At 36.6% G+C, this 144,179-nt stretch overlaps 3 protein-coding genes, 4 long non-coding RNA genes and 2 pseudogenes across 12 annotated transcripts; 6 read left to right on the top strand and 3 right to left on the bottom strand.

The window, feature by feature from the left end:
* The first annotated feature begins 18,734 nt into the window (after positions 1-18,734).
* LOC309510211 lies at positions 18,735-20,255 on the top strand. Of its 2 annotated transcripts, none has more exons than XR_014210261.1 (3): positions 18,735-18,767; positions 19,223-19,285; positions 19,790-20,255. It is a non-coding gene; the product is annotated as an uncharacterized lncRNA (long non-coding RNA). The 2 variants fall into 2 exon arrangements; XR_014210262.1 differs by lacking the exon at positions 18,735-18,767 and adding an exon at positions 18,797-18,939.
* A 25,392-nt stretch (positions 20,256-45,647) lies between these two features.
* On the top strand, positions 45,648-47,165 carry LOC309510178. Of its 2 annotated transcripts, none has more exons than XR_014210240.1 (3): positions 45,648-45,680; positions 46,136-46,198; positions 46,703-47,165. It is a non-coding gene; the product is annotated as an uncharacterized lncRNA (long non-coding RNA). The 2 variants fall into 2 exon arrangements; XR_014210241.1 differs by lacking the exon at positions 45,648-45,680 and adding an exon at positions 45,710-45,852.
* A 19,211-nt stretch (positions 47,166-66,376) lies between these two features.
* LOC309510189 lies at positions 66,377-68,299 on the top strand. Its single transcript, XR_014210246.1, has 3 exons — positions 66,377-66,635; positions 66,711-66,829; positions 67,890-68,299. It is a non-coding gene; the product is annotated as an uncharacterized lncRNA (long non-coding RNA).
* Positions 68,300-68,374: 75 nt separating this feature from the next.
* On the top strand, positions 68,375-69,761 carry LOC309510210 (protein adenylyltransferase SelO-like; annotated as a pseudogene). Its single transcript has 6 exons — positions 68,375-68,415; positions 68,458-68,514; positions 68,681-68,745; positions 69,097-69,164; positions 69,251-69,338; positions 69,422-69,761. The product of its transcript is annotated as a protein adenylyltransferase SelO-like (transcript).
* A 1,370-nt stretch (positions 69,762-71,131) lies between these two features.
* On the top strand, positions 71,132-73,198 carry LOC309510183 (protein adenylyltransferase SelO-like). The gene is made up of 5 exons (XM_082191238.1): positions 71,132-71,431; positions 71,523-71,602; positions 71,684-71,727; positions 72,377-72,456; positions 72,636-73,198. The coding sequence occupies exons 1-5, from the start codon at positions 71,342-71,344 to the stop codon at positions 72,756-72,758; spliced, it is 417 nt and encodes a 138-aa protein (XP_082047364.1). The 5' UTR covers positions 71,132-71,341; the 3' UTR covers positions 72,759-73,198.
* On the bottom strand, positions 73,043-75,578 carry LOC309510209 (uncharacterized protein). The gene is made up of 5 exons (XM_082191245.1): positions 75,290-75,578; positions 74,887-75,040; positions 74,776-74,822; positions 73,711-73,966; positions 73,043-73,545 (listed from the first exon to the last, which is right to left on the bottom strand). The coding sequence occupies exons 1-5, from the start codon at positions 75,410-75,412 to the stop codon at positions 73,295-73,297; spliced, it is 831 nt and encodes a 276-aa protein (XP_082047371.1). The 5' UTR covers positions 75,413-75,578; the 3' UTR covers positions 73,043-73,294.
* A 1,143-nt stretch (positions 75,579-76,721) lies between these two features.
* LOC309510208 (NACHT, LRR and PYD domains-containing protein 3-like) lies at positions 76,722-108,037 on the bottom strand (annotated as a pseudogene). Its single transcript, XR_014211791.1, has 6 exons — positions 105,664-108,037; positions 103,674-103,847; positions 92,448-92,618; positions 83,435-83,605; positions 77,184-77,359; positions 76,722-76,768 (listed from the first exon to the last, which is right to left on the bottom strand). The product of XR_014211791.1 is annotated as an NACHT, LRR and PYD domains-containing protein 3-like (transcript).
* Positions 108,038-108,337: 300 nt separating this feature from the next.
* LOC309510205 (uncharacterized protein) lies at positions 108,338-112,394 on the bottom strand (the record flags this gene model as incomplete). The annotated part of the gene is made up of 6 exons (XM_082191242.1): positions 112,257-112,394; positions 111,912-111,968; positions 111,603-111,716; positions 110,062-110,175; positions 108,652-108,759; positions 108,338-108,566 (listed from the first exon to the last, which is right to left on the bottom strand). Coding segments are annotated over exons 1-6 (663 nt in total), but the record flags the coding sequence as incomplete, so codon positions are not given.
* A 16,135-nt stretch (positions 112,395-128,529) lies between these two features.
* On the top strand, positions 128,530-131,200 carry LOC309510195. Of its 2 annotated transcripts, XR_014210252.1 has the most exons (4): positions 128,530-128,810; positions 129,335-129,471; positions 129,674-129,767; positions 130,391-131,200. It is a non-coding gene; the product is annotated as an uncharacterized lncRNA (long non-coding RNA). The 2 variants fall into 2 exon arrangements; XR_014210253.1 differs by lacking the exon at positions 128,530-128,810 and having other exon boundaries at positions 129,196-129,471.
* Positions 131,201-144,179: the final 12,979 nt, after the last annotated feature.

Here is a 144,179-nt window from a genome sequence, read left to right as displayed (position 1 = left end):
TTATGCGCCAGAAAATGCTTACGTCATGTGAGCGCCCTATGTTCAGAGTTTGTTCCATACTGTCTATGAGTTTGTTTGGCTACTATTTGATCATGGATGCTGTTAAAGTGGTACTCATTTTTACTTTTGTGAAAACGCTTTTGGCCTGTTTGCATTTGCCGCGCTGTCTGTCCACACGAACGAACCTCGCGCCATGTCTATTGTTTTGAAAGGAACAGGAAGTCGCTCGTGCTATTCGTCGTTGTCGATTTTGAGGATTCTGATTGGCTTGCATGGCTTTATCCTTCTCCTTACACTGCCGCCCCTTTGTATTTATGCGGGTTGATGTAAACGACAACTTTTTTTGAAAACGATATTGCGTGCACGATGTTATTTTTGAAAACGGAGGGGGAGAAATATTCGTTTCTCTAAATACCCGGCTATGTGTAAATGTGGCCTGAGACTGTTGTGTTACCAGACTTGGAGTGTTGCTCTTGTTGGTGTATGTTAAGCTTAAGTGTGTTGTTACGCTTAAATGTGTTGTTACGGCTGTAGTGTGCAGCTTTGAATTGCTTGCCCATTGTTGAGTGTTGGAGCAGTAGGGAGTGGGTGCCATTTTTCTTTTCTCATTTTCTCCTGTTTTTTGTTAGTTAGGAAGTAAGGTAAGAGTTCTGTTGTTTATTTGTGTTGATTGTTGTAGGTCAATTAGGTGTTCCTTCTACCGGGTAGTGAGATCTTTTGTTTGATTTGGCTTTACCTGCTCCTGAAGAACAGGCTTCATTTCTTTTTCTTTTGGAGCTGTTTGTTTAGGATTCTTTTTGCACTGTATTTATCACTTATTGTAAATAAATGTATTGGAAATCTTACTTTGTGTATTGTGTGCTGGGACTCAGATAGGTTAACTTTTCTTTGTCGCTGTTCATTTTAGCTTTAAAGCTACTTTCCCTTTTGCCCCTAGAAAATGAATTGGGAACGTAACAGTGGTATTGTGTAATTATTCGAATAGAATTGAGTCTTTTCTCTCTGTTTTGCATGCGTCGTCATAATCATTATTGTTATTGTTGTTATTATTATTTTAATAAATTGTTTTGCCTCTGTCACAGTGTATTCTTAACCTGAATTAGCACTGTTCATATAGGCAACACCAATAGGTGTCATGTAACACAAAATAAACCTATGTTTTCTTCATGATACAGGGCATAATCTTAGTTTCGTTTTTATTTTGTTACCATTAGACATCACTGGGTTTTAATTTGAGGTATGAAAACCTGACGATGCCACATATTGAAACACAAATTCATATAACATATTAATTAGCCTGTCATTTTCTTCATTTTCTAAGTCAATAAAGGTTATGTTAAATGAATAAATGTAGTGTAAATGTTGTAATGAAACCAACTGTACCGTTCAAAAGTACTGTTTGTTGTTGTATTTTTCAAAACTTGAAACTTGTGTGTGTGTGTGTCAGGTGGATTTTTTTAATGTTTTTGAAATAAGTCTCTTGCACTGCTCCCCCAGCCTGCATTTATTTGATTAAAATATAGTAGCCTAGGCTATAAACTACAGTATTGTGATGTATTATTACCATTTTAAATAACAGTTTTCTATTTGGACATATATAAAAAAAAAATAAAAATTTTTTTTTTTTTTTTTTTTTTTTTTTCTGATTTCTAATTGTAATAACGATCTCATAGCTTTATTTCTGCAATTGTAAATGCAGTGAAAATATATTATTGGCACTTCTGTGTATGCACTGCAAAGATGTATTTTCCTTGAATGATTTAATTTGACTGGTGTTACCGTCCCAGGACGTATGCATTTGCGTTTTCTAATGGGTAAGTGTCATTCATTGATTTATTGAGTGTGTGTGCGCGCGCAGCCAATGGACCCAATTGCCTGCTGGGAGTTGTAGTTTTGTTGTACGTTGTATTTATACCACAGAAAGGACCTGTCTTTCACTTCGATGGTAACTAAAAAAAAATTCAAGCTGCGATTTTTCACGATGGATATCCTCGCGCGATCGAGTGTAGATTGTGTTAAACACGACAAGAACCAAAAATTCTGCGTTTATTCCTTAAAACAGTCGGTATTTCCCATATTGCTTCTCCTTTGCAGCTGCCATTGGCGCACGTCACAATTATAAGCGCCTGCTATTGGCGTAGGCAATGTTTACAGCACGATTATCAAGTATGTGGTGCGAAAGCAAAGGAACAGTCAGATTTACCATAAATGAACATGGTGAGTAACATTTTATAAACAATATTGTCAATATTGTTTGTTTTCCCTCTATTTTGCTGACGAGAATTTCAAAATAAAGCCCTACCAGAGTCTCAATGCAACAACAGACAGTGATTGAACCGTGAATTTTGTGAACCATTACATAATCCTATATAGGCTAATTATAAATTCAATTGTTATTATACTTTACAATATTACTGTTTGTTGTTGTATTTTTCAAAACTTGAAACTTGTGTGTGTGTGTCAGGTGGATTTTTTTAATGTTTTTGAAATAAGTCTCTTGCGCTGCTCCCCCAGCCTGCATTTATTTGATTAAAATATAGTAGCCTAGGCTATAAACTACAGTATTGTGATATATTATTACCATTTTAAATAACAGTTTCTATTTGGACATATATTAAAAGGTTTTTTTTTTGTTTTTTTTTGTCCAATTTCTTGTGCTCCTCCCTGTCCTAATCTAGGTGATGGGACCTACCAGCTGTTCCTCATCAATGGCAAGAGGATCCAGTATTTAAGCAGAGCCGGGGGGGAGAGAGAGAGACTGGGACTGGGACTGGGACTGGGACTGGGACTGGGACTGGGACTGGGACTGGGACTGGGACTGGGACTGGGACTGGGAGAGGTTTCTTCTCCCAAGAGCCTGAGGCCCCGTTTACACGATGGGAAAACGCAGATATTTCCCTGCGTTTTGGCCTGTCATTTACACGAAAACGCAGTTTTTATCCCAGAGAACGATTATTTCTAAAAACTCCGGCCAAAGTGGAGATTTCTGAAAACGCCGGTTATGTGTTGCCGTGTCAACTGGGAGAAACGGGGTTTTAGGTTCTCAAACGTCACATTATGCGCCAGAAAATGCTTACGTCATGTGAGCGCCCTATGTTCAGAGTTTGTTCCATACTGTCTATGAGTTTGTTTGGCTACTATTTGATCATGGATGCTGTTAAAGTGGTACTCATTTTTACTTTTGTGAAAACGCTTTTGGCCTGTTTGCATTTGCTTCGCTGTCTGTCCACACGAACGAACCTCGCGCCATGTCTATTGTTTTGAAAGGAACAGGAAGTCGCTCGTGCTATTCGTCGTTGTCGATTTTGAGGATTCTGATTGGCTTGCATGGCTTTATCCTTCTCCTTACACTGCCGCCCCTTTGTATTTATGCGGGTTGATGTAAACGACAACTTTTTTTGAAAACGATATTGCGTGCACGATGTTATTTTTGAAAACGGAGGGGGAGAAATATTCGTTTCTCTAAATACCCGGCTATGTGTAAATGTGGCCTGAGACTGTTGTGTTACCAGACTTGGAGTGTTGCTCTTGTTGGTGTATGTTAAGCTTAAGTGTGTTGTTACGCTTAAATGTGTTGTTACGGCTGTAGTGTGCAGCTTTGAATTGCTTGCCCATTGTTGAGTGTTGGAGCAGTAGGGAGTGGGTGCCATTTTTCTTTTCTCATTTTCTCCTGTTTTTTGTTAGTTAGGAAGTAAGGTAAGAGTTCTGTTGTTTATTTGTGTTGATTGTTGTAGGTCAATTAGGTGTTCCTTCTACCGGGTAGTGAGATCTTTTGTTTGATTTGGCTTTACCTGCTCCTGAAGAACAGGCTTCATTTCTTTTTCTTTTGGAGCTGTTTGTTTAGGATTCTTTTTGCACTGTATTTATCACTTATTGTAAATAAATGTATTGGAAATCTTACTTTGTGTATTGTGTGCTGGGACTCAGATAGGTTAACTTTTCTTTGTCGCTGTTCATTTTAGCTTTAAAGCTACTTTCCCTTTTGCCCCTAGAAAATGAATTGGGAACGTAACAGTGGTATTGTGTAATTATTCGAATAGAATTGAGTCTTTTCTCTCTGTTTTGCATGCGTCGTCATAATCATTATTGTTATTGTTGTTATTATTATTTTAATAAATTGTTTTGCCTCTGTCACAGTGTATTCTTAACCTGAATTAGCACTGTTCATATAGGCAACACCAATAGGTGTCATGTAACACAAAATAAACCTATGTTTTCTTCATGATACAGGGCATAATCTTAGTTTCGTTTTTATTTTGTTACCATTAGACATCACTGGGTTTTAATTTGAGGTATGAAAACCTGACGATGCCACATATTGAAACACAAATTCATATAACATATTAATTAGCCTGTCATTTTCTTCATTTTCTAAGTCAATAAAGGTTATGTTAAATGAATAAATGTAGTGTAAATGTTGTAATGAAACCAACTGTACCGTTCAAAAGTACTGTTTGTTGTTGTATTTTTCAAAACTTGAAACTTGTGTGTGTGTGTGTCAGGTGGATTTTTTTAATGTTTTTGAAATAAGTCTCTTGCACTGCTCCCCCAGCCTGCATTTATTTGATTAAAATATAGTAGCCTAGGCTATAAACTACAGTATTGTGATGTATTATTACCATTTTAAATAACAGTTTTCTATTTGGACATATATAAAAAAAAAATAAAAAAAAATTTTTTTTTTTTTTTTTTTTTTTCTGATTTCTAATTGTAATAACGATCTCATAGCTTTATTTCTGCAATTGTAAATGCAGTGAAAATATATTATTGGCACTTCTGTGTATGCACTGCAAAGATGTATTTTCCTTGAATGATTTAATTTGACTGGTGTTACCGTCCCAGGACGTATGCATTTGCGTTTTCTAATGGGTAAGTGTCATTCATTGATTTATTGAGTGTGTGTGCGCGCGCAGCCAATGGACCCAATTGCCTGCTGGGAGTTGTAGTTTTGTTGTACGTTGTATTTATACCACAGAAAGGACCTGTCTTTCACTTCGATGGTAACTAAAAAAAAATTCAAGCTGCGATTTTTCACGATGGATATCCTCGCGCGATCGAGTGTAGATTGTGTTAAACACGACAAGAACCAAAAATTCTGCGTTTATTCCTTAAAACAGTCGGTATTTCCCATATTGCTTCTCCTTTGCAGCTGCCATTGGCGCACGTCACAATTATAAGCGCCTGCTATTGGCGTAGGCAATGTTTACAGCACGATTATCAAGTATGTGGTGCGAAAGCAAAGGAACAGTCAGATTTACCATAAATGAACATGGTGAGTAACATTTTATAAACAATATTGTCAATATTGTTTGTTTTCCCTCTATTTTGCTGACGAGAATTTCAAAATAAAGCCCTACCAGAGTCTCAATGCAACAACAGACAGTGATTGAACCGTGAATTTTGTGAACCATTACATAATCCTATATAGGCTAATTATAAATTCAATTGTTATTATACTTTACAATATTACTGTTTGTTGTTGTATTTTTCAAAACTTGAAACTTGTGTGTGTGTGTCAGGTGGATTTTTTTAATGTTTTTGAAATAAGTCTCTTGCGCTGCTCCCCCAGCCTGCATTTATTTGATTAAAATATAGTAGCCTAGGCTATAAACTACAGTATTGTGATATATTATTACCATTTTAAATAACAGTTTCTATTTGGACATATATTAAAAGGTTTTTTTTTTGTTTTTTTTTGTCCAATTTCTTGTGCTCCTCCCTGTCCTAATCTAGGTGATGGGACCTACCAGCTGTTCCTCATCAATGGCAAGAGGATCCAGTATTTAAGCAGAGCCGGGGGGGAGAGAGAGAGACTGGGACTGGGACTGGGACTGGGACTGGGACTGGGACTGGGACTGGGACTGGGACTGGGACTGGGACTGGGACTGGGAGAGGTTTCTTCTCCCAAGAGCCTGAGGCCCCGTTTACACGATGGGAAAACGCAGATATTTCCCTGCGTTTTGGCCTGTCATTTACACGAAAACGCAGTTTTTATCCCAGAGAACGATTATTTCTAAAAACTCCGGCCAAAGTGGAGATTTCTGAAAACGCCGGTTATGTGTTGCCGTGTCAACTGGGAGAAACGGGGTTTTAGGTTCTCAAACGTCACATTATGCGCCAGAAAATGCTTACGTCATGTGAGCGCCCTATGTTCAGAGTTTGTTCCATACTGTCTATGAGTTTGTTTGGCTACTATTTGATCATGGATGCTGTTAAAGTGGTACTCATTTTTACTTTTGTGAAAACGCTTTTGGCCTGTTTGCATTTGCCGCGCTGTCTGTCCACACGAACGAACCTCGCGCCATGTCTATTGTTTTGAAAGGAACAGGAAGTCGCTCGTGCTATTCGTCGTTGTCGATTTTGAGGATTCTGATTGGCTTGCATGGCTTTATCCTTCTCCTTACACTGCCGCCCCTTTGTATTTATGCGGGTTGATGTAAACGACAACTTTTTTTGAAAACGATATTGCGTGCACGATGTTATTTTTGAAAACGGAGGGGGAGAAATATTCGTTTCTCTAAATACCCGGCTATGTGTAAATGTGGCCTGAGACTGTTGTGTTACCAGACTTGGAGTGTTGCTCTTGTTGGTGTATGTTAAGCTTAAGTGTGTTGTTACGCTTAAATGTGTTGTTACGGCTGTAGTGTGCAGCTTTGAATTGCTTGCCCATTGTTGAGTGTTGGAGCAGTAGGGAGTGGGTGCCATTTTTCTTTTCTCATTTTCTCCTGTTTTTTGTTAGTTAGGAAGTAAGGTAAGAGTTCTGTTGTTTATTTGTGTTGATTGTTGTAGGTCAATTAGGTGTTCCTTCTACCGGGTAGTGAGATCTTTTGTTTGATTTGGCTTTACCTGCTCCTGAAGAACAGGCTTCATTTCTTTTTCTTTTGGAGCTGTTTGTTTAGGATTCTTTTTGCACTGTATTTATCACTTATTGTAAATAAATGTATTGGAAATCTTACTTTGTGTATTGTGTGCTGGGACTCAGATAGGTTAACTTTTCTTTGTCGCTGTTCATTTTAGCTTTAAAGCTACTTTCCCTTTTGCCCCTAGAAAATGAATTGGGAACGTAACAGTGGTATTGTGTAATTATTCGAATAGAATTGAGTCTTTTCTCTCTGTTTTGCATGCGTCGTCATAATCATTATTGTTATTGTTGTTATTATTATTTTAATAAATTGTTTTGCCTCTGTCACAGTGTATTCTTAACCTGAATTAGCACTGTTCATATAGGCAACACCAATAGGTGTCATGTAACACAAAATAAACCTATGTTTTCTTCATGATACAGGGCATAATCTTAGTTTCGTTTTTATTTTGTTACCATTAGACATCACTGGGTTTTAATTTGAGGTATGAAAACCTGACGATGCCACATATTGAAACACAAATTCATATAACATATTAATTAGCCTGTCATTTTCTTCATTTTCTAAGTCAATAAAGGTTATGTTAAATGAATAAATGTAGTGTAAATGTTGTAATGAAACCAACTGTACCGTTCAAAAGTACTGTTTGTTGTTGTATTTTTCAAAACTTGAAACTTGTGTGTGTGTGTGTCAGGTGGATTTTTTTAATGTTTTTGAAATAAGTCTCTTGCACTGCTCCCCCAGCCTGCATTTATTTGATTAAAATATAGTAGCCTAGGCTATAAACTACAGTATTGTGATGTATTATTACCATTTTAAATAACAGTTTTCTATTTGGACATATATAAAAAAAAAATAAAAAAAATTTTTTTTTTTTTTTTTTTTTTTCTGATTTCTAATTGTAATAACGATCTCATAGCTTTATTTCTGCAATTGTAAATGCAGTGAAAATATATTATTGGCACTTCTGTGTATGCACTGCAAAGATGTATTTTCCTTGAATGATTTAATTTGACTGGTGTTACCGTCCCAGGACGTATGCATTTGCGTTTTCTAATGGGTAAGTGTCATTCATTGATTTATTGAGTGTGTGTGCGCGCGCAGCCAATGGACCCAATTGCCTGCTGGGAGTTGTAGTTTTGTTGTACGTTGTATTTATACCACAGAAAGGACCTGTCTTTCACTTCGATGGTAACTAAAAAAAAATTCAAGCTGCGATTTTTCACGATGGATATCCTCGCGCGATCGAGTGTAGATTGTGTTAAACACGACAAGAACCAAAAATTCTGCGTTTATTCCTTAAAACAGTCGGTATTTCCCATATTGCTTCTCCTTTGCAGCTGCCATTGGCGCACGTCACAATTATAAGCGCCTGCTATTGGCGTAGGCAATGTTTACAGCACGATTATCAAGTATGTGGTGCGAAAGCAAAGGAACAGTCAGATTTACCATAAATGAACATGGTGAGTAACATTTTATAAACAATATTGTCAATATTGTTTGTTTTCCCTCTATTTTGCTGACGAGAATTTCAAAATAAAGCCCTACCAGAGTCTCAATGCAACAACAGACAGTGATTGAACCGTGAATTTTGTGAACCATTACATAATCCTATATAGGCTAATTATAAATTCAATTGTTATTATACTTTACAATATTACTGTTTGTTGTTGTATTTTTCAAAACTTGAAACTTGTGTGTGTGTGTCAGGTGGATTTTTTTAATGTTTTTGAAATAAGTCTCTTGCGCTGCTCCCCCAGCCTGCATTTATTTGATTAAAATATAGTAGCCTAGGCTATAAACTACAGTATTGTGATATATTATTACCATTTTAAATAACAGTTTCTATTTGGACATATATTAAAAGGTTTTTTTTTTGTTTTTTTTTGTCCAATTTCTTGTGCTCCTCCCTGTCCTAATCTAGGTGATGGGACCTACCAGCTGTTCCTCATCAATGGCAAGAGGATCCAGTATTTAAGCAGAGCCGGGGGGGAGAGAGAGAGACTGGGACTGGGACTGGGACTGGGACTGGGACTGGGACTGGGACTGGGACTGGGACTGGGACTGGGACTGGGACTGGGACTGGGACTGGGACTGGGACTGGGAGAGGTTTCTTCTCCCAAGAGCCTGAGGCCCCGTTTACACGATGGGAAAACGCAGATATTTCCCTGCGTTTTGGCCTGTCATTTACACGAAAACGCAGTTTTTATCCCAGAGAACGATTATTTCTAAAAACTCCGGCCAAAGTGGAGATTTCTGAAAACGCCGGTTATGTGTTGCCGTGTCAACTGGGAGAAACGGGGTTTTAGGTTCTCAAACGTCACATTATGCGCCAGAAAATGCTTACGTCATGTGAGCGCCCTATGTTCAGAGTTTGTTCCATACTGTCTATGAGTTTGTTTGGCTACTATTTGATCATGGATGCTGTTAAAGTGGTACTCATTTTTACTTTTGTGAAAACGCTTTTGGCCTGTTTGCATTTGCCGCGCTGTCTGTCCACACGAACGAACCTCGCGCCATGTCTATTGTTTTGAAAGGAACAGGAAGTCGCTCGTGCTATTCGTCGTTGTCGATTTTGAGGATTCTGATTGGCTTGCATGGCTTTATCCTTCTCCTTACACTGCCGCCCCTTTGTATTTATGCGGGTTGATGTAAACGACAACTTTTTTTGAAAACGATATTGCGTGCACGATGTTATTTTTGAAAACGGAGGGGGAGAAATATTCGTTTCTCTAAATACCCGGCTATGTGTAAATGTGGCCTGAGACTGTTGTGTTACCAGACTTGGAGTGTTGCTCTTGTTGGTGTATGTTAAGCTTAAGTGTGTTGTTACGCTTAAATGTGTTGTTACGGCTGTAGTGTGCAGCTTTGAATTGCTTGCCCATTGTTGAGTGTTGGAGCAGTAGGGAGTGGGTGCCATTTTTCTTTTCTCATTTTCTCCTGTTTTTTGTTAGTTAGGAAGTAAGGTAAGAGTTCTGTTGTTTATTTGTGTTGATTGTTGTAGGTCAATTAGGTGTTCCTTCTACCGGGTAGTGAGATCTTTTGTTTGATTTGGCTTTACCTGCTCCTGAAGAACAGGCTTCATTTCTTTTTCTTTTGGAGCTGTTTGTTTAGGATTCTTTTTGCACTGTATTTATCACTTATTGTAAATAAATGTATTGGAAATCTTACTTTGTGTATTGTGTGCTGGGACTCAGATAGGTTAACTTTTCTTTGTCGCTGTTCATTTTAGCTTTAAAGCTACTTTCCCTTTTGCCCCTAGAAAATGAATTGGGAACGTAACAGTGGTATTGTGTAATTATTCGAATAGAATTGAGTCTTTTCTCTCTGTTTTGCATGCGTCGTCATAATCATTATTGTTATTGTTGTTATTATTATTTTAATAAATTGTTTTGCCTCTGTCACAGTGTATTCTTAACCTGAATTAGCACTGTTCATATAGGCAACACCAATAGGTGTCATGTAACACAAAATAAACCTATGTTTTCTTCATGATACAGGGCATAATCTTAGTTTCGTTTTTATTTTGTTACCATTAGACATCACTGGGTTTTAATTTGAGGTATGAAAACCTGACGATGCCACATATTGAAACACAAATTCATATAACATATTAATTAGCCTGTCATTTTCTTCATTTTCTAAGTCAATAAAGGTTATGTTAAATGAATAAATGTAGTGTAAATGTTGTAATGAAACCAACTGTACCGTTCAAAAGTACTGTTTGTTGTTGTATTTTTCAAAACTTGAAACTTGTGTGTGTGTGTGTCAGGTGGATTTTTTTAATGTTTTTGAAATAAGTCTCTTGCACTGCTCCCCCAGCCTGCATTTATTTGATTAAAATATAGTAGCCTAGGCTATAAACTACAGTATTGTGATGTATTATTACCATTTTAAATAACAGTTTTCTATTTGGACATATATAAAAAAAAAATAAAAAAATATTTTTTTTTTTTTTTTTTTTTTCTGATTTCTAATTGTAATAACGATCTCATAGCTTTATTTCTGCAATTGTAAATGCAGTGAAAATATATTATTGGCACTTTTGTGTATGCACTGCAAAGATGTATTTTCCTTGAATGATTTAATTTGACTGGTGTTACCGTCCCAGGACGTATGCATTTGCGTTTTCTAATGGGTAAGTGTCATTCATTGATTTATTGAGTGTGTGTGCGCGCGCAGCCAATGGACCCAATTGCCTGCTGGGAGTTGTAGTTTTGTTGTACGTTGTATTTATACCACAGAAAGGACCTGTCTTTCACTTCGATGGTAACTAAAAAAAAATTCAAGCTGCGATTTTTCACGATGGATATCCTCGCGCGATCGAGTGTAGATTGTGTTAAACACGACAAGAACCAAAAATTCTGCGTTTATTCCTTAAAACAGTCGGTATTTCCCATATTGCTTCTCCTTTGCAGCTGCCATTGGCGCACGTCACAATTATAAGCGCCTGCTATTGGCGTAGGCAATGTTTACAGCACGATTATCAAGTATGTGGTGCGAACGCAACGGAACAGTCAGATTTACCATAAATGAACATGGTGAGTAACATTTTATAAACAATATTGTCAATATTGTTTGTTTTCCCTCTATTTTGCTGACGAGAATTTCAAAATAAAGCCCTACCAGAGTCTCAATGCAACAACAGACAGTGATTGAACCGTGAATTTTGTGAACCATTACATAATCCTATATAGGCTAATTATAAATTCAATTGTTATTATACTTTACAATATTACTGTTTGTTGTTGTATTTTTCAAAACTTGAAACTTGTGTGTGTGTGTCAGGTGGATTTTTTTAATGTTTTTGAAATAAGTCTCTTGCGCTGCTCCCCCAGCCTGCATTTATTTGATTAAAATATAGTAGCCTAGGCTATAAACTACAGTATTGTGATATATTATTACCATTTTAAATAACAGTTTCTATTTGGACATATATTAAAAGGTTTTTTTTTTGTTTTTTTTTGTCCAATTTCTTGTGCTCCTCCCTGTCCTAATCTAGGTGATGGGACCTACCAGCTGTTCCTCATCAATGGCAAGAGGATCCAGTATTTAAGCAGAGCCGGGGGGGAGAGAGAGAGAGAGACTGGGACTGGGACTGGGACTGGGACTGGGACTGGGACTGGGACTGGGACTGGGACTGGGACTGGGACTGGGAGAGGTTTCTTCTCCCAAGAGCCTGAGGCCCCGTTTACACGATGGGAAAACGCAGATATTTCCCTGCGTTTTGGCCTGTCATTTACACGAAAACGCAGTTTTTATCCCAGAGAACGATTATTTCTAAAAACTCCGGCCAAAGTGGAGATTTCTGAAAACGCCGGTTATGTGTTGCCGTGTCAACTGGGAGAAACGGGGTTTTAGGTTCTCAAACGTCACATTATGCGCCAGAAAATGCTTACGTCATGTGAGCGCCCTATGTTCAGAGTTTGTTCCATACTGTCTATGAGTTTGTTTGGCTACTATTTGATCATGGATGCTGTTAAAGTGGTACTCATTTTTACTTTTGTGAAAACGCTTTTGGCCTGTTTGCATTTGCCGCGCTGTCTGTCCACACGAACGAACCTCGCGCCATGTCTATTGTTTTGAAAGGAACAGGAAGTCGCTCGTGCTATTCGTCGTTGTCGATTTTGAGGATTCTGATTGGCTTGCATGGCTTTATCCTTCTCCTTACACTGCCGCCCCTTTGTATTTATGCGGGTTGATGTAAACGACAACTTTTTTTGAAAACGATATTGCGTGCACGATGTTATTTTTGAAAACGGAGGGGGAGAAATATTCGTTTCTCTAAATACCCGGCTATGTGTAAATGTGGCCTGAGACTGTTGTGTTACCAGACTTGGAGTGTTGCTCTTGTTGGTGTATGTTAAGCTTAAGTGTGTTGTTACGCTTAAATGTGTTGTTACGGCTGTAGTGTGCAGCTTTGAATTGCTTGCCCATTGTTGAGTGTTGGAGCAGTAGGGAGTGGGTGCCATTTTTCTTTTCTCATTTTCTCCTGTTTTTTGTTAGTTAGGAAGTAAGGTAAGAGTTCTGTTGTTTATTTGTGTTGATTGTTGTAGGTCAATTAGGTGTTCCTTCTACCGGGTAGTGAGATCTTTTGTTTGATTTGGCTTTACCTGCTCCTGAAGAACAGGCTTCATTTCTTTTTCTTTTGGAGCTGTTTGTTTAGGATTCTTTTTGCACTGTATTTATCACTTATTGTAAATAAATGTATTGGAAATCTTACTTTGTGTATTGTGTGCTGGGACTCAGATAGGTTAACTTTTCTTTGTCGCTGTTCATTTTAGCTTTAAAGCTACTTTCCCTTTTGCCCCTAGAAAATGAATTGGGAACGTAACAGTGGTATTGTGTAATTATTCGAATAGAATTGAGTCTTTTCTCTCTGTTTTGCATGCGTCGTCATAATCATTATTGTTATTGTTGTTATTATTATTTTAATAAATTGTTTTGCCTCTGTCACAGTGTATTCTTAACCTGAATTAGCACTGTTCATATAGGCAACACCAATAGGTGTCATGTAACACAAAATAAACCTATGTTTTCTTCATGATACAGGGCATAATCTTAGTTTCGTTTTTATTTTGTTACCATTAGACATCACTGGGTTTTAATTTGAGGTATGAAAACCTGACGATGCCACATATTGAAACACAAATTCATATAACATATTAATTAGCCTGTCATTTTCTTCATTTTCTAAGTCAATAAAGGTTATGTTAAATGAATAAATGTAGTGTAAATGTTGTAATGAAACCAACTGTACCGTTCAAAAGTACTGTTTGTTGTTGTATTTTTCAAAACTTGAAACTTGTGTGTGTGTGTGTCAGGTGGATTTTTTTAATGTTTTTGAAATAAGTCTCTTGCACTGCTCCCCCAGCCTGCATTTATTTGATTAAAATATAGTAGCCTAGGCTATAAACTACAGTATTGTGATGTATTATTACCATTTTAAATAACAGTTTTCTATTTGGACATATATAAAAAAAAAATAAAAAAAATTTTTTTTTTTTTTTTTTTTTTTTCTGATTTCTAATTGTAATAACGATCTCATAGCTTTATTTCTGCAATTGTAAATGCAGTGAAAATATATTATTGGCACTTCTGTGTATGCACTGCAAAGATGTATTTTCCTTGAATGATTTAATTTGACTGGTGTTACCGTCCCAGGACGTATGCATTTGCGTTTTCTAATGGGTAAGTGTCATTCATTGATTTATTGAGTGTGTGTGCGCGCGCAGCCAATGGACCCAATTGCCTGCTGGGAGTTGTAGTTTTGTTGTACGTTGTATTTATACCACAGAAAGGACCTGTCTTTCACTTCGATGGTAACTAAAAAAAAATTCAAGCTGCGATTTTTCACGATGGATATCCTCGCGCGATCGAGTGTAGATTGTGTTAAACACGACAAGAACCAAAAATTCTGCGTTTATTCCTTAAAACAGTCGGTATTTCCCATATTGCTTCTCCTTTGCAGCTGCCATTGGCGCACGTCACAATTATAAGCGCCTGCTATTGGCGTAGGCAATGTTTACAGCACGATTATCAAGTATGTGGTGCGAAAGCAAAGGAACAGTCAGATTTACCATAAATGAACATGGTGAGTAACATTTTATAAACAATATTGTCAATATTGTTTGTTTTCCCTCTATTTTGCTGACGAGAATTTCAAAATAAAGCCCTACCAGAGTCTCAATGCAACAACAGACAGTGATTGAACCGTGAATTTTGTGAACCATTACATAATCCTATATAGGCTAATTATAAATTCAATTGTTATTATACTTTACAATATTACTGTTTGTTGTTGTATTTTTCAAAACTTGAAACTTGTGTGTGTGTGTCAGGTGGATTTTTTTAATGTTTTTGAAATAAGTCTCTTGCGCTGCTCCCCCAGCCTGCATTTATTTGATTAAAATATAGTAGCCTAGGCTATAAACTACAGTATTGTGATATATTATTACCATTTTAAATAACAGTTTCTATTTGGACATATATTAAAAGGTTTTTTTTTTGTTTTTTTTTGTCCAATTTCTTGTGCTCCTCCCTGTCCTAATCTAGGTGATGGGACCTACCAGCTGTTCCTCATCAATGGCAAGAGGATCCAGTATTTAAGCAGAGCCGGGGGGGAGAGAGAGAGACTGGGACTGGGACTGGGACTGGGACTGGGACTGGGACTGGGACTGGGACTGGGACTGGGACTGGGACTGGGACTGGGACTGGGACTGGGACTGGATGAAGGTTTCTTCTCCCAAGAGCCTGAGGCCCCGTTTACACGATGGGAAAACGCAGATATTTCCCTGCGTTTTGGCCTGTCATTTACACGAAAACGCAGTTTTTATCCCAGAGAACGATTATTTCTAAAAACTCCGGCCAAAGTGGAGATTTCTGAAAACGCCGGTTATGTGTTGCCGTGTCAACTGGGAGAAACGGGGTTTTAGGTTCTCAAACGTCACATTATGCGCCAGAAAATGCTTACGTCATGTGAGCGCCCTATGTTCAGAGTTTGTTCCATACTGTCTATGAGTTTGTTTGGCTACTATTTGATCATGGATGCTGTTAAAGTGGTACTCATTTTTACTTTTGTGAAAACGCTTTTGGCCTGTTTGCATTTGCCGCGCTGTCTGTCCACACGAACGAACCTCGCGCCATGTCTATTGTTTTGAAAGGAACAGGAAGTCGCTCGTGCTATTCGTCGTTGTCGATTTTGAGGATTCTGATTGGCTTGCATGGCTTTATCCTTCTCCCCTTACACTGCCGCCCCTTTGTATTTATGCGGGTTGATGTAAACGACAACTTTTTTTGAAAACGATATTGCGTGCACGATGTTATTTTTGAAAACGGAGGGGGAGAAATATTCGTTTCTCTAAATACCCGGCTATGTGTAAATGTGGCCTGAGACTGTTGTGTTACCAGACTTGGAGTGTTGCTCTTGTTGGTGTATGTTAAGCTTAAGTGTGTTGTTACGCTTAAATGTGTTGTTACGGCTGTAGTGTGCAGCTTTGAATTGCTTGCCCATTGTTGAGTGTTGGAGCAGTAGGGAGTGGGTGCCATTTTTCTTTTCTCATTTTCTCCTGTTTTTTGTTAGTTAGGAAGTAAGGTAAGAGTTCTGTTGTTTATTTGTGTTGATTGTTGTAGGTCAATTAGGTGTTCCTTCTACCGGGTAGTGAGATCTTTTGTTTGATTTGGCTTTACCTGCTCCTGAAGAACAGGCTTCATTTCTTTTTCTTTTGGAGCTGTTTGTTTAGGATTCTTTTTGCACTGTATTTATCACTTATTGTAAATAAATGTATTGGAAATCTTACTTTGTGTATTGTGTGCTGGGACTCAGATAGGTTAACTTTTCTTTGTCGCTGTTCATTTTAGCTTTAAAGCTACTTTCCCTTTTGCCCCTAGAAAATGAATTGGGAACGTAACAGTGGTATTGTGTAATTATTCGAATAGAATTGAGTCTTTTCTCTCTGTTTTGCATGCGTCGTCATAATCATTATTGTTATTGTTGTTATTATTATTTTAATAAATTGTTTTGCCTCTGTCACAGTGTATTCTTAACCTGAATTAGCACTGTTCATATAGGCAACACCAATAGGTGTCATGTAACACAAAATAAACCTATGTTTTCTTCATGATACAGGGCATAATCTTAGTTTCGTTTTTATTTTGTTACCATTAGACATCACTGGGTTTTAATTTGAGGTATGAAAACCTGACGATGCCACATATTGAAACACAAATTCATATAACATATTAATTAGCCTGTCATTTTCTTCATTTTCTAAGTCAATAAAGGTTATGTTAAATGAATAAATGTAGTGTAAATGTTGTAATGAAACCAACTGTACCGTTCAAAAGTACTGTTTGTTGTTGTATTTTTCAAAACTTGAAACTTGTGTGTGTGTGTGTCAGGTGGATTTTTTTAATGTTTTTGAAATAAGTCTCTTGCACTGCTCCCCCAGCCTGCATTTATTTGATTAAAATATAGTAGCCTAGGCTATAAACTACAGTATTGTGATGTATTATTACCATTTTAAATAACAGTTTTCTATTTGGACATATATAAAAAAAAAATAAAAAAATTTTTTTTTTTTTTTTTTTTTTTTCTGATTTCTAATTGTAATAACGATCTCATAGCTTTATTTCTGCAATTGTAAATGCAGTGAAAATATATTATTGGCACTTTTGTGTATGCACTGCAAAGATGTATTTTCCTTGAATGATTTAATTTGACTGGTGTTACCGTCCCAGGACGTATGCATTTGCGTTTTCTAATGGGTAAGTGTCATTCATTGATTTATTGAGTGTGTGTGCGCGCGCAGCCAATGGACCCAATTGCCTGCTGGGAGTTGTAGTTTTGTTGTACGTTGTATTTATACCACAGAAAGGACCTGTCTTTCACTTCGATGGTAACTAAAAAAAAATTCAAGCTGCGATTTTTCACGATGGATATCCTCGCGCGATCGAGTGTAGATTGTGTTAAACACGACAAGAACCAAAAATTCTGCGTTTATTCCTTAAAACAGTCGGTATTTCCCATATTGCTTCTCCTTTGCAGCTGCCATTGGCGCACGTCACAATTATAAGCGCCTGCTATTGGCGTAGGCAATGTTTACAGCACGATTATCAAGTATGTGGTGCGAACGCAACGGAACAGTCAGATTTACCATAAATGAACATGGTGAGTAACATTTTATAAACAATATTGTCAATATTGTTTGTTTTCCCTCTATTTTGCTGACGAGAATTTCAAAATAAAGCCCTACCAGAGTCTCAATGCAACAACAGACAGTGATTGAACCGTGAATTTTGTGAACCATTACATAATCCTATATAGGCTAATTATAAATTCAATTGTTATTATACTTTACAATATTACTGTTTGTTGTTGTATTTTTCAAAACTTGAAACTTGTGTGTGTGTGTCAGGTGGATTTTTTTAATGTTTTTGAAATAAGTCTCTTGCGCTGCTCCCCCAGCCTGCATTTATTTGATTAAAATATAGTAGCCTACACTGTAAAAACTAAAGGAGCCTCAAATATCCTGTCGGATACTTAAGGAACTTCAAAATGTAATTTAAGTGCCTCAAAGCTCTTTCTCCTATAGTAGGGTTACTGGAGGAGCATTGGCAATCTTTGAGGTTCTTGCTGGAACTTATGGGATCCTTTAAGCACTTTGTATTTAGTTCAGAGGTTCTGGAGTCACCTTTTCATTACCATGAGACCTCGAAGTGCTTTGAGGGAAAATAGAGGAACTTGAATGCGATAAAAGGGTTATTGGAAGATCTTTTAACATTTAAGTGGTTCCTGGAAGATCTCTTATGTTAAAGCCAGCTTCTGGAGGAACCCAATGGTTCAGTGAGGCCAGAATAAGATTATTATTATCCTATTATTATTATTATAGGCTACTTAAGTTTGATTCAGTATAGCCTACATACCCAGGTGAAAAAAGACGTACTATTAAAAATGTACTTGAGTGTGTTTTTAGTAGGCCTACAATACAAATATACTTTAATACATTTTTAATACATTTAACAGTAGCCTACGTCTTTTTCACCTGGGTAGCTTACATTTATTTAGTATCTATAGGCCTATTTTATTGATTAATTTAAGCCTTAAACAATAACACTAAATTATAATAATATTAATAATAATAATTAATTAATTATTATTGAATAAATAATAGTAATAAATTAATAATTTTACCTACTTCTTCATAAATTATTATTTGAAGAAGAAGAACCAGGAGGAGAAAAGTTTTATTCTGTCACGAAACTGCAGCTATTCCTCTGCTGTCGTCGCTTCAGTTCCTCACGCTGCTCGCGCGCAACAAAGCTCAGCTGATCGACGTCATCGGATTTGAAGTAACGGCTACTCTCATCAGAGCTTCCGCTGTTTGTTCGGCTCTCCGTTACAAGGTTTGTAAACTCGCCAAATAAATAAAAATACAGAGTCTACTCACTATATATTCAAACACACACATATAAACTAAATGTATTATACATTACTACTTTTTTACAGTGTTTACCACTCGTTTATTGCACAGTATCTGGGATGAAGGTTTTAGCCGCGATGCTACGTTGATCTAACGTAAGTTAATGAACAAATGGAAATTATTGACTTATTGTCTTAGATTGATTTAGTCATTTAATTCAACATATTCTGTACAACTGTGTCTTCAAATTGCTGATATAGCCTAACTAATTTAGCTGATTCCTGCTGTCGTCATTGACGTTTGTTATGAATAACAAAAGCCGGTTAATATAGTTTGGTCTGTTTTTGTTTAGCCTAACTTTACTTACTACAGAAAGCCATTTACTGGTCAATAAATATTATGTTGTGAATAATCAGCTTTGTTCTTTTGTTTCCCCAGAACAACCAGTAACGTTACATTTCTAAAATAATCTGAACATTTCAGAGGCAACATTGAATTACAGTAAGTTACCTGCACCACATGCAAGTACTTTATTACTATGAACTTTCTCTGTGTGAAATTGTATTGTTTGACTGTGTACTTGTGTTTTTTAATCAGTTATTCTCTGAAAATCTTCCCTCATGCTCTCAAATCTCATTCATGTTACTCAGAAAAATAATATCACAGGTTTGGAGCCAATAATGCTATGCATTTTTTATAGGCTATACCTTAATCATATGCATTTGAATATAAGACATTTGAACCCTGAATTATAACTTCAAGTTTAGTCTTTTTCGAAAAGAAAAAAAAAGGAAAAAGCTATTATATGGCTTCATAAGACTTACAACACAACCCATAACACATGAGTTGTGAACTCATTGATTATTTTTAGGATCTTTTCTGGGACATTTTTGGAGCTTAACCATTTTTACATAAATTGTTGCATTGAATTGAACTAGACAAGTGTACATAAGAATAGTTTCATGAATGAATTACACAATTTTTTTCTGCTTGTGTTTCATGCAGTGATATTGAATGGTGACGGGTTGCATTATGCCTGAGATCTGCTTTCGGGTTCCACAGACAGAAAGTCAAACAGGTTTGGAACGTCACAAGGCTGAGGAAATTATTTAATAACTTTAATAACCTTACTAACAGTAAATTTTGTACTTTGCAGGGATCTCGGTAAGCTGAAATACAAGTTTGATCAAGAATAAAAATCCTCCTGTAGACCTGAAAATCACTGAAGTGCCTGGACCATCCACCAGAAAAGAGGAAAAACAAACAGAAAATGAAGCTGATGCACCTTTTCACTTTTCTAACTCGTTAAGTACCTCACGTGTCCCTTGTGAAGATTTTATAATTGATTGCATTTTATGTTGCAGCGAGTAAAGGTGCATCACATTTGTGAATTTCGTGAAATTACGCAGGCAAAAATGTCCATTGACCGTTGTCAGCAGTGTAGTGATGTAATGTATGAAGCACCACACAAAATTGCTGTGGATTCTTATTGAAATGAGTGAATTCACCAGTGAACATTCACAGAACAACAGATCATTTTACTGCACCTTAACTCTGGAAAAATGGAAAATGTTTTCTGCTTGTTGTGACATAAGGAATACGGTTTCCGGGTCGAAGCCTCTACTTCTACTTTCTCTATCTTGTTTCTAGATATTGAGAATACTCAACAACCATTTATGGGAACTGTTGATTCAAGTCACACATTTAAGCTTTTCAAAAGCCATAGTGTACATTACAGTCTCCAGTCTCACGGCATCCCAGACTTAAACATTTTATGATTCAAAATAGCTGAATAACTAACCATCTGAGATTCGGAATAGAGATAAAGGTTAGGATCATAATTTTCAGGAATATTACAGCACAATGAGTGTATATTAGCACTGTTTGTTTTTGGCATCTGATAGAGCTTTTGGACTTGGAAACAGTGACGTCAGACTTAACAAGCGGACTGAAACACATGTTTTAAAATTAAGTGAAGATGGACATTTTTAATTAGTCAAAATTGTTATTTTTTACATTGATTTATTACTTGGAACATGTGTTTTCCATGCATTTTGTTGAGATGTCTTTTCTTGTGTAGCTTATTGTATACACATGGTTGATTATTCATGTTACTTATGTATTATACTATTTTTTTTTGTGTGTGTGTATTCATTGATATTCATCTATTACTAGCTTTTTTTTTTCAAGTGCATGGAAGTGTATTAAAATGGATCTAAAATATGTAATAAACAATTCTTATTTTGTATTTGGTTCAGTTTGTTTATTATAATAGAAGTTAATGGTGGTAACCATAGTAACAACATGAAATTAATTTAATACAAATAAAATAAAATTGAAATTTGGTTCCTGGAGGCACCCACAGTGGTTCCACACAGTGCCTTATATAAGAGTTCCTCAGGAAACCTGTGTGGTTCCTCAGAGAACCGCCCCTTTTTAAAGGGTGCCTAGAGGATCTACAGACGGTTCCGCCGGTGTGGCAAAGTGAAGAACCCCAAAAGGTTCCTCCAGGCACCTTTTATTTTTACAGTGTAGGCTATAAACTACAGTATTGTGATATATTATTACCATTTTAAATAACAGTTTCTATTTGGACATATATTAAAAGGTTTTTTTTTTGTTTTTTTTTGTCCAATTTCTTGTGCTCCTCCCTGTCCTAATCTAGGTGATGGGACCTACCAGCTGTTCCTCATCAATGGCAAGAGGATCCAGTATTTAAGCAGAGCCGGGGGGGAGAGAGAGAGACTGGGACTGGGACTGGGACTGGGACTGGGATGAGAGGTTTCTTCTCCCAAGAGCCTGAGGCCCCGTTTACACGATGGGAAAACGCAGATATTTCCCTGCGTTTTGGCCTGTCATTTACACGAAAACGCAGTTTTTATCCCAGAGAACGATTATTTCTAAAAACTCCGGCCAAAGTGGAGATTTCTGAAAACGCCGGTTATGTGTTGCCGTGTCAACTGGGAGAAACGGGGTTTTAGGTTCTCAAACGTCACATTATGCGCCAGAAAATGCTTACGTCATGTGAGCGCCCTATGTTCAGAGTTTGTTCCATACTGTCTATGAGTTTGTTTGGCTACTATTTGATCATGGATGCTGTTAAAGTGGTACTCATTTTTACTTTTGTGAAAACGCTTTTGGCCTGTTTGCATTTGCCGCGCTGTCTGTCCACACGAACGAACCTCGCGCCATGTCTATTGTTTTGAAAGGAACAGGAAGTCGCTCGTGCTATTCGTCGTTGTCGATTTTGAGGATTCTGATTGGCTTGCATGGCTTTATCCTTCTCCTTACACTGCCGCCCCTTTGTATTTATGCGGGTTGATGTAAACGACAACTTTTTTTGAAAACGATATTGCGTGCACGATGTTATTTTTGAAAACGGAGGGGGAGAAATATTCGTTTCTCTAAATACCCGGCTATGTGTAAATGTGGCCTGAGACTGTTGTGTTACCAGACTTGGAGTGTTGCTCTTGTTGGTGTATGTTAAGCTTAAGTGTGTTGTTACGCTTAAATGTGTTGTTACGGCTGTAGTGTGCAGCTTTGAATTGCTTGCCCATTGTTGAGTGTTGGAGCAGTAGGGAGTGGGTGCCATTTTTCTTTTCTCATTTTCTCCTGTTTTTTGTTAGTTAGGAAGTAAGGTAAGAGTTCTGTTGTTTATTTGTGTTGATTGTTGTAGGTCAATTAGGTGTTCCTTCTACCGGGTAGTGAGATCTTTTGTTTGTTTTGGCTTTACCTGCTCCTGAAGAACAGGCTTCATTTCTTTTTCTTTTGGAGCTGTTTGTTTAGGATTCTTTTTGCACTGTATTTATCACTTATTGTAAATAAATGTATTGGAAATCTTACTTTGTGTATTGTGTGCTGGGACTCAGATAGGTTAACTTTTCTTTGTCGCTGTTCATTTTAGCTTTAAAGCTACTTTCCCTTTTGCCCCTAGAAAATGAATTGGGAACGTAACAGTGGTATTGTGTAATTATTCGAATAGAATTGAGTCTTTTCTCTCTGTTTTGCATGCGTCGTCATAATCATTATTGTTATTGTTGTTATTATTATTTTAATAAATTGTTTTGCCTCTGTCACAGTGTATTCTTAACCTGAATTAGCACTGTTCATATAGGCAACACCAATAGGTGTCATGTAACACAAAATAAACCTATGTTTTCTTCATGATACAGGGCATAATCTTAGTTTCGTTTTTATTTTGTTACCATTAGACATCACTGGGTTTTAATTTGAGGTATGAAAACCTGACGATGCCACATATTGAAACACAAATTCATATAACATATTAATTAGCCTGTCATTTTCTTCATTTTCTAAGTCAATAAAGGTTATGTTAAATGAATAAATGTAGTGTAAATGTTGTAATGAAACCAACTGTACCGTTCAAAAGTACTGTTTGTTGTTGTATTTTTCAAAACTTGAAACTTGTGTGTGTGTGTGTCAGGTGGATTTTTTTAATGTTTTTGAAATAAGTCTCTTGCACTGCTCCCCCAGCCTGCATTTATTTGATTAAAATATAGTAGCCTAGGCTATAAACTACAGTATTGTGATGTATTATTACCATTTTAAATAACAGTTTTCTATTTGGACATATATAAAAAAAAAATAAAAAATTTTTTTTTTTTTTTTTTTTTTTTTTCTGATTTCTAATTGTAATAACGATCTCATAGCTTTATTTCTGCAATTGTAAATGCAGTGAAAATATATTATTGGCACTTTTGTGTATGCACTGCAAAGATGTATTTTCCTTGAATGATTTAATTTGACTGGTGTTACCGTCCCAGGACGTATGCATTTGCGTTTTCTAATGGGTAAGTGTCATTCATTGATTTATTGAGTGTGTGTGCGCGCGCAGCCAATGGACCCAATTGCCTGCTGGGAGTTGTAGTTTTGTTGTACGTTGTATTTATACCACAGAAAGGACCTGTCTTTCACTTCGATGGTAACTAAAAAAAAATTCAAGCTGCGATTTTTCACGATGGATATCCTCGCGCGATCGAGTGTAGATTGTGTTAAACACGACAAGAACCAAAAATTCTGCGTTTATTCCTTAAAACAGTCGGTATTTCCCATATTGCTTCTCCTTTGCAGCTGCCATTGGCGCACGTCACAATTATAAGCGCCTGCTATTGGCGTAGGCAATGTTTACAGCACGATTATCAAGTATGTGGTGCGAACGCAACGGAACAGTCAGATTTACCATAAATGAACATGGTGAGTAACATTTTATAAACAATATTGTCAATATTGTTTGTTTTCCCTCTATTTTGCTGACGAGAATTTCAAAATAAAGCCCTACCAGAGTCTCAATGCAACAACAGACAGTGATTGAACCGTGAATTTTGTGAACCATTACATAATCCTATATAGGCTAATTATAAATTCAATTGTTATTATACTTTACAATATTACTGTTTGTTGTTGTATTTTTCAAAACTTGAAACTTGTGTGTGTGTGTCAGGTGGATTTTTTTAATGTTTTTGAAATAAGTCTCTTGCGCTGCTCCCCCAGCCTGCATTTATTTGATTAAAATATAGTAGCCTAGGCTATAAACTACAGTATTGTGATATATTATTACCATTTTAAATAACAGTTTCTATTTGGACATATATTAAAAGGTTTTTTTTTTGTTTTTTTTTGTCCAATTTCTTGTGCTCCTCCCTGTCCTAATCTAGGTGATGGGACCTACCAGCTGTTCCTCATCAATGGCAAGAGGATCCAGTATTTAAGCAGAGCCGGGGGGGAGAGAGAGAGACTGGGACTGGGACTGGGACTGGGACTGGGACTGGGACTGGGACTGGGACTGGGACTGGGACTGGGACTGGGAGAGGTTTCTTCTCCCAAGAGCCTGAGGCCCCGTTTACACGATGGGAAAACGCAGATATTTCCCTGCGTTTTGGCCTGTCATTTACACGAAAACGCAGTTTTTATCCCAGAGAACGATTATTTCTAAAAACTCCGGCCAAAGTGGAGATTTCTGAAAACGCCGGTTATGTGTTGCCGTGTCAACTGGGAGAAACGGGGTTTTAGGTTCTCAAACGTCACATTATGCGCCAGAAAATGCTTACGTCATGTGAGCGCCCTATGTTCAGAGTTTGTTCCATACTGTCTATGAGTTTGTTTGGCTACTATTTGATCATGGATGCTGTTAAAGTGGTACTCATTTTTACTTTTGTGAAAACGCTTTTGGCCTGTTTGCATTTGCCGCGCTGTCTGTCCACACGAACGAACCTCGCGCCATGTCTATTGTTTTGAAAGGAACAGGAAGTCGCTCGTGCTATTCGTCGTTGTCGATTTTGAGGATTCTGATTGGCTTGCATGGCTTTATCCTTCTCCTTACACTGCCGCCCCTTTGTATTTATGCGGGTTGATGTAAACGACAACTTTTTTTGAAAACGATATTGCGTGCACGATGTTATTTTTGAAAACGGAGGGGGAGAAATATTCGTTTCTCTAAATACCCGGCTATGTGTAAATGTGGCCTGAGACTGTTGTGTTACCAGACTTGGAGTGTTGCTCTTGTTGGTGTATGTTAAGCTTAAGTGTGTTGTTACGCTTAAATGTGTTGTTACGGCTGTAGTGTGCAGCTTTGAATTGCTTGCCCATTGTTGAGTGTTGGAGCAGTAGGGAGTGGGTGCCATTTTTCTTTTCTCATTTTCTCCTGTTTTTTGTTAGTTAGGAAGTAAGGTAAGAGTTCTGTTGTTTATTTGTGTTGATTGTTGTAGGTCAATTAGGTGTTCCTTCTACCGGGTAGTGAGATCTTTTGTTTGATTTGGCTTTACCTGCTCCTGAAGAACAGGCTTCATTTCTTTTTCTTTTGGAGCTGTTTGTTTAGGATTCTTTTTGCACTGTATTTATCACTTATTGTAAATAAATGTATTGGAAATCTTACTTTGTGTATTGTGTGCTGGGACTCAGATAGGTTAACTTTTCTTTGTCGCTGTTCATTTTAGCTTTAAAGCTACTTTCCCTTTTGCCCCTAGAAAATGAATTGGGAACGTAACAGTGGTATTGTGTAATTATTCGAATAGAATTGAGTCTTTTCTCTCTGTTTTGCATGCGTCGTCATAATCATTATTGTTATTGTTGTTATTATTATTTTAATAAATTGTTTTGCCTCTGTCACAGTGTATTCTTAACCTGAATTAGCACTGTTCATATAGGCAACACCAATAGGTGTCATGTAACACAAAATAAACCTATGTTTTCTTCATGATACAGGGCATAATCTTAGTTTCGTTTTTATTTTGTTACCATTAGACATCACTGGGTTTTAATTTGAGGTATGAAAACCTGACGATGCCACATATTGAAACACAAATTCATATAACATATTAATTAGCCTGTCATTTTCTTCATTTTCTAAGTCAATAAAGGTTATGTTAAATGAATAAATGTAGTGTAAATGTTGTAATGAAACCAACTGTACCGTTCAAAAGTACTGTTTGTTGTTGTATTTTTCAAAACTTGAAACTTGTGTGTGTGTGTGTGTCAGGTGGATTTTTTTAATGTTTTTGAAATAAGTCTCTTGCACTGCTCCCCCAGCCTGCATTTATTTGATTAAAATATAGTAGCCTAGGCTATAAACTACAGTATTGTGATGTATTATTACCATTTTAAATAACAGTTTTCTATTTGGACATATATAAAAAAAAAATAAAAAAAAATTTTTTTTTTTTTTTTTTTTTTTCTGATTTCTAATTGTAATAACGATCTCATAGCTTTATTTCTGCAATTGTAAATGCAGTGAAAATATATTATTGGCACTTCTGTGTATGCACTGCAAAGATGTATTTTCCTTGAATGATTTAATTTGACTGGTGTTACCGTCCCAGGACGTATGCATTTGCGTTTTCTAATGGGTAAGTGTCATTCATTGATTTATTGAGTGTGTGTGCGCGCGCAGCCAATGGACCCAATTGCCTGCTGGGAGTTGTAGTTTTGTTGTACGTTGTATTTATACCACAGAAAGGACCTGTCTTTCACTTCGATGGTAACTAAAAAAAAATTCAAGCTGCGATTTTTCACGATGGATATCCTCGCGCGATCGAGTGTAGATTGTGTTAAACACGACAAGAACCAAAAATTCTGCGTTTATTCCTTAAAACAGTCGGTATTTCCCATATTGCTTCTCCTTTGCAGCTGCCATTGGCGCACGTCACAATTATAAGCGCCTGCTATTGGCGTAGGCAATGTTTACAGCACGATTATCAAGTATGTGGTGCGAAAGCAAAGGAACAGTCAGATTTACCATAAATGAACATGGTGAGTAACATTTTATAAACAATATTGTCAATATTGTTTGTTTTCCCTCTATTTTGCTGACGAGAATTTCAAAATAAAGCCCTACCAGAGTCTCAATGCAACAACAGACAGTGATTGAACCGTGAATTTTGTGAACCATTACATAATCCTATATAGGCTAATTATAAATTCAATTGTTATTATACTTTACAATATTACTGTTTGTTGTTGTATTTTTCAAAACTTGAAACTTGTGTGTGTGTGTCAGGTGGATTTTTTTAATGTTTTTGAAATAAGTCTCTTGCGCTGCTCCCCCAGCCTGCATTTATTTGATTAAAATATAGTAGCCTAGGCTATAAACTACAGTATTGTGATATATTATTACCATTTTAAATAACAGTTTCTATTTGGACATATATTAAAAGGTTTTTTTTTTGTTTTTTTTTGTCCAATTTCTTGTGCTCCTCCCTGTCCTAATCTAGGTGATGGGACCTACCAGCTGTTCCTCATCAATGGCAAGAGGATCCAGTATTTAAGCAGAGCCGGGGGGGAGAGAGAGAGACTGGGACTGGGACTGGGACTGGGACTGGGACTGGGACTGGGACTGGGACTGGGACTGGGACTGGGAGAGGGAGAGGTTTCTTCTCCCAAGAGCCTGAGGCCCCGTTTACACGATGGGAAAACGCAGATATTTCCCTGCGTTTTGGCCTGTCATTTACACGAAAACGCAGTTTTTATCCCAGAGAACGATTATTTCTAAAAACTCCGGCCAAAGTGGAGATTTCTGAAAACGCCGGTTATGTGTTGCCGTGTCAACTGGGAGAAACGGGGTTTTAGGTTCTCAAACGTCACATTATGCGCCAGAAAATGCTTACGTCATGTGAGCGCCCTATGTTCAGAGTTTGTTCCATACTGTCTATGAGTTTGTTTGGCTACTATTTGATCATGGATGCTGTTAAAGTGGTACTCATTTTTACTTTTGTGAAAACGCTTTTGGCCTGTTTGCATTTGCTTCGCTGTCTGTCCACACGAACGAACCTCGCGCCATGTCTATTGTTTTGAAAGGAACAGGAAGTCGCTCGTGCTATTCGTCGTTGTCGATTTTGAGGATTCTGATTGGCTTGCATGGCTTTATCCTTCTCCTTACACTGCCGCCCCTTTGTATTTATGCGGGTTGATGTAAACGACAACTTTTTTTGAAAACGATATTGCGTGCACGATGTTATTTTTGAAAACGGAGGGGGAGAAATATTCGTTTCTCTAAATACCCGGCTATGTGTAAATGTGGCCTGAGACTGTTGTGTTACCAGACTTGGAGTGTTGCTCTTGTTGGTGTATGTTAAGCTTAAGTGTGTTGTTACGCTTAAATGTGTTGTTACGGCTGTAGTGTGCAGCTTTGAATTGCTTGCCCATTGTTGAGTGTTGGAGCAGTAGGGAGTGGGTGCCATTTTTCTTTTCTCATTTTCTCCTGTTTTTTGTTAGTTAGGAAGTAAGGTAAGAGTTCTGTTGTTTATTTGTGTTGATTGTTGTAGGTCAATTAGGTGTTCCTTCTACCGGGTAGTGAGATCTTTTGTTTGATTTGGCTTTACCTGCTCCTGAAGAACAGGCTTCATTTCTTTTTCTTTTGGAGCTGTTTGTTTAGGATTCTTTTTGCACTGTATTTATCACTTATTGTAAATAAATGTATTGGAAATCTTACTTTGTGTATTGTGTGCTGGGACTCAGATAGGTTAACTTTTCTTTGTCGCTGTTCATTTTAGCTTTAAAGCTACTTTCCCTTTTGCCCCTAGAAAATGAATTGGGAACGTAACAGTGGTATTGTGTAATTATTCGAATAGAATTGAGTCTTTTCTCTCTGTTTTGCATGCGTCGTCATAATCATTATTGTTATTGTTGTTATTATTATTTTAATAAATTGTTTTGCCTCTGTCACAGTGTATTCTTAACCTGAATTAGCACTGTTCATATAGGCAACACCAATAGGTGTCATGTAACACAAAATAAACCTATGTTTTCTTCATGATACAGGGCATAATCTTAGTTTCGTTTTTATTTTGTTACCATTAGACATCACTGGGTTTTAATTTGAGGTATGAAAACCTGACGATGCCACATATTGAAACACAAATTCATATAACATATTAATTAGCCTGTCATTTTCTTCATTTTCTAAGTCAATAAAGGTTATGTTAAATGAATAAATGTAGTGTAAATGTTGTAATGAAACCAACTGTACCGTTCAAAAGTACTGTTTGTTGTTGTATTTTTCAAAACTTGAAACTTGTGTGTGTGTGTGTGTCAGGTGGATTTTTTTAATGTTTTTGAAATAAGTCTCTTGCACTGCTCCCCCAGCCTGCATTTATTTGATTAAAATATAGTAGCCTAGGCTATAAACTACAGTATTGTGATGTATTATTACCATTTTAAATAACAGTTTTCTATTTGGACATATATAAAAAAAAAATAAAAAAAAATTTTTTTTTTTTTTTTTTTTTTTCTGATTTCTAATTGTAATAACGATCTCATAGCTTTATTTCTGCAATTGTAAATGCAGTGAAAATATATTATTGGCACTTCTGTGTATGCACTGCAAAGATGTATTTTCCTTGAATGATTTAATTTGACTGGTGTTACCGTCCCAGGACGTATGCATTTGCGTTTTCTAATGGGTAAGTGTCATTCATTGATTTATTGAGTGTGTGTGCGCGCGCAGCCAATGGACCCAATTGCCTGCTGGGAGTTGTAGTTTTGTTGTACGTTGTATTTATACCACAGAAAGGACCTGTCTTTCACTTCGATGGTAACTAAAAAAAAATTCAAGCTGCGATTTTTCACGATGGATATCCTCGCGCGATCGAGTGTAGATTGTGTTAAACACGACAAGAACCAAAAATTCTGCGTTTATTCCTTAAAACAGTCGGTATTTCCCATATTGCTTCTCCTTTGCAGCTGCCATTGGCGCACGTCACAATTATAAGCGCCTGCTATTGGCGTAGGCAATGTTTACAGCACGATTATCAAGTATGTGGTGCGAAAGCAAAGGAACAGTCAGATTTACCATAAATGAACATGGTGAGTAACATTTTATAAACAATATTGTCAATATTGTTTGTTTTCCCTCTATTTTGCTGACGAGAATTTCAAAATAAAGCCCTACCAGAGTCTCAATGCAACAACAGACAGTGATTGAACCGTGAATTTTGTGAACCATTACATAATCCTATATAGGCTAATTATAAATTCAATTGTTATTATACTTTACAATATTACTGTTTGTTGTTGTATTTTTCAAAACTTGAAACTTGTGTGTGTGTGTCAGGTGGATTTTTTTAATGTTTTTGAAATAAGTCTCTTGCGCTGCTCCCCCAGCCTGCATTTATTTGATTAAAATATAGTAGCCTAGGCTATAAACTACAGTATTGTGATATATTATTACCATTTTAAATAACAGTTTCTATTTGGACATATATTAAAAGGTTTTTTTTTTGTTTTTTTTTGTCCAATTTCTTGTGCTCCTCCCTGTCCTAATCTAGGTGATGGGACCTACCAGCTGTTCCTCATCAATGGCAAGAGGATCCAGTATTTAAGCAGAGCCGGGGGGGAGAGAGAGAGACTGGGACTGGGACTGGGACTGGGACTGGGACTGGGACTGGGACTGGGACTGGGACTGGGACTGGGACTGGGAGAGGGAGAGGTTTCTTCTCCCAAGAGCCTGAGGCCCCGTTTACACGATGGGAAAACGCAGATATTTCCCTGCGTTTTGGCCTGTCATTTACACGAAAACGCAGTTTTTATCCCAGAGAACGATTATTTCTAAAAACTCCGGCCAAAGTGGAGATTTCTGAAAACGCCGGTTATGTGTTGCCGTGTCAACTGGGAGAAACGGGGTTTTAGGTTCTCAAACGTCACATTATGCGCCAGAAAATGCTTACGTCATGTGAGCGCCCTATGTTCAGAGTTTGTTCCATACTGTCTATGAGTTTGTTTGGCTACTATTTGATCATGGATGCTGTTAAAGTGGTACTCATTTTTACTTTTGTGAAAACGCTTTTGGCCTGTTTGCATTTGCTTCGCTGTCTGTCCACACGAACGAACCTCGCGCCATGTCTATTGTTTTGAAAGGAACAGGAAGTCGCTCGTGCTATTCGTCGTTGTCGATTTTGAGGATTCTGATTGGCTTGCATGGCTTTATCCTTCTCCTTACACTGCCGCCCCTTTGTATTTATGCGGGTTGATGTAAACGACAACTTTTTTTGAAAACGATATTGCGTGCACGATGTTATTTTTGAAAACGGAGGGGGAGAAATATTCGTTTCTCTAAATACCCGGCTATGTGTAAATGTGGCCTGAGACTGTTGTGTTACCAGACTTGGAGTGTTGCTCTTGTTGGTGTATGTTAAGCTTAAGTGTGTTGTTACGCTTAAATGTGTTGTTACGGCTGTAGTGTGCAGCTTTGAATTGCTTGCCCATTGTTGAGTGTTGGAGCAGTAGGGAGTGGGTGCCATTTTTCTTTTCTCATTTTCTCCTGTTTTTTGTTAGTTAGGAAGTAAGGTAAGAGTTCTGTTGTTTATTTGTGTTGATTGTTGTAGGTCAATTAGGTGTTCCTTCTACCGGGTAGTGAGATCTTTTGTTTGATTTGGCTTTACCTGCTCCTGAAGAACAGGCTTCATTTCTTTTTCTTTTGGAGCTGTTTGTTTAGGATTCTTTTTGCACTGTATTTATCACTTATTGTAAATAAATGTATTGGAAATCTTACTTTGTGTATTGTGTGCTGGGACTCAGATAGGTTAACTTTTCTTTGTCGCTGTTCATTTTAGCTTTAAAGCTACTTTCCCTTTTGCCCCTAGAAAATGAATTGGGAACGTAACAGTGGTATTGTGTAATTATTCGAATAGAATTGAGTCTTTTCTCTCTGTTTTGCATGCGTCGTCATAATCATTATTGTTATTGTTGTTATTATTATTTTAATAAATTGTTTTGCCTCTGTCACAGTGTATTCTTAACCTGAATTAGCACTGTTCATATAGGCAACACCAATAGGTGTCATGTAACACAAAATAAACCTATGTTTTCTTCATGATACAGGGCATAATCTTAGTTTCGTTTTTATTTTGTTACCATTAGACATCACTGGGTTTTAATTTGAGGTATGAAAACCTGACGATGCCACATATTGAAACACAAATTCATATAACATATTAATTAGCCTGTCATTTTCTTCATTTTCTAAGTCAATAAAGGTTATGTTAAATGAATAAATGTAGTGTAAATGTTGTAATGAAACCAACTGTACCGTTCAAAAGTACTGTTTGTTGTTGTATTTTTCAAAACTTGAAACTTGTGTGTGTGTGTGTCAGGTGGATTTTTTTAATGTTTTTGAAATAAGTCTCTTGCACTGCTCCCCCAGCCTGCATTTATTTGATTAAAATATAGTAGCCTAGGCTATAAACTACAGTATTGTGATGTATTATTACTAGTGGTGGGCCGTTATCGGCGTTAACGTGCTGCGTTAACGCGAGACTCTTATCGCGCGATAAAAAAAAAATCTCGCCGTTAATCTATTCTCCAAGTTGGGTTGGGAGATGATGACGCAATCTACCCGCGGCCGCGAGGTAAACCCGGCTGCAACGCATATTCGTCGTCATCTTAAGTAAACACGGCTGAAAGTGAAAGCTGGTGAAAAAGATCGGTGCAACATCCATTATTTGGACTTGGTTCGGGTTTAAGCCGTCAGACGAGCAGCAGCAAACTATATACAGAGTGTGTGGGGTAACAGTTCGGTAAGTTAACACACGACTAATCCGTTCTACCACCTCAAATTCAAAACGAAACATGATATCACTGAATACCAGCGCGCACGTATTATTCCCATTCCAATATATCTGTTTAAAAGCAATTGTTTAAAAGCAGGGGCACCATTGTTTAAAAGCAATTGTTAAAATTGCTTTTAAACAATTCATGTGCGACAAGACAAAAGTCTGACTGTGACACACACAGACACAGAAAGATGTGCGCACAGACAGCACGCCAGAATACAGTTATCTTTCGTGCTTGAACTTACAATAACACACACAATTATGCCAAAATGTCCGTTTTGTCGAGTATCTTCATAACATAAGAGCTGTCTTATGATGAACGTCAAGAGTTGTGAAAGAATGAGGCGCGTGCGAGAGCCGCGTCTCCGTCAGCTGGTCTTAAAGAGACAGCAGCCAATAAAGCTTTCTGTCAGTAAAGTTAATCAAAGAACAAAAAGAACAGAGAAAATGACTCACTGCTGTTGACTAAAGTTTTTTTTTTTTGTTTTTTTTTTGCTATAATAAGGATTAGTCTATATTTAATTTATAATTTATGCAGTGCAGTTTGACAATTTCGGTATATGTCCTAGGTCTACCTGTTTGACAGGCACAGGTAAATATGACATTTATTTTTAACTCTTGTATTATTGAGACAAATAACAATATTGAATTTATTTTAATTTGAAAACACAGTGCATTTAGTTGTTGTTTCTAGTTTGAGTTGAGAAATGGGCTACAAATTTCAGCATTATCACTAATCTGTGTGTGCATTTTACTTGAGAAATAAGCAAGTTAACTCATGAAACCATTTGTTTACTATATCGCAATCGCATATCGCAATATTGACCTCAATAATCACAATATGACATTTTCCCCAAATCGTGCAGCCATACTTTTCAGAAAAATGTATTTCGTATCATTGTCTTGTGAACTAGTCATTCAGCTTTTGATCAATAGTGATTGGCATGTTAAATCCCACACCTGGTGTGTGTTCCTTTGGGGGGTGTGGTTGTCAGGTAGGGGAGGGGGCCCATGAGCTTCAGTGCCCAGGGGCCCCTGGGGGTACTAATCCAGCCTTGCTCAGTGGTGTAGCACATCGTCTCGATTTTAAGAATCGTTGTTGTGTTTCTTTTTAACTGAAAAGACATCAGTTAGACAATATTCTAATTTTAAATTTGGGGTTTCATAAGCTCCAAGCCATAATAAACATTAGACCTACTTAAGTCTCTGCAGCTAGTGTACTTAAATTTTATTTATCTGCAAAATTATGTTGTATACTTACAGTTTTGCACAATATATGTTCTCAAAACTACATACACCCTTTAAAAAAAAAATACATTTAGCAGTTGTTTAGCATGGGTCTGTGTAATCTGTTCTGAAATGGTTTTATTATAATATACTGTAAATCGTTATCGCAAGAGGCTGCAATGTATATCACAATATAGATTTTAGGCCATATCGCCCATCCCTAATTGATAGCCTATAGTAGTTGATAATAACATAGGCCTACCTAATGTTGCCTACGGACGGTAACAGTACAGTAGTAACCTTTTACAGTCTATGAGTAGAACAGCTTTCTCAAGCAGTTTATGATGCATTTTGGAAACAGGAGATGAGCCCCTGGTCTAATGCGCCACCTGGCTTGAGAAACCCGTTCTCAAAGACTTACTTTTATAGTCATTATTTGGGTAGCACACATATTCTGAATGCCTTCGGCAGAATTCAAATGAGCCATTTTAATCTAGATTAATCTAGATTAATTTCAAAATTAATCTAGATTAATCTAGATTAAAAAAATTAATCTATGCCCACCTCTAATTATTACCATTTTAAATAACAGTTTTCTATTTGGACATATATAAAAAAAAAATAAAAAAAAATTTTTTTTTTTTTTTTTTTTTTTCTGATTTCTAATTGTAATAACGATCTCATAGCTTTATTTCTGCAATTGTAAATGCAGTGAAAATATATTATTGGCACTTCTGTGTATGCACTGCAAAGATGTATTTTCCTTGAATGATTTAATTTGACTGGTGTTACCGTCCCAGGACGTATGCATTTGCGTTTTCTAATGGGTAAGTGTCATTCATTGATTTATTGAGTGTGTGTGCGCGCGCAGCCAATGGACCCAATTGCCTGCTGGGAGTTGTAGTTTTGTTGTACGTTGTATTTATACCACAGAAAGGACCTGTCTTTCACTTCGATGGTAACTAAAAAAAAATTCAAGCTGCGATTTTTCACGATGGATATCCTCGCGCGATCGAGTGTAGATTGTGTTAAACACGACAAGAACCAAAAATTCTGCGTTTATTCCTTAAAACAGTCGGTATTTCCCATATTGCTTCTCCTTTGCAGCTGCCATTGGCGCACGTCACAATTATAAGCGCCTGCTATTGGCGTAGGCAATGTTTACAGCACGATTATCAAGTATGTGGTGCGAAAGCAAAGGAACAGTCAGATTTACCATAAATGAACATGGTGAGTAACATTTTATAAACAATATTGTCAATATTGTTTGTTTTCCCTCTATTTTGCTGACGAGAATTTCAAAATAAAGCCCTACCAGAGTCTCAATGCAACAACAGACAGTGATTGAACCGTGAATTTTGTGAACCATTACATAATCCTATATAGGCTAATTATAAATTCAATTGTTATTATACTTTACAATATTACTGTTTGTTGTTGTATTTTTCAAAACTTGAAACTTGTGTGTGTGTGTCAGGTGGATTTTTTTAATGTTTTTGAAATAAGTCTCTTGCGCTGCTCCCCCAGCCTGCATTTATTTGATTAAAATATAGTAGCCTAGGCTATAAACTACAGTATTGTGATATATTATTACCATTTTAAATAACAGTTTCTATTTGGACATATATTAAAAGGTTTTTTTTTTGTTTTTTTTTGTCCAATTTCTTGTGCTCCTCCCTGTCCTAATCTAGGTGATGGGACCTACCAGCTGTTCCTCATCAATGGCAAGAGGATCCAGTATTTAAGCAGAGCCGGGGGGGAGAGAGAGAGACTGGGACTGGGACTGGGACTGGGACTGGGACTGGGACTGGGACTGGGACTGGGACTGGGAGAGGTTTCTTCTCCCAAGAGCCTGAGGCCCCGTTTACACGATGGGAAAACGCAGATATTTCCCTGCGTTTTGGCCTGTCATTTACACGAAAACGCAGTTTTTATCCCAGAGAACGATTATTTCTAAAAACTCCGGCCAAAGTGGAGATTTCTGAAAACGCCGGTTATGTGTTGCCGTGTCAACTGGGAGAAACGGGGTTTTAGGTTCTCAAACGTCACATTATGCGCCAGAAAATGCTTACGTCATGTGAGCGCCCTATGTTCAGAGTTTGTTCCATACTGTCTATGAGTTTGTTTGGCTACTATTTGATCATGGATGCTGTTAAAGTGGTACTCATTTTTACTTTTGTGAAAACGCTTTTGGCCTGTTTGCATTTGCCGCGCTGTCTGTCCACACGAACGAACCTCGCGCCATGTCTATTGTTTTGAAAGGAACAGGAAGTCGCTCGTGCTATTCGTCGTTGTCGATTTTGAGGATTCTGATTGGCTTGCATGGCTTTATCCTTCTCCTTACACTGCCGCCCCTTTGTATTTATGCGGGTTGATGTAAACGACAACTTTTTTTGAAAACGATATTGCGTGCACGATGTTATTTTTGAAAACGGAGGGGGAGAAATATTCGTTTCTCTAAATACCCGGCTATGTGTAAATGTGGCCTGAGACTGTTGTGTTACCAGACTTGGAGTGTTGCTCTTGTTGGTGTATGTTAAGCTTAAGTGTGTTGTTACGCTTAAATGTGTTGTTACGGCTGTAGTGTGCAGCTTTGAATTGCTTGCCCATTGTTGAGTGTTGGAGCAGTAGGGAGTGGGTGCCATTTTTCTTTTCTCATTTTCTCCTGTTTTTTGTTAGTTAGGAAGTAAGGTAAGAGTTCTGTTGTTTATTTGTGTTGATTGTTGTAGGTCAATTAGGTGTTCCTTCTACCGGGTAGTGAGATCTTTTGTTTGATTTGGCTTTACCTGCTCCTGAAGAACAGGCTTCATTTCTTTTTCTTTTGGAGCTGTTTGTTTAGGATTCTTTTTGCACTGTATTTATCACTTATTGTAAATAAATGTATTGGAAATCTTACTTTGTGTATTGTGTGCTGGGACTCAGATAGGTTAACTTTTCTTTGTCGCTGTTCATTTTAGCTTTAAAGCTACTTTCCCTTTTGCCCCTAGAAAATGAATTGGGAACGTAACAGTGGTATTGTGTAATTATTCGAATAGAATTGAGTCTTTTCTCTCTGTTTTGCATGCGTCGTCATAATCATTATTGTTATTGTTGTTATTATTATTTTAATAAATTGTTTTGCCTCTGTCACAGTGTATTCTTAACCTGAATTAGCACTGTTCATATAGGCAACACCAATAGGTGTCATGTAACACAAAATAAACCTATGTTTTCTTCATGATACAGGGCATAATCTTAGTTTCGTTTTTATTTTGTTACCATTAGACATCACTGGGTTTTAATTTGAGGTATGAAAACCTGACGATGCCACATATTGAAACACAAATTCATATAACATATTAATTAGCCTGTCATTTTCTTCATTTTCTAAGTCAATAAAGGTTATGTTAAATGAATAAATGTAGTGTAAATGTTGTAATGAAACCAACTGTACCGTTCAAAAGTACTGTTTGTTGTTGTATTTTTCAAAACTTGAAACTTGTGTGTGTGTGTGTCAGGTGGATTTTTTTAATGTTTTTGAAATAAGTCTCTTGCACTGCTCCCCCAGCCTGCATTTATTTGATTAAAATATAGTAGCCTAGGCTATAAACTACAGTATTGTGATGTATTATTACCATTTTAAATAACAGTTTTCTATTTGGACATATATAAAAAAAAAATAAAAAATTTTTTTTTTTTTTTTTTTTTTTTCTGATTTCTAATTGTAATAACGATCTCATAGCTTTATTTCTGCAATTGTAAATGCAGTGAAAATATATTATTGGCACTTTTGTGTATGCACTGCAAAGATGTATTTTCCTTGAATGATTTAATTTGACTGGTGTTACCGTCCCAGGACGTATGCATTTGCGTTTTCTAATGGGTAAGTGTCATTCATTGATTTATTGAGTGTGTGTGCGCGCGCAGCCAATGGACCCAATTGCCTGCTGGGAGTTGTAGTTTTGTTGTACGTTGTATTTATACCACAGAAAGGACCTGTCTTTCACTTCGATGGTAACTAAAAAAAAATTCAAGCTGCGATTTTTCACGATGGATATCCTCGCGCGATCGAGTGTAGATTGTGTTAAACACGACAAGAACCAAAAATTCTGCGTTTATTCCTTAAAACAGTCGGTATTTCCCATATTGCTTCTCCTTTGCAGCTGCCATTGGCGCACGTCACAATTATAAGCGCCTGCTATTGGCGTAGGCAATGTTTACAGCACGATTATCAAGTATGTGGTGCGAACGCAACGGAACAGTCAGATTTACCATAAATGAACATGGTGAGTAACATTTTATAAACAATATTGTCAATATTGTTTGTTTTCCCTCTATTTTGCTGACGAGAATTTCAAAATAAAGCCCTACCAGAGTCTCAATGCAACAACAGACAGTGATTGAACCGTGAATTTTGTGAACCATTACATAATCCTATATAGGCTAATTATAAATTCAATTGTTATTATACTTTACAATATTACTGTTTGTTGTTGTATTTTTCAAAACTTGAAACTTGTGTGTGTGTGTCAGGTGGATTTTTTTAATGTTTTTGAAATAAGTCTCTTGCGCTGCTCCCCCAGCCTGCATTTATTTGATTAAAATATAGTAGCCTAGGCTATAAACTACAGTATTGTGATATATTATTACCATTTTAAATAACAGTTTCTATTTGGACATATATTAAAAGGTTTTTTTTTTGTTTTTTTTTGTCCAATTTCTTGTGCTCCTCCCTGTCCTAATCTAGGTGATGGGACCTACCAGCTGTTCCTCATCAATGGCAAGAGGATCCAGTATTTAAGCAGAGCCGGGGGGGAGAGAGAGAGACTGGGACTGGGACTGGGACTGGGACTGGGACTGGGACTGGGACTGGGACTGGGAGAGGGAGAGGTTTCTTCTCCCAAGAGCCTGAGGCCCCGTTTACACGATGGGAAAACGCAGATATTTCCCTGCGTTTTGGCCTGTCATTTACACGAAAACGCAGTTTTTATCCCAGAGAACGATTATTTCTAAAAACTCCGGCCAAAGTGGAGATTTCTGAAAACGCCGGTTATGTGTTGCCGTGTCAACTGGGAGAAACGGGGTTTTAGGTTCTCAAACGTCACATTATGCGCCAGAAAATGCTTACGTCATGTGAGCGCCCTATGTTCAGAGTTTGTTCCATACTGTCTATGAGTTTGTTTGGCTACTATTTGATCATGGATGCTGTTAAAGTGGTACTCATTTTTACTTTTGTGAAAACGCTTTTGGCCTGTTTGCATTTGCTTCGCTGTCTGTCCACACGAACGAACCTCGCGCCATGTCTATTGTTTTGAAAGGAACAGGAAGTCGCTCGTGCTATTCGTCGTTGTCGATTTTGAGGATTCTGATTGGCTTGCATGGCTTTATCCTTCTCCTTACACTGCCGCCCCTTTGTATTTATGCGGGTTGATGTAAACGACAACTTTTTTTGAAAACGATATTGCGTGCACGATGTTATTTTTGAAAACGGAGGGGGAGAAATATTCGTTTCTCTAAATACCCGGCTATGTGTAAATGTGGCCTGAGACTGTTGTGTTACCAGACTTGGAGTGTTGCTCTTGTTGGTGTATGTTAAGCTTAAGTGTGTTGTTACGCTTAAATGTGTTGTTACGGCTGTAGTGTGCAGCTTTGAATTGCTTGCCCATTGTTGAGTGTTGGAGCAGTAGGGAGTGGGTGCCATTTTTCTTTTCTCATTTTCTCCTGTTTTTTGTTAGTTAGGAAGTAAGGTAAGAGTTCTGTTGTTTATTTGTGTTGATTGTTGTAGGTCAATTAGGTGTTCCTTCTACCGGGTAGTGAGATCTTTTGTTTGATTTGGCTTTACCTGCTCCTGAAGAACAGGCTTCATTTCTTTTTCTTTTGGAGCTGTTTGTTTAGGATTCTTTTTGCACTGTATTTATCACTTATTGTAAATAAATGTATTGGAAATCTTACTTTGTGTATTGTGTGCTGGGACTCAGATAGGTTAACTTTTTTTTGTCGCTGTTCATTTTAGCTTTAAAGCTACTTTCCCTTTTGCCCCTAGAAAATGAATTGGGAACGTAACAGTGGTATTGTGTAATTATTCGAATAGAATTGAGTCTTTTCTCTCTGTTTTGCATGCGTCGTCATAATCATTATTGTTATTGTTGTTATTATTATTTTAATAAATTGTTTTGCCTCTGTCACAGTGTATTCTTAACCTGAATTAGCACTGTTCATATAGGCAACACCAATAGGTGTCATGTAACACAAAATAAACCTATGTTTTCTTCATGATACAGGGCATAATCTTAGTTTCGTTTTTATTTTGTTACCATTAGACATCACTGGGTTTTAATTTGAGGTATGAAAACCTGACGATGCCACATATTGAAACACAAATTCATATAACATATTAATTAGCCTGTCATTTTCTTCATTTTCTAAGTCAATAAAGGTTATGTTAAATGAATAAATGTAGTGTAAATGTTGTAATGAAACCAACTGTACCGTTCAAAAGTACTGTTTGTTGTTGTATTTTTCAAAACTTGAAACTTGTGTGTGTGTGTGTCAGGTGGATTTTTTTAATGTTTTTGAAATAAGTCTCTTGCACTGCTCCCCCAGCCTGCATTTATTTGATTAAAATATAGTAGCCTAGGCTATAAACTACAGTATTGTGATGTATTATTACCATTTTAAATAACAGTTTTCTATTTGGACATATATAAAAAAAAAATAAAAAAAATTTTTTTTTTTTTTTTTTTTTTTTCTGATTTCTAATTGTAATAACGATCTCATAGCTTTATTTCTGCAATTGTAAATGCAGTGAAAATATATTATTGGCACTTCTGTGTATGCACTGCAAAGATGTATTTTCCTTGAATGATTTAATTTGACTGGTGTTACCGTCCCAGGACGTATGCATTTGCGTTTTCTAATGGGTAAGTGTCATTCATTGATTTATTGAGTGTGTGTGCGCGCGCAGCCAATGGACCCAATTGCCTGCTGGGAGTTGTAGTTTTGTTGTACGTTGTATTTATACCACAGAAAGGACCTGTCTTTCACTTCGATGGTAACTAAAAAAAAATTCAAGCTGCGATTTTTCACGATGGATATCCTCGCGCGATCGAGTGTAGATTGTGTTAAACACGACAAGAACCAAAAATTCTGCGTTTATTCCTTAAAACAGTCGGTATTTCCCATATTGCTTCTCCTTTGCAGCTGCCATTGGCGCACGTCACAATTATAAGCGCCTGCTATTGGCGTAGGCAATGTTTACAGCACGATTATCAAGTATGTGGTGCGAAAGCAAAGGAACAGTCAGATTTACCATAAATGAACATGGTGAGTAACATTTTATAAACAATATTGTCAATATTGTTTGTTTTCCCTCTATTTTGCTGACGAGAATTTCAAAATAAAGCCCTACCAGAGTCTCAATGCAACAACAGACAGTGATTGAACCGTGAATTTTGTGAACCATTACATAATCCTATATAGGCTAATTATAAATTCAATTGTTATTATACTTTACAATATTACTGTTTGTTGTTGTATTTTTCAAAACTTGAAACTTGTGTGTGTGTGTCAGGTGGATTTTTTTAATGTTTTTGAAATAAGTCTCTTGCGCTGCTCCCCCAGCCTGCATTTATTTGATTAAAATATAGTAGCCTAGGCTATAAACTACAGTATTGTGATATATTATTACCATTTTAAATAACAGTTTCTATTTGGACATATATTAAAAGGTTTTTTTTTTGTTTTTTTTTGTCCAATTTCTTGTGCTCCTCCCTGTCCTAATCTAGGTGATGGGACCTACCAGCTGTTCCTCATCAATGGCAAGAGGATCCAGTATTTAAGCAGAGCCGGGGGGGAGAGAGAGAGACTGGGACTGGGACTGGGACTGGGACTGGGACTGGGACTGGGACTGGGACTGGGACTGGGACTGGGACTGGGACTGGGACTGGGACTGGGACTGGGAGAGGTTTCTTCTCCCAAGAGCCTGAGGCCCCGTTTACACGATGGGAAAACGCAGATATTTCCCTGCGTTTTGGCCTGTCATTTACACGAAAACGCAGTTTTTATCCCAGAGAACGATTATTTCTAAAAACTCCGGCCAAAGTGGAGATTTCTGAAAACGCCGGTTATGTGTTGCCGTGTCAACTGGGAGAAACGGGGTTTTAGGTTCTCAAACGTCACATTATGCGCCAGAAAATGCTTACGTCATGTGAGCGCCCTATGTTCAGAGTTTGTTCCATACTGTCTATGAGTTTGTTTGGCTACTATTTGATCATGGATGCTGTTAAAGTGGTACTCATTTTTACTTTTGTGAAAACGCTTTTGGCCTGTTTGCATTTGCCGCGCTGTCTGTCCACACGAACGAACCTCGCGCCATGTCTATTGTTTTGAAAGGAACAGGAAGTCGCTCGTGCTATTCGTCGTTGTCGATTTTGAGGATTCTGATTGGCTTGCATGGCTTTATCCTTCTCCTTACACTGCCGCCCCTTTGTATTTATGCGGGTTGATGTAAACGACAACTTTTTTTGAAAACGATATTGCGTGCACGATGTTATTTTTGAAAACGGAGGGGGAGAAATATTCGTTTCTCTAAATACCCGGCTATGTGTAAATGTGGCCTGAGACTGTTGTGTTACCAGACTTGGAGTGTTGCTCTTGTTGGTGTATGTTAAGCTTAAGTGTGTTGTTACGCTTAAATGTGTTGTTACGGCTGTAGTGTGCAGCTTTGAATTGCTTGCCCATTGTTGAGTGTTGGAGCAGTAGGGAGTGGGTGCCATTTTTCTTTTCTCATTTTCTCCTGTTTTTTGTTAGTTAGGAAGTAAGGTAAGAGTTCTGTTGTTTATTTGTGTTGATTGTTGTAGGTCAATTAGGTGTTCCTTCTACCGGGTAGTGAGATCTTTTGTTTGATTTGGCTTTACCTGCTCCTGAAGAACAGGCTTCATTTCTTTTTCTTTTGGAGCTGTTTGTTTAGGATTCTTTTTGCACTGTATTTATCACTTATTGTAAATAAATGTATTGGAAATCTTACTTTGTGTATTGTGTGCTGGGACTCAGATAGGTTAACTTTTCTTTGTCGCTGTTCATTTTAGCTTTAAAGCTACTTTCCCTTTTGCCCCTAGAAAATGAATTGGGAACGTAACAGTGGTATTGTGTAATTATTCGAATAGAATTGAGTCTTTTCTCTCTGTTTTGCATGCGTCGTCATAATCATTATTGTTATTGTTGTTATTATTATTTTAATAAATTGTTTTGCCTCTGTCACAGTGTATTCTTAACCTGAATTAGCACTGTTCATATAGGCAACACCAATAGGTGTCATGTAACACAAAATAAACCTATGTTTTCTTCATGATACAGGGCATAATCTTAGTTTCGTTTTTATTTTGTTACCATTAGACATCACTGGGTTTTAATTTGAGGTATGAAAACCTGACGATGCCACATATTGAAACACAAATTCATATAACATATTAATTAGCCTGTCATTTTCTTCATTTTCTAAGTCAATAAAGGTTATGTTAAATGAATAAATGTAGTGTAAATGTTGTAATGAAACCAACTGTACCGTTCAAAAGTACTGTTTGTTGTTGTATTTTTCAAAACTTGAAACTTGTGTGTGTGTGTGTCAGGTGGATTTTTTTAATGTTTTTGAAATAAGTCTCTTGCACTGCTCCCCCAGCCTGCATTTATTTGATTAAAATATAGTAGCCTAGGCTATAAACTACAGTATTGTGATGTATTATTACCATTTTAAATAACAGTTTTCTATTTGGACATATATAAAAAAAAAATAAAAAAATTTTTTTTTTTTTTTTTTTTTTTTCTGATTTCTAATTGTAATAACGATCTCATAGCTTTATTTCTGCAATTGTAAATGCAGTGAAAATATATTATTGGCACTTTTGTGTATGCACTGCAAAGATGTATTTTCCTTGAATGATTTAATTTGACTGGTGTTACCGTCCCAGGACGTATGCATTTGCGTTTTCTAATGGGTAAGTGTCATTCATTGATTTATTGAGTGTGTGTGCGCGCGCAGCCAATGGACCCAATTGCCTGCTGGGAGTTGTAGTTTTGTTGTACGTTGTATTTATACCACAGAAAGGACCTGTCTTTCACTTCGATGGTAACTAAAAAAAAATTCAAGCTGCGATTTTTCACGATGGATATCCTCGCGCGATCGAGTGTAGATTGTGTTAAACACGACAAGAACCAAAAATTCTGCGTTTATTCCTTAAAACAGTCGGTATTTCCCATATTGCTTCTCCTTTGCAGCTGCCATTGGCGCACGTCACAATTATAAGCGCCTGCTATTGGCGTAGGCAATGTTTACAGCACGATTATCAAGTATGTGGTGCGAACGCAACGGAACAGTCAGATTTACCATAAATGAACATGGTGAGTAACATTTTATAAACAATATTGTCAATATTGTTTGTTTTCCCTCTATTTTGCTGACGAGAATTTCAAAATAAAGCCCTACCAGAGTCTCAATGCAACAACAGACAGTGATTGAACCGTGAATTTTGTGAACCATTACATAATCCTATATAGGCTAATTATAAATTCAATTGTTATTATACTTTACAATATTACTGTTTGTTGTTGTATTTTTCAAAACTTGAAACTTGTGTGTGTGTGTCAGGTGGATTTTTTTAATGTTTTTGAAATAAGTCTCTTGCGCTGCTCCCCCAGCCTGCATTTATTTGATTAAAATATAGTAGCCTACACTGTAAAAACTAAAGGAGCCTCAAATATCCTGTCGGATACTTAAGGAACTTCAAAATGTAATTTAAGTGCCTCAAAGCTCTTTCTCCTATAGTAGGGTTACTGGAGGAGCATTGGCAATCTTTGAGGTTCTTGCTGGAACTTATGGGATCCTTTAAGCACTTTGTATTTAGTTCAGAGGTTCTGGAGTCACCTTTTCATTACCATGAGACCTCGAAGTGCTTTGAGGGAAAATAGAGGAACTTGAATGCGATAAAAGGGTTATTGGAAGATCTTTTAACATTTAAGTGGTTCCTGGAAGATCTCTTATGTTAAAGCCAGCTTCTGGAGGAACCCAATGGTTCAGTGAGGCCAGAATAAGATTATTATTATCCTATTATTATTATTATAGGCTACTTAAGTTTGATTCAGTATAGCCTACATACCCAGGTGAAAAAAGACGTACTATTAAAAATGTACTTGAGTGTGTTTTTAGTAGGCCTACAATACAAATATACTTTAATACATTTTTAATACATTTAACAGTAGCCTACGTCTTTTTCACCTGGGTAGCTTACATTTATTTAGTATCTATAGGCCTATTTTATTGATTAATTTAAGCCTTAAACAATAACACTAAATTATAATAATATTAATAATAATAATTAATTAATTATTATTGAATAAATAATAGTAATAAATTAATAATTTTACCTACTTCTTCATAAATTATTATTTGAAGAAGAAGAACCAGGAGGAGAAAAGTTTTATTCTGTCACGAAACTGCAGCTATTCCTCTGCTGTCGTCGCTTCAGTTCCTCACGCTGCTCGCGCGCAACAAAGCTCAGCTGATCGACGTCATCGGATTTGAAGTAACGGCTACTCTCATCAGAGCTTCCGCTGTTTGTTCGGCTCTCCGTTACAAGGTTTGTAAACTCGCCAAATAAATAAAAATACAGAGTCTACTCACTATATATTCAAACACACACATATAAACTAAATGTATTATACATTACTACTTTTTTACAGTGTTTACCACTCGTTTATTGCACAGTATCTGGGATGAAGGTTTTAGCCGCGATGCTACGTTGATCTAACGTAAGTTAATGAACAAATGGAAATTATTGACTTATTGTCTTAGATTGATTTAGTCATTTAATTCAACATATTCTGTACAACTGTGTCTTCAAATTGCTGATATAGCCTAACTAATTTAGCTGATTCCTGCTGTCGTCATTGACGTTTGTTATGAATAACAAAAGCCGGTTAATATAGTTTGGTCTGTTTTTGTTTAGCCTAACTTTACTTACTACAGAAAGCCATTTACTGGTCAATAAATATTATGTTGTGAATAATCAGCTTTGTTCTTTTGTTTCCCCAGAACAACCAGTAACGTTACATTTCTAAAATAATCTGAACATTTCAGAGGCAACATTGAATTACAGTAAGTTACCTGCACCACATGCAAGTACTTTATTACTATGAACTTTCTCTGTGTGAAATTGTATTGTTTGACTGTGTACTTGTGTTTTTTAATCAGTTATTCTCTGAAAATCTTCCCTCATGCTCTCAAATCTCATTCATGTTACTCAGAAAAATAATATCACAGGTTTGGAGCCAATAATGCTATGCATTTTTTATAGGCTATACCTTAATCATATGCATTTGAATATAAGACATTTGAACCCTGAATTATAACTTCAAGTTTAGTCTTTTTCGAAAAGAAAAAAAAAGGAAAAAGCTATTATATGGCTTCATAAGACTTACAACACAACCCATAACACATGAGTTGTGAACTCATTGATTATTTTTAGGATCTTTTCTGGGACATTTTTGGAGCTTAACCATTTTTACATAAATTGTTGCATTGAATTGAACTAGACAAGTGTACATAAGAATAGTTTCATGAATGAATTACACAATTTTTTTCTGCTTGTGTTTCATGCAGTGATATTGAATGGTGACGGGTTGCATTATGCCTGAGATCTGCTTTCGGGTTCCACAGACAGAAAGTCAAACAGGTTTGGAACGTCACAAGGCTGAGGAAATTATTTAATAACTTTAATAACCTTACTAACAGTAAATTTTGTACTTTGCAGGGATCTCGGTAAGCTGAAATACAAGTTTGATCAAGAATAAAAATCCTCCTGTAGACCTGAAAATCACTGAAGTGCCTGGACCATCCACCAGAAAAGAGGAAAAACAAACAGAAAATGAAGCTGATGCACCTTTTCACTTTTCTAACTCGTTAAGTACCTCACGTGTCCCTTGTGAAGATTTTATAATTGATTGCATTTTATGTTGCAGCGAGTAAAGGTGCATCACATTTGTGAATTTCGTGAAATTACGCAGGCAAAAATGTCCATTGACCGTTGTCAGCAGTGTAGTGATGTAATGTATGAAGCACCACACAAAATTGCTGTGGATTCTTATTGAAATGAGTGAATTCACCAGTGAACATTCACAGAACAACAGATCATTTTACTGCACCTTAACTCTGGAAAAATGGAAAATGTTTTCTGCTTGTTGTGACATAAGGAATACGGTTTCCGGGTCGAAGCCTCTACTTCTACTTTCTCTATCTTGTTTCTAGATATTGAGAATACTCAACAACCATTTATGGGAACTGTTGATTCAAGTCACACATTTAAGCTTTTCAAAAGCCATAGTGTACATTACAGTCTCCAGTCTCACGGCATCCCAGACTTAAACATTTTATGATTCAAAATAGCTGAATAACTAACCATCTGAGATTCGGAATAGAGATAAAGGTTAGGATCATAATTTTCAGGAATATTACAGCACAATGAGTGTATATTAGCACTGTTTGTTTTTGGCATCTGATAGAGCTTTTGGACTTGGAAACAGTGACGTCAGACTTAACAAGCGGACTGAAACACATGTTTTAAAATTAAGTGAAGATGGACATTTTTAATTAGTCAAAATTGTTATTTTTTACATTGATTTATTACTTGGAACATGTGTTTTCCATGCATTTTGTTGAGATGTCTTTTCTTGTGTAGCTTATTGTATACACATGGTTGATTATTCATGTTACTTATGTATTATACTATTTTTTTTTGTGTGTGTGTATTCATTGATATTCATCTATTACTAGCTTTTTTTTTTCAAGTGCATGGAAGTGTATTAAAATGGATCTAAAATATGTAATAAACAATTCTTATTTTGTATTTGGTTCAGTTTGTTTATTATAATAGAAGTTAATGGTGGTAACCATAGTAACAACATGAAATTAATTTAATACAAATAAAATAAAATTGAAATTTGGTTCCTGGAGGCACCCACAGTGGTTCCACACAGTGCCTTATATAAGAGTTCCTCAGGAAACCTGTGTGGTTCCTCAGAGAACCGCCCCTTTTTAAAGGGTGCCTAGAGGATCTACAGACGGTTCCGCCGGTGTGGCAAAGTGAAGAACCCCAAAAGGTTCCTCCAGGCACCTTTTATTTTTACAGTGTAGGCTATAAACTACAGTATTGTGATATATTATTACCATTTTAAATAACAGTTTCTATTTGGACATATATTAAAAGGTTTTTTTTTTGTTTTTTTTTGTCCAATTTCTTGTGCTCCTCCCTGTCCTAATCTAGGTGATGGGACCTACCAGCTGTTCCTCATCAATGGCAAGAGGATCCAGTATTTAAGCAGAGCCGGGGGGGAGAGAGAGAGACTGGGACTGGGACTGGGACTGGGACTGGGAGAGGTTTCTTCTCCCAAGAGCCTGAGGCCCCGTTTACACGATGGGAAAACGCAGATATTTCCCTGCGTTTTGGCCTGTCATTTACACGAAAACGCAGTTTTTATCCCAGAGAACGATTATTTCTAAAAACTCCGGCCAAAGTGGAGATTTCTGAAAACGCCGGTTATGTGTTGCCGTGTCAACTGGGAGAAACGGGGTTTTAGGTTCTCAAACGTCACATTATGCGCCAGAAAATGCTTACGTCATGTGAGCGCCCTATGTTCAGAGTTTGTTCCATACTGTCTATGAGTTTGTTTGGCTACTATTTGATCATGGATGCTGTTAAAGTGGTACTCATTTTTACTTTTGTGAAAACGCTTTTGGCCTGTTTGCATTTGCCGCGCTGTCTGTCCACACGAACGAACCTCGCGCCATGTCTATTGTTTTGAAAGGAACAGGAAGTCGCTCGTGCTATTCGTCGTTGTCGATTTTGAGGATTCTGATTGGCTTGCATGGCTTTATCCTTCTCCTTACACTGCCGCCCCTTTGTATTTATGCGGGTTGATGTAAACGACAACTTTTTTTGAAAACGATATTGCGTGCACGATGTTATTTTTGAAAACGGAGGGGGAGAAATATTCGTTTCTCTAAATACCCGGCTATGTGTAAATGTGGCCTGAGACTGTTGTGTTACCAGACTTGGAGTGTTGCTCTTGTTGGTGTATGTTAAGCTTAAGTGTGTTGTTACGCTTAAATGTGTTGTTACGGCTGTAGTGTGCAGCTTTGAATTGCTTGCCCATTGTTGAGTGTTGGAGCAGTAGGGAGTGGGTGCCATTTTTCTTTTCTCATTTTCTCCTGTTTTTTGTTAGTTAGGAAGTAAGGTAAGAGTTCTGTTGTTTATTTGTGTTGATTGTTGTAGGTCAATTAGGTGTTCCTTCTACCGGGTAGTGAGATCTTTTGTTTGTTTTGGCTTTACCTGCTCCTGAAGAACAGGCTTCATTTCTTTTTCTTTTGGAGCTGTTTGTTTAGGATTCTTTTTGCACTGTATTTATCACTTATTGTAAATAAATGTATTGGAAATCTTACTTTGTGTATTGTGTGCTGGGACTCAGATAGGTTAACTTTTCTTTGTCGCTGTTCATTTTAGCTTTAAAGCTACTTTCCCTTTTGCCCCTAGAAAATGAATTGGGAACGTAACAGTGGTATTGTGTAATTATTCGAATAGAATTGAGTCTTTTCTCTCTGTTTTGCATGCGTCGTCATAATCATTATTGTTATTGTTGTTATTATTATTTTAATAAATTGTTTTGCCTCTGTCACAGTGTATTCTTAACCTGAATTAGCACTGTTCATATAGGCAACACCAATAGGTGTCATGTAACACAAAATAAACCTATGTTTTCTTCATGATACAGGGCATAATCTTAGTTTCGTTTTTATTTTGTTACCATTAGACATCACTGGGTTTTAATTTGAGGTATGAAAACCTGACGATGCCACATATTGAAACACAAATTCATATAACATATTAATTAGCCTGTCATTTTCTTCATTTTCTAAGTCAATAAAGGTTATGTTAAATGAATAAATGTAGTGTAAATGTTGTAATGAAACCAACTGTACCGTTCAAAAGTACTGTTTGTTGTTGTATTTTTCAAAACTTGAAACTTGTGTGTGTGTGTGTCAGGTGGATTTTTTTAATGTTTTTGAAATAAGTCTCTTGCACTGCTCCCCCAGCCTGCATTTATTTGATTAAAATATAGTAGCCTAGGCTATAAACTACAGTATTGTGATGTATTATTACCATTTTAAATAACAGTTTTCTATTTGGACATATATAAAAAAAAAATAAAAAATTTTTTTTTTTTTTTTTTTTTTTTTTCTGATTTCTAATTGTAATAACGATCTCATAGCTTTATTTCTGCAATTGTAAATGCAGTGAAAATATATTATTGGCACTTTTGTGTATGCACTGCAAAGATGTATTTTCCTTGAATGATTTAATTTGACTGGTGTTACCGTCCCAGGACGTATGCATTTGCGTTTTCTAATGGGTAAGTGTCATTCATTGATTTATTGAGTGTGTGTGCGCGCGCAGCCAATGGACCCAATTGCCTGCTGGGAGTTGTAGTTTTGTTGTACGTTGTATTTATACCACAGAAAGGACCTGTCTTTCACTTCGATGGTAACTAAAAAAAAATTCAAGCTGCGATTTTTCACGATGGATATCCTCGCGCGATCGAGTGTAGATTGTGTTAAACACGACAAGAACCAAAAATTCTGCGTTTATTCCTTAAAACAGTCGGTATTTCCCATATTGCTTCTCCTTTGCAGCTGCCATTGGCGCACGTCACAATTATAAGCGCCTGCTATTGGCGTAGGCAATGTTTACAGCACGATTATCAAGTATGTGGTGCGAACGCAACGGAACAGTCAGATTTACCATAAATGAACATGGTGAGTAACATTTTATAAACAATATTGTCAATATTGTTTGTTTTCCCTCTATTTTGCTGACGAGAATTTCAAAATAAAGCCCTACCAGAGTCTCAATGCAACAACAGACAGTGATTGAACCGTGAATTTTGTGAACCATTACATAATCCTATATAGGCTAATTATAAATTCAATTGTTATTATACTTTACAATATTACTGTTTGTTGTTGTATTTTTCAAAACTTGAAACTTGTGTGTGTGTGTCAGGTGGATTTTTTTAATGTTTTTGAAATAAGTCTCTTGCGCTGCTCCCCCAGCCTGCATTTATTTGATTAAAATATAGTAGCCTATAGGCTATAAACTACAGTATTGTGATATATTATTACCATTTTAAATAACAGTTTCTATTTGGACATATATTAAAAGGTTTTTTTTTTGTTTTTTTTTGTCCAATTTCTTGTGCTCCTCCCTGTCCTAATCTAGGTGATGGGACCTACCAGCTGTTCCTCATCAATGGCAAGAGGATCCAGTATTTAAGCAGAGCCGGGGGGGAGAGAGAGAGACTGGGACTGGGACTGGGACTGGGACTGGGACTGGGACTGGGACTGGGACTGGGACTGGGACTGGGACTGGGAGAGGTTTCTTCTCCCAAGAGCCTGAGGCCCCGTTTACACGATGGGAAAACGCAGATATTTCCCTGCGTTTTGGCCTGTCATTTACACGAAAACGCAGTTTTTATCCCAGAGAACGATTATTTCTAAAAACTCCGGCCAAAGTGGAGATTTCTGAAAACGCCGGTTATGTGTTGCCGTGTCAACTGGGAGAAACGGGGTTTTAGGTTCTCAAACGTCACATTATGCGCCAGAAAATGCTTACGTCATGTGAGCGCCCTATGTTCAGAGTTTGTTCCATACTGTCTATGAGTTTGTTTGGCTACTATTTGATCATGGATGCTGTTAAAGTGGTACTCATTTTTACTTTTGTGAAAACGCTTTTGGCCTGTTTGCATTTGCCGCGCTGTCTGTCCACACGAACGAACCTCGCGCCATGTCTATTGTTTTGAAAGGAACAGGAAGTCGCTCGTGCTATTCGTCGTTGTCGATTTTGAGGATTCTGATTGGCTTGCATGGCTTTATCCTTCTCCTTACACTGCCGCCCCTTTGTATTTATGCGGGTTGATGTAAACGACAACTTTTTTTGAAAACGATATTGCGTGCACGATGTTATTTTTGAAAACGGAGGGGGAGAAATATTCGTTTCTCTAAATACCCGGCTATGTGTAAATGTGGCCTGAGACTGTTGTGTTACCAGACTTGGAGTGTTGCTCTTGTTGGTGTATGTTAAGCTTAAGTGTGTTGTTACGCTTAAATGTGTTGTTACGGCTGTAGTGTGCAGCTTTGAATTGCTTGCCCATTGTTGAGTGTTGGAGCAGTAGGGAGTGGGTGCCATTTTTCTTTTCTCATTTTCTCCTGTTTTTTGTTAGTTAGGAAGTAAGGTAAGAGTTCTGTTGTTTATTTGTGTTGATTGTTGTAGGTCAATTAGGTGTTCCTTCTACCGGGTAGTGAGATCTTTTGTTTGATTTGGCTTTACCTGCTCCTGAAGAACAGGCTTCATTTCTTTTTCTTTTGGAGCTGTTTGTTTAGGATTCTTTTTGCACTGTATTTATCACTTATTGTAAATAAATGTATTGGAAATCTTACTTTGTGTATTGTGTGCTGGGACTCAGATAGGTTAACTTTTCTTTGTCGCTGTTCATTTTAGCTTTAAAGCTACTTTCCCTTTTGCCCCTAGAAAATGAATTGGGAACGTAACAGTGGTATTGTGTAATTATTCGAATAGAATTGAGTCTTTTCTCTCTGTTTTGCATGCGTCGTCATAATCATTATTGTTATTGTTGTTATTATTATTTTAATAAATTGTTTTGCCTCTGTCACAGTGTATTCTTAACCTGAATTAGCACTGTTCATATAGGCAACACCAATAGGTGTCATGTAACACAAAATAAACCTATGTTTTCTTCATGATACAGGGCATAATCTTAGTTTCGTTTTTATTTTGTTACCATTAGACATCACTGGGTTTTAATTTGAGGTATGAAAACCTGACGATGCCACATATTGAAACACAAATTCATATAACATATTAATTAGCCTGTCATTTTCTTCATTTTCTAAGTCAATAAAGGTTATGTTAAATGAATAAATGTAGTGTAAATGTTGTAATGAAACCAACTGTACCGTTCAAAAGTACTGTTTGTTGTTGTATTTTTCAAAACTTGAAACTTGTGTGTGTGTGTGTCAGGTGGATTTTTTTAATGTTTTTGAAATAAGTCTCTTGCACTGCTCCCCCAGCCTGCATTTATTTGATTAAAATATAGTAGCCTAGGCTATAAACTACAGTATTGTGATGTATTATTACCATTTTAAATAACAGTTTTCTATTTGGACATATATAAAAAAAAAATAAAAAAAATTTTTTTTTTTTTTTTTTTTTTTTCTGATTTCTAATTGTAATAACGATCTCATAGCTTTATTTCTGCAATTGTAAATGCAGTGAAAATATATTATTGGCACTTCTGTGTATGCACTGCAAAGATGTATTTTCCTTGAATGATTTAATTTGACTGGTGTTACCGTCCCAGGACGTATGCATTTGCGTTTTCTAATGGGTAAGTGTCATTCATTGATTTATTGAGTGTGTGTGCGCGCGCAGCCAATGGACCCAATTGCCTGCTGGGAGTTGTAGTTTTGTTGTACGTTGTATTTATACCACAGAAAGGACCTGTCTTTCACTTCGATGGTAACTAAAAAAAAATTCAAGCTGCGATTTTTCACGATGGATATCCTCGCGCGATCGAGTGTAGATTGTGTTAAACACGACAAGAACCAAAAATTCTGCGTTTATTCCTTAAAACAGTCGGTATTTCCCATATTGCTTCTCCTTTGCAGCTGCCATTGGCGCACGTCACAATTATAAGCGCCTGCTATTGGCGTAGGCAATGTTTACAGCACGATTATCAAGTATGTGGTGCGAAAGCAAAGGAACAGTCAGATTTACCATAAATGAACATGGTGAGTAACATTTTATAAACAATATTGTCAATATTGTTTGTTTTCCCTCTATTTTGCTGACGAGAATTTCAAAATAAAGCCCTACCAGAGTCTCAATGCAACAACAGACAGTGATTGAACCGTGAATTTTGTGAACCATTACATAATCCTATATAGGCTAATTATAAATTCAATTGTTATTATACTTTACAATATTACTGTTTGTTGTTGTATTTTTCAAAACTTGAAACTTGTGTGTGTGTGTCAGGTGGATTTTTTTAATGTTTTTGAAATAAGTCTCTTGCGCTGCTCCCCCAGCCTGCATTTATTTGATTAAAATATAGTAGCCTAGGCTATAAACTACAGTATTGTGATATATTATTACCATTTTAAATAACAGTTTCTATTTGGACATATATTAAAAGGTTTTTTTTTTGTTTTTTTTTGTCCAATTTCTTGTGCTCCTCCCTGTCCTAATCTAGGTGATGGGACCTACCAGCTGTTCCTCATCAATGGCAAGAGGATCCAGTATTTAAGCAGAGCCGGGGGGGAGAGAGAGAGACTGGGACTGGGACTGGGACTGGGACTGGGACTGGGACTGGGACTGGGACTGGGACTGGGACTGGGACTGGGACTGGGACTGGGACTGGGACTGGGAGAGGTTTCTTCTCCCAAGAGCCTGAGGCCCCGTTTACACGATGGGAAAACGCAGATATTTCCCTGCGTTTTGGCCTGTCATTTACACGAAAACGCAGTTTTTATCCCAGAGAACGATTATTTCTAAAAACTCCGGCCAAAGTGGAGATTTCTGAAAACGCCGGTTATGTGTTGCCGTGTCAACTGGGAGAAACGGGGTTTTAGGTTCTCAAACGTCACATTATGCGCCAGAAAATGCTTACGTCATGTGAGCGCCCTATGTTCAGAGTTTGTTCCATACTGTCTATGAGTTTGTTTGGCTACTATTTGATCATGGATGCTGTTAAAGTGGTACTCATTTTTACTTTTGTGAAAACGCTTTTGGCCTGTTTGCATTTGCCGCGCTGTCTGTCCACACGAACGAACCTCGCGCCATGTCTATTGTTTTGAAAGGAACAGGAAGTCGCTCGTGCTATTCGTCGTTGTCGATTTTGAGGATTCTGATTGGCTTGCATGGCTTTATCCTTCTCCTTACACTGCCGCCCCTTTGTATTTATGCGGGTTGATGTAAACGACAACTTTTTTTGAAAACGATATTGCGTGCACGATGTTATTTTTGAAAACGGAGGGGGAGAAATATTCGTTTCTCTAAATACCCGGCTATGTGTAAATGTGGCCTGAGACTGTTGTGTTACCAGACTTGGAGTGTTGCTCTTGTTGGTGTATGTTAAGCTTAAGTGTGTTGTTACGCTTAAATGTGTTGTTACGGCTGTAGTGTGCAGCTTTGAATTGCTTGCCCATTGTTGAGTGTTGGAGCAGTAGGGAGTGGGTGCCATTTTTCTTTTCTCATTTTCTCCTGTTTTTTGTTAGTTAGGAAGTAAGGTAAGAGTTCTGTTGTTTATTTGTGTTGATTGTTGTAGGTCAATTAGGTGTTCCTTCTACCGGGTAGTGAGATCTTTTGTTTGATTTGGCTTTACCTGCTCCTGAAGAACAGGCTTCATTTCTTTTTCTTTTGGAGCTGTTTGTTTAGGATTCTTTTTGCACTGTATTTATCACTTATTGTAAATAAATGTATTGGAAATCTTACTTTGTGTATTGTGTGCTGGGACTCAGATAGGTTAACTTTTCTTTGTCGCTGTTCATTTTAGCTTTAAAGCTACTTTCCCTTTTGCCCCTAGAAAATGAATTGGGAACGTAACAGTGGTATTGTGTAATTATTCGAATAGAATTGAGTCTTTTCTCTCTGTTTTGCATGCGTCGTCATAATCATTATTGTTATTGTTGTTATTATTATTTTAATAAATTGTTTTGCCTCTGTCACAGTGTATTCTTAACCTGAATTAGCACTGTTCATATAGGCAACACCAATAGGTGTCATGTAACACAAAATAAACCTATGTTTTCTTCATGATACAGGGCATAATCTTAGTTTCGTTTTTATTTTGTTACCATTAGACATCACTGGGTTTTAATTTGAGGTATGAAAACCTGACGATGCCACATATTGAAACACAAATTCATATAACATATTAATTAGCCTGTCATTTTCTTCATTTTCTAAGTCAATAAAGGTTATGTTAAATGAATAAATGTAGTGTAAATGTTGTAATGAAACCAACTGTACCGTTCAAAAGTACTGTTTGTTGTTGTATTTTTCAAAACTTGAAACTTGTGTGTGTGTGTGTCAGGTGGATTTTTTTAATGTTTTTGAAATAAGTCTCTTGCACTGCTCCCCCAGCCTGCATTTATTTGATTAAAATATAGTAGCCTAGGCTATAAACTACAGTATTGTGATGTATTATTACCATTTTAAATAACAGTTTTCTATTTGGACATATATAAAAAAAAAATAAAAAAAAATTTTTTTTTTTTTTTTTTTTTTCTGATTTCTAATTGTAATAACGATCTCATAGCTTTATTTCTGCAATTGTAAATGCAGTGAAAATATATTATTGGCACTTTTGTGTATGCACTGCAAAGATGTATTTTCCTTGAATGATTTAATTTGACTGGTGTTACCGTCCCAGGACGTATGCATTTGCGTTTTCTAATGGGTAAGTGTCATTCATTGATTTATTGAGTGTGTGTGCGCGCGCAGCCAATGGACCCAATTGCCTGCTGGGAGTTGTAGTTTTGTTGTACGTTGTATTTATACCACAGAAAGGACCTGTCTTTCACTTCGATGGTAACTAAAAAAAAATTCAAGCTGCGATTTTTCACGATGGATATCCTCGCGCGATCGAGTGTAGATTGTGTTAAACACGACAAGAACCAAAAATTCTGCGTTTATTCCTTAAAACAGTCGGTATTTCCCATATTGCTTCTCCTTTGCAGCTGCCATTGGCGCACGTCACAATTATAAGCGCCTGCTATTGGCGTAGGCAATGTTTACAGCACGATTATCAAGTATGTGGTGCGAACGCAACGGAACAGTCAGATTTACCATAAATGAACATGGTGAGTAACATTTTATAAACAATATTGTCAATATTGTTTGTTTTCCCTCTATTTTGCTGACGAGAATTTCAAAATAAAGCCCTACCAGAGTCTCAATGCAACAACAGACAGTGATTGAACCGTGAATTTTGTGAACCATTACATAATCCTATATAGGCTAATTATAAATTCAATTGTTATTATACTTTACAATATTACTGTTTGTTGTTGTATTTTTCAAAACTTGAAACTTGTGTGTGTGTGTCAGGTGGATTTTTTTAATGTTTTTGAAATAAGTCTCTTGCGCTGCTCCCCCAGCCTGCATTTATTTGATTAAAATATAGTAGCCTATAGGCTATAAACTACAGTATTGTGATATATTATTACCATTTTAAATAACAGTTTCTATTTGGACATATATTAAAAGGTTTTTTTTTTGTTTTTTTTTGTCCAATTTCTTGTGCTCCTCCCTGTCCTAATCTAGGTGATGGGACCTACCAGCTGTTCCTCATCAATGGCAAGAGGATCCAGTATTTAAGCAGAGCCGGGGGGGAGAGAGAGAGACTGGGACTGGGACTGGGACTGGGACTGGGACTGGGACTGGGACTGGGACTGGGACTGGGACTGGGACTGGGACTGGGACTGGGAGAGGTTTCTTCTCCCAAGAGCCTGAGGCCCCGTTTACACGATGGGAAAACGCAGATATTTCCCTGCGTTTTGGCCTGTCATTTACACGAAAACGCAGTTTTTATCCCAGAGAACGATTATTTCTAAAAACTCCGGCCAAAGTGGAGATTTCTGAAAACGCCGGTTATGTGTTGCCGTGTCAACTGGGAGAAACGGGGTTTTAGGTTCTCAAACGTCACATTATGCGCCAGAAAATGCTTACGTCATGTGAGCGCCCTATGTTCAGAGTTTGTTCCATACTGTCTATGAGTTTGTTTGGCTACTATTTGATCATGGATGCTGTTAAAGTGGTACTCATTTTTACTTTTGTGAAAACGCTTTTGGCCTGTTTGCATTTGCCGCGCTGTCTGTCCACACGAACGAACCTCGCGCCATGTCTATTGTTTTGAAAGGAACAGGAAGTCGCTCGTGCTATTCGTCGTTGTCGATTTTGAGGATTCTGATTGGCTTGCATGGCTTTATCCTTCTCCTTACACTGCCGCCCCTTTGTATTTATGCGGGTTGATGTAAACGACAACTTTTTTTGAAAACGATATTGCGTGCACGATGTTATTTTTGAAAACGGAGGGGGAGAAATATTCGTTTCTCTAAATACCCGGCTATGTGTAAATGTGGCCTGAGACTGTTGTGTTACCAGACTTGGAGTGTTGCTCTTGTTGGTGTATGTTAAGCTTAAGTGTGTTGTTACGCTTAAATGTGTTGTTACGGCTGTAGTGTGCAGCTTTGAATTGCTTGCCCATTGTTGAGTGTTGGAGCAGTAGGGAGTGGGTGCCATTTTTCTTTTCTCATTTTCTCCTGTTTTTTGTTAGTTAGGAAGTAAGGTAAGAGTTCTGTTGTTTATTTGTGTTGATTGTTGTAGGTCAATTAGGTGTTCCTTCTACCGGGTAGTGAGATCTTTTGTTTGATTTGGCTTTACCTGCTCCTGAAGAACAGGCTTCATTTCTTTTTCTTTTGGAGCTGTTTGTTTAGGATTCTTTTTGCACTGTATTTATCACTTATTGTAAATAAATGTATTGGAAATCTTACTTTGTGTATTGTGTGCTGGGACTCAGATAGGTTAACTTTTCTTTGTCGCTGTTCATTTTAGCTTTAAAGCTACTTTCCCTTTTGCCCCTAGAAAATGAATTGGGAACGTAACAGTGGTATTGTGTAATTATTCGAATAGAATTGAGTCTTTTCTCTCTGTTTTGCATGCGTCGTCATAATCATTATTGTTATTGTTGTTATTATTATTTTAATAAATTGTTTTGCCTCTGTCACAGTGTATTCTTAACCTGAATTAGCACTGTTCATATAGGCAACACCAATAGGTGTCATGTAACACAAAATAAACCTATGTTTTCTTCATGATACAGGGCATAATCTTAGTTTCGTTTTTATTTTGTTACCATTAGACATCACTGGGTTTTAATTTGAGGTATGAAAACCTGACGATGCCACATATTGAAACACAAATTCATATAACATATTAATTAGCCTGTCATTTTCTTCATTTTCTAAGTCAATAAAGGTTATGTTAAATGAATAAATGTAGTGTAAATGTTGTAATGAAACCAACTGTACCGTTCAAAAGTACTGTTTGTTGTTGTATTTTTCAAAACTTGAAACTTGTGTGTGTGTGTGTCAGGTGGATTTTTTTAATGTTTTTGAAATAAGTCTCTTGCACTGCTCCCCCAGCCTGCATTTATTTGATTAAAATATAGTAGCCTAGGCTATAAACTACAGTATTGTGATGTATTATTACCATTTTAAATAACAGTTTTCTATTTGGACATATATAAAAAAAAAATAAAAAAAATTTTTTTTTTTTTTTTTTTTTTTTTCTGATTTCTAATTGTAATAACGATCTCATAGCTTTATTTCTGCAATTGTAAATGCAGTGAAAATATATTATTGGCACTTCTGTGTATGCACTGCAAAGATGTATTTTCCTTGAATGATTTAATTTGACTGGTGTTACCGTCCCAGGACGTATGCATTTGCGTTTTCTAATGGGTAAGTGTCATTCATTGATTTATTGAGTGTGTGTGCGCGCGCAGCCAATGGACCCAATTGCCTGCTGGGAGTTGTAGTTTTGTTGTACGTTGTATTTATACCACAGAAAGGACCTGTCTTTCACTTCGATGGTAACTAAAAAAAAATTCAAGCTGCGATTTTTCACGATGGATATCCTCGCGCGATCGAGTGTAGATTGTGTTAAACACGACAAGAACCAAAAATTCTGCGTTTATTCCTTAAAACAGTCGGTATTTCCCATATTGCTTCTCCTTTGCAGCTGCCATTGGCGCACGTCACAATTATAAGCGCCTGCTATTGGCGTAGGCAATGTTTACAGCACGATTATCAAGTATGTGGTGCGAAAGCAAAGGAACAGTCAGATTTACCATAAATGAACATGGTGAGTAACATTTTATAAACAATATTGTCAATATTGTTTGTTTTCCCTCTATTTTGCTGACGAGAATTTCAAAATAAAGCCCTACCAGAGTCTCAATGCAACAACAGACAGTGATTGAACCGTGAATTTTGTGAACCATTACATAATCCTATATAGGCTAATTATAAATTCAATTGTTATTATACTTTACAATATTACTGTTTGTTGTTGTATTTTTCAAAACTTGAAACTTGTGTGTGTGTGTGTCAGGTGGATTTTTTTAATGTTTTTGAAATAAGTCTCTTGCGCTGCTCCCCCAGCCTGCATTTATTTGATTAAAATATAGTAGCCTAGGCTATAAACTACAGTATTGTGATATATTATTACCATTTTAAATAACAGTTTCTATTTGGACATATATTAAAAGGTTTTTTTGTTTGTTTTTTTTTGTCCAATTTCTTGTGCTCCTCCCTGTCCTAATCTAGGTGATGGGACCTACCAGCTGTTCCTCATCAATGGCAAGAGGATCCAGTATTTAAGCAGAGCCGGGGGGGAGAGAGAGAGACTGGGACTGGGACTGGGACTGGGACTGGGACTGGGACTGGGACTGGGACTGGGACTGGGACTGGGACTGGGACTGGGACTGGGACTGGGACTGGGACTGGGAGAGGTTTCTTCTCCCAAGAGCCTGAGGCCCCGTTTACACGATGGGAAAACGCAGATATTTCCCTGCGTTTTGGCCTGTCATTTACACGAAAACGCAGTTTTTATCCCAGAGAACGATTATTTCTAAAAACTCCGGCCAAAGTGGAGATTTCTGAAAACGCCGGTTATGTGTTGCCGTGTCAACTGGGAGAAACGGGGTTTTAGGTTCTCAAACGTCACATTATGCGCCAGAAAATGCTTACGTCATGTGAGCGCCCTATGTTCAGAGTTTGTTCCATACTGTCTATGAGTTTGTTTGGCTACTATTTGATCATGGATGCTGTTAAAGTGGTACTCATTTTTACTTTTGTGAAAACGCTTTTGGCCTGTTTGCATTTGCCGCGCTGTCTGTCCACACGAACGAACCTCGCGCCATGTCTATTGTTTTGAAAGGAACAGGAAGTCGCTCGTGCTATTCGTCGTTGTCGATTTTGAGGATTCTGATTGGCTTGCATGGCTTTATCCTTCTCCTTACACTGCCGCCCCTTTGTATTTATGCGGGTTGATGTAAACGACAACTTTTTTTGAAAACGATATTGCGTGCACGATGTTATTTTTGAAAACGGAGGGGGAGAAATATTCGTTTCTCTAAATACCCGGCTATGTGTAAATGTGGCCTGAGACTGTTGTGTTACCAGACTTGGAGTGTTGCTCTTGTTGGTGTATGTTAAGCTTAAGTGTGTTGTTACGCTTAAATGTGTTGTTACGGCTGTAGTGTGCAGCTTTGAATTGCTTGCCCATTGTTGAGTGTTGGAGCAGTAGGGAGTGGGTGCCATTTTTCTTTTCTCATTTTCTCCTGTTTTTTGTTAGTTAGGAAGTAAGGTAAGAGTTCTGTTGTTTATTTGTGTTGATTGTTGTAGGTCAATTAGGTGTTCCTTCTACCGGGTAGTGAGATCTTTTGTTTGTTTTGGCTTTACCTGCTCCTGAAGAACAGGCTTCATTTCTTTTTCTTTTGGAGCTGTTTGTTTAGGATTCTTTTTGCACTGTATTTATCACTTATTGTAAATAAATGTATTGGAAATCTTACTTTGTGTATTGTGTGCTGGGACTCAGATAGGTTAACTTTTCTTTGTCGCTGTTCATTTTAGCTTTAAAGCTACTTTCCCTTTTGCCCCTAGAAAATGAATTGGGAACGTAACAGTGGTATTGTGTAATTATTCGAATAGAATTGAGTCTTTTCTCTCTGTTTTGCATGCGTCGTCATAATCATTATTGTTATTGTTGTTATTATTATTTTAATAAATTGTTTTGCCTCTGTCACAGTGTATTCTTAACCTGAATTAGCACTGTTCATATAGGCAACACCAATAGGTGTCATGTAACACAAAATAAACCTATGTTTTCTTCATGATACAGGGCATAATCTTAGTTTCGTTTTTATTTTGTTACCATTAGACATCACTGGGTTTTAATTTGAGGTATGAAAACCTGACGATGCCACATATTGAAACACAAATTCATATAACATATTAATTAGCCTGTCATTTTCTTCATTTTCTAAGTCAATAAAGGTTATGTTAAATGAATAAATGTAGTGTAAATGTTGTAATGAAACCAACTGTACCGTTCAAAAGTACTGTTTGTTGTTGTATTTTTCAAAACTTGAAACTTGTGTGTGTGTGTGTCAGGTGGATTTTTTTAATGTTTTTGAAATAAGTCTCTTGCACTGCTCCCCCAGCCTGCATTTATTTGATTAAAATATAGTAGCCTAGGCTATAAACTACAGTATTGTGATGTATTATTACCATTTTAAATAACAGTTTTCTATTTGGACATATATAAAAAAAAAATAAAAAATTTTTTTTTTTTTTTTTTTTTTTTTTCTGATTTCTAATTGTAATAACGATCTCATAGCTTTATTTCTGCAATTGTAAATGCAGTGAAAATATATTATTGGCACTTTTGTGTATGCACTGCAAAGATGTATTTTCCTTGAATGATTTAATTTGACTGGTGTTACCGTCCCAGGACGTATGCATTTGCGTTTTCTAATGGGTAAGTGTCATTCATTGATTTATTGAGTGTGTGTGCGCGCGCAGCCAATGGACCCAATTGCCTGCTGGGAGTTGTAGTTTTGTTGTACGTTGTATTTATACCACAGAAAGGACCTGTCTTTCACTTCGATGGTAACTAAAAAAAAATTCAAGCTGCGATTTTTCACGATGGATATCCTCGCGCGATCGAGTGTAGATTGTGTTAAACACGACAAGAACCAAAAATTCTGCGTTTATTCCTTAAAACAGTCGGTATTTCCCATATTGCTTCTCCTTTGCAGCTGCCATTGGCGCACGTCACAATTATAAGCGCCTGCTATTGGCGTAGGCAATGTTTACAGCACGATTATCAAGTATGTGGTGCGAACGCAACGGAACAGTCAGATTTACCATAAATGAACATGGTGAGTAACATTTTATAAACAATATTGTCAATATTGTTTGTTTTCCCTCTATTTTGCTGACGAGAATTTCAAAATAAAGCCCTACCAGAGTCTCAATGCAACAACAGACAGTGATTGAACCGTGAATTTTGTGAACCATTACATAATCCTATATAGGCTAATTATAAATTCAATTGTTATTATACTTTACAATATTACTGTTTGTTGTTGTATTTTTCAAAACTTGAAACTTGTGTGTGTGTGTGTCAGGTGGATTTTTTTAATGTTTTTGAAATAAGTCTCTTGCGCTGCTCCCCCAGCCTGCATTTATTTGATTAAAATATAGTAGCCTAGGCTATAAACTACAGTATTGTGATATATTATTACCATTTTAAATAACAGTTTCTATTTGGACATATATTAAAAGGTTTTTTTGTTTGTTTTTTTTTGTCCAATTTCTTGTGCTCCTCCCTGTCCTAATCTAGGTGATGGGACCTACCAGCTGTTCCTCATCAATGGCAAGAGGATCCAGTATTTAAGCAGAGCCGGGGGGGAGAGAGAGAGAGAGAGACTGGGACTGGGACTGGGACTGGGACTGGGACTGGGACTGGGACTGGGACTGGGACTGGGACTGGGACTGGGACTGGGACTGGGAGAGGTTTCTTCTCCCAAGAGCCTGAGGCCCCGTTTACACGATGGGAAAACGCAGATATTTCCCTGCGTTTTGGCCTGTCATTTACACGAAAACGCAGTTTTTATCCCAGAGAACGATTATTTCTAAAAACTCCGGCCAAAGTGGAGATTTCTGAAAACGCCGGTTATGTGTTGCCGTGTCAACTGGGAGAAACGGGGTTTTAGGTTCTCAAACGTCACATTATGCGCCAGAAAATGCTTACGTCATGTGAGCGCCCTATGTTCAGAGTTTGTTCCATACTGTCTATGAGTTTGTTTGGCTACTATTTGATCATGGATGCTGTTAAAGTGGTACTCATTTTTACTTTTGTGAAAACGCTTTTGGCCTGTTTGCATTTGCTTCGCTGTCTGTCCACACGAACGAACCTCGCGCCATGTCTATTGTTTTGAAAGGAACAGGAAGTCGCTCGTGCTATTCGTCGTTGTCGATTTTGAGGATTCTGATTGGCTTGCATGGCTTTATCCTTCTCCTTACACTGCCGCCCCTTTGTATTTATGCGGGTTGATGTAAACGACAACTTTTTTTGAAAACGATATTGCGTGCACGATGTTATTTTTGAAAACGGAGGGGGAGAAATATTCGTTTCTCTAAATACCCGGCTATGTGTAAATGTGGCCTGAGACTGTTGTGTTACCAGACTTGGAGTGTTGCTCTTGTTGGTGTATGTTAAGCTTAAACCAAGGTCAACTTAAATGTCTTGTGGCTGTAGTGTGCAGCTTTGAATTGCTTGCCCATTGTTGAGTGTTGGAGCAGTAGGGAGTGGGTGCAACATTGGCAGTGAATCTGAATAAAATGTGTCTTTACACAAAACATTATCATAATTCAACCTGTATGTATTAAAAGCCGTAGTCACCTTTCACTTATTCATGCAAAAGCTATAAAAATTATGACTGAGATTATCTTAAATTTATACTATTTTTGAGAGGATAGATAGATGAATTTACTCACTTTTTCAATTTGTCCTTTCAGGGAGATATATACTGTTTTTGCCATTTCTGCTTTCTACCTCCTCTGGCAACTCAAAGGGAGCAGTTTTGCATTTTTTGGATGCAGGACCAAGAAAAGTACACGCAAATTTCATGGACAATATGTAATTTTTAATAATATGAACCACACCCGTTTCAAACAGTTGGGTGTCACCGTCCACTGGAGCCATAAAGGTTCTCTCAACATTAGTGAGGGCACTGATGGTGGTCGTTTAGAAAGACCCAATCTTAACTTTATCTGTGGACACTTCATGTTTTTGTGCGGCGGTTTGTGCGGTTGTCCACTCAGATGAGCCGGGTGAAAGCAGGTCGGCTGTACGGTTGGCTTGCAACAGACATTCTGGAGGGTGACAGAAAATAAACATTGACTCAATAAGCATTGATAATACCAATTACCTTTTTTAAACCTTAGTGCGCTGACAATAAGCCTACATTAATATTAACCATACAAACTACAAATTAATAAAACTAGAAAAATAAAACTGTGAAAACAGTGAAAAGACTGTTAATAATGTTTTATTTCTTTTTTTAAATTATTATTAGGGTGGCCCGATTATGATTTTCTATTGCTGATAACAATTTTTTTCAAGCAAATTGGCCAATTCCGATAGCCGATTTTTTCCTTTAAGCAAATTTATTTGTTGTTTATTTGCTCTATAACATCTGTTGCCAGCCATTTGAAATGTAATCATGATGCAAACAAAGAGGCTACACACATGTAGCATGATAATTTATTTTTTATTTAAATTAGATTGTATAATTTCAAGATTTAAAGCAAAAACAAAATGGTCTGCCTTTTGTTTTGTGAAATTATGCTAGAAGACACCTGCACAAAACAAAAACAGCAGACGGACTGAATGAAAACGCAAATTCACTTTCTGTCAGTAGGTGGCGCTTGGAAATCGCAAGTGTCTTAAATGTGAGTGTAAATGCAATGAAGAAAAAATTTAATTTAAATTACAATTTTGCCACAGTTTTTGCATGAACATGTTAAACATATCTAATCATTTCTGTAATACATTTTTATTTAAATTTTGCAACTTATAAAGTGTTAAAATATGTATTCAATTTACATATTAAAACTATTGTATGAAATGGCAAATGTAAATTATATAATTGAATTTTCATTTTCATTTTGCACCAAACGTTGCACAAATGTATGGGGAAATTTAAATTTAAATACAGAAATGCATTGCCATTTTACATATTGCATTTCAAATTGAATATTGCTACCCATAAGCTTCCATACACATGGTACCTGTTACTTGTTACTTGTTACAGCACAGATTGGAGGTTGACCAATCACAGTTGTCTCTGATCATTGGCTAGAGACGCTTATTTAATCATTATAGTGAGAAAGTACGACAGCTTCTAAACCCATACAATTAATAGATTTAATCGGTTATGGTTTATAACGCGCTTACATTTCCAAAAAGACAAAAAAGTCCCGAATATTGCATAAATGGAGCATTCGGGATTTTGAGCCGATGAGCGCCCTCTGGTGGAACATTGAAGGATTGTTTGTGTGACAGTTCTGATGTTTTCCTCTAGTTACGTGATGTAAGGAAGTACAGGACATATATAGTTAAAAAAATATGCCTGTGAGTTTGATGTAATGACAAAACATGGTTTCACGTTATTTTTATTTTTATCGGCCGTCGCCATCGCTACATTTAGGGACGAACAAGAATTCTGTGAGAATGAAAGTTGTAATGAAAGAGAGTTCGATAAGAGTCACTTTTATAGCGATGTGAAACACTGTGGAGAAATACTACTGGCATTATCACATAAACTACTAGGTAAGATACAGATATGAGTGCCAACATGCTATTTTACACGTTGATATGTTTTAATCACTTCTGTGTGTTTTACAGATGCTCTGCCTCTTGATGAGGTTGATGGTAATGTTATTCGTACTGTGAAGAGAAGTGTGTTTTCAGAGTCTCAGCCCTCTCCTCTGAAAGAGCCCCTGACACTGGCTGCTGTGTCACAGGTCAATAAACCCATCCACTCATCATCATTTACAGAGAACTTGTGCTTCACTGCAGTCAAACCTGGGGATATTGTTGCAGTAACTGTGTATATGTAATTTATGAAACAGAAAAATACAATGGAGCTAGTGCCATCTAACCACCAGTCAAAAGTTTGGTCACACCCACCCATTCTTTATCATTTTTCTTGTCCACATTTTAAAATAGTAATAAATTAATCATCATCATCACCACCAATAACATTGTCGTCGTCAGCATAATTTTGAACTTATTCAGGCTGTTGTTACAAAGAAGTACACTTCATCATACTTTTAAAAAGAGAAATTATATGAAAATAATATAGGCTACTTTAAAAGAATATACTTTGGTGCAAACTGAATATAATGTTTCGGACACTTAATTGCATCATGTTAACTGAAATTAAATGAACATTTATTATAGTTTGTTAAGAAACGGTCATGAAAGTATACTCGTTAAGTGGCTTTTTATTTCATTAATTTTGTATTATCTGCAATAACTGTTTTTTAAAAGAAACATAGTTTTCCATTTTTATTTTTAACACTTATTTTTTACAAGGGTGAAGCAGATCACAAAAAAAAAAAAAAAATTTGAACCACCCAACTCCTCAAATAAATGTCTACTTTAGGTTGTGGGCAAATTATTTTTAGCTATTATACTCTATTATATATATAGCTATTATAGCTCTTAGCTATAATGCTAGCTTAAAAATTGGACCCAACACTTACATACCAATAGAAACACTTTATCATACATTTATTTAGTCACAAACAGTTCATTTATTGCATTGAGTTAATTAATTCAGTTCATTTAGTGTTTTTTGTTTGTTTTTGTCAGTTATACTTTTATTAATTGATTCAGTCATAAAGCTTTTAATCAGCTAATGAACTCGTGGGCCACTTGGACTCTTTACAGAACCACCAGTGGTCTGAGGATCACAGTCTGAGAAAACTGCTTTAAAACCAAACTGGACCATGGTACCACCATAGTACTTTTGTGTAAATGTTGTTTCTGCATATATTCAGGCTCTTTTGTGTATTTCAGGATGTGTTGAGGAATATTTTGGATCTGAATGAGTCTGTGATTCAGAATGAAGAGTTTGTCCGTTGTGTCAGTGGTGGGAAACTGTTTCCTGGCTCTGTTCCACTGGCACACAGATACGGGGGCCATCAGGTAAAACTGACCGTCACTTCAAACCCGACAGCGATGGCGTAAGACAACCAGAGCAAACATGTCAACCATGTGTTATTATTATTATAGTTTGGTTATTGGGCCGGACAGCTGGGGGATGGAAGAGCACATTTGTTGGGTGAATACACAAACAGGTAAAATCATCCTTTTCCATCAGCGTTCAACACAAATCATCAGTTGTTATTGTCAGATGTGACTTTTCTGTTGTAATGCATGTCAACTTTCCCATAATGTTGTTTAAGATTAAAGAATGGAATGTTTGATCTATACTTACTGGTTTTTCAGCAAATAGATGATTCTGTCATTTTTAAAATCTAATTCTCACTTAATGCTTAAACATGCGTCTGAACAATGACATCTCTCAGTTTAGAACTGACAAGTGTTAACCGTTAGAGCGGTATACAATCTCTCTTTTATCCAGAAAAGGTGAAAGATGGGAAGTCCAGTTGAAAGGCTCAGGAAAGACACCGAACTCAAGGTGAATATCAGTTTCTGCTGCTCAATATTTTTGATATGCTTTTTAAGTAATTCTGAGATATATTTAGTTGTAAATGATCTTACATTATGACTCATAGTGTGTGATTCTCTGTCTGGCAGGAGTGTAATGGTTATGCTGTTTACTGTACATGATGTTTTGTGTGCAGGTCTGGTGATGGACGGGCTGTGATTCGCTCCTCTGTGAGGGAGTTCCTACCAGCAGAGCCCTCAGGTACACACACACACACACACACACACACACACACACACACACACACACACACACACACACACACACACACACACACACACACACACACACACACACACACACACACACACACACACACATGTACCAGCAGAGCCCTCAGGTGTACACACACACACACACACACACACACACACACACACACACACACACACACACACACACACACACACACATATAAATGCACAATATATATAAATGGACATGCACAAGAAGAGTAATATATGTGTTTATCACATTCAAATGTTTGGTGTTGAATATTATTATTTTATTTATTTATACTTTTTCCATTTTTTTGCCTTTATTGTTTGTCAGTCTGGTTGTGAGTGAGGAACCTGTTTGGAGGGATCCGTTTTATAATGGCAGTGTCATAAAAGAAAGAGGTAAAATACGATCAGATTTGGAAAAATCGAGTAACTAAGTTCTTTATCCTCCTCAGCTTTATGTGATTGTTCTCTGTATCTATCAGGAGCGGTTGTTCTGCGTCTGGCCAAGTCCTGGTTTCGTATCGGTTCACTGGAGATATTAACTAGAACTGGAGAGTTAGATGTCCTACGGTATATTAACTTTAACTTTGGAGAGTAATATTTTTTTCTCACTCTTATTTGCTTTTTAATTTCTTTTTATCTTTTATTTTCAGGACATTGTTGGACTTTGTAATTAAAGAGCATTTTAAATCTATAGCAACAAATGACCCTGACAAGTATGTGGTGAGTATCTGTGTCTCTCTGCTGTTTAGCTGTAATACAAGATTATTTTATATTGTCTGATCAGTCTCACTATATTTGAATGGTTTTCATGTTGTGTGAAGGTGTTTTTCTCTCGAGTGCTGAATGAAACGGCACATTTAATCGCCCACTGGATGTCGGTTGGTTTTGCTCATGGTTAGTTCACTCTGCTTTACTTGTTTAGTTATCATATAGATTTATCATTATAGATCGAGCTTAATACGCAAAATGCACAACATCATGATCTGCATCTTCACACAGGAGTCTGTAACACAGATAACTTCAGTCTGCTTTCTATCACTTTTGATTATGGCCCATTTGGATTTATGGAATCGTATGACCCAAGTATGTTTCTTTGTCTAACTTAAACTTTCATAATATTAGCAATCATCTTCCTATACGTTTAGTTTTTAAGCTTTTTGTCATATAACATTTCACACACACACGCACGCACGCACGCACGCACGCACACACGCACACACACACACACACACACACACACACACACACACACACACACAGACACGCACACACATACACACACACACACACACACACACACACACACACACACACACACACACACACACACACACACACACACACACACACGCACACACACACAGGGACTCTGTATATTAACCCTACCCCTAAACCTATGAGGACACAGGAAGTGTGAAGATGTTTACGTTGTCATTATACACATTTGTGTCCTCCTAAACCATATATGAGAACACACACACACGCATACATATATATATATATATATGTATACAATACTGCAAAAGTGGAACATTGTATGAATAGTAAGCTACTTTAGATCTACTATAAATTTTGTATATAGGCTACTTACAGTATAATATACATGGGTTGATGGGCATGATTAATTGCATAATTTTTTTAATCCATTACTTGTTTTATTTTACTTCATTATATTCTAATAAGTTAAAGTGAAACAGACAGCCATAATAATAACATATAATAATTGTATTGTTAAATGTGTGTTATTGCTCCAGCATTGTTTCCTCTGTATAGATTTTGTCCCCAACACGTCTGATGACGAGGGCCGGTACAGTATAGGAGCTCAGGCTAATGTTGGCCTGTTCAATCTACAGAAACTTCTAGAAGCTCTGAAACCACTGCTGACCTCAGATCAGCTTTCACAGTAAGAGATCCTTTTATTTTCTGTTGGTATTGGTCTGGAATAAATAAGGGTGATTCGTGTCAATTCATTTACTTCAGATCTCAGCAAATATTGAGAGAGTATCCACAAATCTACCATCAAAGGTGAGCCTGTCATTAGACAATATAGATCACTGTATTCCTCTCTGAGTCGTTCCTGATCTCACTTTACTGTTTCTGTTGTAGATTTCATGAGATGTTCAAAGCAAAGTTGGGCTTTCTGGGAAATGAAGAAAAGGATTCATATGTGATTGCATTTCTTCTAAAGGTAAATATTAACTGGATTGTTTTTTTCTCTAATTGTACTATAATTAATTCATGTAAGTTATTTGGCCATTCTCAGGACATGGTGTCATTTGTGACAATAAAAAAAAGAAATAAAAAAAAGTAAGGAATCAGTAAAACACACACACACACACACACACTGATATATATATATATATATATATATATATATATATATATACACACACACAATTTCATTATAAACTTTTTTAATTAGATAGTTTTTTTTTTTGAATTATGTATTTAACGGCCAAACTGTCAGAAATAGTTAAGTCCAGTATGGTATCAGTAGTAGATCACACAAATGGCAGCATTTCCTGAGAATGACCCATATAATGTTGTATGATGTGTGATGTGTTGAGCTAATGGAGGACACTGGAGCAGACTTCACTATGACTTTCAGACAGCTGAGTGAAGTGACCCTGTCCCGGCTTCAGAAGGGATCCTTTGCTCCGGTACGTTTCCTCTCCATTCACTCCCACAGCAGCCGCAATATCCATAATCATGATTTCAGTTCATTAACTGTGACTGTGTCTCTCTTGACAGTCTTTGTGGGCTCTTTCAGACCTCTCATCACACAAGCATTTCAGAGACTGGGTTCAGCTGTATTTACAGCGTCTGTCAAGGTAATGTTGCTGTAATGTAAACTCGAACTCTTTAGAGGATTAAAAATGAACATCACTTGATGTGTTAATCGTCTTCTACAGGATAATGAGTGACTCAGATGAAGAACGGCAGCACAGAATGCAAGGTGTGTTTTTGTATATGTTATATGATGCAGTGTTATATATTATGTGTTTATATATTGTTACAGTAACACTACCGCTGAAATGTTCATGATTGGTAAGATTTGTTTTTGAAAGAAGTTTCTTATACTCACGAAGGCTGCATTTATTTAATCAAAAATACAATAAAAACAGTAATTTTGTAATACTATAATATATTTTTATACTATGAGATATTACAATATAAAATAAATTATTCTATTTGAATATACAATATTTGTGTAATTAATATATTTGTTCAGCTGAATGTAATTTATTCCTGTGATCATTTCTCCAGTCTTCAGTGTCACATGATCCTTCAGAAATCATTCTAATATGATGATTTGCTGCTCAAGAAACATTTGAAAACAGTTGAGCTGCTTAATATTTCTGAGGAAACCCTGATACATGTTTTGATTAATATAAAGTTCAAAAGAACAGCGTTTATTTGAATGTTTTGTAATATTATAAATGTCTTTATTGTCCCTTTTTATGCATCCTTGCTGAATAATATTATTAATTTCTTTTTTTTTTTTTAAAAGCCTTACTGAGCGTAAATGTTTAAACGGTAGTGTGTGTTTTTTTACGATGTGTTATGTTGTATTTAATGTTATTAGTAATTTTTCTATTGTTCAGGAGTAAACCCACGGTATGTGTTGAGGAACTGGATGGCTGAATCTGCTGTCAGAAAAGCAGAGAAAAATGACTTTTCAGAGGTATTATTATTACATGTGATGTCAAACTAATATACTGTCATGATCATGCTTATCATATATCTTAGAGTGTTTGCTTTAATATATAACTGTGAAATGAAGACTTGACAATTATACATACAATGTAACATCTTCAGACAGACCATTATGGCTTGTTGACAGTATGTTTGATGTATTTCTAGGTGACACTGTTGCAGAAGACTTTAATGGAGCCATTTATGGAGCAGGAAGAGGCTGAGAGAGCCGGATATGCCAGTAAACCTCCATCCTGGGCTCAGCATCTGAGGGTCAGCTGTTCTTCCTAACTCAGGGTCGAATGAAAAAAATAAATCACAAATTTCAGCATCATTTGAACCAAAAATATTGTTTATGACATTGTAATCACACTTCCTAATGGATGATCTGATTGGAGGATGCGCCATGTTTGATGTTATATATGTACATATATGCATGTTATATATGGACATGGACATGGATGTCTTTTGTAATATTGCTGTTTCTGCATTTCTACAAAACTGCAAAAAACGTTTCATCATGCATCTCGTTTACTCCTGTTTAACAATTAGGCATGTCAAAATCTGTTAAACAGTTAACTTTGCAAGACCTTATTTATTATGACATTCCATTAGCAATGATGATATAGCATATTTGTAATACAAATAATCTGATTAGGTGCGTAAGTACAAAGTATTTACATATTTTAGTCTGGTGGTGTAATGCAAGAATATTAAACAAAATAATTAAAGATGTGTGTCCTAATGTCACGCCGAGAACTTGTTTGGCGGTCAGTTCCTCAGTCCAACTACAAAAACATGTCAATTAGCTCTATCTGTCTTCAAGATCATTGTTGACTGCGCTTTTTCAGCATTGCTGTCATCAGTTCTGACATGAGTTCGCCACCTGGGGGCGCTGTTTGTAGAGGTGTCGTTCTCTTTGGTGGAGCTGGAGGCATTTTTCTGACGGAGCCGGCGGATGGGTTGGCAGCCGGTGCAGGAGCTGGTGGTGGAGCTGGTGGTGGAGGCGGGGGTGGGGGTGGAGGTGGTGGAGCTCCACCTGCAGATGCAAAGTTTTGGGGAGGAGGAGGAGGAGGTGGAGGAGGAGGAGGTGGAGGAGGAGGTGGAGGAGGAGGTGGAAGAGGAGGTGGAAGAGGAGGTGGAGGAGGAGGAGGTGGAGGAGGAGGTGGAGGAGGAGGTGGAAGGGAGGTGATGGGGTCTGGAGGTGGTGGGGGGAGCGAGTCTCCCCTGTAAGGTGCAAAACTAGGAGGCGGTGGAGGAAGAAAGTCAGGGGGCAGCTCGCCATCTTCTGGAGGAGGTGGTGGTGGAGGCAGGTCATCCATGGGTGGAGGTGGGAAGGAGGATTGTGGGAATCGAGGTGGAGGAGGAAACTTGTTGACTTTGGTTGTGCTGGCAGGAGGAGCAGGGGGAGGAGGAGGCAACATGGGGTCGGGTGGTGGAGGAGGCAGGGTTTCCATTGAAGGCGGAGGTGGTGGGAAAGATGTTTGGTTGCCAGGACCCTTCAAAAACAAACCAAAAGTAGCATTCAGGAGCATTTCAGATAAATGATGAAATTACAAGGGGATTAAAACAACTCTAAAGGAACCGTTACCCTTTGTGGAAAAGTAGTGTGCTTAATTTTACTGCTCTTGAAGTATACTTTAAATCTTTAAAGTATATTTAAAAATATATATATTTTCAGATAATATATTCATTAAATAAAAGGCCACTCTATGTGTATTTAAAGACACTGCACTTTCATGACTGTTTCTTAACAGAGTTTAGTGCAATTTTAAAAAGTGTACTTTGCAATCATGACAAATTAACAGTTATACTTTTTAAATTATGGTTTAGTAATCTTTTGCAGTACATTTATTTAGATATTGACAAACATACTAGAGCACATGCAAATTTGATTATAATTTCAACTGTAGTGTGTTATTTGTTAATACATTTAATGTTAATATATTTTAAATTTACCAATTGGCAACTTCATCATGACAAATGTGTAATTAAATATTGAAAACATGTCAAGTTTCAATAGAAATAATATATGTATATTTTAGTTTACTATAAATGCTTCTCAGTACATTCTGCAGTAAACTTCATATTTCATTGAAAGTAGAAGTAATTATGAAATGTTATAAAATGATGTACTTAAGTGTGTCAATAAATGTAAACTATATTTTGTTTAATTGCAATTAACATGCAGTTAAGTGTCTGAAAACATTATAGTTCACACTTCAGTATGGTCCATGAACTTATATTATTTATGGTATTATATTATGGTGTTCTTCATTACTAAGGCAACTGATAGATTTAGAGGTACCTTGGTGTCCTTTGGAAGCTGAGGAGCGTGTCCATTCGCAGCTTTGGCTGAAAGATAAACACAAAAATGTCATCAAAATCCTTTAATATATCAAGATCTTTGATACATTTTATAACAATCTATTTAGCTCATTATCTCTACCTTTAGGTGTAGGAGAGGGTGTGGATGCACTGGAGGAGGCCTGGATAGTGCGGTTAGCCCAGCTTCCAGTGCCGGCTGCTTTCCTCACAGCGGCTTTGTAGTTTTCATATAACTGCTTACCATACTATGACAAAATCATGACAAAACAAGACCATTAATAAAGTAGAAGAACTTTTTTTTTTTTGACAAAGTAGACAGCTCACAATAGGACCCAACACAATACAGCTACAATTTACTGTATGTTTTTGCATTGTAAACTATAATTTATAATTTAATTTGCTGCATAAAGTTCAACTTAGTGTCTTCTTGCATTTATGCAATAATTAATCATTATCTATTTTGGTTTTTGGTGTGTGGCCTGGTTTCTGCTCACCTTTGCAATACGTATCCCAGTCACCCACAGAGTCATGGTCAACTCATCATCACAACACAGATACTTGATGTATTGGGATTCTTTTTGAATTTGAGGATGAAGAAAGCAGATCACAGTGACCATATGAACATGACACACACCTGATATACACACCTGAGAAGGCCAAGATAATAACACTTCATTTAGTTGTTTTCGCTATTGTTTCCCTGTCATTCTCTACAGATTTGTGGAACCATTCATTTTTCAGGGATTGAATCTTTAATCAATGTTTTTTTGTTCTCAAAACAACAAAGGGTTGGGTAAACAACTTACTTGGGTTTTCAGTATTAGTTCATGCTTTGCTAATATTCATTTTTCTTCAAATGGACAGTTGGTGATATTAGCATAGTTTTGATTACATATGTTATTGAGCTGCAGTTGCATAGCAGAGACAGTGGATGACACACTAAAATCACAATTTGATTACCAGTGCCCCTCATGCCACACTTTAGGATTAGTCCTAAATATTGCTAAAATTGCTTGACAAACATAAAACACAGCCCACCCTAACCTAATCATAGCCTGAAACACCCTTGATGATTTGTCATGCTTTCTTAATGAGATGACTGAGATAACAAATGATTTTATGTGGGGAGGGAAAGGAGTTAAAATAGCAAGGAAACATTAATTGCAAGTTATAAAGAAGGAGGATTAGGATTGATTGACTTAGATGTTAAAAAGAAGGCCATAAGGGTAAAAACGATGAAAAAGTATTAATGTGATAAAGTGGAGTATGGATGGAAAGGTTATATGAAGGATGTGCTGGACAAATGTAGTGGATGTGGGGAAGAAGGGCTTTTTATGGGATTGAAAAAGCCGATGTATGACAAAATGCCGCTGTTTTATCAGGAAGTGCTAAGTGTGGGCAGAGGTCATATACAGAAATATACAGTATGAGTGTGAAAATATAAATCAAGTCTTAAAACAACCATTATTTTTATATCCGAAAAAATTTTAATGAAAGAGAGAGTGTTTTATGACAAATTGTATATGAAAGCAGGAGTGAGACAAGTTAAGGATATAGCATATGATGTAAGAGGGTTCTTACCTAATAGAGCCTTATATGATTGTGTTTCGGAGTGGGATGATGAAATCGAAATGTCAAAAGTGGACTCGATGTGTGAAAATATTAAGACAAGTCTGCCCAGAGCCTGGGGTAGAGAGTATTGAAAATGAAACTGTTAAACCTGGGGAATGGGGATTGCAGATTTGTATTTTAGAGTTTGTGGTTGCGCAATAAAGACTCTGGATATATGCGGTACAAAGAAATCTCCTCTCACAATAGGCCAATGTCTGGGTATCTGAGAGAAAAACCTGGGCTGCGTTTCCCAAAGCATTGTGAGATAAGTTGATCGTAGAGGACATTGGTGGCAAATGGTCTTCACGATCAACTTCACAATGCTTCTGGGAAACGCAGCCCTGGACTGGAGCTCAGAGCCACTGCAGAGAGAATTACACAGAGCTGGCCAGTGAAATGAGACAACAGATACTCACTGTCACACATGCCTGGTATTATTATGGTTACAGTTATAATGCATGGATTGATTTGCACAGAAACAGAGTTTGATCAGATCAGAGAAGCTCTTCCTGCACATATTCAAGGTAATGTTCCACAATGGTTTCAGTGTCCCAGGACAGCAGTGAGCTCAACACTGCACAGCTGTGTCTTTAAAACACTTTGGCCAGTGGACAAATGAGAGCTACTTTTGACAGTTTGCATTTCCTCTATTACAGTAGTGAGATATTATACCTTCTATAATAAGAAACCTTATTAGTATTCCAAAGTATTCTAAATTATTTAGAAATATGTTACAAATGACTGTATTTTGTAATCTTTAGTAAATAATCTACTTACAAGATAGTGTCTCCAGTTTATAATGTGGATCATTCTTCAGATCAGAGAGAAGCTTCACGGCTGATTCTCCTAGTTTATTCTCAGACAGATTCAGATCTCTCAGGTGTGAGGGGTTTGATCTCAGAGCTGAAGCCAGAGCAGAACAACCTTCATCTGTGACTCCACAATCCCTCAACCTGTAGAGAACAATGACACACTCTTCACTCTCTCAGTTCAGATCAGATCAGTTTAACACAAGGGTCCGCAGCCGTACTGCAGGGGGTCCGTCAATTAATGCTTGATCACAAATAATTTTTTGTTAAAAAATGAAAACATGGGTAAAAAACATCACTAAGTCAAATTTAAATATAAGCACTCTCAAACGAATGCAAGATCTTCCTCAAACAAACTTCATCTGTGACTCCACAATATTTCAACCTGTAGAGAACAATGACGCTGTGTAAACAGTGTGTAAAATGACCATTTTATTAAAGATTGCAATGTGTGATGTGATTTGAATGTAGTGACAAGCAATGCCTCTATATCCTACACTGCTTTATAAAGGATGCCGGTTCTCCATGAACTTGAGGAGAAACTGAGGGACAAATGCCATGCAGTGCTGTAACTATGGAGTGATAAAGAGATAACATTAATAACACCTGAAGTGTAACTTTATCAATTAAATGTACTATATTTTAGTTCAATAATATTAATTTAATATTTTGAAGATATTTTTGTTTCTAAATATTTGTCCAATAATGATCCATTAATGGCCATTTAAAAGAATATTTTTTTCTAATATGTTTATTACTTATATTACAATTAGATTTCATGCTTAGCATTTAGCATGCTAATATATGCTATTGCTAATTAATAGTTTCGTAGCAATCTAATACAATCTTATAACTCAGTCATGTGACACAAATATAAGAAATTGAATGAATTAATCCAGTTAGGGAACCATATTAAAATCACTTTAAAACTTCTTCATCGGGTTACTTGGAAATGACTTGATTCCACGATGTTGACATTATGTGAACAAATTATCTTTGTTGAACTTAATTGGTTCATGTGGAGCTGATGTGCATGATTCAATCATTTAAATCCAACACACTTTTTCAGTTTATTGTTTTCTGTATCTTAAAAAGAATTTTGGATTTACTGTAAATCCCTCTGGTCCTCTTCGTTTAGGGGTCACACTTGGCTCCTTCACAGTCAAAAGTGACCGAAGCCTTAAAATGTCTTTTTTTGTTGCATTTTTTTTATTTTTTCAGGAAAACCAATGTAATATATTTTTGTTCAATAATATTTTTTTATTATTATTTCGAATTTAGAAAGGTTTCTATGGTACTACTAAAAAAAATGAGCATTTTGTTCCATTAGAATTCATATTTGTATTATTATTATTTTTCAATAAATGCAACATGTCACATTAGTGCAGGCCTTTAAAATCCATTTTTTTGAAGTGAGAAAAGCGTCATCCAGTGGCGTTAAAAAGTAAAAACTTGTGTAATGTCGTGTAACCGCCTGTAGGCTGTACTGTTGCTCCCTATATAAATACATAGAGAGGCTTTTTGATTCCCATTGTTTTTTTTAGACATGATTTCTCCATTTTATTAGTTTTTTAAAATTTATTTAGATATATATTTAGACATTCTAAAAGACTATTTTTGTCAAGGTTTAGATAATTTTGTTACATAAGTATCAGGTTTTGCATTATGATTACAATCAAACAATAATGTTTGGTTAGAAAAGGAACACAATGCAAGCATTTTTGTTAATCAGTATTTGATAATTCAAAAAATCTAACAAAATAAGGGATGGATAGTGATAATTCAAAACACTTTATACAGACATTTTGCAATTAATTGGTATTTTATTCAGTTTAATTCTATAAATGGTAATACAACTTCAGAAGGGAACAGCAATTATGATCTAACAGCAAAAACAATAAAATAACAACAGCAAACAATCATTATCAAACTGTAGGTTAAAAAACAGGAATAAAAATTGAATTATAATAATAAATATTATTTTAACTATGTACATAAAAACTGTAATTTATGTATTGTTGCATATGCAGCAGATATCAGGAACACCTATTAGGCTAAAATAAGACCAAACAATTATTATTAGTGTGTGAGAGAGAGAGAGAGAGAGAGAGAGAGAGAGAGAGAGAGAGAGAGAGTGTGAGTGTGTGTGCGTGTGCATTTGAGCAAGAGAGTCTCTTTTGTATTTTTTAATTTATTGATTTTCTTTCGCATATTCTCAAAGTTTGCCTTTGCAGTCTTACCAGTCTTATTTGCACTCTTGATGTGTTAGAGTGTCACTCCTTCATTGCTGTGCACTTTTTTTCTGCACAGCGGCTGATTTGTAGTTTGTACCACCAAAAGTTTCTCTGAGTTTTCGTATTTCCCATTAATTTCCTGTCGGTCATTTTTGAAGGAACCAAGTGTGACACTTTTTTTTTTACGACCCTTTACCATATCCGAATCATGTCTATGATTATTTTGTGTGTGTTCACAAAGCTAATACAACAATCGTCACCAAGTGTCATCCCATTCAGATTAAATTAAAAACGTGTTCGGTCATTTTTAAACCGAAGAGGATCAGAGAATGTCAACATTGAAAAGTGGAAGATTAATCAATTTATAATCAATTTATTAAAGAAATTGTAATTATTAGAAACCTTTTTGTCCCTGATATTATTATTTTTTTTCTATTTCTTTTTCCTTTTTTATATTGTGCTCTGTTCTTTAGGACATTTATTATAGTTTTGTTTTGCCTTATTGTAATGATATTTACTGCAATACAAAACTTTACTTCCGCATTCCTCGATTCCTATGGAAGTCTGTGGGTGTTGTAACTGTCAGTTCAAAAACACTGTTGTTTTAATATAACATTTATACTTTGTGTATTTGTGTAATGTTTTGTCTTGTTTGTGATGTGGAGTAATTATATATATATATACACTATATAGTACTGTGCAAAAGTCTTAGGCATGTTAATCATTTTTCTGTTTCTTCATGTAATCACAGACGGACTCGATGATGGTGAGATCAGATCATACCGGCTGTTGTCAGATTCCTTGTGCATACACAAATCTCACTGGATTATTACAATTAATGGCAAAAAGAATGTTTGGAAATCTAAACTGATATTTCCTACTGACACATTACAGCAAAATATATAAAAAACTGTCTTAAAACCATCTTTTGGGGGGGGGGGGGGGGGGATATTAACATGCCTAAGACTTTTGCACAGTACTGTATATACTGGGGAGAACATTTATGTTTTAGGATTAGCATGTTTAATCAAGCATTGGCTCACCTGTGATGTTCACTGATTTAACTGAATATTTATTTAGTATATATTCTAAATAAATACTGTGCATTTGGACTGAAGTAAGAATCACTTGTAATTTATTGTTTAACTGAGTGTCTATGAATCACACATACAAATACTGGTTTTGGTTTTCCTGGTCAAACTATAATTGTACAGAAAATGAGCTCTCAATGAAATGTATTCAATTGTCTCTCATTTGTGTTGTGTGGATGTGTAATTGTTTGGTTGGACTCCTTCTTCAGGGGCCCGTTCTTCGTACGTCGCTAACTCACTTAGCTGGATTTGATTGTTGGCGATTTGGCATGATCTTGGATTGTTTGGTTCTTCGACGCTCATCCTGGACTTGCTGTCATAGCAACAGGTGCGCGATCTTAAACCTGCTCGGGAGCAGAGGCTTATTTCATGTAAACAGGATTAGATGGGAGCTTTATAAGCGGAGCTGATACGGGAAGTCCAGCGCAGCGCGATAGTGCACTTTCAGAGATATATCTTTTTTTCTCGTGACTCGTGAGATTGTCGTTTACATTATTAATTTGTTGGAAACGCATATTTATTTTCGACTTGTCGGAGTCGGGCTTTAACTACAGAACAAACTGTTTGCATTGCCCTAAGATTATTTGCGAGTGGCTCTTTCCCTACACTATTGGAGATGCGGAGAACTTGATGGAAAGTGCTGTCTGTCGTGTCATTCGGAGTTTACCTGGCGCTTTTAGGTTTAAAAAACAGTTTTAGGTTTTTTTGTGGCATTTCCAAGCCACTTAAGACCCAATGTTGTAAAGCAGTTTTTTTTAAAGCAGTTTTTTTTTTTTTTTTTTGGCTATCATAATTTTTAATGAAGATCATGCCATCATGACCATGCCGATTACAGTATGTGTCACTCAGGCTTCACTAACGTGATTGGTACCTTATATAGCTAGACCATAGACTGCCATCAAGGCCTCAATGAAGGGGATTATGTGAACAGAAAGGGGGTTCACAATGTAAATGTGCAGCCCAGTTACTATTGGGATTCTTAATATTCCAGATTAATAATATTATATCAAATTTAAAAAAGGCAGTTGACTAAAATCTTCCATATCACAAATGTGAAAGCAAAATGGGCAGGATCTGTGCATGACTTAAGAATTTTCAGAAATTCACATTTATGCACATTATTTGAAAGTGGTAAGGAAAGTTCCACAATTAAATATCAAGCTCACTGTATTACATACACTTATGCTGATCCTAACAGAACTGCATTTCTTCATAGGTGATTATGACATGTTCCTGCCTGCAGACAGGTGTTTTATGACCCCATTCCCTGACCCAAACCAGTTACAATGCAGTAGCCAGGACAAGGGCACACAATGAAATGAACTTTGGCTAACTAAAGGGAAGATTTCAGTGTCTGATAAGTCTGAGGGTTGCACACCTGACAGGGCCTGGGACATTGTTGCATGTGCCATATTACACAACATTAAAAAAAAAAAAAAAAAAAAAACCTTTTCATTATATGTTTAATAAAAGACCAATATACTTAGTTCCTTGAGTTTTATTTCAATTGTTCTTTGTAAAGAAAAGCCAGTGGTCAAGTGCCTGCAACAAGAGATATTAGACACATGCCTCATGCAACAAATAAAAAGGAAAAGTTGTCTATACACTGCCCACCTGTAGGCCTATGTCTCCTCTGTCTGTGCAGACTCTTCTGTAGGCCTTTCTGTAGATGTGGAATCCTGCAACTTATATTGCAGCCATAAAGCATACAAGTATAAATGAAGTAAAGTTATTTATGCACTTGCAGGTAGGCTAGTTCCTCCATATGACAGTTATCTGAGAGGGTTTATTCACTGTCCAGTGCAATGGAAACAAATGGACATTACAAAGTCTTATACTTTCTTTCCTTTGGAAAGTTAGAAAATGTCCACTTACTGCACATATTTCAGCCACCACTTTCTTGGGAACAGATACAAGTGTTGGTGTATTATGTAAAGGTGCACAAAAGAGGATAAAAAAAAAAAATATATATTTTTACATTAACATAAGTTAAAAGCAATTCATCATTACTCAAGATTTAACAGTTGAAATGACTACACGGCCTTAATTTAATGCAGCAAAAAATATTTTACAGTGTAAGCAACTAAGATCTTTTTTTTTTTTTTTTTTGCCTTTTTCTTGGTTGCTTTTATAAACAGACAACCATTTATTTAACAGTGCCTTTTATAAAAGAGACTATAATATAGGCTAACTAAAAATTACCATTATGTAGAATATTTTTGTACTTCACTTTTGTTTGTTCCCATGTTCTAGTGTGGTGACTCTGACATTACAATGAACAAAGTAATTATGCAATTATTAAAATACAAAAATATAGGCTTATAAGTGATAAAAACATCTAACATGGCCACTTCTAACGGATTTAAATTGTCTGCTACTTTTTGCCAGCCCTCTCTCCTGGCTTTTGCAGACGTTAAGGTGTTCCCTGGCGTTTTAATTAAACATTAAAATTCCGAATAAACTTGGACTATTAGTTCTTGCTCTGCTGAGGAGAAAAACTGAGCGCGCTCTTTGGCCACGCTGAACAGCCAATAGCAGCGTTGCTGATCAATGTTTCTACTATCGATACATATCCCCTTTTAACCCAGCGCACGAACGCGCAATTATCTCACTAACTCAATCCAGCGATACTAATCATAACTGGCAGGTGTGTTCCAAGAACCTAATTAGCCAGATCATGATTACCACGATGATATCATCTTGGATGTCTCATTTGATCTCGGATGTTCTAAGCAACGTACGAAGAACGGGCCCCAGACCCGAAAACAAGCTAGAGTTTAACAAGCAAAGTTGGTCATCACTGAGTAAAAAAGTTAAAAACTATTAAATAACTAATACATAATATATTTACCAAGGACAAAATATATATGTGTTTATCAGAGAGACAATCTTACCACAGTGTGTCCAGTCTACAGTGAGGATCCTCCAGTACAGCAGAGAGCAGATGAACTGAATCTCCTAGTTTATTCCCAGACAGATCCAGATCTCTCAGGTGTGAGGGGTTTGATCTCAGAGCTGAAGCCAGAGCAGAACAACCTTCATCTGTGACTCCACAATCCCTCAACCTGTAGACAACCTGTCCCGCAATGAATGAAGCAAAATTCAATGTGCAAATTGAAAATGCATTCCACCCTGTCAATCACTACGTGAAGTTGGCCCCGCCCCCTCCCTCCCTCCCTGTCAATGACTGTGTGAAGTTGGCCCCGCCCCCTCCCTCCCTGTCAATCACTGTGTGAAGTCATAAGGTATCCTTGAGAGTTAAACAAATGACAAACTAAAACAATACCCTTTTCAAACCAGCTTTTAAAAAAATACTTGTGTTTATACAAAATACAACGATTATTCCAAATAAGAAAACGGTGCGGAGAGAAGTTGTGTTTGTAGATCAGTTTCCAAGCCAATAAAGCTTGAGCATGAAAGGCAGAAAGTTTCACTGGCAATTTGTCAATTTTATAATCACACATTAGTAAAAAAGAAAGACCCCCAAGTCGGTCAAAAATTAAATTAGGAATAAAATTCCACAAAGAAGGTTTTTTGAAACAAAATTTTAACCCATTAATTTTGAGGGTATTAGTATGCTCAATATTGTATTGAGATGATGTTCTAAAATTGACTTCCTGCTCAGCTACTGTTCGGACGCTCTTGCTTACTGCTCCGCGTTTTGCTCTATCGCTTTTACATTTTATCTCCTATTTTTTCTATATTTTATTTCCTTTATTTTATTTCCTTTTATCACCTAATTTTAACTTCAGCAAATCAGCACAGTGCTCATACGACAAAGTTTGGATTACTACAAAAACTGAGAATTCTTTTACCCGACCAGCTTACATACCGGGAAAGGAAAACACAACTGCCTACAAGGATAAGAGAAAATGCCTCTTCTGGAATCTACTTGCTGCACTAACTGCCACAGACTTTTACAAAGGATTGCAGTTCTAGAAACAAAGTTATTTACGGGACCACCAAACCAGCAGGAGCACACAACAGAGCTTCGTCATGGACACCCTCAGCATACCGGTGAGTCCCATGAAACTAGTACTCCTCGACAGGTAGAGAAACAAGCCGATCGACTTACTAATCGATGGCACAAACAGGGAGCGAGACCCAAAGGCACTCGAGACATCAGATTGTCACGAGCATTACATATTACCGCAGTAGCATCCTCTACCCCAGATACAGCTCTGACAAGGATTGCAAACACTAGTCTGCTACCACTGCCTATACATCTTGAGAACAGATTTGAAGTACTAATGAATGTAAATGAGAAATCCACAAATGTGATGAATGTGATCGAACACAGACTGAATAGGCCAGTAGCTAACACTGATGCTAACTGGCGCTCAAGGTCGAGCAGACAGCGGCACTCAGCTCAGAGCGCAGCCGAGCCCAGGACTCTGATAGTGGGGGACTCCATAATCAGAAACATTAGCAGCAGGGATACAACTACATGCTGCCTTCCACAAGCAACAACTTCTGATATAAACAGGGAACTTCAGAACATTCTGATGAAACATAAGACTGCTAATCGACTCATCATACATGTGGGGAAGAATGATATTCATAAAGAGCAGTCAGAACTCCTTAAGAAGGATTTCAATAAACTTTTTGAAACACTTAAAAGACTGAAAGTTCAAACATTCATCAGTGGACCACTACCAGCAAGAGGAACAAACAGGTTTTCACGGTTGCTTGGGCTAAATACATGGCTGCAAAAAACCTGCAATATAAAAGCAGTGAACTTCATTGACAATTTCAATCTTTTCTGGAGTCAACGACAACTGTTTCATCGGGATGGCCATCACCCAAACAAACTTGGTTCAAGAGTGTTAAAGGACAATATCTACTTCTCCCTAAATCATCCTTCTGCGGTTTGTGCCAATCCACTCAATCTGAATGGCACACACACACCTGGACACAGTATGAATGACCACGGGACTTCACTTCAGCAGCAAAATGGACATGATAACACCACTCCGCCACAACAACCTCTGCTCACGGACACAATCTCAGCTGAGCCCTGCACACAGAGCTCACCGCAGACAGCCATATCAGAACTGCTTGAAGATTCAGCACCCAAGGACGACTTCCTGGAAAACAGCCAGGGAAGCCAGGACAGCATATTACAGCCTCCTATAACACCAGAGCAACAGCCCCTTTCACCAGATACTTTCTCCCTCTCCCCTGCAACGCCATTACTGTGCTTCTCACAGAAAATGGAAGAACTGGTGCATGCTGGAACCAGACTATCCCACTCTTTTGCTGCAAGCCCCCAGATACCAACTAAAAAAAGACAGGCACCACTACCACCAAAGCCTGCAGGCCCAGCTCGCCCTATCCCTCCTGTGAGAGCTCTTCGGCCTCTGCCACAACGCCAGGGCCCACACCCTCCTCCTTCTGCTCGAGGTGAACCAAAAACAACTGATACCAGCTCTCAGTGATATGTGTCGGGTCCCCGTTTTGATAACAGTAACTTTCTCAAATGTTTACAAAACAAGCGGGAACCCAGTGTGCCTGTATCTTTCTCTATTGCTGTTCTATTACATGATAGAAAGTCTAAGGCCTTCAATAGCCGTACAGCAAAGCCAACTAATCTGGTGCCTATTACACGTCAAACTAATATTGCTGTGGGGAAAAGTAAGTCTGTTAAGTTAGCTCTTTTAAACATTCGCTCACTTAAAAATAAATCACTTCTAGTCAACGACTTAATAACCACAAACAACCTGGATTTTATGCTTCTAAATGAAACCTGGCTAGAAGACAGCTTCAGTGCAACAATCCTCAATGAAGCAGCCCCTCCTAACTTTACTTTTATGAGTGTCTGCAGAGCTGTTAAGAGAGGTGGGGGTCTAGCTGCTCTTTTTAAAGATATCTATCAATGTAAGCAAATATCATTTGGGAATTACTTGTCTTTCGAATATCTGGGTATTGTGTTAAAAGGTGCTCCACGCATTTTACTTTTCATTATTTACAGGCCTCCAAAATACTCTCCAGCCTTTGCTGAGGACTTTACAGAACTGTTATCAACAATTACCTCAGAGTTTGACTGTTTTGCCATTGCTGGAGATTTTAACATCCATATAGATAATGCAGAAAACAATATGGCAAAAGAAATCAAAACTGTTTTAAAAACTTTTGATCTGACTCAGCATGTACATGGACCCACACACAATCGTGGACACACTCTAGATTTACTTATCAGTAAGGGTCTAAACATTTCATCGATTGTTATTAAGGATGTAGCACTGTCTGATCATTTCTGTATTTTCTTTGATATATTGATCTCTCCTGCCACTGAAGCTAGATCTGTGTCTGTCAAGAAGAGATGCTTAAATGAGAACACTAGTGTCCTATTTATGAAGGCTATATCTTTAACACCAAGCATATCTGCAGACTCTGTTGATTTTCTCCTTGATTTTTTTAACTCAAAAGTTAAAGGTGTAATTGATGATATTGCTCCTGTGAAAGTCAGGAAGAAGAGTGGCAGACAAAAAGCACCTTGGAGAAACTCAACAGCAGTGCAAAATATGAAAAGACAATGCAGAAAAGCAGAGCGCATGTGGCGGAAGACAAAACTTGTAGTCCATTTTAACATCTACAAAGACAGCCTTCATGCTTTCAATATGGAACTAGGCAAAGCTAGACAGACTTTCTTCTCAAATATTATAAACAGTAATTTAAACAACACACGCACTCTTTTTGCTACTGTAGAGAGACTGACAAACCCCCCAAGCCAGATTCCCAGTGAAATGCTCTCAGACAGCAAGTGCCGTGAGTTTGCTTCTTTCTTCTCTGAGAAAATCAATAATATCAGAAAGGTGATCAGCACATCCTTGACTTGCGCTGGGGTCAGACAGATCAAACCACCTGAGAAAGTAGTTACTATGTCTGATTTCAAAGAAATTGATGGCAAAATTTTGGAAGAAACCGTACAGCACCTTAAAACATCAACCTGCGCTCTTGACACACTTCCCACATCGTTTTTCAAAAGTGTGTTAAACAGTTTAGAAGCAGATCTTCTAGAAGTGGTAAATGCCTCACTTCTCTCTGGGAGTTTTCCAAACTCCCTAAAAACTGCAGTTGTCAAGCCCCTCCTGAAAAAGAGCAATCTGGATAAGACCATATTAAGCAACTATAGACCAATCTCAAATCTTCCTTTCATAGGTAAGATCATTGAAAAAGTTGTCTTCAATCAGCTGAACAAATTCTTATGCTCGAATGGATACTTTGACAATTTTCAATCTGGTTTCCGACCGCATCACAGCACAGAGACAGCGCTCATAAAGATAATAAATGATATTCGCTTAAATACTGACTCAGGCAAATTATCAGTGCTGGTACTACTCGACCTCAGTGCTGCATTTGACACTGTCGATCACAACATACTTCTGGACAGGCTGGAAAACTGGGTGGGGCTTTCTGGGATAGTCCTAAAATGGTTCAGGTCATACTTAGATGGGAGAGGTTATTATGTGAGTATAGGAGACCATAAGTCTGAGTGGACATCCATGACATGCGGAGTACCTCAAGGCTCAATTCTTGCGCCACTCCTGTTCAACCTGTATATGCTCCCAATGAGCCAAATAATGAGAAAGAACCAAATTGCTTACCACAGCTATGCAGACGACACACAGCTCTACTTAGCCCTATCACCCAACGATTATAGCCCCATTGACTCTCTGTGCCAATGCATTGATGAAGTCAACAGTTGGATGTGTCAAAACTTTCTTCAGTTAAACAAAGACAAAACTGAAGTAATTGCGTTTGGAAACAAAGATGAAGTTCTCAAGGTGAACGCATACCTTCACTCTAGGGGTCAAACAACCAAAAATCAAGTCAGGAATCTTGGTGTGACACTAGAGTCAGAGCTTAGTTTCAGTAGTCATGTCAAAGCAATAACTAAATCAGCATACTATCATCTGAAAAATATTGCAAGAATTAGATGCTTTGTTTCCAGACAAGACTTAGAGAAACTTGTGCATGCTTTCATCACCAGCAGGGTGGATTATTGTAATGGACTCCTCACTGGCCTTCCCAAAAAGACCATAAGACAGTTGCAGCTCATACAGAACGCTGCCGCCAGGATTCTGAGCAGAACCAGAAAATATGAACATATCACACCAGTCCTCAGGTCTTTACACTGGCTCCCAGTTAAACTTAGGATTGATTTTAAAGTATTATTACTGGTATATAAATCATTCAATGGCCCAGGACCTCAATACATTGCAGATATGCTCACTGAATATAAACCCAACAGATCACTCAGATCATTAGGATCATATCAGCTTGAAATAACAAGGGTTCACTCTAAGCATGGCGAGTCTGCTTTTAGCTATTATGCCAGCCGCAGCTGGAACCAGCTTCCAGAGGAGATCAGATGTGCTCCTACTGTAGTCACATTCAAATCCAGACTCAAAACACATCTGTTTAACTATGCATTTACTGAATGAGCACTGTGCCACTGTTCGTCCGACTGTTTGTACTGTATTTTATTTTTCTAAACTGTTTTAATTATTCTTATTTCTTTTTATTATTTTAATTTCTTCTATGTAAAGCACTTTGAATTGCCATTGTGTATGAAATGTGCTATATAAATAAACTTGCCTTGCCTTGCCTTGCCTAACCTGTGTAGTAGTAGTACTGATAAATAGTAATAAGTAATTATCAATGAATAATTATTTACATAAATGTGAATCTTAAGTTATCCTAGTTTCTCTCTACATACATGCAAAATAGTTAATTTTACAACATTTTAAATCACATGATTTTAAACCTAAATTTGATGGATTAATAGCATGTGGTCACCGCAAGTTTTTTTTAATTTTTTTTTTTATGCGTGTATACAGAACATTTTAAAATTAAGCCATTTTATTTTATTCAGGTCATATTTGCTGTTGAGTGGAAGCAAGCACTTTGATGGCATACGTCACAGTCACGTGGCGTTGGCGCTGTATCAAGTCGGACAAAATTTCTAACCGGCATGCACTGCTTCAAGTCAGCCGCCGATCGGTCTGCGCAGAGCTGCATGAAGTCGAACAAGCCTTGTGTGAAGTTGGCCCCGTCCCCTCCCACCAATCACTGTGTGAAGTTGGCCCCGCCCCCTCCCACCCTGTCAATCACTGTGTGAAGTTGGCCCCGCCCCCTCCCACCCTGTCAACCACTGTGTGAAATTGACCCCGCCCCCTCCCACCCTGTCAATCACTGTGTGAAGTTGGCCCCACCCCCTCCCTGTCAATCACTGTGTGAAGTTGGCCCCGCCCCCTTCCTGTCAATCACTGTGTGAAGTTGGCCCTGCCCCCTCCCTCCCTGTCAATCACTGTGTGAAGTTGGCCCCGCCCCCTCCCTGTCAATCACTGTGTGAAGTTGGCCCCCCGGTGACGTCATCATAAGTCCTCCTGGGAAGTCGTGTTTACGGCAGTGCGTTCAAGTCACTTTCGTCAGAATAAGATGGCGGTGTACTTCCTCTTAATTAATTACATATAAATACAGCAAGGTTCTTAAACTAGTTCTAGAAAATGAAGAACAAAGAAATGTGCATCAGGTGTACTTAGTTTTTTTATATTTTTTATTAATTTATGAAGCCACTGCAAACTTAAAATATGTTAAAATATATGTATTCAATTTACATATTAAAACTAGTGTATGAAATGGCAAATGTAAATAATATAATTGAATTTGAATTTTGTACCAAACGTTGCACAAATGTAATGGAAAACATAAATTTAAATACAGAAATGCATTGCCATTTTACATATTACATTTCAAATTGAATATTGCTACCCATATGCTTCCGTAGAACGCGAAACAATGATGATGATAAATAATAACAGAACGTAGGCAACAACGTTGTGGATACACTTACCCAAAACCCTCCATAACTTTTCAATTAATTTCACATTTATTTGTATAGCGCTTTTCACAATACATATTGTTTCAAAGCAGCTTTACAGAAAATGCAACTCTACATTACAATTTAGAGTGATCTGTTATCAGAGGTGACTGTGTGCAAGTTATGTATTTCAGAAATGTACATATACAAATCACACAGTTAGCTAATAATGTAATAATAATTTTTTTTTAATAAATTTTATTTAATTTATAACTGGCACTAATTCAGAATAAAATAGTCGGATGGCAAATAAATAAATGACAGACAGTAACATACGTAAAGTATTAACATAATTTTATTATGTAAGCTTTATTTTACACCTCAAACGACAAGGAAATTTATAGTCATATTTATAGTGCTAATATTAATTTGCGAGTTCACAAACTCATTCTCTTAAATGGCTTGGGTCTGCAGAGCATTCACAGCGTACAGTATACGGACTGAATGCCCCTGACCTGAAGCTTTTATATCAAGACCATTTTCATGTGTATCACTTATTTCTATTATTTGCGTTGCCTTAAACTTCATGCTTGCAGTTTAACACATAAGTGTTTATTACCACAACAGTAAATAAGTGTCTTTAGAAATGTTATAATATATATTATAATGAAAAAGACTAATAAAATTGTCTCTTCATATTAAATGGATAACAATATATGTCTGGACACTTGAAAAATGTGTAATAATGGGGCCTATAAAACTTAAACATTTAATGATTTATAAGCATTTCACATATTTCTACACTAATTATACAAAACTATTCTGCCAGTGCACCATACTGTACAAATGAACTAGATCAATGTTCATTCTTGTCTGAAACTTTGGAGGAGACAAATATGAGACCACCAGGGTCTTTAGTTCAGGGAAAAACTCTGAGCACAGTGTGTGATGTTGTTGAGATCACTTCTAAACTTCAAAAGAGACAAATGTGAGCGATCCCGAGTTTCTACAGAGAGAAATCTGAGCACAGTGTGTGATGTTGCTGAGATTTCTTCTAAACTTTCGAGGAGACAAATATGAGATCTCCAGTATGAAGGGCCGTTAGGCAACAATTATTGAAAAGCCTCAACACTAGTGAAACAAAAAACATTGATCAACCTTGGTGAAATTCATTCATACGCATTACTGAAATAAGAAGAGATTTCGGTAGTTGATGATGGCTAATTTCCCTTGAAAAGGAAGTTGTGTGTCCGCACTTCTGTTTAATTTGGCGCGTCTCACAAACTCTTTTAAGCAATGTCTGTTAGTTGTAACGAGTTGTATGGGAAGCCAAACACACCAACAGTGGGACGAAACGGAGCGGTGTTACAGAGCTCGTGCCGTGCTGACATCATCGGTGCGGCTCAATGGACCGAGCTGTGTGACCGACTCGACATCGCAGGGAGGACGTGTTTGCTAGCGAAACCGAATGGACAGAGCAAACTAATCTCACCAGCGCGGCGCTGACCATGTTACTTTATTCATTACTGCTCCGCAGAAGTTCAGGTGTTTTCCCTGCATATAAGATAATGAAGATCAGCATGAAGTTATTACATTTCTTTTGCTAATTATCTTTCATATTAGTACATTAGTAGTGTTTGAAAAGCTACTTTGAAGAATTGTATTTTTGTAGCCACGGAAAGAGCCGTTCAAAGCAGAAACTTCAACGATTAAGGACTGTGCAGTGCCGGGGGAACTATAGGATCAGGGTTGGGAAACACTATTATTACACAGAAACATCATTAGGGAAAACACTGTTGAGTAAACGTGGGGGAAAAGAGTTGTCATTGTAGTCAGAGTGAAACAGACTAAAATTATTGAACATAATGAATATAATGAAATACTGAAAAAATTTAAAGGATATATTTTAAAAAGAATGTAAAAATGAACACTAATACCAGATCATGAGATTAGACATTTGTGTACACCTGTGATTTCTGTGCTGAGATTTAGTGTTTACAGAACATTTTACAAGCTAATTTTAGTCCTAAAATTCTTACTGAGGACAAAGACATGTGTGACAATCAGAGAGACAATCTTACCCCAGTGTCTCCAGTTTACAGTGAGGATCCTCCAGTACAGCAGAGAGCAGATGAACTGAATCTCCTAGTTTATTCTCAGACAGATTCAGTTCTCTCATGTGTGAGGGGTTTGATCTCAGAGCTGAAGCCAGAGCAGAACAACCTTCATCTGTGACTCCACAATCCCTCAACCTGTAGAGAACAATGACACACTCTTCACTCTCTCAGTTCAGATCAACACGTACAAGCCACAATTCTACACAGACTATTAAATATGTCTAAATTTCAATTGGAGATTTATCGGTCATAAAAAAATAAAGAAATTCAAAAAGCTTTCAACACATGTTCTTCATAAATCCAACCGTTCTAAATGAGCTCAAACACAACTACACCTCTTCTCTGTGACAGACTCATCGTGAAGATGAAAGCACACAAGAGTATGGTAGGTTAACTACTGACTATAAGTAACTTTGCAACTACATGCCAACTTATTCTAACCCTAACCCTACCAGTCTACTAATAAATCTATTAACACTCCAATGGGAGTTAGTAGACATGTGCAACTGTACTTATAGTCAACAGAATGTGTTCAAGGGACCATTAAAATAAAGTGAAATCAATATGGTCTAACCTAAACTGATAATTATGACAACACTGTTGCTGACAGTGAACATAACATGAGGTTTTACTGGATATGCAGTGATTGTTTCTGTCTTCCTAATGCTACCTTCTGCCTCTCTGTTTTGCTCTTGCACACAATCTACTTCATGCCTTCTGTCCTCTGATTGATAGTTTATAAAAAAATAAATAAAAAATAAATAAAAAATATCAAATAAAGTATTTTTTGCTGAGAAATGATTTATTAATAATTCATGATTATTATAAATTAATGTAAGAAACATTTACTGGACTGAAGCAACTGGGTTTATTGATATTCATTCACCATTTGTTAATGTTAAAAATGTAATTCTTCTGACATTTTTTCATGCTAATATAAACGTCAAATATGACGCAACAGGCTTTTGGGGAACATTTTCCATCTCTTAATTATCATTGATTTGCACTGAATTGCATATGAGCCATAAAAGCGATGTATAAATATGATACTCAAAAAAAAAAAAAAAAAAAAAAAAACAAAACACACATACATGCATATACAAGTTTGTATCGGTTTTTTGTTGAGTATCATATTACACACACACACACACGAACAGCTTTTATGGATCATATATGCAATTTTTAACATAAAAAATTAAATGTATTAATAATCAAACCCCAGTTGCTTCAGTCTAGTAAATGTTTCTTACATTTACTTTATAAAAATAATTCAAGATTTTCTGAGCAAAGGGACCCTTACTTGAAAAAAAAAAAAAAAAAAAAAAAAAAAAAATATATATATATATATATTATACACAATTAATCAGAGGACAGAAGGTATGAAGAAGATTGTGTACACGATGTTTCTCAGCAAAGTGTTGGTCATATTGATAATTTATAGGCCCTAGAAATTTGCATTTTAAATTTGATACAGTAGGCTAATATATTCATAAATAGGCATTTACTTATTGTTCAACCGAATTTTACAAAGAATGTTTAGTTAAAGTTATGAGAGAATAAATGTTTTAAAATTCGTATTAAAATGTTGTAACATGCATTGCCAAACAAGCATTCTTTTTTTCCAATTAATTTAAATTCCCAAAGGGGAAACGTATCCTGGGAGATACAAACATTTACAGGCAGATTATGGAAAATGGAAAAATTAAATCCATAAAATTTCAACATAAACATAATAAGCTAACACTTAACAACAACTCTTCAAACATGCAAGTCTCCTCAAATATTGTAAATATGTGAAATGTATCACTGAAGGCGAGTAGATTTCCCACTACAGGTCATGTTGTTTTTAAATGCTGCCAATGAGCTAAACAGAGAATGTATGAATGAAGTCACCAGATCTAAATATTCACAACAAACACCCTTTCAACATGAAAACTGAGAAATTAAACCAACACTTTCCCTGCTTATCTCAGGATACATCGCCCCTTTTAGGGTTAATTTTAAATTAAGAGAATAATTGAAGAGTTCAGATGCAAAAGCCTCTAAGTGCCATCTGAAATTTTCTTCTAGAATGATCATTTTTATCAAGCTCGTATATTTAAGTTCAGTAATTTCACTTAAATGGCAATGAAAATTACCTATTAATTGTCATTTAAGTGAAATTACTGAACTTAAATATACGAGCTTGATAAAAATGATCATTCTAGAAGAAAATTTCAGATGGCACTTAGAGGCTTTTGCATCTGAACTCTTCAATTATATGAATATACTATATGAATTATAAATAATTACAATTCATTTAATATAAACATACAATTCTTTCACTCTAAACTGCTTTAATTTGGAGTGAGAGATACAGGGGGAGTGACTTTATTGCATCAGATACATGTCACTTTACTCACAGCTGATTGGTCCAGTTTTGGTTTGTGATCTCGAACACAGAATACATTCATTTTATTCAAGGTCATCCTGCAGCGCAAGTTACCATGGTGATCGAACCCGTTAAAAACCAATCCACCTTCTCGAGCCCGAAAAAATAGAGTTTGCTCAAAATAATCTCAAATTTACAAGGGGAGCAACTGAAACTGGCTTCATGCAACAGGACACAGAAACAGTGGGAAACACTGCTGTAACAAACACCACTCACTGTCATTCTGAAGTGCTCCTGAAGAGCTTAATGAGCTGGTTTAGTGTGTTGGATCTGAACTCTGCTGATAGGTAGATCTCCAGGAACAGTTTTGGGCACTCCAGATTTAGATTAACGAGATAGACACATGATTTACGTTTCCTGCTTCTGTGCATCAAAATCATACATAATACTGAACTATTCATTCGGGCACGTACATTCTTTCTCCGCAAGAACACAAGTCCGTTCTTAGATCTGAGAAACCACCCAGGAGAACCCCATCACTGCACATTTTGGATGTCTTCTTCTTCTTCTTCTTTTTGGGTTTTATGGTAGTTGGCATCCAAAGTGTTGCATTACCACCACCTACTGAATTAAATAGTTTTCCCAGTGCAGTATATTTACAGTGACCACCCTAAAGTTCACTGCCCGTTCTATATGTCATACTCTATGGTCTGAGATGGTATAAATTCTTTCCTCAGCGTATCATCTAGTTCTTCTCCTGATATGTCCACAATGTCCAAAAATCTTCTCGCCGCATCCAACACCATCTTGATCCTCTCTGATTTCCCTTTAATTTCCACAGCACAATTGACCACCATAGCAATAAATCCTAGAAATCGCTTCTTGTCCACACCAATAACGTTATTCTGATCATCTCCCTTCTTTCCCGTCTCCTGTTCTGTTTGCACTACTACTCGTTCCATTCTCTTAGTAGCTTCTGCATATGTTAGCCCTTCTTCTGCTCTGATTTTACTCACTTTTACCTGTTTGATTTTTTCAGGACATTGCATTGACTCCGCATGGTGATTTCCCAAACAGTGAATGCATTTTACTTGTTCCTCTTCACACTCCCCTCTTACACAAGTATTTTTCCCACATCTCCCACATCTCCTGACTCCTCTACACACTGCAGCCACATGTCCATACTCCTGACAGCAAAAGCACCTTAACGGAGCTCTTTCATAAGACCTCACCCTGTAGCATATGTAGTCTAAATATATCCTCTCTGGCAAATCTCCCACAAAAGTCAGACACACAGAAGTACTTTCTTCCCTTTCTCCTTTACGGAATCTTGTCAGTCTTCTGGCCTCACAAACTCCTTCAACGGCCCGAAACTCCTCGTCTTCCACTGACAGCGGTACGCCACTTACTACTCCTTTCTTTTTGTATTCTGTCCCGAGTGGGAAGCATTTCACAGTTCTGTACTCTGTATACACCTTAATCTTTAGAGCTTGTTCTCTCTGATGCCTTGACACGCAGTCAATAATAACCATCCCACTCCTTGTTATTTTGATGGACCGAACATCTCCGAGTTTCTTTCCAACGAATCTTCCAACCTCATGCGAATCCTTGAAGATCCCGTCACTTCTTGTTACTGCTATCATTCCTACTTGATATCTCTCAACAGTTCTTCTTGTCTGGCTTCCATCACTTGAAACACTGTTCTTTTTCCTTTTCCTGTTCTCAACTCCTCTTGTATCTTCTTCATTTCCCTCGCTCTCGTCTGACTCCATTTTTCCTCCACCGACCAGTCCAGTCTCTCTCCTCAAACCGCCGCTGCAAACAGTAGTTCTGAACTTCTCCTCCATTTTGGATGTCTCTCTTCTCTGACAAACACACCTGAGATCTTGGAGTCTTTACTAATGAGCTGATGAGTTGAGTCAGCTGTGTTTGATTAGAGAGACATCTAAAACTGTGCAGTGCTGGTGAAACTCCAGGATATATATTCTTTATTAAACTGACAGGACTTGGAGTTAAGGCTTTTTCTCTTTTATCTTTGTTTGGTCACAGTGATGAGCATAAACTGATCTCAAAGGCAGTTCTTCAGTTCTTGCATGATACAGGACTGTATGTAAGAATTTAAGTCAAACTTTGACCTGTGGAGGGCAGTAATACGCTCAGCAGCGTCTACACTGCCGGAATCCTATAAGAAGAAGAAACTCCAGGATCAGGGTTGAAAACCACTGAATTATTATACAGGAACATCATTAGGGAAAACACTGTTGAATAACATGGGGGAACAGGAATGTCATTGTAGTCAGAGTGAAACAGACTAAAATTATTTAATATAATGAAATATTGATCAAATTTAAAGGATTTTTTTTTAAATGTAAAAATGAACACTGGTACCAGATCATGAGATTAGACATTTGTGTACACCTGTGATTTCTGTGCTGAGATTTAGTGTTTACAGAACATTTTACAAGCTTATTTTAGTCCTAAAATTTACATCAAATGATTCGTCTTACTGAGGACAAAGACATGTGTGACAATCAGCGTTTCATAACTGCAGGATGTTTTACTTACAGCAGCCTTAGCATATTGACATCATGAGCCAAGTAATAATGTTTAACACCAATTACCAGTGTGCACATTAACATTCTCATGTATCTCAAAAAAGATGAATTTAATTATTTTTGTCCAGAGTTCAGATAGCTTTACTGCTTGAAAGTCTTTGTAAAGTTAAATTGAACTGCCGTCTTCCCCTGTATAAGTAAGTGCAGCACTCCTGAAAAAGAGTAAGGATTAAAGAAAAATGAAATAAAAGAGAGCGCAGCAGTGCTTCTTTGTTGTTATATTTACTCAGAATGAAGTGCATCACGGGCGCGCACCACCCACTGAAGTGTGTGGTGACGTAATCACGCTGGTATGCCAAGCGAAAATAATTAATTTAATAAATGCACATAAAGCACAAATAAGAAATTGAACAGTATATAAAAGTATTAGAAAAATAACATTTTAGTATATTATAATGGCATTGAAGAAATTGTACAAACAAAAACAGCTTGTACTCCTACATAAGCATCAGTAGCCACGAGTCGCATTGGTGTGACGTCAACTCCCCTCTTCGATTGATTGGCTAGAGGAGTAGCTGTCAATCTAGAACTAGTGGACCAATGGTGACGCTTAAGCCTGCCCTAATTTACATGAAACTCGAACTGCAACATTTGGGAAAGCAAGCGCAGAACATAGAAATAAGAGCGAAGAGAAAAACAGCACAAGCGTACAAAAGAGTAAAATATGAGCAGAAAATGCAAGAAAGCACAAAGTACACAGTAATAAAACCAAGGAAAACATACTTTTTAAGAAAGCATGACCATAAGTTAAAGTTTTCTGCAAAATAACTTTTAATGTGTTTAAAGTTTTTATTCATGCTTGTTATTTCTTGATTCACGCTTATTATATTTTGATCCATGACCACGTTGTTTACTATTCTGATCATTTTGCATTCTTTTTTTCAGTTTGTGCAATATATTTTTACATGTGTTTTAAAAATTTTGATTCACGCTTATTATTTTTTTATACGTGACCGCTATATATTTGGCGGGAATTTGATCCCATAAACCGGACTCGCGTCCTCGGGAGTCATTCTCCTGAGTCGGACTTGGCAATTAACTTGGCAATCCGAACTTTGTGTACTCGCTATCGAGAAACGCCTAATGTCGGCGCTTGGCTTCTTGTGACAAACACGCCGGGAAGCAAGAACAAGATCTGCTGTATGTCATCCATTGTTGTTTATTTTGCTTTCTTCACGCGAAAATGACATCGTTCCAGTCTCACACAAAGCCCGTCCTTTTACCCATATATGGATTGGCCAGAAGGTGGGCGGGGTTAGGATTTCCCGAGATTTTCCAAGATGGCGCCGCCCATACCCCCCATAAACGGCTCCAAACCCGTTCTTCAGAAAGTCTATGGGTGACGTCACAGACGCTTTGTCCATATTTTTTACAGTCTATGGTTTATTCGAGCAAAAAAGTGTTAATTTGAGCAATTCCGTCAAAGAAGCAACACAAAGCCTGTAAAGCATTGAAATAAATATCAGTAAATATTGGAAACTTAAATAATATAAAGTTAAATCTATTAAAAAAACAACAAAAAACTTTCGTTTAATAGCCTACTTCCACACAAAGACGCGTGATTCCACATGAAGCCTACAGTTCTGCGCTTTGAGAGGGATGTGGGACACGAGGAGGAAAGAGTCAGAGACCATCAATCTATTTTCTGATATCTTCATGTTTTCTAGGCTACTTGTTGTATAAGGTATGAAAAGCGAATTTAATCTTCCACAACCCAGCGGGCACCTTGACGTCAATTTAACATCAATATGACATCAACATTGATGTCAAAATGACGTCACGAAATAGGTCAAAAATGAAAGTCATATTGACGTCAAAGTGTCGATGTCAAGATTTTGACCTCTGCTGATGTCATTTTGCCAAACAAAAAGGTGAAATGCATGGCCGTACACTTATTACACGCTTCACTTAAAACTAACCAGATTTCCTTTATTTAATTTCCGGTTTAATGAAATCATATTTTGCATTTTAAAGTCACCATGATGGTGGTTAGCGTTTGCTTTAGTTGGGCTCTTGACGCTTGACTTTTTAAAGGTCCCCTATTATGCCCCTTTTGACAAGATGTAAAATAAGTCTCTGATGTCCCCAGAGTGTGTATGTGAAGTTTTAGCTCAAAATACCCAACAGATCATTTTTTACAGCATGTTTAAATTGTCATTTTTTGGGGCTCAGAAAAACACGCTGTTTTAGTGTGTGCCCTTTAAATGCAAATAAGCTGCTGCTGCACAACACAGGGGGCGGAGCTTCATGAGCTCGCGCTCAGTCTCAGGACAATTTCATCTCACGGAATGATGATAATAATATCAGAAACTCTCAGTAACGGTGTTCATTTCGACCCGGAGTCGGACAATAATGCCTACAGAGTCAGAGTGCTGTATAGAGATGGAACAGGTATTACGGTTATAACGTATTTGTCATCTGCTTGTATGTATCCACTATTAATAGCCTACAAGTCTGCTGTTTCGGACCAGGTCCGAATGATGATCAAACATATACTGATGAGTTTAATAAAGTTTCACGAGTTCACATCTACATATAAGTAGTACAATAAGTTTATGCGTATTTGGCGTGCTGTCCGGGGGGAGGGCTCCGAGCTCGGAGTTAGGCCCGAACCCAGAGTACTCCCCCCAGTCGGTAAGTGTAGATGGAACTGGAAGTGAGGAGATGGGGTGGAGGAGGGGTGCTGACAAACTTTCAATGAACAGAGATAGGTCTGCTGTGAATTTATACTCTGTCATTGAGTTGATTACTGATTAATCTCCAGCTGTGCATAATTTGGTTAATTATCTGAACTGTAAACACAGTAAGTTATAAGAAGTGCGCAAGTACATAAACAAATTTCAGTAGAGTTGAGGGAGCATTTTCTTTAAAAAACTAAATAATTCCACCTCGTCTTCAGCGGCTGCCTCAGATTTCGGGAGTAAATAGAGAGAGAGCTATGTGGATTAATACATCCAGCCACACAACACTTACAACGCTTGGGAGACATTCTCGTCAGTGCAGCAGCTGTGAACTCAATCAGGGCGGGTCTATGTTCAAACGGCAGTGTCTGTCAACACTCGTGGGCGGGGCCTGTGCTGTAGTGACGTCACTAAAACAGCATTCTGAAAACAGGTCGTTGGGAGACACTGCTGATGATTTATGGGGATTAATAAAAAAGGAGTGAGTGGATTTTTATCACTATTGGGTGGTTCTGTACACGCACTGCCAACACACATTTATGTCCAAACAGCATGCAAAAGTGAATGTTGCATAATATGGGACCTTTAATATAAAAATTTCTCTGGCTGCTATAATTGTGTGTTTATAAAGCACAATTGTTGTAGCAAAAAAAGCCATGAGAAAATGAGATCAGGTGATGTTGGCTGTTTATTGATGATGACGACGATATCATCATGTAATTGCCTGAATCCCTGATCTTATTTAATGTCTAATGCTATGATTATATAGGACTTGTGATTTTAAAACTATTTTATTCATAATCATTAATGGCAAAAGAAGTCATGTCTAGCAGTGTTGTTTATCAAATAATATACTTGGTTTTTAAAAACTAGTATTTAGTGCACAAAAACCTTTCATCTATGGCATTACTTAGACGCACACAGACATCAAGAAACAGCATATGAATCTCAACAATGGTGACATTCAAACAAAATATCCAGATAATCAGATCAACTCTGAGCATAAAACAAGCTATAAAAAATCCAGCTGCATAATTTGTTAAAGCCGCAATGCATGCTGGGAGATAAGGGTGAGTTTTGATTGGTGGTACCCAGCATGCACTGCAGCATGAAGCATTTCATTGACTGTCACCATTGTTGAGAGTCATACACTGATGGCTAAGTAATAATGTAGAGGAAAAAGTTTAATGCTTTAAATGCTTTTAAAATCCTTTACATTATTTGATAAACAACATTACTCTCATGCTGTAAAATTAAATGGCTTCTATTATAAAACAATATTAAAACCACAAGTCCAATATGATCAAAACATTAGACCCAGAATAAGATCAGGGATTCAGGCAATTACATGATGATATCGTCATCATCATCAATAAACAGCCAACATCACCTGATCTCATTTTCTCATGGCTTTTTTTGCTACAACAATTGTGCTTTATAAACACACAATTATAGCAGCCAGAGACATTATTATATTAAAAAGTCAAGGGTCAAGAGCCCAACTAAAGCAAACGCTAACCACCATCATGGTGTCTTTAAAATACAAAATATGATTTCTTTAAACCGGAAATTAAATAAAGTAAATCTGGTTCGTTTTAAGTGAAGCGTGTAATAAGTGTACGGCCATGCATTTCACCTTTTTGTTTGGCAAAATGACATCAGCAGAGGTTAAAATCTTGACATCAAATTGACATCGACGTCAATATGACTTTCATTTTTGACCTATTTGTGACCTAAATTGCGTTGCCAGAGAGAGCGAGACTAAAAATCACCCGCGCGTGTGAAACGCGCTTTACAAATAAACTTGACGCGCCTTGCATGTCTAATAACAAACAAAAACTGTGTTAAAATGAATCTGACGTGCAAGTAAAAATGTAGGCTATCTGTCCAACAACGTTTTTCTACTTTACCACAGTAAAGAATCTGAATATAATAGGCCTAATTAAAAGCGAACCAAGGAAGAAACGTTTATAATCCCCTTAGAAAATCGAGACGTGACTGAAGATTTGAGGGGAAAAAACAAGAGATTACATGCAGGGATGAGTCACGATTTTTGAATATTCGATTAGTTTATTTAATTAATGAATTATAGAATATCGAATAGGTTGTGTAATTATTCTCTAAAATAAAATATCCATGTTTTTGGTGCTAATGCGGTGGTGACGCGTTCATATAATTACGTTCTGTAATAAGGTCCTGTGTCCTGAATGTTCAAGGACAAAGTTTTTGCACTTCCCTCCTAAGTTGCACTTCAGTAAATGTGTAGAAGATGTTCACAGATTTAATGTGACATTTGAAGTGAGTTGAGCAGTCTTATTATCCAAATTTTTTGTAATGCCTTTGAATAATATGGGGGACATGAATCGCAATATATCGCAGAATCGAAACGCAATACTTGCTGTATCGCAATATGTTAAGAATCACAATAATATCGAATCGTGGCCCAAATATCACAATACTATCGGATTGTCAAATTTTTGCCAATTCCCACCTCTAGAACCAATGAAATGTGATTTTCAAACTCATACTGATTTAAACAAAATGATTTTACCCACACTGACTGACACATCCGAAGCGTGCCTCAAAGACGCCTCAGACAGCGCGTGATCCCGATATACTCTTATACCTACACAGAATTACAGTGTTTCAAAATATCTGTCTTGGCGAGTATTCAAGCAAACATAATCTGCTATGTGTTAAGTGAACATTTGGTTAACTGTTGGGGAAAAACATCTGATGTGTAACATTATATTAGACCCATGCAGTACAGTAGGTCTGAATATATAGGCTGTCTTTTTCATTAATGTTAATCAAACAATTGTGGTACCATGGGGGAAAAATAAAAAAATTGGTGTTATTACCAGAGATTTTAAGGTATGGTTGGTAGATGATTTTGTTTTGGAACCTTCAGAAAACGTTTAACTCGATTTTTCTCAAAATTGACTTTGACAATTAAAGTCAAACAGGTGTAGCTCAGTCATGAACATTTGCTCATTGCGACTCATTTTGCCAGAACGGGTCACGTATGTCAGCAGACGCATATGTAAAATCAAAACTGCCTAATGTTACTTGATGAAATGTCGACGCAGGACGAGGTATAGGACTGTGAAGCTTTGGGGGTGTTGTTGGACTTGAACTTCTGAATCCGATCCAGACGTAGTCTGAATATCTAATTTCTAAAAATTCTTAAATCAAGATACATAAGCAATTATTCAGTATACAAGACTTAACATTTTAAGTTATTGTGCTAAATTTATCTTAAATTAAGAATACAAAAAAGAAAAGAAGACAAAAATACGGAGAAAGAAATTAATTTTCTGCAGGGTAGTCCTAAAATTTACATCAAAGAATTTAGTCCAGGGTTCCTCAAATCCGGTTTTGAAGTGCCGCTGTCCTGCAGAGTTTAGTAAGGTAAGTAACTCAGTAAGGCAGTGGCCCTCCAGTGCCAGATTTGTGGAACCCTGATTTAGTCTTACAGAAGACATTAACATGTCTGACTATGATATACCGTAGATGATCTTACCAGAGTTTCTCCAGTTTACAGTCAGGCTCCTTCAGTACAACAGAGAGAAGCTTCACACCCGGATCTCGTAGGTTTCTATTATTCAGATCCAGTTCTCTCAGTTGTGAGGGGTTTGATATCAGAACTGAAGTCAGAGCAGCACAATCTTTCTCTGTGACTCCACAATCACTCAAACTGTAGAGAGATGAAAATCATACTTGGTAAACACTATGAACTGAAAACAAAAAGCAATAGAAAATTGAGAAAAAATAGACAATTTGTAGATTGAGTAAAGAAAACACTGCACTTGGTCACCAATGGATGGCATTGTCTCAAAATTACTCAGGAACCTTGAGGTAATGGTGTCACAGATTACAATTGGAGAGAGTTAAGTGTGAATAAAAGACAAATGGGACATGGTGTGGACTCAGGATAACAAACTCTCAGTGTGCAAAAGAACAAGATTCTGAACAGACACGACATATACAACATAAAATTAAACCAACTAACTCCACGCTTTGCTCTAAATGTAAGACTGCATTCTTGGGCTAGAATTCTTGGCCTCCCTTGCAGGTGAATAACCAATAAACATGCTATATGAATATTACATTTTTTGTCCGTTGTTGCCAGGAAAACGACTTTATAAAACTGGATCAGTGATAAATCACTCTCTTTGTCTAGCATATAATTAAGAAAAATTATTCCCATGACAAGAATTTTACAACCATCAACTGATATCTCAACCATGATAGCCTTTTTTTAAAATAACATTTGTGCTTTATTATGTCATATTATACATGCTTTATTATATATATTATGATGTCATATTTATAGATTTTGACCTTTGCCTTTTTAGTCCAGTCTTTGGCTCTATCCAGTTGATGTTGTTTACCTCTATTATAAGAGTTGGGCTTTGTTTGTCTGTTTAAAATGTAATACTTAAAATGTTAAAGGATTAGTTCACCCAAAAAGGAAAATGATGTCATTAATGACTCACCCTCATGTCGTTCCAAGCCCGTAAGACCTCCGTTCATCTTCGGAACACAGTTTAAGATATTTTAGATTTAGTCCGAGAGCTTTCTGTCCCTCCATTGAAAATGTATGTACGGTATACTGTCCATGTCGAGAAAGGTAATAAAAACATCATCAAAGTAGTCCATGTGACATCAGTGGGTTAGTTAGAAGTTTTTGAAGCATCGAAAATACTTTTTGTGCAAAAAAAAAAAAAAAAAAAGACTTTATTCCACTATTAATTTCCTTCTCTCTGGGCCTCGAGTTAGTTCACGTAGTGTAACAGCGTAGCGCTTCTGTGTTATACGTCACACGTAAGCTCACTATTGGCCGACGCTGGTCATGTGTGTGGTCAAACTTCTAACTAACCCACTGATGTCAAATGGACTACTTTGATGATGTTTTTATTACCTTTCTGGACATGGACAGTATACCGTACATACATTTTCAATGGAGAGACAGAAAGCTCTCGGACTAAATCTAAAATATCTTAAACTGTTCCGAAGATGAACGGAGGTCTTACGGGCTTGGAATGACATGCGGGTGAGTCATTAATTACATAATTTTCATTTTTGGATGAACTAACCCTTTAATGAAAACCTCAACTAAGTAGTCAAGTTTCATTGTCAAATTTGCAACAATAAAGAATTAACTTTTAACGTGGATCAAATCCATATAAATGGTTTAAGTACTAATTCATTTGTAACATTAAACTTGTTTATTTTAAATGAATCCTCATGTTGAAGACATTGGCTGTCAGGTGCTTTAACACAAGTTTGAGTCAGCTTGTATTGTTTCCCAATCACATGTCCCCGTCATTATTCCCATCAATAAAATAGATAAATTCAAATTTTTAAAAATCAGAAAAACAATAAAAACAAGTATGCTGCCATATTGCTCCTATTACTGATACAATAAATGTTCGTATGTTTCTTAGATTTATGATCTTTTGATTTTCTTTTGTTTTAACAGTAAAGTGATAGTTTTCACTGATACTTACTGAACTTTAATCACGGGCAGCAGCTTCTGAAGAACCTTCAGTTTTTCAGCTTTATTGTTTTCTCCAACAAATGTATTAATATCAAACTTCTCCAGACTCTTCTCTGATGTCAACAACACAAAAACTACAGCTGACCACTGAGATGAAGAGAGTCTGGCTTCACTTATTGTTCCAGATTTCAGATACTGTTGTATTTCCTCCACTAGTGACTGGTCACCCAGTTCATTCAGACAGTGGAACAGATTGATGGATTTCTCTGGAGAGTCAATGGTCCTGATCTTCTCCTTGATGTACTCAACTGTTTTCTCATTGCTGTCAGACCTTCTTCTTCTCAGTGTCATTAGTCCCTGAAGGAGAATCTGATGAGACTTCACTGACAAACCCAGAAGGAAGCGCAGGAAAAGGTCCAGATGTCCATTTTTACTCTGTAGAGCCTCATTCACGGCTCTCTCATGGAGCTCAGAAAATGAAACATGTTCTGGTAAATCGAGTTTAGACCAGTTCTTAAACATAGACAACACTATAGAGACTATGTCAAATACATTTCTGTTGTTGTTTGTGAAGCAGAGGTGCACATATAAAGCTGCTAGATGTTCCTGAACACTCAGGTGAACAAAGCAGAAGACTTTCGCCTGATACAGGCCTGACTCCTCTCTGAAGATCTGAGTGCACAATCCTGAGTACACTGATGCTTCTGTCACATCAATGCCACACTCTCTCAGGTCTTTCTCATAGAAGATCACATTGCCTTTCACAAGCTGCTGAAAAGCCACTTTCCCCAGTTTGAGGATCATGTCTTCATCTGTCAGGTTCTTCTTATAGTTCTTCTCATGTTTTATGTTGGACTGAAGGATCAGGAAGTGTGTGTACATTTGAGTGAGTCTTGGGAATCTCTCCACTCTCTGCTTCACTCAACATCTTCTCTAGAACAGTGGCTGAGATCCAGCAGAACACTGGGATGTGGCACATGATGTAGAGGCTCCTTGATGACTTCAGGTGTGAGATGATTGTATTGGCCAGACTCTGATCACTGATTCTCTTCCTGAAGTATTCCTCCTTCTGTGGCTCATTGAAGCCTCGTACCTCTGTCACTCGATGGACACACTCAGAGGGGACGAGATCGGCTGCTGCTGGTCTAGAGGTGATCCAGATCAGAGCAGAGGGAAGCAGATTCCCCGCAATGAGGTTCGTCAGCAGTACGTCCACTGATTTCTTTTTGTTTACATCTCGTAGAGTCTCATTCCTTTGAAAATGTAAGGGAAGACGACACTCATCCAGACCATCAAAGATGAACAACACTTTATATTTGTCACTGGATATTTCCATTTCTTTTGTTTCAGGAAAAAACACATGAAAGGCTGAATGTTTCACCCTTCATCAGATTGATCTCTCTGAAAGGTAGTGGAAATATGAGCTGGACGTCCTGATTCTCTTTGCCTTCAGCCCAGTCTAGGATGAACTTCTGCACAGAGACTGTTTTTCCAATGCCAGCGACTCCCTTTGTCAGCACAGTTGTGATGGGTTTGTTTTGTCCAGGTAAAGCAGTGGTTCCCAAACTTTTTACAGGCATGTACCCCCTGAGACATTATAGATCTTCCGGAGTACCCCCAACACCACCAATTGTTAACAACAAGTTTTTTATTTTTATAATTTTTTTTATCAATTTTGTCGAGAATAGTGAATAGAATCATAAACATATGATACAAATCTCATCAAAAGTCAACATATGATACAAATGTGCTGAATATAATGATTTTAAAAAGATAGGCACCCAATCTCACACACAATAGGCCTACAACACATATCCAACATCTCATTAAAGCTATTGTTAACTTTTCACATACTGATAAGTATTGCTTTTCACATATGATAACATTGTATATTTTCTTAACTTCTCTGCTGTAAAATAATAATAAAAAGATAACACATTAACAATAGTAAACTAAATAGTAAACAGTAAACTAAATTGTAGTAAACCACACAGAATAGGCCTACCACCTCTCCATCCACGTCACCAGTTTAATCAATGTGAGGGATGTGCCTGGATGTTCTTAAATAATGCAGCGATGTTAGGCCGAATTGGGGACAGTTTCAGTCTTAGATCATTTTCCACAAACAGTCTGTACCTATACTTGGTCTTAAGAAATAGAACCGACGCATATTTTTCACGCGACATGCAAGCGTGTTGGAAGCGTTTCAACTTTCCAGGCAAAATAGAGTAGGAAAAGATGTATGTTATATATGTTGACGGCAAAATAGGCTATAGAATATATTTCGTTCTGTATTGACAGGTGCAGTATTTGAAAATCGATCATATTTTTTACATTACATTTATATTTGCATTTATGTCAAACCCTAGACACTTTCAAACATCAAAATGACATGTAGCCTATTAATATGTATTCGTGTCAAAATTACATATAAACATCTTTTCCTACTCTATTTTGCTCGGGCCGCGCCTGAGATGCGTGTGTCACGCAGGCAGTGTGCAAACTCTAACCTGTTAATGGGAGACGAAATAAAAACGGACACGCCACGCAGCTGAGACGCTCACGCCACGCATCCAGTGTGTCGCCGGCCTTAGATCTTTTTTTGCGTACCCCCTGAAATCAGTCCACGTACCCCTGGGGGTACGCGTACCCCAGTTTGACAACCGTGGCGGTAAAGGTTTTAAGATTTTATTGCATTTGATGGGTTTGTCCTCTGTTGCTGCTCTCCTGGATTGTGTCTCAATCTGTCTCACCTCATGTTCATTACAGATCTCTCCACTGTCACCCTCTGTGATGTAGAGCTCTGTGTAGATCTCATTCAGGAGTGTTGGGTTTCCCTGCTTTGCTGTTCCCTCATTCAGACACTTAAACTTCTTCATCAGATTTGATCTAAATGTGTTGAGGACTTCATGGCTGTAAAATTTAAATAACATGGTATTACATAAGTTAAATATATAGAGTAAAATGTTGCATTTGTTTACCTGTTTGTTTACTTTACCTGACACCAGCATCCCTGCTTTCATTAAAGTCCTGTAGTTGATTCATAGATTGGTCATTCTTCTTACAGGCGGGTTTTGTTACTGCTGATCTTTGTGGTGGGATTGACCTTAAACATCATGAAGAGAATCAAGAATCAGACACTGTGATATTGGTGGATTTGTTTTATATTACCTTAATAATTCACTGTCACCCTCCTAAAACAGATAATAAGTAAATGCACTTATTAATAAATCAACTGCTCAAGGCCACCACTGTAATACTAAAAACAAAAACTATAAAAAAAGACAAACTTTGTGTTAGCTTGAGAAAGCTTTTTATATATTGTAAATATTATATTAAAATAATATATTATTGATTGATTGCTTATAATTTAACATCATGTCAGTTGTCAGGGCTATTTTAATGGTGAGAATAAAAGTAGCAAAATATAAAAAGAGAAATAAACTAAAAACTAAATTTACAAAAGTTTTTAAACTAATTCAGCCTCACTTAATAAAAAAAAAAATCTATTAATACGAATCAACAGAATAAAAACAGAGTCCTAGAGGAGTTAAAACCATCACATTCCTTTAAAATCTGCTTTAAAGATAGTGGACTCTGTCATAAGAGGCATAAAGGAGGATCTTCAACTGATAACAAAACCTTGTGCCTATTTGGCAATATGTGCAGATGATTTGGTCCCAGTGATTATCAGAGTAGAAACAATGTTTTCTATCAACAACAGGATTAATTTCATAAAGTTTAAAGGTCATATGATGCGATTTCTTGTTTTCCTTTTTCTTTAGTGTGTTATGTAGCTGTTAGTGCAAGTATAAGATCTGCAGAGTTACAAAGCTCAAAGTGTAAAACCTTAAGAGATATTCTTTATAAAAGTTATAAAGGCTCAGCCACGCCTTCCTAAAACTCTTCTTTCAAACACGCCCCCACAAATCTAGATCAGAGAGTGGGGGCAGAGTTTCATAAATAAATGTATACGCAAAGAAAGAAGGCGTAACTTTTGTTCTCGCTGTATTATTGTTGCCGCCAGCGCCACCATGTCGTGGAGACACTGTGTTTTTCGCTGCGAAAGCCAAACTAAATGAGTTTGGCCTTCCAAAAGAGGACACAATTAGAAAACAATGCTTAAACTTTATTTACAACTGTTCCAGAACAGTACAACTAAAATATTCGACTGTAAGATGCGCAATTTTCAGAGGACTGTTTCCAGACCCTGCGAGAGTACAAGGCAGGCCGTGCACAAAGCTGATTCTAAAAAGTGGGGCAATTCCATATTTGCTTGTACATTCTGGCGCTTCTGACTCACACACGTAAGTATGTTTTTTTTTATATTTTAAGAATTTGCTACTGACTATTCAAAAATCTCTTTCATTCAAATATTTAAATGTCTTTAAGAAATGTTATAGCCTACCTGAGATCAGCCTGTGTATCGTCATTCTTAAAATCTATTGGATGACCCATAGACCCGTCACTCCTCAAAGACACACAGCTGGGCTCTGGTTCTGATCTCTCCTGCTGAACTGAACTATAACAGAACAGATTTAATTAGTTTTTGATGATAATTATCATATGTAAGATCTTCATACTGTTTGGATGAAAAGCACTTGAGGAGGGTTTAGATTAAAACATTGTTTTCAAGAAATTCATTTAAAACAGACATCTCTTTTATTATGGGCCTATAAAGGGTTATTTCATTTGGAAATATGTTCAGATGATATGGTCCCATGAATTGTCTGAGTAGAAACAATGTCGTAACTTTTGTTCTCGCTGTATTATTGTTGCCGCCATGCAAAGATGATCGCTCATCTTGGACATCTGCATTTTCCGGATCAGAATCGGGCTTGAATTGATAAGGTAGTTCTGACATGATCACCTGCCATTATTGCTTCTGGAGCTGATGTTCCAAATATGGTAAGGGGCGAGACATTTCCGTCACACGCTTGAAGGGGTGGTTGATTATGATTTCACTTTTTTAACTTTAGTTAGTGTTTAATGTTGAAGACGAAGTCCTTAAAAAATGCTAATCAATGAATAGAAGATAACACATAAGCTACCTAAATTCATCAACTAGCCATTCAGAAATGTACTGTTGCATTCTACATGTTGTCACTTCTTGAGTCTCTCCATTATTGTCTGACTCTGGTTTGAACATAAACATTGACATTTTCAGTGCATGTCTGTGTGAGGTAAAAGGATATAAAATATCTGTGGGGTATTTTGAGCTAAAACTTCACATACACACACTGGGGACATCAAAGATTTATTTTACATCTTGTGAAAAGAGCATTATACCACCCCTTTAAGGTTATTGGGCCAATCACAATGTACTGGCTAGCTGGCCAATCAGAGCACGCCGCGCTTTTCAGAACGATGAGCTTTGTAAAAATCAACGGATTTCAGAAAGGCGGGGCATAGAGAAGCAACAATAATGTACAGTATGTGTAGAATAATGAGTATGTTTGTTTTTTAACCTAAAACCGCATAAACGCATTGCATTACACCAAATACACCAAATAATGTTCTTTTTAGAACCGTCATATGACCCCTTTAATTGTATTACATTGATACCATCTGTTGGTCATTTTGGAGGAGGTTATAATGGGTTTGAGGTCAGAATATAGAATAGGGTATTTTTTTGAGCTCTGAATATACATGTAAGGCCACAGCAGCACTGCTGCACATTACCTGCAATTCCACATCGCCCAGGTACCAACAAAAAGGACTACAGTCCATTTAAAATGACCACAAAAGCTGGGTGTTTCAAATAATATAAGCATCTCTTTCAATAAAATGCTATTTATCTGATTCCAAGCCATGAAATTGGAACACTCATAGATATGTCTCTCTTGCATCAGGTGAAGACAATGTCTATTATGAATATCATAAATACAAAATACAAAACACCATAATATTAAAATGTTAATCATGTCTTTAAGAAATGTTATAGCCTACCTGAGATCAGCCTGTGTATTGTCATTCTTAAAATCTATTAGATGGCCCATAGACCCGTCACTCCTCAAAGACACACAGCTGGGCGCTGGTTCTGATCTCTCCTGCTGAACTGAACTATAACAGAACAGATTTAATTAGTTTTTGATGATAATCATCATATGTAAGATCTTCATACTGTTTGGATGAAAAGCACCTGAGGAGGGTTTAGACATTGTTTTCAAGAAATTCATTTAAAAACAGACATCTCTTTTATTATGGGTCTATAAAGGGTTATTTAATGTATTTATTTAATGTATTAATTTAAAGTACCTGCAAACTGGAGAAAAATCTTCAACTCTGGATGTTTGTCTGTCATCCATGATAAAGCTGAACAGTTGAAACAGTCTGATCTCCACTGACACTGGGTGTAAATGACGAACAAACACTAAACTAAAGTAATTAAACTTAATTAAACATCTTTATCAATGATCTGATCATGAGAGTTGGAGGTAAATAGATAATGACATCGATGCGTTCACTCAAAAAAGTAATTTGAAAAATCATCACATAGCCTAACTTACAGCACGATACACAAAAGAAACCCCGTTCCTTTACTACAGGATGAAAAATGTCAAACACGTCCTTTCAGAAAAAAAGTATTAATGTGGACGTCACCTGTAAAGGGCCTCAAGACATAAAAAGTCCCCTTGATCCATATTTAGTCTAGATATCCAACCGATTCACAAACTCCTCCATCTTTTCCATCAAGTAGCTAGTACACACATTCCTGTCTACGGTTTTATAAAAGTTTCTGTGAAATACTTACTACTATTTTGGATCGGAACTTAGGAATCGACTGTCTGATTACATGGCGAAACATCAGCTTCCCTTTCAAGGGAACTCGAGCTGCGTCGAGACGCGGTGGGAACGCCCTGCGTGATTGCGTCGTGAAGCACGTGTATAACCAGTCCAATGGAAAGACGGTGAGATGGTGCTCGATGCAGAGCCAAATGGGAGGAGCTAGAGCTCGAGCTCCCCCTTTTCTGGAGCTCCAGCTCCACCTTGCTAAATTTAATGAGCGGGGATTCGCTGCAGCGTCAAATGGGAGGAGCTAGAGTTCAAGCTCACCCTTGCTGGATCTAGTGCGAGTTCAACCGTGATGGAGGAAGGACAAGTTTGTTTTGATGCGCAAGATGCTGGCATACATCATATTGTATTTTTCTCTAATATTTGTCGTGATTATGATTAAATATGTATCGTTTCTGTGACAAACGTGTAAAAACCTAATAAGAACATTGCTCACACTGTGTCTGTGTGTGTGTGTGTGTGTGTGTTTCTGAAAACGGTTGAAACGTATCTATGTAGCCTATTATTTTATCTTTAAAGCGTCTGCTATGATTATGTAAATTACTAGACTTAAAAGGCAATGTGAAAGCTTAGATAGTGCACCCCTATTTATTATTTTATAATTTACGTGTGTGTTATTTGTGAATTAATCTAAATCATCTGATTAATTTATGAAATAAAAAATAATAAGACTAGGTACCTTATCTGCCCTTTTTGTAGAAGTAAAAGCATACTCCAACAGGCCAGTTGTAATTATTATTATTTTTAATTATATGTAGTTATTTTTAAATTAATTAAACTAAAGAAATAAGAAATACAAATTTCTCAAATAAAAATGTATATTTACTGTACCAAACACCACTTTCAATACACAATAGTCGCCATACTTTATTAAACAACACTTTATTGGAGGACAAAGCATAAAGTTGATAAAGTAGCATAAAGAAAAATGAGATTCAAGATAAATAAAAATGTGTCTTCAAAAATACGTTACCATCATATGAATCCATTCACAGCTGCTGAAGCCACAAAACGAGTGCCAGAGAATCATATTCAGTCACCTACAGAAAACAGATTTGATATTGTGTTGGAAAATAATGATTCATTATCACAGCTAAACTGGTTTCTTGCTCTTCCCTGTACGTCTCTATCATGTTTGTGTTCTTCTACCTCGTCTAAACAGTTTGTTCAGTTGAAGAACAGAAGATGTGATCACTGATGTGGTGGAGCTTTTTCTCAACCAGAGGAAGAAGTCTCAACATCCCATTGTCAGGCGTTCTCCAGTGCTGGTCTGAAAGTAAAACAAAAAACAAACCATTCAAATGAAGTTGTTTAATGGACAGTCGGGTCAGCTTATGTTCTGCGTTATTTAAAGCAGTGATGGTTTACTCTGGCCCTCAGCGTCCACTGTCCTGCAGATTTAGCTCCAACCTCAAACCCTCCTGCCTATTGTCTATAAGTAAACCTGAAGACTTTGGTTCAAATTTTCAGATGTGCTCGATTAGGGTTGGAGGTTAACTCTTAATTAACCTCAAAAAGTAGAATGCAAAGGGCCAGAGGAGCCTGTTCCTTACATTTACAAAGCAGCAGTCAGTACATTATATAATATACACATTGAAGTATTATATATATATAATATTGCAGCACATAATATAAGCGAAGTACTGAACAAAAACAGTTATATCAACAGTAACCTATTTTAAAAGATTTTTAAGAAAGGCATGGTCTCTTTTGAGCCTTTGCCAGTGATGCTTGATTTCTTTCCAGACAACATACTCTTCTGTGAATTGTTTCAAGAGCTTCACTTGGTCAAAAACCAAGTGAAAACCTGTACAATGTAAAATTGTCAACATCATAAATTGACCGGTGTTGATTTTCCAGTGTTACAATAAAGTGTTAAAATAAAGTGTTGAATCAACACTAAACAGATTGGGTTAAACACCAGAAGTGTCCGTTTTAAATAAGAGTTGGTGTCATTTTGCGTTGTTGCAAACATAACTCTCTTTTAGAGTTAACCAAGCCACACCTCCGTTTACGTGCAACCGTCGTTTTGACTGAACCAGAGTCCAGACCACATGCGAACGCCATTTTACTTGTGGAAGAGTCAAGCGTGGGGTAAGTCTAATACTTTAACTTGATAGTAATACAGATAAATCAGACTGTAAATTGATTTCAATGTATACAGTTTATTAGTTTAATCTATTATTCGATCACAAATCACTGTTATAATGAATAATTAACATTAGACAGCCAACGAGCTCTGACGTCTGATTTTTGTATTTTGATTTTTGCCAATGTCATGCCACTTTATAAATGATGTAAAGGTAGTAAAGCCTCGATTAAGCTTAGTTTTGTCTATCACGTCTCACGCACTGTAATTGTTTTTATGCACGTTCACAGGCATTTTCTTTCTGAGCACACTCGACAAAGCCTAAAGTTTTGCGCGCGCGAAGCACAGGCCATTTTACAAGGTGAACTGTTGAATTTCTAGAGTGTTCTACCAGTAACGTTAAATTGGCCTATCAGGAAGATCACTGGACTAAAACTAATTGTTATGATTTTAATTTGAATATTCTTTCGTTGACCGTGGTTCTGTGATAGTCGTGGTTCTGAACTGTGGTAACGTTAAGTTTATCATGTTGTGAAATGATTGATCTGCGTGGTATTATTTTCTGCCAAATATGGGTGTCAAACGCAATTAATTTAAAATTTTGTAGTGAATTAAAGCTCTCAGTTGCCTTTTAAGGAACGAAATCCAGTAATATTTGTTAGTGTTCGCTCTAACACTGTGTGGAACACTCGTCGTGAAATTTAGGTAACGTTAGAAATAAGGCACAGCTCTTCACTCGTCTCCCTAGGGCTGAAAAATGTAGTCGACATTATCGATAAACGTCAAAACAGATATTGTCGACAGATATTTTCAACTAATAACGCCTGCAATAACGCGGTTTAACCATTGGGACGCTGTAGTGCAAGGCTGTATTGCAGCTGATGCAATAGAAGATGGCGGTTGAAGCTTTTAATGGTGCTGCTTTATTTAATATAGATTTGTGAGGCCAAGATGGCGGCGGTGTAGGTGGTAGTGTTTCTTTGCTCTTCAGGGAAATAAAGGTGAAGTGGTGATATAACCTATTAATCGGACTGGTGATAACGTGAAAAAAATACGTGAAAACGTTATATGATTCTGATTTGACATCTTTATGCATGGGAAAAAGAGGCAAGAAGAAAGTTAAACAAGTTTGGCTTGACACCATGTCTTCCGACGCATCTGTCTCAACTGATCAATTTGAGAATTCAGCATCAGCCTCGAGTAGTGCTGGATTTAAACTTAAGATAGATACCGAATCACAGTGGTTTGACACATGTCCAAATTTCGACAATGAGGTTGTTGTCACATCCCTCTCGGATACTCCTCAGAGGCCAGCTGCTAAAAAAACTAAACGCGCAGAATCTAACGTTAGTGGAAACGGGAATGAGAATGTCTTGGCGGCTATTCGTGAGCTTGATTCTAAATTAGACAAAACGTTCCAGAAGATTTCGGCGATTGAAACTACCACCGAGGCAACTTCCAAACAAGTCAAAAGTCTAACAGCGACGGTACAACAGCTTATTTTGGATGTTGGCGTGCATAAAGAGGCTCTCGATCATATGGAATCTGAGGTCCACGCTCTGAGAAAGGAAAACAAATCACTGAAAGCAAGTGTACAGGAGTGTAGACGTTACAGTTGGCGATGGTTTCTAAAGTTGCACGGCGTTGCGGAAAAAGACAATGAGGATGTCCGAAGTGTGGTCCTCAACATCTTAGGGAAGATTGCTCCTGGAGTCGGAGACGGGCTACAGGACAGTGTCGATGTCGTTCATCGTCTGGGTCCGAAGCGGACGGATGGAAAGACCAGATCGATCATAATTCTCTTCTCACAGCGCCGCATTCGTGACATCATTTGGAGTGCTGCTAAAGGTTGCAAGTTTCTAACTGACAATAAACTGCGTCTCTCGGAGCCGCTGTCTCCTGAAGATAGAGCAGCGCGGGATAAGCTGTGGCCTCTTGTGAAGAAGGCAAGGGAGGAGGGCAAGAAGGCAACCTTTCGCAACTCATTTGCTTTGATTGATGGGAAACAAATCTTCTATGATGATGTAGTGTAAGCCAAGCTGCTGCTTGCACTGGTTACTTTTCTCATGCAAAAATCGAAAAGATGAAACTTGACGACTAACAATATAAACTGTGCAAAAACTTTTAAGTTGTGCACAAATAGGAACTATTTTTGTTCTTCTTTAATTATTGTTACCTTTACTATTAATCTCCTTATTTGTTTATCACCTCGATAACATGTGCTTTGGTTATTATCCACCTCTCCCTTTACATTCTGGTAGCTAGTCTAAAGAAAGTAACTTTTTTGTTGTTTTTTCTCATTTTGTTTAGGGGTTCTTGTTATGGAGTATTCGTTTAACTCCTTGTCGGTTGTAACTTTAAATGTTAGAGGTTTGCGGGACAATCTGAAAAGAAAAGCAATTTTTTTGTTTTGTAAAAGAAGTGCAGCTGATCTTATCTTTCTTCAAGAAATTCATTCAGGGGAAACAGATGTTAAATTTTGGAGAACGCAATGGGGAAGCTCAATTTTCTTTAGCCATGGCAGCAGCCACTCGGCTGGGACTGCTATAATGTTACATAGATTTAAAGGGACTGTATTAGAAACTGTATGTTCTGATGAAGGCAGATGGGTTTGTGCTGTAATTAAACAAGATAACGCCACCTTTATAGCTTGTTGTGTATATGGACAGAACTCTCGTGCATCCAATAGAGTAATGTTCTCTCTAGTGGACAAGCTTAAAAAGTTACACAAAAAATATAATAATGTTTATTTTATTTTGGGGGGAGATTTTAATGAATGTATGGACGATCACCTGGATAGATACCCACCCTAGACTTGATAGCAGGATGAATAATGATCTAATTTTTTCCCTGTGCTCCGATCTCTCTCTTACTGATGCATGGCGGTTCTTTAATCCTTCTACAAAAGATTTTACCTGGTCCAATAGAAGTTTATCTCTTAGATCTAGGATTGACTTTTTTCTAATTTCATCTTCTATCCTTAAATATGTAAAAGATGTTTCTCATGTCACTGCCCCCTTATAAGATCATAAATTAGTTGCAATAAAATTGAGTGACATCAATGATAACCCGAGAATGAGGGGCTATTGGAAACTTAATAATACCTTGTTACAAGATGTGATGGAAAAAATTATCGTTTCCAAACTGTTAATATCATTTAGTCATATGTTTTCTGTGAGGGTCTCTTACAGCTGAAGGGACATGAAAGCAGGAGGTCATTTAGATTGTAAATGAAGGCCTTTTGGCTTCTCAGGAACAAAGAACAGCATGACCTGCCCGGGGGGGGGTAGAAACCAGTCCATACCAGCTTGAGATATAAGATGTCTTTACGGAAATGTACAGAAACTGGGAAAGGAGGAGTCAAGAATGTCAGAAACCTGTATAAAATGTCTATGTTCATTTGAGTCCACTAGGTCATTCTGTTTCACATCTGGGTGGCTGCGGCTGTGAAAAGAATCCTCAAAGAATAAACCTTTTCTCTTTAAAACAATTTTGCCTCTTCAAAGTTTTCTTACACCTTTTGATGCTGTTTTTATTAATCTCTGAAAATTGCTTTTACACAAGACAAACAATTTAATAATAGTATCATCAATCTTACCAAAGAATTATTTACCGGATCAACCAGAGATTATAAAAAAAACTGGGAGTTCTTTAAATATAAAGCTAGATATATTGCAGTTAAAAGTAGTAAGGAACTTAAAAATATTAAACATAAAACCGATTCAGAGTTGGTTAATAGACTTAATGTTTTACTAGCTAAAGATAAGATTACAGAAGAAGAAGATATGGAAATAAAAAAAATTAAATCTGGAATTCGACAGAGCTTATTTAGAGATGGCCAAAGGTGCATATATTAGATCTCGAGCGAAATGGCTTGAGGAGGGGGAGAAGAATTCTAACTATTTTTTTGCCCTGGAAAAAAGAAACGGTCAGAGGAAAGCTCTTTCAGCGCTTAACATCGATGGAGTTACCTCTAAAGACCCTAAAGAAATATCAGAATTTGTTAGCAAATTTTACAGCAATCTTTATACATCTGAATTTAACTATGACAGCTGTGAAAAATGTATTAATACAATTAAACACCGTATACCAATTATTGATCGTGAGTTTAGTCGAATTTGTGACGCTGATTTGTCAATAGAGGAAATTAATCAAGCTCTGCACTCAATGAAAATAGGTAAATCCCCTGGTATTGACGGGCTTTCAGTAGAATTCTATCTTCACTTTTGGGAGTTTATTAAATTGCCTTTATTTCATATGTATAAGGAATGCATCAGTCAGGGAGAGATGACCTCTACAATGAAACAGGGAGTTATGTGTGCACGCATGCGCGGAGTTGAGTAGACGGTGAGGACACTGAGCTCTGACAATTAGTCTAAATATCGTGCAGTGTGGTGCTTAACTTACGGCAAGAGTGACCAAAATATAAGTTTGCCACCAATAAAGACTCTATGCTGTGTTATGTCTCCTAAGAAGTCTAAAGTACAGCCGAAACAAGGTGAAGAAGCGTCTCAGCAAGTGGGAGCAAGTAACATGGCGGGTGAGGAGTGTAACGTGCTGGAGCTTCCAGCCCTCATACGTAATATAATGCGAGAGGAGTTGAACGTGGTGGTGGATAAACTAAATAACCTCGCGAAAGACATATCTTTCTGCACACAAAGGCTTGGTGAAGTTGATGTGACAATGTCGAACTTTGATTCACGTGTGACAAAGCTGGAGACTGTGTGATGGACTTAAGGCCAACGAGGAGTTGAAAGGTAAAGCCGAGCGACTTGGAAATGTACAGTCGCAAATACAATGTGCGTGTATTTGGCCTGACGAATGAGATCGAAAAAGGGAATCCGACCAGCTACATGTCTGCTTTGTTTGAGGATTTATTTCAAGATAAACTACGGGGGGAGCCACAGGTGGAGATGGCCCGCAGGGTTGGACCGGTTGGGAAAGGTGCAGCTCGAGTGATGATTGTACGTCTTCACAAACTCACAACGAGAGAAGAGATCATAAAAATCGCCAAGAAAGAGGGAGTGCTACAAGTACGAGGGATGAAGTTAAGGATTTTTCCAGATCTCACTACAGAAATGGCAAAAAAACGTGCAGGATTTCATGAAATAAGGAGTAAATTGAAGGACGCAGGGGTGAGACATGGCATAATTCATCCAGCGACGCTGATAATAACATTTAAAGGAGAGACTAAGAAGTTCACAGAACGCAGTGTAGCAGAAGTGTATGTAAAGACCATAATCGATACTGGATTGAATGTTAGGGATTAGATCGGATCAACTATAAGGTCATATGATAACAGATAAAATGGACTATAAGTTAAACACTGAATTTAAGAGTGATTTTTCTGTTAAGCTAATTATGATGTGGGCAAGGTAAATAGAAAATGAATTTCAAATTTTGGTTAAGCTTGATTTTAAAAGTTTTTGTTCTTGAATTTAAGACCACATTGCTAAGATTTAGTTTAGGAAAATGAATAATTTGTCATGAGCAAGCGTTGCTCTACTGATGTATTTTGTTTATTTCATTACAATGCAGAAGATATTTGTGTGTGTGTGTGTGTATGTGTGTGATGTGTGAGTGGTTGGATGTTATATTTGCATTAATGAGAGCTCAATGTAATACTACAGGCATGAGTATTGATGGACAAACATGTGTTAGATGGTTGAAAAATATTTTTTGGTACAAAAAGGGATGTTTGAAATAGCTCATTTGAATATCTGTAGTTTAAGGAATAAAATAAATGATATCTCAGAAATATTACAGAATTATAATTTCGACATATTAGCCATTTCAGAAACACATTTAGACTCAACTATTAATAGTACTGTATTGAATATAGATGGCTATAATTTATATAGGCAGGACAGAAATTTGTATGGAGGAGGAGTAGCTTGTTATGTTAAAAATAATATTCCAGTCAAAGTTAGAGGAGATCTTAATATACCAGGAGTTGAAGTAATATGGGTACAGCTACAATTACCTTATGTAAAGCCTATTCTTATCGGATGCTGTTATAGACCACCAAATGCTACTGTAATGTATTTGGATCAAATATGTGAATTGTTGGATAAAGCATGTGAAATGGGAGATGAAATCTATTTCTTAGGAGATTTTAATATAGATTGGAAGTCTATGAATTGTACATCAAAGGGTAAATTACTTTCTTTAGCTAATACTTGTAATCTGTCTCAAATAGTTAAGGATTATACACGAGTAAATTTGAAAGCCGATGGCACATATTCAGCAACTCTTGATTGATTTAATTTTTACAAATGTAAAAGATTTATGTTCGGAGGCAGTCTCTATTCCGGTCGGTTGTAGTGACCATAATTTAATAGCTGTGAAAAGAATTACAAAAGTATCTAAATCCGGTCAAAATTGTATTCATAAAAGGACATATAAAAAGTTTAAAGAGAATGATTTCGTAGAAGAAATGAGGAGTGTAGATTGGTTGGAGGTTACACAGCAGCAGAATCCTACTAGAGCTGTGGCCATTTTTGATAACTTGATAACCAGAGTAATAGACAAACACGCTCCTTTAAGGAAACAAACTGTAAGAAATGTTTCAACTCCATGGCTGGATCAAGAGCTCAAAGAATATATGAGGCACAGGAATCAAGCTAAAGCAGAAGCTATTAAACAGAATGACGTGGTTCAGTGGAATTAGTATCGTAAATTTAGAAATCAGGTGACTAAAATGAACAAACGTAAAAAACAAATATATTATCAAAATAAATTAAGAGATGCTGGAATGGACAGTGCAAAGGTATGGAAAACACTTAATGAATTACTGGGAAGGAAAACAAAATGTAATACAACATCATTAGAGGCTGATGGGATTTGTCTTACTAGACCAAAAGAGATTGCTAATTATTTGAGCCATTTTTTTAAGCATAAAATACCAAAAATTACACAAGCCATGGATTTGGGACAAGATGAAAATATCTCATATGATCTAATATCAAATAGGATAATGAAAACAAAAGATTGCACATTTAAATGTAACACTGTAACAGAGGACAATGTGAAGAAAATATTACAAGCAAGTAAAGATAAACCCTGTGGAATAGATCACTTAGATGTTAAATTGTTGAAGATGGTGGTAGATGTCATTGCTTTGCCCATTTCTCATATTATTAATCTGAGTTTAACAGCAGGTGTTTTTCCCTCACAATGGAAAAAAGCTCAAATTGTACCTTTAATAAAAAATAATAAAGAACAGTTTTCAGGTCAGAATAGCAGACCAATAAGTTTATTACCGGCAGTAAGCAAAGTGATGGAAAAAGTTGTGTATGATCAAATACAAGAGTATTTGGAAGTAAATGGGTTAAACACAATGTATCAGCATGCTTATAAAATGGGTCATTCCACAACAACAGCACTCACTCAGTTAACTGACTATTGGCTACAGGAAATTGATAATAAGAATTTAGTGGGCACAGTATTTTTAGATCTAAGCGCAGCCTTTGATGTTCTAGACCATAATATTTTATTAAAAAAGTTAGTTTGTTATGGATTTGAACCAACTGCTGTTAGATGGATTGAAAGCGATCTTAGAAAACGTGAGTACACAGTTTACTTTAATGGTAGCTACTCTGAGGTGGAAGAAATGAGTTGTGGGGTGCCGCAAGGCAGTTGTTTAGGACCCCTTTTATTTTCTGTTTTCACAAATGATTTTCCACTTGTAATTAAACATGCAACCATGGCAATGTATGCAGATGACACAACATTGTGTCAATCAGCAAGAGATATAGATCAACTGAATATTATGTTAAATATGGAGTTAGACTTGGTTATACAATGGATTACTGACAATAAATTACTTATTAATGCAGGTAAAACAAAATGTATGATACTTGGGTCAAAATATTTTCTTAAGCCATCATTAACATTGCACTTAGATATAGGAGGAAATGTGATTCAGCAAGTAGAAGAAATTCATCTATTGGGTGTAATTGTGGATAGCTCACTGTCTTGGAATAGCCAAATAAATAAAATATTGCAAAGAATGGGTCGTAGTATGGGAATGATTAGATACTGTAAGAAATTTATTCCCAAATGGCTGACTAAACGATTAGCCCAATCTTTAGTATTAGCTCATTTAGACTACGCGTCAGTTGTTTGGTCAAATACCAATGAAAATAATTTATACAAATTGCAAGTCGCACAGAATAAAGTGGCACGTATCGTTTTGGGTTGTCCATATACAACTAATATAATCACAATGCATAATAATTTGGCATGGTTAACTGTAAAATTTAGATTAAAATATTTTCTTTTATCATTTATTTATAATATCATTGAAACAAAAATTCCTGAAATAATTTACAGAAAATTGACATTTTTTGCTGATCAACATAATTACTGCACAAGACAAACCACTGGAATGCAATTTGTTTTGCCTCAAGCAAGAACTAATCAGTTTCAGAGAGCAGTTTTTTTATCGGGCCATGGTTGCATGGAATGGATTACCAGGATTTTTGTTGTTGGAAAATAATAGAAATTGTTTTTAAAAGAAATTAAAATTGTTTCTGTTCACACAAGAGTCATGATGTTGGAAGAGTATGGTAATATGGAAAGATGTTTTATAGTTTGTATTGGAGAGCTATTTATGGATTATATGTTCAAATGTATAGCAATTTTTTTGTTTTTTGTTTGTTTATTTATTTAATTGCATTGGGCTATTGTAGATGATGTCCAGTGAGTGAGTGAGTGAGTGAGTGAGTAATGTACAAAATGATGAATTATGTAAATGTGTGATGTAATGAAGAGGAGACCCCAGGAAGAATAGCAACTGATATTTCAGGCGCTAATGGGGATCTTAATAAATGAAATGAAATGAAATGAAATCCCTTATACCCAAGTCAAGCAAGGACCCTTTATTAATTGACAATTGGCGGCCTATTACTCTTTTAACATTAGATTATAAAATGTTAGCCTCCGTTTATGCTAAAAGATTACGTACTGGTCTAAATAACATTTCAGAATCTCAGTCGGGCTTCATGAAAGGCCGTCACATATCTAATAATAAAAGGTTAGTATTAGATATGCTAGATTACTCTAATTTAATTCACTCAGACGGTCTCATACTTTTTCTTGATTTTCAAAAAGCTTTTGATTCCTTAGAACACAAATTTCTTTTTCGCACTCTAGAGTTATTTGGATTCGGTAAATCATTTATTGATACTGTAACCATGTTTTATAGAGATATTAAAGGGATAGTTCACTTTGAAATTCATTTTTGGTATGTTTTAGCTTACCTCAAGGGCATCCAAGATGTAGGTGTCTTTTTTTCCGCAGTAGTTTCAATTTTGATATTTTTAGGTCAAACCGTTCTTGTCTGTCAGTCATATAATGCAGGTCTATGGTCACGGTCTCAAAACACAAGCACAGAGTCCAAATTAAAACAATTCCCCGTCGTCCAAATTAAACAATTCCCCATCGTAAGTACACATTGATGGCCTAAGACACGAAACGAGCGGTTTGTGTGAGAAAACGAACAGTATTTATATAGTTTTTACCTCTTATACGCAGCCATGTCCGAGTGATCTGATCTGACGTGTACGCAGACTGGTGCATAGATATATACACTAGATGTCGCCTTAAAGACATTTGTTCCAATGAACTGCCGTAGACAAGGCGGCATCTAGTGTGTATATATCTATGCTCCAGTCTGCGTACACGTCAGATCAGATCACTCGGACATGGCTGCGTATAAGAGGTAAAAACTATATAAATACTGTTCGTTTTCTCACACAAACCGCTCGTTTCGTGTCTTAGGCCATCAATGTGTACTTACGATGGGGAATTGTTTAATTTGGACTCTGTGCTTGTGTTTTGAGACCGTGACCATAGACCTGCATTATATGACTGACAGACAAGAACGGTTTGACCTAAAAATATCAAAATTGAAACTACTGCGGAAAAAAAGACACCTACATCTTGGATGCCCTTGAGGTAAGCTAAAACATACCAAAAATCTATTTCAAAGTGAACTATCCCTTTAACAGCTCAGTGATCGTTAACTTTGATACATCCAAAAGGTTTGACATCCATCGTGGAGTCAGACAGGGCTGTCCAATCTCCCCGTTTTTATTTCTTTTAGCCACTGAACTACTTTGTCTAAGGATTAACCAAAATGAAAGTTTGACAGGAATCTCTATATTTGATCGGGAGTTTAAAATTGCACAGTTAGCTGACGACACCACACTATTCTTGGAGGATAAAAAACAGTTACCTAATGCTCTGGAATTGGTGGAACAATTTTCTTGTGCTTCGGGTCTAAAACGTAATATTTCGAAATTATCTCAATTCATGATATAGATGAGACATCATTGGAGGGGATCCCTGTTAAAAACTGTGTAAAATATCTAGGTATCCATATCACAAAAAATCCAGTTACCAGACATCTTTTAAACTTTTCTGATAAAATGACAAAAACTAAAAACGTCTTTAACATCTGGCTTCAGAGAGATCTTTCATTATACGGTAGAGTCCTTTTATCTAAGGTGGAAGGGCTCTCTCGCTTTGTATACCCTGCTCTTTCTTTGTTTATCAATGATAAAGCTATAAGGGAAATTAACAAAATATTTTTGGATTTTATTTGGAAAAATAGGCCTCACAAATTGAAAAAAGAAGTACTCTCTAATTCCAGAGGTGAAGGTGGCCTTGACTTTTTAGATTTTGCTGATACTATAAACACCTTTAAAGTAAACTGGCTGAAAAGATGCCTTGTGAATCCAGTGTCGTTATGGTTTTTCATTCCTAATAATATCTTCAACAAACTCGGTGGCCTGTCTTTCCTATTAAAGTGTAACTTTTTACGTAGCAAGTTACCCATCTCCTTATCTAACTTTCATCAGCAATGCCTTCTCTCGTGGAAATTGTGTTTTGTCCATTGCTTTTCCCCCCACAAAGTTCTCCTTTGGAATAACGCGGATATAACCGTTAGAAATAAATCTCTCTTTTTCCCTAGATGGTTTTAACAATAATTTTAATTGCATTCTATCTGTCTTTGATGATTCTGGTCATATTCTAACTTACAAGCAATTTTTGAAATCACCATAACTTTCCAGTTCCACCAAAGGAATATAATACCTTGATAAAAGCTATCCCAGCAGGCTTAATTCAGCTAATTAAAAATCACCTTAACTTCAGTAAAGGTAATAGTGTTTATCCGGCTTTACGCTTGGGCGAGATAGATTTTTTAGATCGAAAATGCAACAACAGACATATTCGCTCAATTTTTCAAATGAAGAGAAAAGTTACTCCAAGGGGGAAATTCTATTGGGGATCCCTTGTAACAAATGTAATTTGGAGAAAGGCCTGTGTTCACAGAGTAAACGCAACAACGTATCTGACTTGCAACACACACACAGCAGCAGCTGTGCTCACTCAAGGTGATTTTTATTAATTAAACAACCAATCACAAATATACACACTCTCATTACTCATCACGTGACATTTCATTCAACTCAATCAACTCAGACATAAATATCAATCAATAAAGAGAGAAAAAAAAAAAAAACATAATACACATTGAGAGCACACGGTTAACAGCCTGGCTTTTGCCTAGTAAATTTTGTGTATCCAACAAAGTTAAGGAAATTCATTATAAAATCCTTCATAAAATCTATCCTGTTAACTCTTCCATTTCTAAATATTCTGATATTGATGAGACTTGCTCTTTTTGTGGTTTTGTTGAGGAAACTGTCCCCCATTTATTTTGTGAGTGTAATGTAACCAATCGATTTTGGGCTAATTTAAGTGCTTTTGTTTTTGGCCCTACAAATGTGACCCACACCTTCATTCTTAAAGAGATTATCTTTTATTATGAAAACCCAAAGCGGATGTCCCTTGAACATGTTGTTAAATTCCTTATCTTATATGCAAAATTCTTCATCCACAAGCAAAAATGGTTTAAGTCTCCTTTGAGCTTCCCTCTTTTTCTTGCTGACCTTAATTATTTTATTTCTTCCCTTAGACTTATAAATAACAAAAAAAGTGCAAAATTTTTGATGCATTATGATGATTTATTAAAAGATATGACTTAACCTTGTTGTTATGCTTTTCTTTTCTTTTTCTTTTTTTGTATGTAAAATTACATAATGTGCTTCATGCAAATCCAGGATATGTATTTTTTTTTTCTCCTCGTTTCATTGTTTGTTCATTGTAAGAGATACAACCTTGCTTCACTTCCCTGAGCTTGTAATTATGTGTAAGTTCTGCAATAAAAAAGAAAAAAAAAGTCGACGGACAGAAAAAAAAAAAAAAAAAAAAAAAAAAAAATTGATTTGCTCACATGCAGCTGATTTATTTTTGTTTATTTGTACATTTTACTCATATTTAATGGAGCAAAGTCAGACGTGGACAGTAGTCAATCGATATATTGATCTCGTAATGTGTATGCGTAAGACGTCGGTTTCACAAATTTGCATTTACATGAGAAAATGAAAATGGCATCTTTGATGTTTTGATATTTTGAAATGTAATTTATTTTATCACTTAAAAAAAAAAAAATGGTTTCATATTGAATCAAATTTTATTTATAGCAAGTTAGCAACCGAGTAAGATGTTTATTCCTCTCCCACAGGAGTTCAGAGGTAAAAATCACTATGATAGTCAAAGCACAATTTAGACATCAGAAGAAGTTCATAAAAATCCCAGAGGCTTGCTTTGATATATTTATAGCAGAAGGTAAGTAATGAAGTCGTTATTAATAATTATGTGTATATATTCATTACCGGTCAAAAGTTTTAGATCGGTACGATTTTTAATGTTTTTAAAAGAAGTCTCTTCTGCTCACCAAGGCTGCATTTATTTGATAAAAAATAAATAAAAAAACATTAATATTGTGAAATTATATGACAATGTAAAATTATTGTTTTCTATGTAATATATAGTAAAGTGTAATTCATTCCTGTGATCAAAGCTGAATTTTCAGCATCATTACTCCAGTCTTCAGTGTCTGATCCTTCAGAAATCATTCTAATATGATGATTTGATGCTCAAACATTCATTACCTATTATTTTCAATGTTGAAAACAGTTGTGTACAATTTTTTTCTCAGAATTATTTGATGAATAGAAAGTTCAAAAGAACAGTATTTATTTAAAATAGAATATTTTCTAATATTATAAATGTCTTTACTGTAACGTTTGATCAATTTAACTCACCCTTGATGAATAAAATTATTGATTTATGTTATTTATTTTCCACCCAAAAATAAAATTTAAATTATTACTGACCCCAAACTTTTGAACGGGTAGTGTTTAATGTTACAAAAGCTTTCCGTTTCAGATAAATGCTGTTCTTTTGAACTTTCTTTTAAAAAAAATCCTGAAATAAAAATGTAAAAAACTGTTTTCAACACTGAAAATAACCAGAAATGTTTGGTGTGCATCAAATCATCATATTAGAATGTTTTCTGAAGGATCATGTGACACTGAAGACTGGAGTAATGATGCTGAAAATTCAGCGATCACAGGAATAAATTACACTATTACTGTATATTACACAGAAAATAACTGTTTTAAATTGTAATAATATTTCACAATATTATTATTATTTTTTTTTAATTTTTTAATCAAATAAGTGCAGCCTTGATTAGCAAAAGAGACTTAAAAAAAAAAAAAACATTAAAAATCTTACCAACCTAAAACTATATATATATATATATATATATATATATATATATATATCCTTATGTGTCAAATTGTGAATAAAGCATTGCCTAAATTTGATAAAACTTTTGTTGTGCAGTGAAAGAGAAGTTCTCAATTCCGGAAGATCTTGCAGTTACAGATGACACTGGCACAGAGGTGGATAAAGATGTGTTTCCTGATCTAATGACCACCAGTGGTCATTAGATACAAATTAATTGAATGACATTGGTGAGTGATAACAGGCGCTATTGAATGATATCAAATCCCAATAATAATAATAATAATAATAATAATGTTTATTTTATATAGCGCCTTTCTGAGGACTCAAGGTTCCCAATATCTGAATGAATGCTGGTAGTGTTTAATATGTACAGTATTTTAAATGTTGTAGCTAGTGTTGATGATGTGTGGATAAATGTATTCCAAATATGTCTATTAACCCTAGTTTGAACATTAACAGGACCTTCCACACCTCAATCTTCAGTCAGCTTGGATACAGATACACTGTCTCTAACTTCAAAAAGCAGTGAGGACAGTGACTGGTTTAGTCCAAAACGATTCAGGAAGGATGATAATGAGGCTTCTCAAAGCTTACAGGCCAGAGATGTGAGTCCCAGTAGCCTTACACAGACATTGGGGGATTTACTTATCATAACCTTGAGCTTTACATGCTAAAAGTTTAATTCAGATCTTTTTTTTTCTTTTTTTTATACACAATAGTAATTTTCCAGTTCAGGACCATCGTTCAGGGCATTTAAATATTCCTGCATTTTCTACTCTCTTATTACATGGCTCTGTGGAACATTTGATTCTGATTGGTCAATTGACCCTATTTACTTCGTTAGCGCACATTACTAGTCTTTTGGTGAACAGTTAATCTGTGCAAATTATATATATATATATATATATATATATATATATATATATATATTTTTTTTTTTTTTTTTTTTTTTTCATGGTAATTGAGAGATGGAGGGCAGGTGAGCTAAAGTAAAACCCCTTCATATTTTAAATTTTCAAGAACCCACCGCTTCATGTCCTGATCAGCCTGTCGGAGTTTATTCTGCTATAACAACTGGCTGGATGTATTTCATCCCTTACATAATTGGTTAATGTTCCTCTTTTTATAGTTGATAAAAGAAATTCTACACACAAGACCAGGTGGAGCAAATGTGCTGAAGGAGTATGAAGATACAGGGACAATTAGCGATGACATGAGAAAACTGATGGTGAACATCTTGGTTGCACACATGATTGAGACAGAAGGGTAATTATCAAAATTTAATAGTCTTGGGTTATTTAATTTGTTAGTGATTATGATAGTATATAAATTGTGAACTATATTAGTTGGGTGCTACAAATTTTAAGTAATAAGCTGTTGATTGTTCTGAAAATAAGAGTAGTTTAGTTATATATTTTTAAACAATTCTCATCATTGTGAAGTAACATTGAGTGTTTCCATTTTTCAGGAGAGTCCCACATCGACTTACCAAACAGAACTATGGTTTGGGAATTATCACCTTGTTTCCCTCACTCAGAGATCCCCAAGGGAGGACTGGATATGTAAGTCATTATGTGAGATTAGAACATTCAGTATTTTTGTGATCATTTAGAAATGTCTTTCTAAGAAGTTGTCATTTTCGATGGAGGGTTACAATTTTGAGTTTTAATTTGTGTCATTTCATTAGGAACATTTTTATGATGGCCAAAAAAACACAGGGTTCTTGTCTTGGCGCCTCAAAACAGTACAACGGGGGACAAAACCTTCTGCAAATAAGGATGATCCAAAAACAGAGGAAAAGGGAGGCCCTTTGCTTGACAGACAGCTGTGTCACCGTGAAGATCAGCTAGATAATGACCAAAGTTTAGAGGCTATCTCCTTGATGAATCATACAATAACCTACTTTTTCATACAATAATCATGCAGAAGATGAGGACCACGTTTGAATACAGACAGCACCTTATCCATGATCCAGAGAAATCCACCACCATTCTCTCAGTTTTTCCTCAATTCCTGGATACTAAAGGATTGGTATGGATTTTGTCTTTCCTTTTTTTTTACCACATTGAAATGCTAGTTTCAGAGAATTGTCAAATAGTCTGCTTTGTTGAAAACACATTTAGCTTGTTAAGAAATGTAATATTTTATGGTAATTTCTTTACATGTTTTCTGCAAACTGCTTCAGATTCTTCAGGACTTCACGCTCCTCTTTGGGTCAGAATCTGCTTCCAGACTTTTTGAAAGGTGGCCAACAGTCTTCAAAGCAAAGGTTATCAGGCTAGCAGAAACCTTGACTTCCACTCCACTGCTGAAAAGATTACTGTCATCTGCCAAAGAGAAAAGGGAGGAACAGGATTCCCCAGGTAGAGTTGTACAGAACTAACTTGCAATGGTTTAAAATCTGCTTAACTTAGTTATTGTAGTGTAGACATTTAACATATGTTTTGTGTTTTTCAGAATGGGACAGTGACCTATCATCCTTCCTTCTACTTCTGCATCTCTTGTCACCCCAGGCTTCAGGAAGAAAAAAACCCCACAAGATCAGTATTTCTCAGGCTGTTGACCACGTGGTGGTATTTCAAAAAGTAGGTTATTGGTGACAAAATACAAGGGCTATAAGCGTTATACTTAGATTTGCTCCGTTAATTTCTCCATCTTATAATTCACTATTAGATGAACTGTAAATGGGGGTAAATATAGTAATTTATCTAAATGTAAATGATCTAAACCAGAGATGTTCACAAGTCTTTAAGCTGAAGTCCGAGTCGAGTCTCAAGTCATTTCATGGCTTACAAAAAATAAATAAAAAATGTCATGCTTAAAAATCACCTTTAACAGCTAGTTGGTGCATATACTGTTTTCTTCTGGAGTGTCTCTTGTTCTGTACAATGTTCAATCAAGCTAAAAAGACTAAAATTGATGCTAACTGATAAACCTGCACTTGTTTGTCATTACTATTAATCAAATTTGTGTTTTTGTTTGTTTGTTTTCTTCATTCAGGCATGCCAGAGTATACAGGAACATCTTGAGGCGGAAGAGAATCGTCAACCATACATTCTTGCCACAGGGAGCAGCAAGGAAGCTATCAGTCAGTTCTTCATTGTGGTTGATAAAAAGCTCATCCCCTGTCAAGAATCCTCTTCACTTGCAGCAATTGATGAACTCTTCAAGGTCCATTTTGTTTTCAGCATCAGTTATGATCTTCCACTCAAAAATATGTACACTTTTCTCCAGACTACAATCTACGGAATTGATGTTGGCACCACAAGTGAGAGCCCAAGGGTAAAGGAGCTCAGAGCGAAGTTATTGAATGATGTTTAGATGCTACATCTGTAAAACGCTGCTTGCTACAACAGTAAAATTAATTCGGCACCTTAAACTTGTACATGGTTTGTATCCTGGCAAGAAATTTGAGCTGGTTTGTGCTCAGGATGGTTGTTGCTTGCAATTTAAAAGTTATGCAGGTTTTAAAAAACCTTTAACTAGATTTCATTTTAGTGGTGTAGCATCAAGCAGTGAGAATGTATCACTACAAAATCAACAAGCTCCAAATCCCGGTGAAGCAGCATCACTTGTTGTGTCGAACACAGAGCAAAGTTCAGATAATGATGCAAGTTTGCATGAATGTTCTTCTGTTTCAAGGGATTGTTCCAAAGAAATGTGTGCATCCATAATAGCTAAATTGCAGGGTAACGGTGTTGCAAACAGTGTTATTATGTCAGTTGTTGAAAGCATGGAGGATTTTGTCACTGATTTCCATACAAGTTTAAGGGAAAACATTTTAAATGTTGTGCCTGTTGACAGCACAAGTAGAAGTTTAGTTGAAGATGTTTTTAATAGTTTTCATAATCCATTCTCCGATTTTAATACCGATACAAAATGGAGAAAATATTTCAGTGAGAAATGGGGGGTTGTTGAACCTGCTGAAATACACTTAGGTGTCAGATACGATACAAGAAAGAATAAGATCTCTGGAATGTATGAACAGATTCCAGTTAATGACACTTTCATATATATCCCTCTTCTGAAGACTCTTGAATTCACTTTTAGGAATAATGAGGTGTGTAATCTTATTCAAGAGATACGGCAAAGTGACACGTATCGAGATTTGTGTGACGGACAGTATTACAAAAACCATCCTTTGTACTCCATCCATAGCAATGCCCTTCAGATCCAAATTTACTACGATGATTTCGAAACGGCAAACCCATTAGGATCTCAACATGGGATTCATAAACTTGGCTGTTTATATTTTGTGCTTCGTAACCTGCCAGCACACATAAATTCTTCCTTAATGAACATACATCTAATTTCTTTGTTCCATTCTGAGGATGGAAAAAAGTATGGCATGGACAAAATACTTGGCCCATTGGTTGATGATGTGAAAATACTTGAGCAGGAGGGAATGAAGGTGTCATTTTCTGAGGAGCCCATCTTTGGTACTATTGCGCAATTTACCGGCGATAACCTTGGTCTAAATGGTATTCTTGGTTACGTTGAATCTTTTTCTGCGAAACATTACTGCAGACTGTGCCTCACTGACAAGGTGTTAGCACAGGAAGTATTTAGTGAGGATGATCCGCGGGTGATATTGCGTAGCAGAAACCTAAATGAGGAACATTATAAGTATCTAGCTGACAACCCTAATGAATATGGAAGGCATTTTCTGCCAAATTTAAATAAATTAAATGATTAAAATTAAAACCAGATTAACGATTTCATTACAGAAAACAGTACGCAAAATATGTGACAAAATCACCAATTGCATTTTATTTTTCAATTTGACAGGGATAATGCTGTGAAAATGAAATCATTTAATTTCATTCTCAATTTTGTCACATATTTTGCGTACTGTTTTCTGTAATGAAATCGTTAATCTGGTTTTAATTTTCATTTTAATCATTTAATTTATTTATTTAAATTTGGCAGAAAATGCCTTCCATAAATGAAAACTCCTGTTATGGTATTAAAAGAAATTCTGTACTCAATACCTTGACTTACTTTAATGTATCAGAGAACTTTGTGCTGGATATTATGCATGATATCCTGGAGGGAGTTGCACAGTATGAAGTGAAACTGCTTTTTGAATACATGAGTTGCAATCTAATTTCTTGCGATTGCATTCCTCAAAGATTGTATGCCTTCAACTATGGCTATTTGGACAAAAATAATCGCCCAACCAAGGTTAACCTTCAACAAGCTGGAAACAGCATTGGACTCAACGCAAGTCAGACATTGTGTCTCATTAGGAACATCCCTCTCATATTTGGAGATGTAGTCCCAGAAGGGGATAAGCACTGGCATTTGATGTTGCTCCTCTTACATATTGTTAACATTATATTTTCTCCTTGCATCTCTGAAGGAATGACAATATTTTTGAAGCATCTGATAGTGGAGCATCATCGATTGTTCAAGGAGTTGTACCCTTCTAGGAATCTGATTCCAAAGCACCACCTTATGATTCACTACCCTGAATGCATCAGGCAAATTGGCCCATTAATTCATGTATGGACTATGAGGTATGAAGCAAAACACAGGTTTTTTAAGAAAAACCTGACCAAATCACTTGCCAAAAAACACCAGCTAGCCATTGCCTATCACTGGGAGCACTGTACTATCAAAGGTATTGAGTCTGGCCCTGTTTCAAAAGAATTGTTGTCCGACCTTGAAAACGGTTATTTTATTTCTGAGCAGCTCCACATTGATCTCTCAAGTGAATTAACGGTCACACCGTGGGTTAAGTGTCATGGTACGGAGTATCGTAGTGGTCTTGTTGTGTGCTTAGACTTGGTTGATGATGCACCTGTCTTTGGAAAAATTGTTAACATTTTTATTATGGATGGAATTTTTTTTTTGGCATCATGTATGGAATCAGAGTTTGTTGAACATCTTCATGCTTTCAGTGTTTTTGCACAAGAGAACAGTCTTGTGCTCAAAAAACCTGACGAATTGTTTTACCACAAGCCGTTTGATTTACAAATGTCCTATGGAAATGACAGTCTATTTTACATCGTTTTGGACTGTTATTTGTAAAAAAAAAAAAAAAAAAAAAAAATGTATTCATGTAATTTAAAGTACTGGTTAGATGTATTGGTGCTCTGTGCTGGAATAAAGTTTTGAAAGAGTAATACAGAGTGATGTGTTTATTTCAAAGTGAATTTATTCTTTTCAGATTAAATAATTGTTAGTTTATTTTACAGTTCTTTAAAGTAGGTAATGCAAAACCCTAATAAGAAAAACTGGTAACTCCTTTAGTGTTGTTTTTTATTTGTAAATAGGTGTTCCATCAACACCAGGATGGTGTAAAATTTGACTCCTATAAGGTTGAGAAGATTGTCATTTCCATTTTTTTAAAGTGTTAGGTCAACTCTTAGGTTAACTCTGCCAGTGTTTGCTACAAAGCTGCACCCAGCTCTGTAACAGTGTTGTTGTTCTCTGCATTGGTGTTAAAATTTTACTCTCTTAGTGTTCATATTGTTACACTGTGTCGGTGTTGCGAGAGGCAACACTTTTGAAAGTGTTGAACTAACACTTTGTGGGTGGTTCCCATATATACACTTTCAAAGTGTTGAAATTAACTCTATTGGTGTTGATTTCCGGATTTCAAATTTACTGTGATCAAATTATGTACTACATATTACAGCATTGTTTCAATACAAGACTAGGCTTGGGTATCGAGTATCGAGTATCGATTGGAACCGGGACTAGCTTTGCGATTTTCCCGGAATCGTTCAAAAGTTTAAATTTCGATTCCTAGTTTCGATTCACAGTCCGCCGACCGGAAGAAGAAACCGCTGTCTAAGTCATTTCTAGCCCTGTTCTGAACTGAAGTAACTAATCGATTTCAAACTGCCAAATGTTAATTCGCTGACACTTTAGTTAAACATTTGTAACGTACACACGGCATGGTAAATGCGTGTACTAGCACAGGTGTAAGCGTATATTGATTGTTATGCTAAACTGCGAACCACACAGCGTCTCATAAAATGTATTTAGAGCAAACAACCCTGACGTTAAACCTTAAAAACGTACTTATATGATGTTTTCTTATTCTTCGGTATCTTGCAAGTTGCAACCATATTCTCTCGTCCTCTGCTCGTCCGTTTGAAAACTGCGCGCGATGCCGGCGAACGTAAAAAAAATATATATTCATGAAAACACATTTACACATGCAGAGCTGCCAACTCTCACGCATTCACCGTGAGACACACGCAATTGACACTTTTCACACGCTCTCACGCCACACATCCATTTTCTCACGCACAATAAAATCGCGAAGCAAAGAGGACACGGAGACCGACAGACAGAGCAGTTACTTTATGATATTCTGTAAATTTTATTACGAAATTCAAACAATAAATACCGTTTTGGCGCTTGTAAATGTGACGTGACAGATCCCTAGCGCACGTGAACCGATCATCTCGACTAGCAGCTAATAGTAAAAAAACACGAACACTGTTGAAAGATACAGTAGACTACAACTTACCTAACTGTATATTCCTCATACATAATATCGATCAATCAGTGTTTTTTATCAGCGTGAAGAGGTCAATAACACAGCTGGAGAACAATTATGTCATATTTACCTCGGGAAAGCCATTTAATGAACATATAGGCTATAGCACATAGTTGGCAAGAAAAAAGCTATAGAGAGTATTTTGCTAAATATGTGTACTATATTACATATTTATTATATTTGTACTTATATCATTAAATAAAGTTGTTATTATAATTAAAAAAACGCATTATATTTAATTTGAGTTATTTTTAACCTTCAATAATACTGCCAGCTGATAGGGCTCTCTGTATGTTTACAGCATTAGGTGAGTTGTTTTTTTCTTGAGAAAAATTAACGCCTATCTACCTAATATTTATCCAAATGAGTCAATATTAAATCAAATCACAATAATTTAATTGAAATGAAATAATAAAAAAGCGTAGCTTACCAGAAATTGTAACATGTAAACATTGTAACATGTTGTCACTAAACCTAATAAAATTCAGTTTAGTTACTAAAATGTTAGTGACAATCACAATACAATACACTTATTGTGATGCAAATTATTTTATATTTCAATTGATGGAGAAGGTCAGACTATTTCCTTCAGAAAGACCGTTGATTAGCTAGCTCATTTAAAATGTCCTAAAAAAGGTTGTTTAAAATAGATTTGATATTTATATTGTAGTTGAAAACAGCCCTGTGAGAAATTCATAGTAAATTTCATAAAAAGTAAAAAGTTCATAGAATTAAAATTGATCTAAACTTTTTTTTACCCTGCCTCTTAAAAGAATCGGAATCGAGAATCGTTAGGAACCGGAATCGAAACAAGGAATCGGAATCGGAATCGTTCAAATTCAAACGATACCCAACCCTATACAAGACATACCAATGGACTCGCGCACCTTTCTGTCTTCTTTGGGCACCAGATGTTCCTTCCTCACCCGAAACAAAGGACTTATTCGATTAGCTTGCGTTGATATAGGACTGGTCTTCCTTCTCTGCTGTAAAACAAGAAAGTCTCGACTTACTCTATGTGCAATAACTATTGTTCTTGAAACATAAATTAAGACAGTTATAAATAAGTTAATTTACCATACGATTCAGGAGAGAACATTTGATGAGTAAATACTGATTGCAATATTCTAAAAAATAAATAAGCAAACTTAAGAACAATTCAAATTCCCTAACATAGGGGTTTATATAAACTGATATTCTAATATAAGTAAGAAGAATTTAATAGCAGGGACTGTATCAATTTTCTTTAAGGATTTACAAAATAAAGAAAAGTCATTTTTTAATGCATTCACATTTGGAAGAGATTTTGTGAAACGACATTTGTGGATATAGAATTTAACAAACAGTATAATATTATTTATCAAATATTCAACTTTTTTATTTTTCATTAAAAGTCCATATTTGATCCCATTCCAGGAAAAAAAAATCAGATCGTGACGTAACTCTTTGATAGCGAGAAAGTTAACCTGCGCATGCGCGGCCCCGCCCACTAAATCCAGCGGGGTGAAGCTGGAGCTCCAGCGAGGGGAGGAGCTGGAGCTCTAGCTCCTCCCATTTGGCGCTGCATCGAGTACATATTTATATATATACAGTACCAGTCAAAAGTTTGGAAATGTTACTATTTTTAATGTTTTTGAAAGAAGTCTCTTATGCTCATCAAGCCTGCAGTTAAAAAATAAATAAATAAATAAATAATAATAATATTATGAAATATTATTACAATTTAAAATAATGGTTCTCTTTTTTAATATACTTTAAAATGTAATTTATTTTTGTGATGCAAAGCTGAATTTTCATCAGCAAGTACTCCAGTCTTTGGTGTCTTATGATCCTTCAGAAATCATTCTAATATGCTGATTTATGATCAATGTTGGAAACAGTTGTGCTGCTTAATATTTTTTTTTATAACCTGAGATACTTTTTTCAGGATAATTTGATGAATAAAAAAGTTAAAAAGAACTGTATTTATTTAGAATAGAAATCTTTTGTAACAATATACACTACCGTTCAAAAGTTTGGTAACAATAATTTTTTTTTTTTAAAGAAATTAGTACTTTAATTCAACAAGGATGCGTTAAATTGATAAAAGGTGATGGTAACGATTTATATTGTTAGAAATGTTTTTATTTTGAATAAATGCTGTTTTAATGAATAAATGCTGTTAACGTTTTACTCAATGAATCCTGAAAAAAGTATTCCAAAAAAATATATTAAACAGCACAACTGTTTCCATCATTGATAATAACTGAGTATCAAATCATCATATTAGAATGATTTCTGAAGGATAGGACATAAGACATAAGATATTCATAAGACACCAAAGACTGGAGTACTTGCTGATGAAAATTCAGCTTTGCATCACAAAAATAAATTACATTTTAAAATATATTAAAAAAGAGAACCATTATTTTAAATTGTAATAATATTTCATAATATTACTGTTTTTTGTTTTGTTTTTTAACTGCAGGCTTGATGAACATAAGAGACTTCTTTCAAAAACATTAAAAATAGTAATGTTTCCAAACTTTTGACTGGTACTGTATATATATATATATTTTATGGCAAAAGAGAGCAAGCAAGCCTTGTGTTGTTCCCTGCCCACGTTATATCACGGGTGGGGAGGACACACATTTCAGCTTTGTGTTGCTTGTTTGGGAGTGGAGCATGCCAACAGTCAGTTCTCGAGGGGGCTGACTGTGAGCATTGCGAGGAGCTGTCCGTGAGGACGCTCCGCTCCCGCCGGCCATTCTTCGAGGAGGACGGTTCGGTGCGCGCTCCCCGAGGCGCGGGTCCCGCTGCTGCCGAGGCACGGCGTCGACGCGCATCTTGGGGATCGCAAATGGATCGAACAGCGGGGTTTGAGACGGGCCCCGCCCTATCTCTGCCTTTAAACGCTCTGCGGTTTCTCCTCCCCGGGATGAGGCACTCATGCTGCGATTTCCAGTTCCGAGGAATTGGTATCGTTAGTGTTTTTGTTAAGAGAACAAAACAATTAAAAATATAAAGAACAAAGCAGATGTTTATGAATTTTCAATAAATAAATAAACAAGTCAGCTCATAACTCTGTTGAATAAAGAGGAGCTTTTAAAAGGAGGTTTTATCTAGTGCTGTTGCTAAGTTAAATATTACTGGCCAGCCGGTTATTATGAGAGTGAAAATATAAGTAAAACTCTATATCTCAGCCTCCTCGTCGGGCAATGCCGTTTTTTCCCTATCTCCACACTGAGGTGTCGAGATCGTGGAATAAACCGGTTTCTATTTATGCGTTTAGTCCCCAAACTTCTAGTATAGTAATGTTATGGGTTATGTTAAGCACTAAATGGTTTAGCTCCCCAGTACTTGAGCGAGCTCTTAACGCATTATAGTCCTTCACGTCTATTGCGATCTCAAAATACCGGCCAGTTAACCAAAATACAATAAAATATATCCAATAAAATATAGATTTTAAAGTTAAATAACCAAAATACTATGTTTGATAGTTATACTTATAATTTTGTTTCTATTACATGCAGTTCTAACTTGAGCTCTTAGCTCTCCGGTTAGAATAATGGCTTCTTACTGACCCTTTAAAGGGATACTCCACCGAAAAATGAAAATTCTGTCATCATATACTCACCCTCATGTTGTTTCAAACCTGTATGAATTTCTTTCTTCTGCTGAACAGAAAGGAAGATATCTAGAAGAATGTGAGTAACCAGACAGTTTTAGATACCATTGACTTCCATAGTAGGAAAAAAATATACTATGGAAGTCAATGGTATCTAAAACTGTCTGGTTACTGACATTCTTCTAGATATCTTCCTTTCTGTTCAGCAGAAGAAAGAAATTCATACAGGTTTGAAACAACATGAGGGTGAGTATATGATGACAGAATTTTCATTTTTCGGTGGAGTATCCCTTTAAAGGGTCAGTAAGAAGCCAATATTCTAACTGGAGAGCTAACTGTACGTTCACACCGCCGCCGACTTGAGCTGCAAAGAAGCTCTGGCCGCCCTGTCAAGGACGCTTGTCAAAAAGTACGGGAAGCTTGTTGACGCTTTGGCCGCTCTGAAGTCTGTGTCACACCATGAAATGTTATAACGACAGCATTTTTATAACCGTTTTGGTCACATTTGGTCGGGAAAAAATTATAATTAGCTATTATTATTATCATTGACATATCATGACAGAATTTTCATTTTTCGGTGGAGTATCCCTTTAAGAAACACAGAACTCACTCTTGCACTCACACTTACAATCTCACACACACTCAGATATGTGGTTTATGAGGACTCTCCATAGGCGTAATAGTTTTTCTAATGTACAAACTGTATAATCTATCCCCCTACACTAACCCTACCCCTAAACCTACCAATCACAGATTTAGTATGTTTTTTAAGCCGTTTGGTTTAGAAGGACACATATGTCCTCATAAACCATGTTTACGTTGTAATACCCATGTCATTATACACATTTGTGTCCTCATAAACCATATACAAGAACACACACGTCACACACACACACACACACACACACACACACACACACACACACACACACACACACACACACACACACACACACACAAACAAACAATATGCTCTGACACACACACACACACACACACACACACACACAAACAATATGCTCTGACAGGAGGAGGACAGAGTAAAGGTACACAGGACCTACAATTCCCACACTTTTATTAGCCCCGGGTCTAGCCGGCCGGACAGCCTGTGTGGGTGTGGGTGTGGGTGTGGGTGTGTGGTCATTGAAAATGTGTTCAGATATATATTCTTCACAGAAAATGAGCCAAGGCCAATGAGTCTGAGTTTGAAAAAATAATTAATCGTATAATTTTTCTCTTGATAAAAAATGAAACCGGGTCCTACAGACCCGAACACCATACAAGGGTTAAAACGACACTAACGAGACGCTTAACAACACAGCGTACAAAACAAACATTTTATATAGATATCATATTCTAATAAATGAATACTTACAATCACAGAAATAATGTCCTTGGCGATGGTCAATTTGCTGTCGCCGCAACTGCTGCTCGTGTCCGAAAGCTGAATCATACGTGTAACAGCTGTTCTAAATAAGCTACATCTGATTGGTTAATAATAATCCTATTTCAGTATCTTGCCGCACTATTGGCTCGACTGATATAGTAGGCAACCGCGTTTGCCTGCATATTTACGGGTCGTGCAATATAATTTCGGGGGAACATGTGCAATAAATGGGAGTGGCAACACTTTTCATATCGTTGAGAATAAAACAACCGTCCCAACTTTACAAATCCAGGTTCTCCCTCCATGGGGATCATCCATTTCGAAAAGTAAAGCAGATACGGAACCTCGGCCCACGCGAGATGCAATGCGATTGGTTGCTGGACCAGCCAATGGAATTAATATGTGTAATATTAATATTTAAAATTGCCTAGTCATTAGATTTGTGAATTCTTTTTCTGAAAAACAAAATTATATCATTAATCTTTTAATTATTTTGGCGAAGTTTTATATCCATAAGACAAAAATAACTCAAAAGAAACCCTCCTATATTACCTTTTATAACACTGATCTCACAATATACTTAGAATATCTTTTAAACATGAGATCACAAAACAAAAAGCTTATAAAAACAATACAAATTTTAAAGCTTTTCAAATACATATAACTGCCCTGATATTATAAACTTTCATTTCTGTATTTATTTTATGTTTTATTATTATTATGTACATTTATACTTTAGTTGTTGTTATTCTTTGGTTTATACATTTTGAATTGTATTTACAGTGCCTTGTATTCATTTAGTTTTTTTGTTGCATTGTAGGCTACTTGAAATGTTTGTAATTTAACTAAATAAATAAAAAGCACAATATGTTATGTATACCATACGTAATAAGATATATTTCTAAAATCAATACTTTCAATATTATATATTATATGACGTTACTGTCACAAAAATAGCTTTAATGGTTCTGTTTTTTTTTTGTTTTTTTTAAGCAAGTCTGGAGGCTAATGAAATGAAACAGATGAGAATCATTTTCCCATCTAAATACAGTTGATTTTATTGTAATGTGATGAATCAGAAAAATAAACAAATATAACATTCGCTTAGGCTGTTTTTTAAATGGACCAAAACAAAGTGAAACCAACGTAACAATTTGAAGTGACCAGACCACTGACATTGATAATAAATATTATTAAAGAAATATATAAGATGGCACCACAAGACGACGTTCACTTGCAGAGCAAATTTAGCACGTTTATAGTTAACTCAACTGGGTAGCAATTGTGAACAATTTTAATAGAGAATTCAAAAATAATTTGGATTTCTTCACCACTACTACTAACCGGTTGGATGGTGTATTAGTGATATTGAAAGCTGATTGGCCTTGATATATATGCGGAAAAGGGCCAATTTAATTATTAATTTATATGATGTCCGATTTATTCTCTCTTGTGCCTTTTTGCGCGCATTTTCCACGGGTTTTAATAATAAAACTGGTCTGAAAGAATGAAAATCATATTAAAGAAAACGTCAACATTAAGGTTGCAATTATTTAATAAATCAGAGTCGATGTGCGCGTGCATGCGTGGTTCGAATTTTAGTTGCTATGTAGGTTATGAATTCTGACTGCATATATATTTACACTCGAACCGGTCGCTGTCTGGGCGTGCGTGCATGTTATGATTCGAATGTTAGTTGCTATGGCGACGCGTTTTATGAATTCTGCGATCTGCATGTATCTCTCTGCTCAACGATCGACCGCTGTCTGTTGGTTGAGAGACGAGGCGAATTAACAGACTGACTTTTGCGGAGAATTTTCTGGCCGAAACTTGCAAATTTGAAGCTTTTCTGGATTGCTGAGAGGAGACCTATATTCTTGAAGGACATCGGAGGATATATACTTTTTGAAAGCGTCATATAATTTCTTATAATACTTTTATTTGATAGTTCTTTTCTTATTTTAGAAGTAACGTTAACGTTAGTTTGTTTGATATTTTTTTCAGGGGAGTAACGTTAACGTTAACGCTATTTCTGAGGAGATTTGTATTGTATTGTATTGTCTTGTCTTGTGTTTTGTACGTTACTGATTTTCTTGCAGGTTGGCGAATGGCGATGGCTCGTAGCACTAATCGCATGATGGGTGGAAGAGGAAGTGAGTGCTTTAATTTTGTATTATTTTTTTATGGTGTGTTGTACAATGACTGACTGATCCCATTTGATCCCATTTATTTGATTCATTGCATGTGAAATAAACTTGAATTGAATTTGAGCAACTTAACTGAAGTAAAAATCTGTAATTGACCACAGACATTGATTATTGATTATGATTAAACTAACGTTATGTGATATGTGAAATATTCCATCCTTAGAGCACTCCAGATCCAGGAGAGCTGCTTTCTGTCAGACGGCTGGTCGGGAGGTTTGGAGGCCCGATTCTGATGACCGTGATCAGGATCCGCTGCCCAGAGATGGACAAAGTAAGTTACAGATAACGTTACTTCTGGTCAAATATTACTCAGTTACAAGTAAAAGTTGAAAAGACTGATTTTTACTTGAGTAAAAGTACAGAAGTACTTGTTTTTAAAAGTACTTAAGTATCAAAAGTAAAAAGTAAATGTCAATGCATTGTTTTATTATTGTTTGTAATACTTACAGTACCTTATGCCTCTGAATCTATGCCTGCCTACCTACCCACCCTCATATCAATATATCATTTATTTCTAGAACACAGTTCCTGTAGTGGGATTGAATGTGAGATTGAATAAGTGCTCTCAATAACGTCCACAATAGTTTCGGGCTGTTCCCTCAAATAGTGCCCTATTTAAAGATTTTTGGCTTTTAGGATGAATATGTCAGCCACTGTTATAAGCTAGTGTGCTCCAAAACAATGACAAAATGAGCATTTAAAAGACCAAACCCAACATTGAAAATGAAAGTCAGATTGATGTCAGAATCCAACTACTTTCTACTCAAGGACCTTGACAGAAATGTAACGTTAGTGGAGTAAAAAGTATGATACTTGTCTTTCAAGTGTAGTGAAGTTAAAGTAAAATGTTTCCAGAAAAAATAGTACTCAAGTAAAGTACAGATACTCAAAAAGTGTACTTAAGTACAGTACTCAAATAAATGTACTTTGTTACTGTCCACCTCTGCCACTGCCAGACCCGACCCAGACACAGAGCCAGGATCGTCCTGGATATTTACCATCTCTGTCTTCTGAGTTTTCTGTTTCTGTGTCCACAGGTCAGGCTCACGGGACGAGGGCGAAGCAGAACCCAGATGTTGGACGTCCGTCCACTTCATCTAACCACTCTCGCAGAGGTCAGAATAGGCTTTTAATAAAGATGTAATGGCTTAGTTTCTATTTATATTTTCAATGGCTGATTTGTCAACTAAACCAACTAAAGTAACGATAACACTTTATTTTGATGGTCCCTTTTGAACATTCTGTCGACTATACGTA

This window comes from Leuciscus leuciscus (genome assembly GCF_965113295.1).
Source record: "Leuciscus leuciscus genome assembly, contig: SUPER_11_unloc_4, whole genome shotgun sequence".
Lineage (NCBI taxonomy): Eukaryota > Metazoa > Chordata > Actinopteri > Cypriniformes > Leuciscidae > Leuciscus > Leuciscus leuciscus.
Note: the sequence above shows the minus strand (reverse complement) of the source record. Positions and strands in the feature narration are given on the sequence as shown.

Coding starts and splice junctions, on each gene's coding strand:
- LOC309510183 (XM_082191238.1), top strand. CDS start 71,342: ATGGAGGACACTGGAGCAGACTTCACTATGACTTTCAGACAGCTGAGT. Junction 71,432..71,522: donor AGAAGGGATCCTTTGCTCCG/GTACGTTTCCTC, acceptor CTCTCTTGACAG/TCTTTGTGGGCTCTTTCAGA. Junction 71,603..71,683: donor TATTTACAGCGTCTGTCAAG/GTAATGTTGCTG, acceptor CGTCTTCTACAG/GATAATGAGTGACTCAGATG.
- LOC309510209 (XM_082191245.1), bottom strand. CDS start 75,412: ATGGTCACTGTGATCTGCTTTCTTCATCCTCAAATTCAAAAAGAATCC. Junction 75,041..75,289: donor CTGGGATACGTATTGCAAAG/GTGAGCAGAAAC, acceptor ATTTTGTCATAG/TATGGTAAGCAGTTATATGA. Junction 73,546..73,710: donor TCTTCCTCCACCGCCTCCTA/GTTTTGCACCTT, acceptor CTCCTCCTCCTC/CACCTCCTCCTCCTCCTCCC.